At 45.2% G+C, this 144,179-nt stretch overlaps 3 protein-coding genes across 8 annotated transcripts; 2 read left to right on the top strand and 1 right to left on the bottom strand.

The window, feature by feature from the left end:
* Positions 1 to 24,046: 24,046 nt before the first annotated feature.
* Positions 24,047 to 26,585, bottom strand: LOC135982147 (uncharacterized). Its single transcript, XM_065587470.1, has 2 exons — positions 25,608 to 26,585; positions 24,047 to 24,613 (listed from the first exon to the last, which is right to left on the bottom strand). The coding sequence occupies exons 1-2, from the start codon at positions 26,182 to 26,184 to the stop codon at positions 24,138 to 24,140; spliced, it is 1,053 nt and encodes a 350-aa protein (XP_065443542.1). The 5' UTR covers positions 26,185 to 26,585; the 3' UTR covers positions 24,047 to 24,137.
* Positions 26,586 to 34,077: 7,492 nt separating this feature from the next.
* Positions 34,078 to 67,510, top strand: MTMR9 (myotubularin related protein 9). Its single transcript, XM_005290662.4, has 10 exons — positions 34,078 to 34,997; positions 38,054 to 38,162; positions 43,411 to 43,536; positions 48,688 to 48,861; positions 50,877 to 51,094; positions 53,191 to 53,352; positions 58,005 to 58,146; positions 59,264 to 59,484; positions 61,565 to 61,716; positions 62,454 to 67,510. The coding sequence occupies exons 1-10, from the start codon at positions 34,813 to 34,815 to the stop codon at positions 62,615 to 62,617; spliced, it is 1,653 nt and encodes a 550-aa protein (XP_005290719.1). The 5' UTR covers positions 34,078 to 34,812; the 3' UTR covers positions 62,618 to 67,510.
* A 35,370-nt stretch (positions 67,511 to 102,880) lies between these two features.
* Positions 102,881 to 131,111, top strand: LOC101940185 (L-threonine 3-dehydrogenase, mitochondrial). Of its 6 annotated transcripts, none has more exons than XM_065587481.1 (10): positions 102,881 to 108,072; positions 108,302 to 111,171; positions 118,676 to 118,875; positions 119,351 to 119,393; positions 122,686 to 122,756; positions 126,157 to 126,306; positions 126,413 to 126,585; positions 127,606 to 127,696; positions 129,342 to 129,611; positions 129,876 to 131,111. In XM_065587481.1, exons 2-10 carry the CDS (start codon positions 110,963 to 110,965, stop codon positions 130,013 to 130,015), a joined length of 1,347 nt encoding a protein of 448 aa, XP_065443553.1. In that variant the 5' UTR covers positions 102,881 to 108,072; positions 108,302 to 110,962; the 3' UTR covers positions 130,016 to 131,111. The 6 variants fall into 6 exon arrangements, with proteins under 6 accessions (XP_065443553.1, XP_005290723.1, XP_065443558.1 ...); XM_005290666.3 differs by lacking the exon at positions 102,881 to 108,072 and adding an exon at positions 115,799 to 115,913 and having other exon boundaries at positions 110,856 to 111,171; XM_065587483.1 differs by lacking the exons at positions 102,881 to 108,072; positions 108,302 to 111,171 and adding exons at positions 111,241 to 111,427; positions 115,799 to 115,913.
* Positions 131,112 to 144,179: the final 13,068 nt, after the last annotated feature.

The following is a 144,179-nucleotide window of genomic DNA, read 5'->3' on the forward strand; positions in this document are numbered from 1 at the left end:
AACCAGCCAATGGGAGCTGGGGGGAAGTGCCTGTGGGCAAGAGCTGCGTGGAGCTGCTTGCGCGCCTCCGCCTAGGAGCGGGACCTGCTGCCGGCCGCTTCTGGGGGTCAGCGCGGTCTGCGGTGCCAGGACAGGTGAGAAGCCTGCCTCTGCATCCCAGCTGCGCTGCTGACTGGGAGCCGCCGGAGGGAAGCCCACACCCCAACCCTGTGCCCCAATCCCCTGCCCCAGCCCTGAGCCCCCCCAAACCTGAGCCCCTTCCTGCACCCCAACCCCCTCATTGCTGGCCCCACCCCAGAGCCTGCACCCCAGCCCACAGCCCTGACTCTCTACCGCACCCCAATCCCCTGCCCCAGCCCTGAGCCCCCCCAAACCCAGAGCCCCTTCCTGCACCCAAATCCCTCATCCCCAGCCTCATCCCAGAGCCTGCATCCCCAGCCCAGAGCCCTGACCCCCTCCCACACCCCAACCTCCTACCCCAGCCCAGAGCCCCCTCCCACTCCGTGAACCCCTCATTCCAGCCCCATGCTGCAGCTCTCACCCCCGCACTCCAACCCTCTGCCCCAGCCCTGAGCCCCTCCCACACCCAAACCCCTCATCCCCAGCTCCGTTAAGTCGCAGGCATCAACAATTTTCTTCAACTGGGTCGCCAGAAAAAAAGTTTGAAAACCACTGACTTAGGGGGTCAACATTTCAAAGGTAGCATCCAAAAAACTTTGCTGACACCAGTTTATGTGTGGTTAACAGACATTTGTCCATGTGCAAACGTGGTAACTAAATGCAGAAACCAAAGTTATATACACAATTGCTCTTTTGTATGTGCAGACCCAGAGTTTATGTGCACAAAAACGTACAGGTGCTCAACACTGGTGGGGGTATTCATTTTGGAGGGCCCATTTGAAAATGTGCTCATTGATGTGCAAATTACACAGAGATGTATGTAACTCTATCCCCTAGAAATCTTCAGTCAAATTCCTTTAGTCTCTAGAATGCTGTGTCCACAATTGCCCCTTCAGGAAAGATATCATGGCCCCAGAGATGCAGAATAGATAACAAGCAAACAGGTCTACATCAGGCTGAATCACATTTGTACTGCTGACCCTTCTTCCAACCCCTATGTCCCATTCTGACACCCAGATCACCCCTCTGCCAAGTGGGAGCAGGTGACCAGAGCCTTGCAGTTTGGTTTCTCCGTGGAGGAGATATCAGTGATGAGGAGTCTGGATATATTCAGAGTGTAATTTGTTTTGCTTGCACATATACACTAGCCTGCAACAAGATGGTCAAACAGCACCCAGGGCAATCCCGTCTTCCAGGCATCTCACCCAACTCCACCTGCTTCCCAGGGAGCATCTCTGCTTCAGTCCCTGCAGGTGCCACAAGGATGTTATGGGATTGCAAATGGGAGGGCAGGTGTCCACAAGACAAATTTCTTCCTTAAGATGTGGCCCATTCTATGAAAAGCTGGAGAAGCCTGGGCTTATTGAATCAATCACTAACCAATCCTGATGTCCTTCCCATGTGTTTGTCATTCATAGGCGTTTGCCAAATGGTTTGGATGAATATATTTCAGGATGTGAATTATTCATTGTAGAGAGGCGGACAGGCCTCCCTCCTCCGGGGTGAGTGAGGGAGTGTTACACACCCCTTGGAGGGCGGAGCCTAGGCCGCCCCGCCCCCCTCACCGGAGGGATGGGGCGTGGCCAGCAGTATAAAAGACCAGATCCGCAGCTGATTCAGGGGGAAGGATGTCCTGCAGGTTCTGGAGCAGCACGGAGCGGATTCCCCACCTGGCTCGGCCCACGCCCCAGACGCGGATGACAACTGGCCCGGAGTGCCCGCCGCCATTTACCCGGAGGAACCGGATGACGACTGGACGTCAGAGGTACCCATCCCAGGGGAGGCAGGAAGTGGCCCAGGGGCAGCTGCCATAGTGTTGCTGTCCTCGGGTTGCACACAGATAACTGGTTGCTTACATATTCCAATTGCACCTGGCTTTTGAGGTCGATTAGAGTTTAAACATGGGAGAAGTTTGGTTCTTTTGGGCCTAGTGCAGGAAGGCTTCATTGACACTAGTGGCTGTGACGTTGTGCGGTCTATATGGTTTTATAAAAACATAAGAAGTGAATATAATGTAACTGGAATATGCTTCATGCAAAAGGTCTCTTGTAAGGTATCATTACAAAGCTTATAATCTACTGAGTGTGATCATCCCATTTGTAGAAATGTACCACTCTTGTATCTAAAACTAGAAATATGAAATATAACTCTGAGGGCCTATTGTAATTATGTAAAGTGTGGGCCATTAATGATGGTTTAGAATCTTGATGACTCCCATTAACAAGGACCATTGTCTGCAGATGACTGTGTTTACCTGTTAGTCTTCCTGTATATGTGTGTGCAAAAAGAACAAGAGTACTTGTGGCACCTTAGAGACTAACAAATTTATTAGAGCATAAGCTTTCGTGGACTAAAGCCCATGTGTGTGCTGGCAAGTGGGCAATGAAGTCTTGCAGTGACATGTGATCATGTCACCTGAACTGGAATCCATTTGTAACCTGGTGCTTTTCCAGTGAGTGGGGGGTGGGGGGTGGAAACCCAGAGGGACAAAGGGTTCCCACCTTATGCAAAAGATATATAAAGGGGTGGAAGAGAACAGAGGGGGAGAGGAGCCATCATGAAGAATCCCCTAGCTATCACCTGAGCTGCAACAAGAGCTGTACCAGGGGAAAGAATTGTGCCCAGGCCTGAAAGGTGTCTAGTCTGAGAAAAACTTACTGAAGCATCTCTGAGGGTGAGATTATCTGTATTTAGTTTGATTAGACATAGATTTGCACATTTTATTTTATTTTACTTGGTGACTTACTTTGTTCTGTCTGTTACTACTTGGAACCACTTAAAGCCTATTTTCTGTATTTAATAAAATCACTTTTTATTTAGTAATTTACTCAGAGTATGTATTAATAACTGGGGGAGCAAACAACTGTGTATATCTCTCTATCAGTGTTATAGAGGGCGAACAATTTATGAGTTTGCCCTGCATAAACTTTATCACATGATGCTGTTTCCACTTCCTGACTGGCGAACTGAAGTGTTTTATCTAGAAGAGTAATGCACTTTCCAATATGAATTTCCAGATGAATAATCATCCTGATAAACTTCATGAAATGTTTGTAATTCACAGATTTCCACCTATACCCAGTAGTTTTCCAAATACTCAGGGTCCCCATGTACTTAAGTACATTTGTACTTGCAATGCACATTCTTACAATTCACTTTACATACTTGTGTTTCAATACTTTACATATTCTGTACTTAGTGCATGTATTTAGGTACATTTTCAAGCATAAGTAACTATTTTAACTGTTTTTTTTTCATAATTGTTATTTGAAACAATCACATCCCGTCTTCAGGAAGAAATGTTGTAGATTATGCCGTTATTGAAGGAAAATGCCCATTTCATGGAATGATATGTTGTCTATACATTACACACACATTGGAAAGGAAATTTATAAATGTATTTACATTTACGAGATTTTTTTTCATTGCTATTCTATGTTTATTTGTGTATATGAATAAAATCGTATTGTTGCTCTTTTTCTTTCTCTTCCGCTAGGTACTGATATTATTTAGATTGTTGTCCATATATTGACCAGACAATTGCAGGGAATATAGGAGCTGAAAGTACTTCTGCTTATACTCGTATGTGCACTAATAAATACTTAAGTACTATTTCCACAGTATATTTGTACTTAAAAGTTCTGCTGTCATGGTGCAGTTGGCACTTACACTTAAGTCCTTTTTTCAGTACTTATGGCAACACTGCAAATACTCACCAAAAATGCATAATTTCCATCTCTAGTATTTATATGGCCCAAATCAACATAGTAGCTGACTGCCTCACATCTCATTATTTTTAATGTATTTATCCTCACAACACCTCTGGCAGGTAGGGAACTGAGGCAGAGAGAGACTAGATTCATAGATTCTAGGACTGGAAGGGACCTCGAGAGGTCATTGAGTCAAGTCCCCTGCCCGCATGGCAGGACCAAATACCGTCTAGACCATCCCTGATAGACATTTGTCTAACCTACTCTTAAATATCTCCAGAGATGGAGATTCCACAACCTCCAAGTCACACAGGAATTTGAAGGCAGAGCAGGGAACAGAGCTCGAGTCTCCTGAGTCCCTGGCGACCGCTCTAACCACTGTACCATCCTTCTTCTCTGGCCCCATAATGTGATCCCATGAATCACAGCAAGACCGTGCTCTTAATAATGTTAGAAAGGTCGTAAGTCTCTCTGATTCAGCAATTCTGCTGATTTAAACTTGAAAAGTTATTCCAGTATAACTATGTCGGTATGGGATGTGATTTTTTTTTTAAACTGATCTAGTAATACCAGTACAACCCTGAATATGGATGCAATCATACAAAGGTACCTTATACTAGTAATGCTTATTTTCATTCCTGAACCAGGATTGGTTATAGTGGCATAAGCACCTTTTATACCCATATAACTACATCTAAAAACTTTTATACAGGGTCGAAGAGTGACTCACCAGCTGGTGTACCCCCTGGTGGCTGGACATGGTGTCCCGTGCTCTCGTCCTCTAATGTCCCCTGCTGACAGCCATTCCAGCCCTGCGATGTTCTGCTTCTTCCCATGGCTCAGTTCTCCAGCCAGGTCATGTGCAGTCCCATAAAATAACAATCCAATAAGCTTACATCAGGTCTTTGGCCTGACTCTGGGCTCTGTGTCACAACCTTCCTCAGTGGCTGGTAGGGGGACCCAGGCCCTCTCTCTATGCTTGGTTCTAGTCCAGGACCCTGTGGGCAAGCAGCTAATGTCTGCTGCCTCCCTGGACTACTTCATACCCAGTCTCTAGGTCCTTTTCTCCAGCGGCCCCCTTCTGGGCTCACTCCTCCAGAGGCTCTTTGCCCCTTCCCAGTCTTTGCAGAGTTCTTGCCTGCTCTTCCACAAATCAACATCTCCCAGGGCCTTCTCCTTGGAGCCCCAGCTCCTTGTCTGCTTCTTCCCAGGCTCTCTGTGTGTGCAACCATCTCCCTCAAAGCCCCAACCCCAGAGCTGCTTCCCGGGCATCTGGCCTGTTTGTCAAGAGTCACCACAGTAGCTTACTCCCCTCTTGTCCTTTCCCAACACCTCTCCTGGTCATTTTCCAAAGCTCCCTTCTTGGGAGAGGATCCCAAGGCCAGGCCTCGCCTCCTGCCTCCTTTCTCCTGCTCTGGAATCAGTCCTTCCTTCATTAGTCACCCAGCTCCTCTCCAGCTGGGCCTAATCCTAAATTGGGTTTCACCCACCCTCCAGGTGTTACTGGGTCACTAATTGCTCTCTAGCTCCAGTTAACTCTTTCTCTGCCGGTGTGGGTGGGTGAGGTAAACACCCCTAGTGTTGCCAACTCTTGTGATTTTTTTTTCCTAATTAAGAGGCTCTCAGCACAGGCTGAGGCCAGGCTGATGATGATGCCAGATGCTCCAGCCCTCACAGGAATTTAAGCCCAGCCTGTGGGGAAAACCCCTCTCTCATTGGCTGCCCGCCCCACTGCCCTGCCTCCTGGAGCAGAACAACCAATCAGAGCTGCTGTAAGAAGAGCTCTTTCTCCCCTCTTCTCAGTAATGTGACGCTGATCTCACAGGGTGAGAAAGGGGGAGGAGGGAGCTATCGAGCAGGGGGGCAAAACTGATGGGGGCTGGGGCCTTAGAGGGTGCTAAACTGATGTGGGGGCTGAGGAGACAGGATTGATTTGGATGTCTGGGGGCAGAATTAATTGCTGGGCAGCGGACAGGTAGATGTGAGGTGAGAGCTTCTGCAGCAGGGGCCAGAATTGCCTAACCCAGTAAATTTGGGAGAATGGGCAGTTCTGCCACACACCTACACTAAGGATGGGCCCGGGAGTTCAAAAATCAAAAGGCAGAGGCAGCCCAAAACACCTTTCTAAACACATCTGGTTATTTGGGGTGAGTCAATCTCTTGATTTTTGAGGCTCTGACTCATGGTTTTTGGTCTCTTGAGGTTAGCCATACTGCATCCCCTTGCATGCAGGTATCGTTAAACTGGCAAAACTCTCGACACACCTATTGTTATTTTACACGTTGTTCATTATACATACAACTGACAGCGTTTTGTTGAATTGGGAACTAACTTGCTACTTGTCACATCCCCTCTGAGCCGGATCTGAAGGAGGGAGAATTTCACCCCATCTTGTCCAGCTGCTGGGGCGGAGTGGATTGTGCATATTTCATGGGAGAAACATAATGGCAATGTGGAAGGGCCAAAAAAGAGAGAGAGAGAGAGAGAGAGAGAGAGAGAGAGAGAGAGAGAGAGAGAGAGAGAGAGATAAATGCTGAATAATCAGGAAGTACATATTATTGAGAGTGGATCCAGTGGGTCAGAGTGACCTGAAAGGGGGCTGAGAAGCCAACCACCTGTATTTGGGGAGTGACTAATGTATGCTCCTCCCCTTGTGCTCTGCTCTCTGGTAGGGGACTTCCTATAAATACACGGACTTCTCACATATGCCATTTGAACAATTGCACACTCAATCTATCTCGGTGCCTCTGACGGGCCAGCCACACCTTTGGCCATGGAGATCCTTTACATTCTGTTTGCTGTTCTCTTCTTGGTCTCCCTGGCGACCGCAGGTAAGACTGAAACACGTAGGGGACTGTGTTATGCTTATTAGAAGCACACGGGATCTTTTTCAGGGGAAAAGGCAATACGCCGCATTTACTGAAGATACAACAATTAGCATATGCATTCACAAACACACACACACTCTGTCTTGCCAGTCGATGTTATAGTTACCAGTCCAGAGTCCGGATCAATCTACTGGCCAGCTAGGTTGATCACGGGTAGGGAGAAGCCAGGTTCCGTTGGGCATGACACAATGCTCCGAGGAAGTCTTGGCAGGACAAACCCAAAGTTTCATGGCAAGGCACCCTGTTTATATAGTCATTTTCCTTCACTGAGTTTTGCACCGTCATGCTGTAATTAATTGTTGTTTGATGAGTGCTTGTTTTTTTAAATTGTTTTTTTTTTATTTTGTTCTTTTATTAAGTCTCTCAGGGAGTTACCCCATGCTGGTTTTGATCACAGCTATCTTGTCCCCCATGACAGGTGCCTGTCTCATTTTTAGAGTCATCAATCTTCCCACCTCTGACATTTCAACAGGGGCATGTTGCAGCCTCCTGGCACCCTTGCGTCTGTTTCTGGTTTCTCCCTGGACCAGGAGTTCTCAAACTGGGGGTTAGGACCCCTCAGGGGGTCGCGAGGTTATTACATGAGGGGTCGCAAGCTGTCAGCCTCCACCCCAAACCCCGCTTCGCCTGCAGCATTTATAATGGTGTTAAATATATTTAAAAGTGTGTTTAGGGGGGTCGCACTCACAGGCTTGCTGTGTGAAAGGAGTCACCAGTAAAGAAGTTTGAGACCCACTGCCCTAGACCATCTGGTTCAGTGATGGCCTTCACACTTATCTCTTAACACACATTCCTCATTCACACACAAAACAGAATTGATTGATACAGAACATTTTGAACAGGAACATCAAATTGCAATGCAAAAGAAAAACAATCACGGCATTCTTCTACTTATTTTAAAATGCTAAACCTACAACAAACCGGTGACCCGCAAAGGTCTGTTACTGCCTTGAAATCAGTCCAGACACACAGAAATTCTGGCTGATGCATCTCTACCAATGGCACATTAGGCCGTTCCTTTCTGCTACTCAACAAGGGTGTCTGGCGGGATATGGTCAAATCATACATCAATACATTTAATACATGCTACATTATTACGTTATTATTTTTCATTTTTTATTTTAAATTATACAAAATACAATCATAAAATCCTACTACTACATGTCCCCCTTTTAACCCCTCAAGAACAATTCTTGAGTGGGTCATATTTTATACAATTGTTTAACAGCAATATACTGAGAGACAATTTGAGCTTGTGGTTGTAATTGAACAAACATTCTTTTTGTTCAATGGCACATACAACACATTCCTAGCAAGCAAACACAGGGCAATATTAACACAACTGGTAATGGGTGAAACATAATAGACAATATGGCTTTAGGGGTCAGGGATCAGCCTGTAAAAACGTCATACCAAGGATAGGCTGTCAGGTTTTTTTTAGATTTAGCCATTTTTAGCATGTTTTTATTTGCATGTAATATTTGAACAATAGGCTTCCCTATATTCCTTTGTGTTTGTTGTAAAAACGGAGTCACCTTTGTTTCTGACAACAAGTGATCAGTAAGATTGTGCCAATCCAGGCCAAGGGTAACAGAGAAATTAACCAGGGTGGCGGTTCTAGTGCTTTGTGCTTTTTTTATTTCTGGTAAATAGTACGTGTGATTGCTAGTACATAATACATGGGCACTACAGCTATATTCATTCACTGGGGGTTGGCTGATACTTGCATTTTTTTAAAATACTGTTTCCCAGGATATAATACATACACATTGTTTGTTGTACAAAACACATCTCACATTTTTTAGTTCATCCCATACATGTTCCCAATGATGTGTCCTTGCTGCCTGGTTCTGTGATGATAGCTAGGGACAATCACACCCATTTCTGAGGGCTCCACTTCGTACACCCTCGGGTGTTCAATAATTTCTCCTTTTCCCAGGGGCGGCTCCAGGCACCAGCACATCAAGTGCGTGCCTGGGGCGGCAAGCCGGAGGGGGCGGCCTGCTGGTCGGCATGAGTGCAGCAGTCAGGCTGCCTTCGGTGGCATTTCTGCGGGAGGTCCACCGGTCCTGTGGTTTCGGCACCAATTCGGCAGCGGGTACGCCGAAGGCATGAGACCGGCGGACCTCCTGCAGGCATGCCACCGAATCCGCGTTACCAGCGGACCTCCTGCAGGCGTGCTGCCGAAAGCCGCCTGACTGTCGTGCTTGGGGCAGCAAAATACATAGAGCCACTCCTGCCTTTTCCCCAGCCCACTGACCCATAACCCGGGGTAGCCAAAAGTATCCCATGCTCAGTTTTGGGAGCGGGCTCACTTTTCCTATTTCTGTCTCCACAGACTGTTGGTGAGCAATTTTAACAATAATTTTACCTGATAACAAATCAGGCTTGACCATGCTGGAAACATATTGCATTTATTTTTATTTCTAGGTATGGAACAAGGACCTCTTCTGTTGTTTTAAAAGATGCATTAATACCCGAACATTCCCAGATATTACCCCAAACATTTCATGATCAAGTGCTGCTAAACTAAGAATTTGCATTTTAGTACATTCTATGGCTAAGGCAGTTTTATTCCCTAATTCTATTTGTTGTTTATATAGCAGCCAGGAGGTGGTGTTTAGCCACCTCCACATATTCCATGTTGCTTTTAGGTTTCCCAGATCTATTTGCACCAAGTTCACAGTTGTATTTGCCTGCTTGTGAATGAGACTATCTTGCAGTTGTGACAAGGAACTTAACTTATTTTTAAATACCTTCAGGTCTATAGTATTTATAATTCCTGCTTCAAAACCAATCCCTGAGGATGTTTCCCTGTTAACAGACTGGCATTCCTTGACCTCTGCCCTTTTGCAATATTGTTTTTTGTAAATACAGTTTAAATTCTTCTTCTTATTATTATTATTATTTTGCTTAATGCAGTATTTTTTTTGTAACACAGTACACAACAATGCTAGCAACAAAACAAACAACACAAGACAAAACATAAAACACAAAACACAATTTTTGTTGAGACAGTAGATTCATGGTGTTTTGAGTTGCTTTTCAGCTAGTACCGGCTTTTCCTGATTTTTTGAAAGACAAAAAGAACATGTTTCTACCTCTTTTGGGGTGGCAGATTATTGCTTAAAATATCCCTTTCTTTTACAAATACCCTCGCTGATTGCAAGCAAAACAGAGGAATTACCCCCATACTTTCCTGTGTTTTTGTTTTATAGGCAGGCCAGGTTTCAATGGCTTCTACTTTTTAAGGGTTTAGGGTGAATTATTCCACTGTTCAGTTATTAAATTTATGAGGTGGTGTACCTCCGGTTTTTTTATACAGCAGACCAAGTTTGTAATGTTTTCCCTGCTGTGCTAAGCTTTAAGTTTATTCACAGGTAATAGCTGAGAAGCATCATATAACCTTAAAGGTTCTTCTCAAAAATTATACACACTATACATTTTATTATACCATGTTTTTTTATGTAGTCAATTTGTTTTTGAGGCCAGTGTGTTCAATGTTCTTGAAATTTTTGCATAGGCTTTTTAATGTAATTATATTTTGAGTGTTTTGGTGAATTAAAAGGTAGGGGTATCATGCATACAAGGAGACCCCTTTTGTACCTGTCTTCAGATTTTAGCACTGCCTATACACACAGAAAAGTACCAGTCTATATTTTTTTCTACTTAGGGTTAACCTGTCCTTCTTTTATTTTTAGGTTTGACTTCTTTATGCTGCCATTTATGGGCAGTTTTCTCCTTCCGCTCTCAGTTAGGTCATTTGCATTAACACAGAGACTTTCTGGCTTGCTTTTGGATCCAAAGCCATCAGCAGCTCAGAGACTCTGTCTTAAAAGGGACACAATTAACTTTCACCAGAGTTTTGATTTCTTTTTACTTTTAATTTTTGCTTTCAAAATACATAGGATTCTGAAAAAGAAAACACAACTTATTGTGGCTCCCTTTGGAGTATGGTATGTTTTCGCATTTCTTTTTCCCCTCCTGCAATATACACTGCACATGTTCTGGGGAAAATGCACATTTTTTTCATAGTTTAACTTCTGTAACATTAGCCATATTAATTTTTACATAAGGTGTAACTGTTTTTTGTGTGTGTGCTTACACAGTTTTTAGTACCCTTATTAAAGTGACAGTTTGATTACTTAGAGCAGGAGTCGGCAACGTTTGGCACATGACTCGCCAGGGTAAGCACCCTGGCGGGCCGGGCCAGTTTATTTACCTGCTGACGCGGCAGGTTTGGCCGATCGCGGCCCCCACTGACCGCGGTTCGCCATCCCGGGCCAACGGGGGAAGCGAGAAGCGGCGCGGGCGAGGGATGTGCTGGCCGCAGCTTCCCACCGCCCCCATTGGCCCGGGACAGTGAACTGCGGCCAGTGGGGGCCGTGATCGGCCGAACCTGCCGCGTCAGCAGGTAAATAAACTGGCCCGGCCCACCAGGGTGCTTACCATGGCGAGCCGCATGCCAAACGTTGCCGACCCCTGACTTAGAGCCACCTTAAGGCTCAGTGTGCCTAATGTTGCTTTTTTTTGGTTTTGTGCACCTCACCCCTGCAGTTGCTCCAGAGGGACACTGTTTTTTTTTTAATTTTTTTATTTTTTTACTACAGCTTTTATTTGCTATTTTGTTACCAAAAACCAAATCCAGAATCTCTTTCCTTTCTCCTGGGTTTCACTGCCCTGCTGCAGCCACGACTTTGGCTTTTAAAAGGATATTGATCTTTATAAAGCATTGAGGTGCCTTAAGGGTTAAATGCTAAATTCCCAAAGCCAAACAACACTAGTTCCCTGTGTTGTGGAAAACTGACCACACGGTTGATGTTGGATCAGGCAGCCTGAGGCTCCTTTATTGATCAATCAAACATGCACGCATGGGGGAGTCAGCCAAGGCAGCCGAACCCCCCTGACAGATAAAATACGGGAGCTTATATAGGATAAAACCACAATTAGTAATACATACTTTCTTATCAACATTATTGCCATATTTGGAATACAATAGCCATAAAAGGGAATATAGCACAGCAAGCTTTCCTGTTATTCTTAGTTTGCCCTTTGCGGTTTCTTGCTCTGTCACCTGACCTCTATTAATCATAGTCTGTTACAAAGGTTAATTCTACTTTTATAATTTCTACAGTTAGTTCTGCTTTTATGATTTCTGTCTACCCTTCTCCTTTTACTCTCCCCCCTTTTCTCCTTCCTCCAGGCCACACATACAGTTCACTTGACCAAAGTTTAGACCTTAGTCCATTTTCCCTCCACACCTGTGCCTGGCAAAAAGTCTGTCAGTTTTGCAACTTTGAATGAAAGAGTCAAATGGATTTTAGTGGTATTATTTAAAAACCAAACCAAACCAATTTATTTTAAACCTACAAAACAAGAGTTTTACAAATGAGGAGTATTGGTTTAGGTCCTAAACACTCCACATATTTACACAATATATTTATACACACAGATACATACATACTTTTTTGCTTAACAGCCCTTACGTTGCTTTAATTTTTACACAGCTGTACATAGATTACATTAGTATACATTTGGGGGGCAGTTAAGTTCCAATAGACACCCTTTATGTTCTTTTAGCAAATTTGACTAAATTGTCCATAGTCAAATTATTTAAATTGGATTGGTTTTTTTTTTTTGGCCTGGATTATTTACAGACATTCCTTTGGGAAAAGGGCCCATTTTTCCTTCAGAATGGCTGCAAAGAAACCAAGAATTCTCTTTTTATAACACTTTTCCTTTTGAACATTTTTACAGCATTCAACTGTTTAATTCCCTCCAGCCTCTGCAGAGTTAACTTCTCATTTTCTTTCCTTAAATCACTTGCTTATTTTCCAAAATGACACCTTCATTAGTTCAGATATCACCATTCCAAGTACACCTCTACCCCGATAGAATGCGACCCGATATAACACAAATTCGGATATAACGTGGTAAAGCAGCGCTCCGGGGGGGGGGGGGGGGGGCTGCGCACTCCGGCAGATCAAAACAAGTTCAATATAACACGGTTTCACCTATAACGCGGTAAGATTTTTTGGCTCCGAGGACAGCGTTATATCGGGGTAGAGGTGTATTGTTCCAGGGATCTGAATTCCTAATGCCTGCACTTACTGCTTCCCTTACTCCTACCACTATGCCCTCAGGGCTCCCAACCTGTTTTCCAATCTCTTCATTTGTTGCCTGCCTGTTTGTCTGGGCCTGATCCTGCTTTCCTCGCCGAACCGCCCCTTCCCATGGGCACAGGCTTTGTTTCACTAACAATTTATCAAGGAGGGTGAACTCCTTAACTAGCCCCCACCCCTCCTGGTCCCTTTCCTTAAACATTTTTTTTAACTGTGAAATCACCACAATATCGCTTACAAAAAATACTACACTGCCCAAACTCCTATATCCTTCAGAGTTTGGTTTAACAGAGCAAGATTTGTTGAAAAGGAGTAATTTCCTGTCTGAATGGCAATTTTTTCTGCTCTTTTTGAGCTTTTTTCTTAGGGGACTCTTTTATTTTTATAACTTTTCCGTGCCCGCGCTTGTGCTGGGACTTACTCACCACAAAAAGTCTAAACTGCCTGTCAGAGCAGGAGGGGGGAACGCTAAGCCCCCTACCTTTTGGGCTCGATCCTACTACGACCGAGGGTATATTCACCTATGCAATTTTTCCCCGATAGACGGATAGGAGCGAGGACTCTAACCCTCTCGCTTATGGCCCGGCACTTCTACGACTGGGGGTGTATATACCTAGACAGTTTGTTTATATCTGTATAGTTTTCCCCGACAGATGGGTTGGAGCGAGGACTCTAACCCTCCCCGTTATGGCCCGGCATTTCAACGACTGGGGGTGTGCACACCTGAATGATTGATCACTTTATATGTATGGGATACCTTTTAGCAATATTTAGCCGTATGTTTAACCATCACAGTGCATGTCTTCCCCCTTTCGCAATTCTCCACCAAAAATGTTATGCTTATAAGAAGCACACGGGATCTTTTTCAGGGGAAAAGGCAATACGCCGCGTTTATTGAAGATACAACAAATGCATATGCATCCAATCGCACACACACACATTGTCCCGGTAGTCGATCTTATAGTTACCAGTCCAGAGTCCGTATCAATCTAGTGGTCAGCTAGGTTGATCACAGGTAGGTAGGAGCCGGGTTCTGTCGGTCGCGACACGATGCTCCGGGGAAGTCTTGGCAGGACGAACCCAAAGTTTCATGTACATTATTATTTTATTATTCTTTATTTTAAATTATACAAAATACAAACAACTGTAAACCACAACACTAGTGAGTATTAGGAAACTACACTGATGAGAGGTACAGTTCCTGTTCCAGTATTGGAATGAGGTAGGAAATTCGCAGCATCAGGTTCCAGACATCGGGATTTGAAAGAGTATGTGATTTTGGGGCCACGGTTAGTGTACTCAAGGTCTGTTACTGATGGCAGGGGAGCAGCGGCTGACACGGTGAGTCAGTCTGCCTTCCTGCTCAGTGCAAGGAGAATGGGTAATTGGTAATGGGAGAGGGTGTGTGATTCCCTTCTGCAGTACCTGGCGCATGAGTAAGAATAGAAAACCCATCCTGCTGTTACGCTTCTGCTATACGTAGGTATCAAACACCTCTAAACCAAATCCCAGCACGCCTGGATTTTTGTGTTTAAATCTATCTTTGTTACTCATTTTATATGTCTTAGCTGGCTCCCACCATTACAGGGCCTCACAAACTTTAATTCATTGAGTGTTAGGCCCCCCAGGAGATAGGGAAGTGCTATTGTTCCCATTGTACAGCTAGGCTTCTAAAGCACAGAGAGGCTAAGTGACTTGCCCAAGACCATCCAGGAAACAAGTGGCAGTGCAGGGATTTGAACTTGGGTCTCGTAAGGCTCAGGATAGCACCCTAAGTGCTGTACCATCCTTTGGAAATTAGATACTCTTTCCCTTTTGTAGGACACCGGAGGTTTCCAGACACCCAGTCTTGCATCAGACGAGATGGTTACTGTAAAGCAAAATGTACGAAGATCGATAGCCGGGATGAAGTGGAGCTGGGGACCTGCAGGAATGGAAGGCAGAAATGCTGCCGACCTAAGCGTCTGGTAAGACAGTTGCACTTGTTTCTCTCAGATATGGACCTCGTCTGGTGTCCATCAAGCAGAATTGGAGGCTGTGGGACAGATCCTCAGCTGGTAGAAATTGGACTTCAGTGAATCCATGCCAACATACATCAGTCCAGGATCTGACTCTGTGTAACCTTTAGGAGGACAATAATGCCACCAACCCAAAAATAATTGCCAATGTACATGCAGGAATGTGAGCATCGGGGAGTTCTATCGCCTGTAATTTCTTGCACGATCAGGTTCTGTTCAAATCCTCCCCGAGAAAAATCACTGTACCCACGGGGAGAGAAACAGATTGATACTATAGGATAATGGCTTCCACTCATTTCAGGCCCCCTCTTCCTTCCCATCCGGATCCCACTTCCTCAGCTGATGTAAATCAGCACAACTCCATTGACGTCAATGGAACTACACCCCCTCGCTTGGTAAGCTGGGCCCCTTCAAACAAAATGTATTTTAATACAGCCACATGCAAGGTTACGTATCTAGCAACAAACAACACAGGCCACGGCTACAGAACAGGGGACTGTATCCTGGAAAGCAGTGATCCTAAAGGATTTAGGGCATAGCAGACAAACAGCTCAACATCAGCTCCCACGGCAATGCTGTGGCAAAAAGGGGAATGCTGTCCTTGGATGTATACGCAGGGAAGTAATGTGTAGGAGCAGGTAGGTGATGTTACCTCCACATTGATGAGACTGCGTGCAGCTCTAATGTCCAGAATTAAACGTAAGCAGGGGCTGAATGAGCTCTCCCCTGACATCTAGTGATGAAGAGGGGGAAGGACTTCAGGAGCAGACCGTATTCGCATTGACACACTCTGCCTAGGTTTTCAGCTGTTTTGCCAAACTGTCTTGGCTGGTTTGGGGTTATAATTCACTTTGGTATTGAATGCCGGGGTAATGAAATGTTGTTATCCTTCTATGAGTAAAGGGCAGCAGAACTGTACTTAGCATGCCCTGATTGGGGGGGGGGGGGGGTCACCCTAAACTGAACCTCACTTGCTAATCAATAGGTACAGATGCCCAATCCCTCTGCGTGTCACAAGGGGGCAAGTGTTTCTATTTAGTGGAGTGGTTGGTGTGTAAAGAGTCCTAGGTGCTATTTAACTTTTTACCTTACTTTTTAGAATTGATTAGGTTCTATTGAGAGTCCTTCTTTCTGTTCAGTGATTATTAAAGCTGAAATTGCTGCTGTAGAGGTCTAGAGGCTAAACCTTAGATCTGCGGTGGGGGTGGTATTGTAGTGAAAGCCACGCAGAGGCTGGGGTCGTAGTGAGGGTCCCCATGACCCAGTGAAATCATTAAGAACTGGGCTAAGAGGAGGAACCTCAGAACCCAGCATTGCAGTGATAGTGGGGACCGGCCAGCCGCAGCAGTGGGGTGGAGGGAGAGGGGAGTGGTGTGTTACAGGGACATTTATTCTGTGGACTTTCACACCACAAGGTGGGAAACTGAGGCAAAGGACACAGCCCAGTGTACTCTGGGGGGGTGGTGTTTACTTATTGTTTAAATGCTTTTGAATCATTGCAGTGTGTTTCCAAATGAATGTTGAGTTCCATCTCCCTTTTAATAACCGTTTTCTTTTGTTATACCCAGACTCAGTGCTTGTGAGAGGGGAAGTATTGCCTCTTAGAGGTGCCCTGGGGACATGTTTAGTTTTCCGGATTACTGGGTGGGGAGCCAACCTGGTTCTGTGTTGTATTGTTAAGAGGCACCCCTAGATATTCAACCCAGCTCTTGTTGCTGTCAACAGCACCTGGCAGAAGGGTTACAGGTTACAGAAAAACTGAAGACGGTGTAGAGAAGAGCCACAGAAACAATTCAAGGGCTTTAGGAAATGCTTTTCTGTGAGAGATGTAAAGAGCTCAATCTGTTTAGCTTATCAGAAAGAGTCTGGATGACAGTGACTGGATGACAGTGAATAACTACCTTCACAGGGAGAAAATACCAGATACTAAAGGGCTCTCCAATCTAGCAGAGAAAGGCAGAACAAGATTAACAGTTGGACATTTACAGCCAAATTCAAACTGGAAATAAGATACAAGCGGGTGATTAACAACTGGAACAAACTACCAAGGGAAGTGGTGGATTCTCCATGTCTGGGACTCTTCAGATCAGGACTGGAGGCCTTTCTGGATGTTATGCTTTAGCCCAACACAAGTTACTGGGCTCAATACAGGGGTAACTGGGTAGAATGCAATGGCCTGTGTTATGCAGGAGATCAGACCAGATGAGTTAATGGCCCTTGCTGGCCTTAAAATCTATGAATCTATGATGCTGCGAGGCACTTTTACAAGCTGAGGAGCCCCAGATGTGAAAATGTCAGGTTCATGGGGCCTTAAATATCCAACTCATAGCCTGCCATCTCTGCCAGCACTGTGTAGGTGCCTTCCCTGTAGCCATCCCCCTTTTTAGGTTTAAGTTTCACTATGGCCTCCTGGATCGTATGTCCTGCCATGCAGACTCAAATGACTCCACCTGCCCCGCACCGATGTATTGAGGCCACAGTCTGTTCTAAGCAGACATGGATTTTGGGTGCTTCAGTGGGTGGGTGCCCTTCAGGTGTGCCAGGCTGGACACTCAAGAACTCAGCCTTCTCCCCCACTACCCTAGATCAATCACTTAGGAAAGTTGTGGACTCGCAGCCTGTATTTAGTACCCACCTTTCCTACTGACTACCACGGGAGTGGAGTTTCTCAGCAATTCTGAGGCCCATAATCCATAACTATTTCAGTGAACCCCATTTCTTCCAGCACGTTGAAAACCCTGGCCATGACTGACAATATAACACTTGACAATGAGCCCATCAGCTTTACTTTTCTGGCATTACACAACTAAAGAATAAGATTAAAAAAAATGCACCTCTGCTTACCTTCATAGATTTTAAGGTCAGAAGGGACCCTTATGATCATCTAATCTGGCCTCCTGCATAACGCAGGCCAGAGAACATCACCCAGTAATTTGTGACTCAAACCTGTAACCTCTGATTGAGCTGCGACGTAAGTTTCTGAAAGGCATTCAGTCTTGACTTTAGGAACAGGGTATTTATTCAAATGTCTCCCTCTCCCCCAACCCTTCATATGCTGTTTGCCTTCTTGGAGTGTGAGGTCTTCAAGGCAGAGATGTAGTTCTTGTTGGTACAGCACCTAAAGATGCCCAATCTTGACTGCGCACTCCGGGCATAAATAACATAAATATTAAGTAGGAACATCCACCTATTTTTGAGCGATCCAACCACAGCAAAGTATCTATGCTAATAAAAAGAACTGGAGACAATGGGCATATTTAATTTTGGATACGCTTTGCCCTGTTGAGCCTCTCTGGGGAGAAGCCCAGAGGACGACCCAAGTTTTGCATTAATGTTTAGATCTTCCCTTTGTCTCTTGGACATAATTCATTGGGAGTCTCTCGGATTGATAGCGGCCAAAGCAGTAGCGCACACTTATAACATCTCCCTTACAGAGGAGGACAGAAGGAGAAGAGATGTCTCTACTTAGATCTGTTAATCGTCACTTGTTGATACTTAGACCCTGCAACTACCTCAGGTCTTGCTAACCCAGGACCTGCTCCAAATATGTACTTTGCCCTCTTGTTAATTCATTAGACCTACAGCTGACATCTTCCTATTTGCAAGTTGTCAAATTCTTTCTAAGCTGGATAGGAAGAAGGGAGAATTCCTCGCACACGCCTGCATTCTGGAGCTGGGTGAACTGTGCAAATGCCACATGAGAGGGCTAATAATACAGTGGGAGGGCCAGTGACACAAAGTGATGAAGTACATGAGAGCTGAGTATTGTCGTGAGCAGATGCACTGGGGCCGAGTGACAACAAAGGCTGTGTGAGCAGCAAACAGTGTGCATGGCTCAATTAATGTATGTTCCTCCCCATATCCTGCTCTCTCTCAGGAAACTCTGTATAAATGCAAAAACAACTAGGAGTCCTCAAGAGAGTGCTAACGAGGCCAATGTAGTTAGCACTACAAAAGTAATTTTCCCTCTCTTGATATTCACCCCTTCTTGTCAACTATTGAGAATAGACCACTTCCATCTTAACTGAATTGGCGTCATTAGCACTGACCCCCCACTTGGTAAGGCAACTCCCATCTTTTCATGTGCTGTAATATCTATACTGCTTACTGTATTTTTCACTCCATCCATCTGATGAAGTGGGTTCTAGCCCACAAAAGCTCATGCCCAAATAAATTTGTTAGTCTCTAAGGTGCCACAAAGACTCCTCGTTGTTTTTGCTGATACAGACTAACACGGCTACCGATCTGAAACCTGTATAAATGCAGAATCTTATTATCTTCATCACATAATAATCTCACTCTGACTCTGTTTCTTAGCTCTCCAGCTACACTGGGATCCTAGCCGACCTTCAGCCATGAGGCTCCTCTACACTTTGCTGTTGTCTTCTTAGACTCCGTGGCTACTCCAGGTAAGAGGTGGGACTGTAAATAGGGATACTGGCGGTGTCAGGAACAGAATTAGCAGTCTCATTAGGGACTGAATTTGTATCCCCAGACTGGATTTAGGGGGCTTTTCAGCGCTGTTCATTAAATGTCATTCAGGTTATGGGATTCTGGCATAAGGAAGATTCCCACTTCTACATTCTGAGACCTGTGGAGTGAGTTGTGAACATCAGAGCGATCATTAAGGGGTGTAGAGCAAGGAGGTATGAGTCTGTGTAAACAGGAAATCAAGACAGTCTTGCATTCAGTCCCAAGCACGGTGTGCTGGGTCTCTGTTTTCTCTGCAAGACCCACCAACTCCCCAAACACCATCACTCAGAGAGCTAACTACTAAAGCAGGACACCCTGCACTGCATACGTTGGCTCTGCATGGGCTCTGGTTTTGAGACAAAAGTCTGTTGTCTCCTAGTCAATCTTTCCCTCATTATACAACTGCCTGAATTCAACACCAAAATAAGAACGATATCATGGGTCGTAGAGTTTAGGATGTCTTACTCTGTTCCCAAACAATGACAGAGGTGAGTGTGCTCCACTTTATCCCAGGGGACGGTGGGGCTGGAGTGCATAACACTCTTGCTGGACTGATGGAACAGCTCCTATGGTACCAGACCATCTGTCATATCTTAGTGTAAGCGGGGGAATAGGCCCGCTGTTGCGGGGAACTCTCCTGGCTTATACACTACCCCAGTGAAGTGGGCTAGCGAAAGGATCTGAGTCCTCGCTCCCACTTCCTTTACCCAGATCCCTGCCTGACCTCGAGGGCTCCCCTTGCACTCACCTGTGTGGCAGAGTTCTGGTAACCCTGACAAGGCTGGGCCCAGGATTCCTGGGGGGCTCGACTCCCAAACTTGTCATGGTCACTTAGGACAGGGCTAGGGTGTCCCCACTCCAGGGTGCTTTCTCCGCACTGGATGCTTCCCTGGCCCACTGATAATTCCATATAGTTCAAAGAAAATACAATTTATTAAACAGCAATCAATTTTTAAAAATATAGAAAAAATGGGAACGGTTAAAGGTTTAAAAAAACACACACACACACACACGTAACCCCGCTCTGTGGCACAGGGCCATCACAAACAGCTGTTTTTGGAATGTCAGGGAAGTTCACAGTCTGTTCCTCCCGAGTCCCAGGCCTCCTTCTCAGGCCCTGGCTGTGCTGCAGGGAGGCTGCGGGTCGTACACTTGCTCTGGCGAGGGCCATACACTCTCAGGCTCCAGGTGGCAGGAACCTTCTTCCCAGCATCAGCTTCCCATGTCGGGGTTACAATCCCCCTCCAAGTCTGGCCTACAGTGTGTCTTGTCTGGGGGCATCTCCCTGCGCTGGGCCTGCTGCCCAGGGTTCCCCTCGCTCTCCCCAGCTGCTCACCCCACCCAGCTCCAGATTGCTCCAGCCCCAGCTCCAGCTCCACTCGGCCTCAAGCTCCCTGGGCTGTGTCTCTGGCCCTTCTGGCTCTGGTTGCTGCAGCTCTGCTCCCAGCACAGGTCTGCTCCCTGGGCTGCTTCTCCGGTTCTCTCTGGCTGGCCTGGCTCTGCTCCCCAGCTCAGCTCGGGCCCCTGCTCTCTCCTTAGCTCGGCCCCACTCTGTCTGACCCAGGTAATTCCAACTCACACGGAGGACGGGACCCCCTTGGCCTCCAGACTCCCCCATTAGCCTGCCCGCCCTGTTAATCAGGCTGACCTGGAGCTTTGGCCTCTCCCCATTCCCCCAGGGACTGTCAGTCTCAGGGTCCGGATTTCCCATCGACCCCTCCCCTTCCTTTTGGTACTGGGAGCTAGAAACCAAAAACCCCCAACTGAGTTTTAGTAAGGGGCCAACAGCCCCCTTACATTAGGGCCAGATCCTCTGCTGGTGTCAATCAGCATAGCTCTAGTGAAGTCAATGGAGATGCACTGATTTACGCCAGCTCAAGATTTGGCCGTTAGAGACTTAGGCTAAGTTACCTAGGCGACAGTTTCGTCCTACAAGGGAAAAAAGGAGTCTTACCGCCCCCTGTCCTCAACAGTGTCGACATGGAGCAGCCGAGCCTTTGGCCCTAGGAGTAGCTCTTGGCCAAGTTTTTTCAGTGAATAATTTATTCACTGAAAAATGTAGTTTCCGTCAACCCAAGACTATTTGCCAATTCATGTAGCGTCCACTGAATAGTGCCGACCAACCTGAAAAATCAAAATGTTTCAGAGGTGTTGAAACGGAACAGCTTGTTTCGACATTTCCAAAACATTTCAGTTGTTGGGACTGGAATCACAAAATGGCTGGAGGAGGAGGTGTCCTCCTTTTAACCTCTTGATTAGGGCATGGTCCTGGAATTTGTGAGACCCCTCCCCTGCCTAATGTGAAGAAAGGACTTTAACTTGGGCTTCCTACATTGTAGGTGAATGCCGCCCCTCCATTGGACTATGGGATATGCCGGTGTTGATGACTCTCAGGCCTTGTCTACACTACGAGAGTAGTTCGATTTTACTTGCATCGAATTTTTGTAATCGATATTGCAAAGTCGAACGTGTGTGTCCACACTAAGGACAGTAATTCGACTTTGTGCGTCCACACTAACGGTGATAGCGTCGACATTCGAAGCGGTGCACTGTGGTCAGCTATCCCACAGTTCCCGCAGTCCCCTCTGCCCATTGGAATTCTGGGTGTAGCCGGCAATGCCTTCTGGGTAACAAAATGAGTCGAGGGTGCTTTTGGGAAACTGTCGTCATCCGTCCATCACTCCCGCCCTCCCTCCCTGAAAGCGCCGGCGGGAAAACAGTTCGCGCGCTTTTCCAGTCATTGACAGCGCGGACGCCACTGTACTCCGAGCATGGAGCCCGCTGCGACCATCGCTGCAGTTGTGGCCGCTCTCAACGTCTCGCAGCTTATCATAAAGGTTTCCCTGAGGCAGATGCAGAAAAGTCAGGCAAGGAGGCTACGGCACCGCGGTGATGTCCTGAAGTCTGAGAGTAGCACAGACCTGTCAGAAAGCAGGCGACCCAGCGCCGAGGACATCACAGTGGCAATGGGTCATGTTGATGCCGTGGAACGGCGATTCTGGGCACGGGAGACAAGCACTGAGTGGTGGGACCGCATAGTGCTGCAGGTCTGGGATGAATCCCAGTGGCTGCGAAACTTTCGCATGCGGAAGGGAACTTTCCTGGAACTTTGTGAGTTGCTGTCCCCTGCCCTGAAGCGCAGTGACACCCGGTTGCGAGCTGCACTGAGTGTACAGAAGCGAGTGGCCATAGCCCTGTGGAAGCTTGCAACGCCAGACAGCTACCGGTCAGTCGCGAACCAGTTTGGGGTGGGCAAATCTACCGTGGGGGTTGTTGTGATGCAAGTAGCGAAGGCAATCGTTGATGTACTGCTGCCAAAGGTAGTGACCCTGGGAAACGTGGAGGCGATCATAGATGGCTTCGCAGCGATGGGATTCCCAAACTGCGGTGGGGCCATAGATGGAACTCACATCCCTATCCTGGCACCGGACCACCAGGCCACCCAGTACATTAACCGAAAGGGATACTTTTCCATGGTGCTGCAAGCACTGGTGGACCACAGGGGACGTTTTACCAACATCTACGTGGGATGGCCGGGCAAGGTTCATGACGCTCGTGTTTTCAGGAACTCTGGTCTGTTTAGACGGCTGCAACAAGGTATTTACTTCCCGGACCACAAAATAACTGTTGGGGATGTGGAGATGCCTATAGTCATCCTCGGGGACCCAGCCTACCCGCTAATGCCCTGGCTCATGAAGCCCTATACTGGCGCCCTGGACACTGAAAAAGAACTCTTCAACTACCGGCTGAGCAAGTGCAGAATGGTGGTGGAGTGTGCTTTTGGCCGTCTCAAGGGGAGATGGAGAAGCTTACTGACTCGCTGTGATCTCAGCGAAACCAATATCCCCATTGTTATAGCAGCTTGCTGTGTGCTCCACAATCTCTGTGAGAGCAAGGGGGAGACCTTTCTGGCGGGGTGGGAGGTTGAGGAAAATAGCCTGGCTGGTGATTACTCACAGCCAGACAGCCGGGCGATTAGAAGAGACCAGCGGGAAGCGCTGTGCATCCGGGAGGCTTTGAAAGCAAAGTTCCTGAGTGAGCAGGGTAACCTGTGATTTTACAGTTTGTGTACTGAGAAGCTAAACCTGCCCCCGTTTCTTTACCCAGGTAATGTTGACTATCCTATCCAGTTACATACCCCCTTCACCCCCCCTCCAACACACGTGTCGAAATAAAAATAGTTCTACTTTGTTAAAGCACACCGTTTTCTTTAATACTGTTTTAGCGGGAATTTTTTAAAACTGGGACGCAGACTGTGGTGCGGGGCGGGTCTAGTGTTGTGATGCGAATGCAGCTTCTAAACTCAAGGATTGACAGGCTCCGCTGCGGTGGGATGCTTGTTTCAACGGAGCCTGTCACCCCTCCTGATCGGGACTGTGTGTATGGGAGGTCTATTTGACTTTGTGGCAGGGGGAGGACGGTTACAGATCCCATGCTGTGTGGCTCTGTGATCCTGTCTAAGGACCGGCGCTTAAGATCTGTAACTGCCCTCCCCCGCCACAAAGTCACAGAGCAACCCACCCCCCCCCCAACATTACATCAAAACAACCTCCCAGACTAACCGGGGCAACTAGTCACTGCATCACTGCACTGTGTATGTGCCCTGCTGCTGTGCCTGCCCCCGACTATGTACCCTGCCAAAGGAGACTGTCCTGTCCAATTTCCAACCCCCTTTCCCCTCCTCCTCCAAAAGAACATGATTGAAACAGTAGTTAACAGAAACGAATTTTTTATTATCAACTACACATGGCATTGGGAGGTGAAACTTGGACGTGGGCTTGTGTCAGGCGGGAAGGAAAGAACTTTTCAAATTTTGGGAAATGAGAGCCTTCTGCTACTAGAGCTCTCTGCAGGGGTGGAGTGAGAGTTAGCAGGGACTCTGCCGCCTCTCCTTCTTTGCACTTTGGGTGAGGTGGGTATGGGACTTGGTGGCGGGGGAGGGCGGTTAGAGATGGACTGCAGCGGGGCTCTGTCCTCCTGCCTCCGTTCCTGCAGAACATCCACAAGGCGCCGGAGCGTGTCCGTTTGCTCCCTCAGTAGTCCAAGCAGCGTTTGAGTCGCCTGCTGGTCTTCCTGCCGCCACCTCTCCTCCCGATCCATGTTGGCTTGGTGCATTCGGGTCAAGTTCTCCCGCCACTGGGTCTGCTGTGCTGCCTGGGCTTGGGAAGAGGCCATAAGCTCAGAGAACATGTCCTCCCGTGTCCTCTTCTTCCTACGCCTAATCCGCGCTAGCCTCTGGGAGTGTGATTCCAGGCTAGGTTGTGAGACAGTCGCAGACGGGGCTGTGGAAATGGGAAAAAGGGAGTGAATTCCTCTGAAAGATAAATGTAGTTGTGAACAAAGAACATAGTCTTTCTCTGTGAACAAGACCATGCACAGCACCTTTCACATGCGCACTCAGCACAAGGTCGAATTCTCGGCCTTCGCATTCTGTGCCTGGGGTCTTGAACAGCACATTTGAGAAGCGAGGCAGCACAACGGAATTTCTGTTGCAGGCAGACATGGTAAGCCGTACACTTGAGGCAGTTTAAAACTTTTATATTACCACTGGCCTCATTTCACATTTAAATCAATGTCAGTCCCTGCTGCCAGCAATCCGGCAAGCGGGAACTCTGCCCCTGTCCCACCCCCTCGCGGCTGTCCCCGGGAATGATCCCTTTCGGCTGCCCCTCTCCCGCCTCCACCGCGTGGCTGCAAACCAGCGGTGACAGTTCTGTAAAGGAACGGGAAAGCAGTCCCAACACTAACATTCCCCTACCTAATTAAAAGCAGGTCACCATGGCCGACATCACCCTGATGAGGATCTCCGAGAGCGACAAAGAGAGAATGCTCCGGGAAAGCCTCCAAAGACCAGGGCCGTATGCCGCCCTGCTGTGCAGAGCAATGATCCCCGAGTACCTGATAATCTCGTGGCGCGGCAACGTGTCGTACTTCGGAGGACCCAATAAGGCCGCTCTCCCCAAGAACCTCATGCAACGGCTTTCAAGTTACCTCCAGGAGAGCTTCATCGAGATGTCCCAGGAGGATTACTGCTCTATCCCCGCACATATAGACCGCATTTTACTGTAGCTGCAGTAGCAGGGAATACACAGTAGAGCGGCTTGTGCAGGACAATCACTGAAAACCGGACATTGCTAGATTTCTTTTCAAAACTTGCACTGCCCCTTACTAAACCGTTAAGCGCCTAGGGCACACTAATCATGAACAACCCATTCTTTTAATTGTTAATATTCCTGTTTTGTTAAAAATAAATGTTTAGATGTTTACAACACTTACTGGCTGATCCTTCACCAGATTCTGTGTCCGGGGTAATGGCTGGGGACGCTTCGTAGGGGATCTCTGTAAGGGTGATGAAGAGATCCTGGCTGTCGGGGAAATCAGCGTTGTGAGAGCTGCCAACTGCCTCGCCCTCCTCATCTCCTTCCTCATCTTCCCCGTCCCCTAACATGTCTGAGGAACCGGCCGTGGACAGTATCCCATCCTCAGAGTCCACGGTCACTGGTGGGGTAGTGGTGGCGGCAGCACCGAGGATGGAATGCAGTGCCTCGTAGAAACGGGATGTCTGGGGATGGGATCCGGAGCGTCCGTTTGCCTCTTTGGTCTTCTGGTAGCCTTGTCTCAGCTCCTTGATTTTCACGCGGCACTGCGTTGCATCCCGGCTGTATCCTCTCTCTGCCATGTCTTTAGAGATCTTCTCGTAGATCTTTGCATTCCTTCTTTTGGATCGCAGCTCGGAAAGCACGGACTCATCGCCCCACACAGCGATGAGATCCAAGACTTCACGATCAGTCCATGCTGGGGCTCTCTTTCTATTCCCAGACTGCACGGCCATCACTGCTGGAGAGCTCTGCATCGTTGCCAGTGCTGCTGTGCTCGCCACGATGTCCAGACAGGAAATGAGATTCAAACTGGCCAGACAGGAAAAGGAATTCAAATTCAAATTTTCCCGGGGCTTTTCCTGTGTGGCTGGTCAGAGCATCCGAGCTCGCACTGCTGTCCAGAGCGTCAACAGAGTGGTGCACTGTGGGATAGCTCCCGGAGCTATTAGCGTCGATTTCCATCCACACCTAGCCTAATTCGACATGGCCATGTCGAATTTAGCGCTACTCCCCTCGTCGGGGAGGAGTACAGAAGTCGAATTAAAGAGACCTCTATGTCGAACTAAATAGCATCGCAGTGTGGACGGGTGCAGGGTTAATTCGATTTAACGGCGCTAACTTCGACATAAACGCCTAGTGTAGACCAGGCCTCAGTCTCTCCTGTTGAAGTTGTTCTACTTTGTATAAATAATTAACTAGTCAGTGGAGTAGGGATTTGAACTTGTGTCTCCCAGGTGAGCATCCACATTACCAGGCTATAGAGTCATGCTGCACACTCCTTTCCTGACCCAATAACCGTCCATTGCCATTATGAATGACTATGAATTGCCACTATGACTCAAAAGCAAGTAACAAATATTATTTCAGTATATGAGACGCTAGATGCCTTCAGGGTAACTGGTGAGTCTGCTGAATAACCAGAGAATAAAGAGAGACATAGAGGAGGAGAAGGTCTTCACCATGCAGGATGTTGGGGAGATATCTACCACAAAGCTACATTTCACAGGTGATAAAGCTGGGACACTGTCAGGGACCGAGGTTCCAAAAAAGCAAACACTGGAAAAATTCATAACTACAGTAGCAAGAAGTCACTAGGCCCAGCTGGTTGGTTTACACCCAAATGTTCTGAGGACGTATGAGAATGACATGGCTGAGTTGCTGACACAGACATGCAATCTCTCATTCAGATCCGCTGCTGTACTGGAAGGTAGCAATGTTGGGCCTCTCTTTAAAATGGGGACTAGGTGTGATCCTGGGGATTGCACAGCAGAGAGTTTGACTTCATTAACAGGGAAACTGGCTGAAACAATTAAAAACAGAACAGTAAATCACCTAGAGGAACATGTTATGTTGGGGAGAAACTAGCACAACTTCTGCAAGGGAAAAGTGTGCTTCACTAATCTATTAGGATCCTTTACAAACATCTACAAAATAGTGGACAAAAAAGAATGGGATAACATAGTTTATTTAGACAAACTAAGTACTCATAGTGTGAGAAGAAATGTATCAGTAACTGGCTAAGAGACAGGAAACAAAGAGCATAGGAATAAATGGTCCACTTTCAATAAAGAAAAAGGCTAACAGTGCAGGGCCCAGAGGTTCTGTTAGAGGACTGCTGTTTTAATGGTCCATGAATAAATTTAGAAGGTTAGACCCATTAGAGTCTTGCTCTTTCACTTGAAACCTTCAGTAAAGTTTTGACATTCCAGCACCCCTTGGATACTCAGTGGGAGGGTTCCGGGTGGATGGAGCCTGCCAAGACCTCTTGGGATAGATCCTCACCTGCTGTAAATTGTCACAGCTCCATCGACCTTAATGGAGCTATGATAACTTACACGAGCTGAGGATCTCTTATGTAACCCTTGAAAGCCATAAAAGACCTCCCCTCTTGTAGAGCTACCAGCCTTCACACAGGAAAGTAGGTCAGTGTCATAGTGGGCAAGGTTCTTTTCTCCCCTATTGAGATGGGATTCATATTTGGGTTGGAAAATGAGCTGACCTCAATGTCCTTATTTTCTAGTGATACTTACAGATGTCGAAAGCAAATCTGGGCTATTGTAGATGTCCTGGGGCAAATTTGCACCCAGCTTTAACCGAGCCTCCGTTTGTGCACCTGTAGTTTTGTTGCTGCTCTCGAACAGCTAGGCCAGTGCACCTGCAAATCTGATACTCAGTTGTCCAAATGACCTCCCCTGCCAGTACTGACAATTGTGAGCATGCAGCTACACCCAGGGTAACTTGCCCTTACGATAAGCACGTAACCAGAGACCAATGTCTGAAAACCTTGTTCCCTGCGTACCAACAATGAATGAGCAACCTCTCTTGTGTGCATGTTTCTGGGTTGATCTGTTACGAAAATTCCTGTTTTCCTGCGGTTTTGTACCTACACCAATAACCTCAAACTGCTTCTCTTGTGCAGGAGATAAGCACCCTTGAATACCCACGTCACTGCAGCCATCCTGGTGGTGACCGTAAATGGGCCCATACTCGGAGTGAATTCATTGTTAAGACTTCTGAGAGGAAGAGTTGCTGTTTGGATTCGCTGTCTGGCCCTAATCAGAGCTGAAGAAAGGCAAAGAAGATGGCTGCGATCAACAAAATAGCCGTTTCTCTCTTTTTTTCAATCGAGTGGCCAGTCCTCTTTTTAAAGACCCTCTTTGGTCCCTACATGTCCTAGGTGTTTTGATCTTTTCCAAAGAAAAGCATACGATTGGGAGTAAGGATTTCTGGGTTTCTGTTAGGTTAATAAGAACTGCTATTCTGGATCAGACCACTGCTCCATCTACTCGGTATCCTGTTACTGACAGCGGCTTCGTTGCGAGCTACACCCTAGTGGATGCCAGTGGTATAACTCGCCCTAAGGGGAAGGTTCCTCTTTACCTCTCAGTTCAAAGTTTGCTTCTGTGCCGGAGCACGAGGGTTTATATCCCCTTTAATCTTTAAAAAACACTTACCTAATGTAAATGTTGGATATCTTCATTATCCATATCAATATGAAGATCCACCGAGGATATAAATTGTTACAGTCCCCAGCTACAGAGCATTAGCAGCTTATGCTTTTTGCTCTGTAGCTCCTTGTTCAGTCCCCAGTGTGTCGACCAACATCGTGGCTGTCACGTAAATGGGGACTTGTCTGGGATTCGAATCACTGTGGGCCTCAGACACTCAGGACAAGCTTCCTTTGAGCACAGAAAGCATGTAACCCCCTGGGAAGTGTGTGTTACAGGTCATTACCTTGCATTGTAGGCATCAAACTTCATCTGCTCTTGCGTTGCCCATTCATCCAACTTGGTTAGGTCCCTCTGAAGTTCTTCACTGCCTCTCTGGTCTCGACTAACCTAAATCTGTCATTTCAAAATGTTGTCACCAAGCCCCCACCTACATATCAGTAATAAACATGTTAAACACCTACCCTGGTATGGAACCTTGAAGCACCCTGCTGTTAATCTTTTGCCAAGATGAAAATTCATCCGACTCTTTCATTTATGTGCATATCAGCCATGACAATACTTTGCTTCTTGGACCCTCACTCCTTAGTTCCTTTAGTAGCTTCTTGTGAAGGACTTTGTCAAAGGCCTTTTGAAAGGCTAAAATAGCCAGCTCATTCACCTTTATACCCGACTTTATTAACACTGTACAAAGAATTCTAAAATTACTGAGCATGATTTTCCTTTGCAGAAGCAGTCCCGGTTAGACCCTTGTATATCACGGTCTTCTAGGTCAGCGCTTCTCAAACGGTGGGTCGGGACCCCACATGAATCACAACCAGGGCCGGCTCCAGGCACCAGCGCAGGAAGCAGGTGCTTGGGGCGGCCAAGGGGAAGGGGCAGCACATCCGGGTCTTCGGCGGCAATTCAGCGGTGGGTCCCTCAGTCCCTCTCGGCGGGAAGGACCGGCCGCCAAATTGCCGCCGAAGAATGAAGCGGTGCGGTAGAGCCCCTGCCGAAGTGCCGCCAATCGCAGCTTTATCTTTTTTTTTCTTTGCCTCTTGGGATGGCAAAAAAGCTGAAGCCGGCCCTCGTCACAACCACATTTTAATGGGGTCACCAGGGCTGGCGTTACACTTGCTGGGGTCTGGGACTGAGGCCCGAGTTCCACTGCCTGGGGCTGAAGCCCCAGGGCTTTGGTCCCTTGCCCGAGGCAGAGGGGCTCAGGCAAGCTCAGGCTTCAACCCCCTCCTTTCTGGGGTCATGTAGTAATTTTTGTTGTCAGAAGGAGGTCACGGTGCAATGAAGTTTGAGAACCCTGGAACTAGATGTTTCATAATCCTATTTTTAATTATCTTTGCAAGCAATTTAGGAGGTACAGAAGTAAAGTTTACTGGTCTACAATTTCCCTACAACATACCCTCTAGTTCTCCAGAATGGTGGGTAAATTGAATGAGATTGCACATTTGTGGTGGCAGCTCAGCCATTTCATTCTTAACCTCCTTCAGGAATCTTGGACATATCCACCTGGGCCTGGAGACCTGTTGCTGCTTATTGGATTTGTTTCAAAACCTCCCTTTTAGCCAGCTCAACCTCTGACAGTATCTTATTATGAGAAGAGAGAGTAGGGTTAGGGTAGTTACCTCCCCAACATCTTCTGCGGTGAACAAAACTGAGCCAAAGTAATAATGTAATGTCACTTTAATGTCTTTATCCTCCCTGAAATGTCCCTTTCCACCCTGGCAGCCCAGTGGTGCTAACCATTCTCTTGCAGGCATCAGCTTCTGAGCTGCATATTTAGCTATTTGCTCTTCAGATTTCCTCCTAGTGCTTTGAATTTCCATCTTCCTTTTTACTGGTTAAAGTTCATACTCCTGTCTATATGGCTTCCCCTGGGCTGGATTTCTGTTTTTCTAAAGGACATCCATTGGCTCCAATAGCCTTTTGAACCATACTATTCAACCCCCTTGCCTCCCTACTTAAATTAATGGAGTTATACCTATCCCCTAGAACTGGAAGGGACCTTGAAAGGTCATTGAGTCCAGCCCCCTGCTTTCACTAGCAGGACCAAGTACTGATTTTGCCCTAGATCCTTAAGTGGCCCCCTCAAGGATTGAACTCACAATCCCGGGTTTAGTAGGCCAAAGCTCAAACCACTGAGCTATCCCTCCCCACTCTGGGAGGGGTAACTCCTGGGCTCTGTAAGCGCTGAGCTGCCCGAGCGCTACCTCTCCTGTGCATGCCTTCTGGGATGCCATTTAGGTATGGTTGCTCCATGAGGAGTCTACAAATTTTAATTCCTTTCTGTGTGACTTCAGAGATATTTTGTGTAGTACAAATAGAACTATTGCTACTCTGTAGACTTTATGACAGTTTCCAGGGGAGGGATGAAAGTTAAGAAAATGTTGCCAAGTAATTATGTGTATTTTACCTGTTGGGAAAGGAAAATAGAGATGTATGCTGGTGTAACTAAGCAGAATTTTGTTCACTGTAGACAGGGCTCGCTTTAGGGGCAGGCGACTGCCTGGGGTGCCAGGCTTGGGGGGGGGGCATGTCAGGCTCGGGGTGCTGTTTTTGTTGTTAGCAACAAAAGGGAAAATAGAATGTTTGAAGTAAAATGTTTTAGGTATTCCATATGTGGATTCATTTTTCACTAACCTCCTAGAATGTTCTGGACCTTTGTAGAATCTCATGGAACCTTCCAGACTTTCTGAGAATTACATTTTCCTCAAACCTCCTAGAATTTTGTCAGCTGTGCTCTCACCAGTATATCTGCAGTCACCTATTGTAACATTATTTTAATACTGGTGGTGCACAGTTCAATTTCTTCATGTTATTACATTTCAGTTATTCTAGGGTTACCATATTTAAAAAATAAAAAAAGAGGACACTCCATGGGGCCCTGGCCCTGCCCCTTTCCCACCCCCGGCCCCGCCCCAACTCCGCCCCTTCCCCAAAGTCCCCGCCCTAACTCCGCCCCCTCCCCTTAGCGCCCTGCATTCCTCCTCCTCCCTCCCAGCCACGCGAAAAGGGCTGCCCGAGCGCTACCGGCTTCACGGTTTGCCGGGCAGCCCCCAGACCCTGCGCCCCCGGCTGGCGCTTCCCCAGCGCAGCTGGAGCCCGGGAGGGGAAGCGCCCAGCCGGGGGTGCAGGGTCTGGAGGCTGCCTGGCAAACCGTGAAGCTGGTAGCGCTCGGGCTTTGGGCAACCCCCATGTCTCTGGACCCTGCACCCCCGGCCAGGCACTTCCCCTCCCGGGCTCCGGCGGCTGCTGTGCTCCCTGAACTCCTGGGCTCTGTAAGCGCCGAGCTGCCCGAGCGCTACCGGCTTCAGGCAGCCCCCGTGCCTCTGGACCCTGCGCCCCCGGAGCCCGGGAGGGGAAGTGCCCGACTGGGGGCGCAGGGTCCAGAGGCATGGGGGCTGCCCAAAGCCGGTAGCGCTCGGCTCTTACAGAGTCCAGGAGTCAGGGAGCACAGCAGCCCCCGGCGCCCGCTCTAAGGTAAGCCAGGGAGTATTTTTCCCGGACATGTTCGGCTTTTTGGAAATTCCCCCCGGACAGGGGTTTGATTACCAAAAAACCGGACATGTCCAGGAAAAACCGGACATATGGTAACCTTAGTTATTCTTAAAATTCAAAAGTTTCTATAAGCTAAGAGGAAATGCATTTTTATTTGCTTATATATGGCACGAATAAATACAGATTTACAGATCCTAGTGTAACCCATACACCTTCTGTGTGTCGTGTTTGTGTCCCATCTAGTGGCACCGAGACCACTTAGAGAAAGAGATAAAATGAGTCTGCTCTACAGCCTTAACTAACAGCCAGTTGGCTTTTAGCTCATACGGTAAAGGCTCATGCACTAAGCTCCAGAGGTTGCCCTCTGCCGACTGGGCTCTGTCAGCGTTAGACTAGCATTCAAATGTATCATCTTATACAATAGGGATAAATCATGCATGCAAACTGTGCATCAAAGTCGTGAAATGGGCTACAAACGAAATAAAAATAAGGTATTCAAACATTTACCAAAGGAAGGAGGGGCGCACCGAAGATGCTCCGTGCGTGGGGTGTCATTTGGTCTAGGGCCAGCCCTGACTGTAGATGAGCAAATGGCTGATCGATATCACATGTATGCTTCTATGCACTGACTATAATCAACATTTCTGTCTTCCTTCATTTTGCTCACAAATAAACAACAGTGGGAACTCCCAAGAAGTGATGACAGTGCTGAAAGGGAAGTTGGCTCTTGCAAGAATAGGCTGGCGAGATGCTGTCAGCCTCTCTCACCCGAGCGAGGATGGAAGGAACGACATGAGAAGGCTGGGGACCAACAGGAACCTGTGCTGTTGTGTTAGTTTGCTTAATGGGAAGTTCTGCCTCATAAGACGTGAGGCCTTTATCCATTCTGTTTCTTCCAGTCTTCTTTAGGAGACTGGTGTCCTAGAGCAGAGATTTAAGTCTGCGTCAAGACATCTTTTAACCCTCTAAAGAGATAATAATAACCCCTATTTCCCCATTTACCAATGGGGAAACTGGGGCACAAGGAAGTGAAGGGGCTTGCCCCACCTCAAACAGAGTTAGTGCCAGACTCACCCCAGTTCATCCTCTTGGAGGGATAGCTCAGTGGTTTGAGCACTGGCCTGCTAAACGGAGGATTGTGAGTTCAATCCTTAAGGGGGCCATTTAGGGATCTGGGGCAAAAATGTGTTTGGGGATTGGACCTGCTTTGAGCAGGGGGTTGGACTAGATGACCTTGTCAGGTCCCTTCCAACCCTGATATCCTATGATAACTTTCAGCCCCACCCGCTTCCCTTGACCCCGCCCCCATGAGCTCCGCCCCCTCCCCATCAGCCAATCCCACTGCTGAGCTCGACCCCTTCAGCCCTCTGTCGCTCCTCAGCCCCCGTCCCCAAGTGCCTGCTATTTCCCAGCCCCCCTCTCCCTCTATTGTCCTGCACGGACCCCCGGCCCCCGCCCTCCTCCCGTGGGTTTACAGCAGCCCCCGCGCCCCGTGGTACTGAAATAGGGCAGGGCCGGTTCGGATGCGGAACGGATATGCTGGGGGGTGTGGGGCGCGCCGCATCTTTTCCTGTAGGGAACTACTTCCGGTAGGGGCAGAGGCTCGGCCAAGCGGGTGTCTGAATCTCTTCCGCCCTCACGAGTGGGAGGTGGCCGGGGATTGGTCCTGCGAGGTCACGTGGGGTCCAGTTGCCCCGCCCTGTCTGTGTCCCACCATCCGGGGAATGGGCCAAGCGGACTGGGCTGCCTTCCTGCTGTTGTTACTGCTGCGGAGCCGGCCGGTCGGGACGGGGCTGAGGGGCCGCAGCCGGGCCAGGCTCCCCGTTCCCAGGGCGGGGCTGGAGCGTCCCGCAGGGGGCCTCGCCTACTGGGAGCTGAGAGAGCAACTCCCCCCCCCCCCCCCCGCGCGGGCAGGGCCCCCCCATCCCCGAGGAGCTGGGATTGTGACTCCCTCCCCCTAGCGTGTTAGGAACTGGGGTCACCCCCCCCCCGGGAGCAGGGGTCGTGCTTGCCCCTCCCCCCCCACCCCCGAGCTGCCCTGGGAGCTGGGACCGTAGCACATTGTGACACCCTCATCCCCCCCCACACACACCCCTGGGCTCCTGTTCCCCCTCCCTCCACAGAGAGGTGGGATTGTGACACCCCCCACCTCCTCCCTGGAGACCCCTCAGGAGTGAGGCCCGTGACTCCCTCACTCCTAAGGTGGGAGCTGGGAATCACCCTTACAGTTATGACCCTTTCCAACCCTTTGGCTCCCTAGTAGCTGCTAGCACCAGCTAGTGTGGAAGATCCCTGGGATTGTGTGGATCCTCCATTTTGGCCCCAACAGGAGGTACTGGTGCTGCTGAAAGTTGGGCTTGCTTCCCCCCCTCCCCACACCCTCCCAAAGCTGGTTAGTTGACAGGGTCATTCCCAGGCCTGTACCAACCCCAGAGAAACATGGAGTTTGCAGAGCTAATCAAGACACCGCGAGCAGATAATGTGGTCCTGCACCGTCCTTTTTATCCAGCAGTGGAAGGGACACTATGCTTGACTGGCCACCATCTCATCCTCTCATCTCGGCGCCAGGACAATTCTGAGGAGCTGTGGCTGCTGCACTCAAACATAGACTCAATTGAAAAAAGGTATTTTTCCCCTTCTTTGCCCTATCTAACTCCTCCTCTTCGTAAGGGGTGGGAAGGAGCACTGTGAAGAATTGGGTGTCAGGAATCCAAGGGTTTAGTTCTAGGTCTGGAGGAGAGTGCAGTCCAATGATTAAAATAGAGGAGTGAGCATCAGGATAGTTGGATTCTAGTCCTGTTTGGGACATTGGTTGAATTACTTCACTTCTGTCTTTACAGGTTTCCCTCCTCTGTAAAATGAGGGTGATAATTGCCTACCTTCCTGGGATGACTGACATTTGCATGAATGGAAGGGGCTATAGTTTAATAATAATATTTAGCTTTTGTACAATGCTTTCCCTCTGTGGCTCTCAAAGCACTTTAGAAAGGCTGTAAGTATCAGGTGAAATTATTTGCCCAAGATGCACAGCAAAGCCAATGGCAGAGCCAGGAATATAACCCATATCTTTGGAGACCCTGTGCAGCACTCGCTGCGTGAGGCCACACTGCCATACATGGACCAGTGCAATGGTACTATACCTACAGCTTCCTCATCATGTGGCTTGATAAAGTTGAGGAATGTTGGCTACTGTACTTCAGTATAGACTCCATCACTGAACTGTTCCATCCCATTCCACCTGATTCATTTAGAGATTACCTCTTAAATATCCTTGTTTCCTGCTGGAGAGGGAAGAAAAACAGGATTATAACATATGCCCTTCTGTAGGGCTTGGTAAATAGCCCCAGGCATGCATTGTTTTAGTTCACATGTAGTGATGACTGTAAGACAAACCAATGTGGCATTAGAGCAGGCTTACAAAATTCCATCCTCCCACCGTGCTGATGTGACTTTCTTTGATGAGCAAGTAAAATACGGTATTTTGTATTATTGTGATAAGGATTGGGCTGGTAGTTTTTCATCATCATTTTGTGGCATGAGCTCCAAAGCTGCTGTTTTTTTTTTTTTTTTTTGTGGTGGCTTTTTGCCATTCTTGAGCAACTCTCTTTAAGCATACGGCCTATTGGGCTCATTGTGGAGAAGAGCCATCTTTAATGACACTGGTGATGTCCGTATGCTTCAGGAAATTCAGAGAGAGGAAAAACAGCCCCACTAGTGTATTAACTGTTACTACAGGAAGTTATGAAATAGCAGTGCAGGAGGGCATACAGATATACACGTATTGGATCATCACTGAAACCGGACAGCTGTTCCATCCATTTATCCCAATGCTTACAGTTCTTCAGTGCTGGAGAAACAGTCATGACTACTGAGTGAAGAAAATATTTATTTTTTTTAGCTGAAATAGTGGCTTAGCAGAAATAATTCTGAAACCAAATTACAGGCCCACTGAATTGTGTCTTGTTTGGTTACAATTCAGGTTTTATATAGAGATATGGTGTTGGCCAAAAAACTATTCCTCATCCCACACAGACAGCTGTGCTGTATCCAGGCAATTACAGTTATACTGCCTGTGCTGTTTACAAGGGCCTGTGTTTCATCAAGGACCGCTTTGTGCTGTCAACAAATTGTACCCGCCGTGAACTGTGAGGATGAAACATAAAGGAATGCCAAAACAAAACTGACCTGGTTTGAATATCGGTCTGACTGTATTATAGTTCATATTTGTGTACCACCTTTCTTCTAAAAATCAATCATCTTTGTAAACATAGCTTGGGACGCATTCCCTAAGCAATCTCTGAGGAAGATACTCACTATATGCCCATTTTACAGGTGGGGAAACCGAGGAATAGAAGTGAAGTGAGGTGGGCAAAGCCACACCCAGCTGGGTAGAACTAGTAGTAGAACCCCCAGAGTTGTGATTCCCAGTCTCTCACTAAGCCATGCTACCAAATCTACCCAGACCACTTATGTTGAGTGCCACATGTATAACACTCTCTACTCTGATCTGGTACAACCCCAGTTCAGTCTAAACATGGCCCCAACTGAGCTCCTTGTCTGTCTTGCTAAACTCTTTCAGCTTCTGCTAACACCCTCCTGCTCTGTGAGATATTTGAATATTTATTTCCCTGCCCTTATTTTCCTACTCACTTCTTTCCATCCTTTGTATTTTTAACAGCAACGGGCTTTTTTTTTTTTTGCTAGTTGACATGAAGGAAACAAACCCTTTATTTATTCAAAATGTACACTTCTTTCTGCTGCATAAGGAACACCTGAGGCTTTTTTAATAGGTACCTTTTATCTGCGTGTTTTTATATTAAATATTAAGGGCTTGTGTACATCTTATTCCTGGAAGACTGGAGACCCTAGCACAGTTATAACTTTGTAGATATCAAGACAGTGAAACCTGTTTAATTGAGGGGGGAAGTAGTTTTTAGTCAGATTGAAACATTTTTGTCTTTTTAATTAACCTTTATTAACTCAAACGTATAAAAAAAAATCTGTTCGATTCAACACTTGTGTGCATTCAGTTAGTGGATCGGAGAGCTCCCAGTCTGCATCCTCTAGCAACATCAGGAAATATCATACTTGAAATACATGAGATGTGGGGGTGGTTTGTTTTTCTAAACATTAGAAAACAGGAAGAAACCCTTTAACCCTCTGTCTCCCTCAACACATACATACCCCCGCACCACCACCAGAAGCAAAAAAAGGCACACCCATTTTTTTTCCCTAGGCCACCATTAAATACTTACTTTCTCTTTTATAGAGGCCGACTGAGAAGAGATTCCTACCCTAAAACATTAGCAAGTAACACAGTTACATAAGAACATATCTGGCTGAAAGATTTGACTAGCACATATTTTCTAAAAGAATGCATAGCAGATAAAGCTCCAACAAGTAATAATTTATTTTGCACGTCTGCGCTGCTGGAAGACCTGTGTATATTAGGGTGACCAGATGTCCCGATTTTATAGGGACCTGTCCCGATATTTGGGGCTTTTTCTTATATAGGCTCCTATTACCCCCCCCCCCCCCATCCACCCTCCCCCACACACACACCCGTCCTGATTTTTCACACTTGCTGTCTGGTCACCGTAATGTATATTTATCTAGGAATTTGGACTTCCATAGAGGCTATTTCTCTTCATAGTTCAACATACTGTATCTTTCACTGCAGGTTTGTTGGCTCGTTAGGCACCATCATTATAAAATGCAAAGATCTGCGGATTATTCAACTGGATATACCTGGAATGGAGGAGTGTTTGAACATCGCTAGCTCTATTGAGGTAAGAGCTTTCAATATTTACTCATAGTAATAAATGACACTTCCATAGCACTTATGTTTTCAAAGCACTGTTCAGATCTTAACTATGAACAGCTATTCAAAGTAATTGAAGAAGGGACTAGCAGAATGTAGGTTTATAGTAGGGTAAAAACTAAGCTTTAATTTTAAGTTACTGAGAAAGATCCTGATAGTCATGTTTGTCAGATGATTGAAGCAGCCCAGGGGAGGGAGTTCTTATTAGGGAACTTGTATGGCCCCCAAATCAATCACATAACTGAACCCAGTGGATGTTATAGTAATACAGTAAATTCTTATTGCCATTTAGAGTGCTTCAGACTGTTTTAGGAGGCGAACAAAGAGCGTAAAACCACTCATTTGGGTTGGAAGAGTAATGGATTATTGTATGAAGTATGTTTGGGTTTTTTCACACTACTAGCCAAAATATTGTTCCCCTTTTTAATTAAACCTCTGACCACAGTGTTTGGTTTTTCCCAAACATAACAGAACTGTGCTCGTACATGAAAATAAGAAAGTGAGGCTGACTATTCTAGTTTTATTTGGCTAAGCTAAGAGGCAAAGAATAAGTAGCATAACTAAATGCTTTTACTAACACAGGTGAATGTTATTTAAAATGAGTTCCCTTGACTGTGTTCCTGTTTAATGAGTCTCTTGTTTCCACACTTCTGTTGTACCGTTTTGCAAATGTAACCCTTAGGAGCAACATTGCATGGGAAATACCCACAGAAAGCAAGTAAGCATCACAAGCATTCTAGCTACATCTGTCTTGGAGTGCTTTTGTGTGTCCCACTAACTTTGTGTTAGGTAAATTGTATTGCAGTTAAATTACACTGTATCAGGGGGTAGCCGTGTTAGTCTGTATCTACAAAAACAACAAGGAGTCTGGTGGCACCTTGAAGACTAACAGATTGATTTGGGTATAAGCTTTCGTGAGTAAAAACCTCACTTCTTCGGATGCATAGAGTGAAAGTTACAGATGCAGGCATTATATACTGACACATGGAGAGCAGGGAGTTACTTCGCAAGTGGAGAACCAGTGTTGACAGGGCCAATTCAATCAGGGTGGATGTAGTCCACTCCCAATAATAGATGAGGAGGTGTCAATTCCAGGAGAGGAAAAGCTGCTTCTGTAATGAGCCAGCCACTCCCAGTCCCTATTCAAGCCCAGATTAATGGTGTTGAATTTGCAAATGAATTTTAGTTCTGCTGTTTCTCTTTGAAGTCTTTCTGAAGTTTTTTTGTTCAATGATAGTGACTTTTAAATCTGTAATAGAATGACCAGGGAGATTGAAGTGTTCACTTACTGGCTTATGTATGTTACCATTCCTGATGTCCGATTTGTGTCCATTTATTCTTTTGCGTAGAGACTGTCCAGTTTGGCCAATGTACATGGCAGAGGGGCATTGCTGGCACATGATGGCATATATAACATTAGTGGATGTGCAGGTGAATGAGCCCTTGATGGTGTGGCTGATGTGGTTGGGTCCTCTGATGCTGTTGCCAGAGTAGATATGGGGACAGAGTAGGCAACGAGGTTTGCTACAGGGATAGGTTCCTGGGTTGGTGTTTCTGTGGTGTGGTGTGTAGTTGCTGGTGAGTATTTGCTTCAGGTTGGGGGGTTGTCTGTAAGCGAGGACTGGCCTGCCTCCCAAGGCCTGTGAGAGTGAGGGATCATTTTCCAGGATAGGTTGTAGATTAAATTACACTGTGCTTAAATTATAGCAATTAACTTGACATACAGTATATTTTCAGGGCTAATTATATAAATTTAGTTTATATTCTCAAGCTGTGCCTTGTCTTCTAGTTCCAGTAACTGGCTCTGCAGGGCAGTATCAAATGAACCAGAGAATCATAAAAATGTAGGACTGGAAGGGACACCTGTAGGTCATCAATGTAGGTCCCCTGCATTGAGGGAAGACTAAGTATTATCTAGACCAGGGGTCGGCAATCTTTGGCACGTGGCCCATCGGGGTAATCCACTGGCGGGATGTGAGACATTTTATTTACTTTGACCGTCCGCAGGCACGGCCCCCTGCAGATCCCAGTGGCCACAGTTTGCCATTCCCGGCCGATGGGAGCTGTGGGAAGCGGTGGCTAGGACGTCCCTCTAACCTGTTTTTAAAAACATCCACTGATGGAGATTCCCCAACCTCCCTCGGTAATTTGTTTGCGTGCTTAACTACCCTTACAGTTAGACATTAGGAAAAACTTCCTAATCTAAATCTCCCTTGCTGCAATTGAAGCCCATTCCTTCTTATCCTGTCCTCAGTGGTTAAGGAGAACAGTTTATCACCCTGTTCTTTATAACATCCTTTTACTTATCTGAAGACTATGATGTCGTCCTCCTCAATCTTCTTTTCTCCAGACTAAACAAACCCAGTTCTTTAAATCTTTCCTCGTAAGATCGTGTTTTCTAGACCTTTAATCATTTGTGTTGCTCTTCTCTGGACTTTCTCCAGTTTGTCTACATCTTTCCCAGAGTGTGGTGCTCAGAACTGGACACAATACACCAGTTAAGGCCTGTCAATGCTGAGTAGATCAGTGACCAGATGTCCCGATTTTATAGGGACAGTCCCGATTTTTGTTTTTTTTCTTATATAGGCTCCTATTACCCCCCCACCCCCGTCCTGATTTTTCACACTTGCTGTCTGGTCACCCTATGAGTAGAGCAGAAGAATTACTACTTGTGACTTGCTTATAACGCTCATGCTAATACATCCCAGAATGATGTTTGCTTTTTTTGCAACGGTGTTACATTTTTGACTCATACTAGTTTGTGATCCACTATAACCCCCAGATCTTTTTCTGCTGTACTCCTTCCTACGCAATCATTACCCATTTTGTATTTGTGCAATTGATTATTCCTTCCTAAGTGTACTACTTGGCATTTATCCTTATTGAATTTCATCCTGTTTATTTCAGACTGTTTCTCCAGTTTGCCAATATCATTCTGAATTCTAATCCTATTCCCCAAAGCACTTGCAACCCCTCCAGCTTGGTATTGTCTTCAGACTATAAGTGTCCTCTCTGAGCCATTATCCAAATAATTTATGAACATGGTGAATAGAACTGGAACCAGGACGGGTCACCCTCCCCCGTGCGGGACCCCACTCGATATGCCCTTCCAGCTTAATTGTGAACCATTGATAACTACTCTCTGAATATACTTTTCCAACCAGTTGTGCACCCAGTTTATGGTTTGTCTAGGTTATATTTCTCTAGTTTGTTTCAGAGGGTCTTATGAGACTGTATCAGAAGCCTTATTAAAGTTGAGATATATCACATGTCCTGCTTTCCCCATCCACAAAGCTTATTACCCTGTCAAAGAAGGATATGAGGTTGCTTTGACATGATTTGTTCTTGACAACTACATGTTGACTCTTACTTATCACCTTATTTTCTTCTTGGTACTTACAAATTGCTTGTTTTTTCCATTATCTTTTGGAGTACTGAAGTTAAGCTGACTGGTCTGTAATTCCCTGCGTTGTCTTTATTCCCCTCTTTATAGATTGGTACAATATTTGCCCTTTTCCAGTCACCTGGCAACTCTGCAGTGACTAGTTCTCAAAGATAATCACTAATAGCTCAGAGATCTCTTCAGCCAGTTCATATGTTGTCAGGCCCTGCCAATTTCAAGACCTCTAACTTGTATAAGTAATTCTTAACTTGTTCGTTCCCTATTTTAGCCTCTGATCCTACCCCATTTACACAGATGTTTACTATGTTGTCCAATCACCGCTAATGTGTTTTTGGTGAGAACTGAAACAAAAAAGGCATTTAACACTTCGGCAATTGCTGCTTTTGTCTTTCCCTCTTCATTGAGTAATGGACCTACCCTATCTTTGGTCTTTGTCTTTCTTCTCATGTAATCGTAAAATGTTTTCTTGTTACTCATCATGTCCCTAGCTAGTTTAATCTTATTTTTTGCGTTGGCCTTTCTTATTTTGTCCCTACATTCTTGTGGTAGGTTTTTTTTTTTGTTCATCCATTGTAATTTGATCTAGTTTCCACTTTTTGTATGACCCTTTTTTTGAGGTTCAGGTCATTGAAGATCTCCTGGTTAAGCTAGGGTGGTCTGTATCATACTTCCTGTCATTCCTATGCATCGGGATAGATTTGTCTTGCACCCTTAATAGTGTCCCTTTAAAACACTGCCAACTCGCCTGAATTCTTTTTTCCCCTTAGACTTGCTGCTACCAATTCTGAGTTAGCTTGAAGTCCATTGTCTTTAGTGTGCGCTTTCCCTCCTACCATTCCTTATAATCGTGAATTCATTATTTTGTGATCACTTTCACCCAAGCTGCCATCTATCTTCAAATTCTCAACCCAGCTCTTCCCTTTTAGTCGGAATCAAATCTCGAATAGCCTCTCCCCTAATCACTTTCTCCACTTTCTGTAATAAAAAGCGGTCTCTAGAGCATTCCAAGAACTTGTTGGATAATCTGTGCCCTGCTGTATTCTATTCCCAACAGATGTCCAGGTAGTTGCCCACCAAGTCCTGTGCTTTGGATGATTTTGTTAGTTGCTTTAAAAAATCCTCATCAAAAGTTTTTGCACTTTTTGTGTTAAAAGCATAAAAGATCTCAGCAAACCCTACTTTATTTTTGCTCATTTTATTGTAAAATAAAGATGGGAACCATGGCAATTTAGTAGGTGGTTCCGAATTGGTAATAGGATATGGAACTTTTCACCACTAGGACACTAGTTAGTCCGGCCTGGTATTGGACAATTATTGTTACCATCTGGCTGTTTAGTGCCCTGTGAAATCAGCTGATGATCTCAGGCCATTCCATACAGAGGTCTATATCCATCCCACAATTTACTTCCTTGTCCATTCAATCTTTTGCTTCCCTGATAAGACAATTGTCGTCTTAGCCTCAGAAATAATATGCTATGATGAGGCTGGAGGTACATTGGTGGTGGCCCATGTTAGAGAAGCTTGCACTGCTATGCCTGTTCTGCAGAAACCCTTACCCAAAAAATACTACAATAATAGCTCCGAATGCTGCAGGATCAGTATTGGAAGTTGTAGAGTTTTGGACCAGCTACTGTAAAATGCCATGACCCTTGTGTAAGGGTAAATAAAAGGTGTGTGTCTAGATCCAGCTGTTCTGCACAAACTTTGCGTCAAATTGTATTGCCAAAACTAACAGACGGGAACATCGTACAGACATTTTTGCCATGAAAGGTCACCTGAGCGAACAAACTGATGCTTCATTTTTTTTCCACAGGCCTTGTCCACCCTGGATTCTGTCACTCTAATGTATCCCTTCTTTTACCGGCCCATGTTTGAAGTTGTCGAAGATGGCTGGCACTCCTTCCTGCCTGAGCGAGAGTTCGAACTTCTCAGTTCAGTAGTAAGTTGAATATCAGGAATTTTTGTAGCCATACAGAGAAGGTCAATCAATCGCTTGCGGCTTGATCCTGCCGAATGTATTTGTGCAGGTAGTCTGAGCTGTTTCATGCAACAATGTGGAGGACGGATCCCTTAGTGAAACTAGCTATACCCTGTGTGGGTGGAAAATGAAAACTGTTCATGGGCCAAAAATAACCTATGTGGTATTGGACTGGCTGTTCGGCCCCATTCTTTACCATGTGCAAGTGGGTTTTTAAGTATCTGCTTAAAGGTGACCTGCAAAATTACACGGGGAGTGGGAGGAGGTGTTTCCCTTTTTTCTTGTGTATATAAAGGAAGCCTGGATTACTTTTAAAAAATTGCTTGTTTGACCTTGGGAATAAATTGAATCAAGTTCTCCTGGGTTTGGAGAACTGAAATGTAGGCGTTTGTTCAGCCCTTAATTGAAGGGACTGGAATGTTAGTCTCTAAAGATCTTTCTTCTAGCCGCAGTTCAGGAATTTGAGTTAAATGGGTGGAAATAAATACAAAGTTCTAAACAAGGGGTGGCCAAGCTTACTGACCCTTTGAGTTGCATACGACAATCTTCAGAAGTTCAAGAGCCGGGGCACGCCTGCCGGGGCTCGGGGCTTCAGCCACACTCCTGCTGAAGCCCTGGCAAGCATGACCCGTGGGACTGAAGCCCCAAGATTTCCCTCCCCGCCCCCCAGCCCTGCTAGACAGAAGCCCCTAACCTACCACCCTGCTGCAAGGCAGAGGTCCCAAGCTCCCTCCCCTAAGTCTGGCAGTGGAGAATGCAGGGGGTGGGCTCCCCGAGCCGCACTTTAACTGTAAAAGAGCCGCATGTGCTCGCGAGCCACAGTTCGACCATCCCTGTTCTAAACAGTCTCAAGCCTTATTTGCAATGGGGAAATCTACCCCCCCCCCAAAAAAAAAATCCCACCAGTTCATTTGAGTTACTGCTAACATTGATGGCATCTGTAGTGTAGACAAGGCTCCCATGGATGGATCTATTTTTTCCATTGTGTCAATTAACGGACACAGGGGTTTTAAAAAAAGTCTGGCCAGAGGAGCCATGGGGTTCCCACCAGTGCCAATGCTAGGTCAGCTGAACCTCCACCAGGCCAGAATATCCCAGACTTTAAAGTTGCAGTAACCATGCACAGTCTCCACAGTGCTTCGTGTGCCATATACCACATCCATTAGTACATCGGAGCAAAAAAGCAAACATTGATTTTTTTATTTTTTTTTTTTTATTTTTATTTTAAGCTGCAGCCCAGTCTAATGTCTGTAACTCTTGCTGTTTCCTGTATATGGCTGATAATAGAGCGCATCGTTTTGTTTGCTGTGGTCGTTGGACAACTAAAGCAGTCCAGTGTCACCGTGGCAGGGAGAGGTTCTGGCAGTGGGGAGGCAGCAGGATGCTAGTATAGATGTGAGCGGCACAGCTTAGGCGTGTAGAGAGCTGCGTAGGGTATATCGCCTGGGAGTTCAGGCATGTAGGGCATCCTGCTCTACCCACCTAAACCATGCCTCACTGTCTACACTGCTGTTTTTACCCATGCTAGTTAGACATGCAGTGTCTGTTCTCTGCACGCTGCCGTTGGGTGTAGATAACTTCTCATTAGTGGCTCCCTTGGCTTTCTGTGCACTTTCCAATTTGCTGCTGTACGGTGCTAGGTTTCATTTAGAACCATTGATTACTGAATGAAAACATGAGCTCTGAACAAACAAAGATCAATTGACATCTCTTATTCCAAACCTTTACACTCAACTTGCTGTTGTAGAAGTGGTGGCATGATACTTGTTCCAAACAACCTAGATTTACTTATGGTGTCCCTAGCCTCTGTCTGTCAGAGGGTGGAGATGGATGGCAGGAGAGAGATCACTTGATCATTACCTGTTAGGTTCATTCCCTCTGGGGCACTTGGCATTGGTCACTGTCGGTAGACCAGATACTGGGCTAGATGGACCTTTGGTCTGACCCAGTATGGCCGTTCTTATGTTCTTCTGTACTTTTCAAGAACAGCAGTTGAAATGACTGTTGGCTAAATATTTCTTATTCATTCAACTTTTTCAGTTAGCAGGAGGGAGCAAGCTAATAGCTGCTTTAACGTTTTAGTCCCAGGGCTGAATGAGTTTCAGATCAAAGGAGGCATCTTCCTATTTCTAGTTACATTATCAAGCTAGAACTGTTCTGCCTTTATCCCTAGTTAAGTATTATAACTAGGGCCCTACAAAATTCTCGGCTGTAAAAAATGTGTCACGGACCGTGAAAACTAGTCTTAAGTGTACGTTTACCCTATACTATATAGATTTCATGGGGGACACCAGCGTTTCTCAAATTGGGGGTCCCAACCCAAAATGAGGATGCGGGGCAGGGTCACAAGCTTTTTTTTTTGGGGGGGGGTGGGGTGTCTCGGTATTGCCACCCTTACTTCTGTGCTTCCTTCAGGGCTGGGTGGCCGGAGAGCAGCAGCTGCTGGTCGAGGGCCCGGCTCTGAAGGCAGCAGTGCAGAAGTAAGGGTGGCAATACCATGACCCCTGTGCCCCCACCCTCCACAATAACCTAGTGACCTCCACACAGTCCTCTTTTGGGTCAGGACCCCTACAGTTACAACATCGTAACATTTCAGATTTAAATATCTGAAATCATGAAATTTACGATTTTTAAAATCCTAAAACCATGAAATTGACCAAAATGGACAGTGAATTTGGTAGGTCCCTAATTATCACTGTTCTTCAGGAACTCTCGAATTCAAACAGAGTATATCTCTGAGCATTGTACTAATTTTACATTTTACTCAATTGTGTATGAGAACCGTAGAGTTTTACAATACTGGGGTGAAACTAAACAAAAGTTGGTCTGCTTCAACTTTTTCAGTTGTCACATAGATTCTGTAGAGCCCCTGGAAGGTGTACCCCATGTGTAACTGTATTCATGTAAAACTGATTGACAGAATGTCATCCTGCATTTGTAATAAAATGTCACAGTACACTTCAAGTACAGCACTCCAGAAATGTAGCTTAAATGTTGCTTAGTCATGCTACATTGCAACATATTCTTGTTTTGAGTCCTCTTGGATGCTGTGGCAAGAACATTTAATGCAAATGTGCTTCAAAGAAGATGTAGCAATTCACAAGTTGCTGCATTTGCTAATACCATAGACCAGGGATCGGCAACCTTTGGCACGCGGCCTGTCAGGGAAATCCGCTGGCGGGCCGGGACAGTTTGTTTACCTGCAGCGACCGCAGGTTCGGCCGATCGCAGCTCCCACTGGCCGGGGTTTGCCGTTCCAGGCCAATGGGGGTTGCAGGAAGCAGTGGCCAGCACATCCCTCGGCCCACGCTGCTTCCCGCAGCCCCCATTAGCCGTCCCGGCCTGCCAGCGGATTTCTCTAACAGGCAACGTGCCAAAGGTTGCCGATCCCTGCCCTAGACTGTGTGTGCACTAAAGATCCTGTCTCGGGCGGGTGATGTACAGGGGAGCAGCATTCTTGTCAAGTGTCTGCCATGCATGACGGTTCTAATAAATCCATCACAACAGCAAATTCTACAGCTAAATTATGGAACTAAGGGTATGTCTTGCTACTGTGGCATAGCTACAGTGCTGCTACATCTACAGTGTAGATGCCTCCTGCATCGGCATAAGGGGTTTTTCCATCGTGTAGTTAATCCACCTGTTTGAGAGGTGGTAGCTAGGTCAATGGAAGAATTTTGTCCACAGGAAGGTTGGCGGTGGGGTTAGGGCAACCTAACTACGGTGCACAGGGAGTGATGTAGCTAGGTCGGTCTAATGTTTAGGTGTAAATGAGGTTTAAGTCAATGAAATATATAGCTGATGTCTTTGTGTGAACATGGGGAAACAAACAACACTTTCCACTGGCTGAAGACCCAAATATTTTGTATTGAGAAAAATTGAAACATGCAGAGACCAACATTTTTACAGAGAGAGGAACATGCAAACAATTTACTTAATTTATTGTAATGAGGTTATCTCATGTCTAGTTGGCAGTGGGTATCAAGCGGAGCACCTCAGGCGTCGCTCCTGGGGCCGGTTTTGTTCAACATCTTTATTAATGATCTGGATGATGGGATGGAATGCACCTTCAGCAAGTTCGCAGATGACACTAAGTTGGTGGGAGAGGTAGATAGGCTGGAAGGTAGGGGTAGGGTCCAGAGTGACCTAGACAAATTGGAGGATTGGGCCAAAAGAAATCTGATGAGGTTCAACAAGGACAAGTGCAGAGTCTGCACTTAGGACGGAAGAATCCCATGCACCGCTACAGGCTGGGGACTGACTGGCTAAGCGGCAGTTCTGCAGAAAAGGACCTGGGGATTATAGTGGATGAAAAGCTGGATACGAGTCAGCAGTGTGCCCTTGTTGCCAAGAAGGCTAATGGCATAATGGACTGCATTAGTAGGAGCATTGCCAGCAGATCAAGGGTAGTGATTATTTCCTTCTATTTAGCGCTGGTGAAGCCACATCTGGAGTACTGCTTCCAGTTTTGGGCTCCCCACTACAGAAAGGATGTGGACAAATTGGAGAGAGTCGAGCGGAGGGCAACGAAAATGATTAGGCTGGGGCTCGTGCCTTACGAGGAGATGCTGAGGGAACTGGGCTTGTTTAGTCTGCAGAAGAGAAGAGTGAGGAGGGATTTGATAGCAGCCTTCAACTACTTGAAAGGGGGGTTCCAAAGAGGATGGAGCTCAGCTGTTCTCAGTGGCGGCAGATGACAGAACAAGGAGCAATGGTCTCAAGTTGCAGTGGGGGAGGTCTAGGTTGTATATTAGGAAACACTATAGTTCACTAGGAGGGTGGTGAAGCACTGGAATGGGTTACTAGGGAGGTGGTGGAATCTCCATCCTTAGAGGTTTTTAAGGCAGGAGACACCTCTTCTTGTCAGGATCCTTCCACAGGCATATCTGGGGAGGGAGGGGGGAATTGTCTCCTGGTTTTGGGTGAAGCACAGGTGACAAACCAAAAATCTAAGTGACATTATGTGTAGATTTTCAGATGGTATCTTATAACTTTTTTTTGTTTGGTAGTTTTAACTTTTAACTTAGAATGTCTTGGCTTTCCCACGTTTCCTTCTAACATTGCAGCGTTCATTTGCTAGTACAACAAAACGTTCTCTTGTATCTTTTCCAGACGAATGAATGGCGGCTGAGCTATGTCAATAAGGAGTTCTCCGTCTGCCCCTCCTACCCACCAGCTGTCACTGTCCCAAAATCAATTGATGATGAGGCCCTTCGGAGAGTTGCAACCTTTCGCCATGGTGGCCGCTTCCCCGTTCTAAGCTATTACCATAAGAAGAATGGGATGGTAAGTCTTGTTTGAGTGCTTTAGGCACTTAAGAGGAGTGGGTTTTCTTGGGTTGGACAAAAATATTAAGGTCTCTTTTGCCCTGTTTATTGAAAAATAACATCTCCTGAAGGCTTTCAATGCAGCTCATAAGATGTCAACTCACAATCATTACCCAGCTTATTCTGAGACTGTCTTTTCATAGCCATTTATATTTAAACCAGGGAGCCTGGGCAACTCTAGGTGTAGGAATATAGGACAACCTTTCAGTCACTACCAGTCTAGACTGGTAATCTAACATCTGTTCAGTAGTGGCTAGGAAATGAGTCATCTCTCAGCAGAGAGAGGTCCACCTCCTACTCGCAACCTCCACAACTGGCACTTCTTGGGCTGCCTGTGCTAACTGGCTGTGGACTGAACGATCCACAGAGACTGCATGATCCTTTCACCCTGAGATGTGGTCCATCTGAGTCATGATTGAGGCACAGCGTGAGTGAAGCTCGCACTGCCTCTGCTTACACTGCACCTGTTCTGTGAACGAGCAGAGGACTCAGTTCTCCAGGCCTGTCCATGTGGCACCTTTAATGAGCAGCGAATTCTTTCACTCACTCCCCGACCCCTTCCGCTTTTAAGTTGTCAGAATCTGAGACTCTGGCACCTCTCTGACCCAGCCACTAACTGCTTGTGATTACAAAGAAATGTACCCAGAAGGTGGGTTGTTATGTGATTCCTTACATCTAGTACTACGCGCCGTTGGAGGCAAGGCATTGGATTAGATGAACACTGGCCTGATCCAACATAGGTACTTCCTGTATTTCTCCTTTTGCCCAGGCTTATAGTTAAATCATCAACTAGTTACACGTGGACAAATCAATCCCAAACCAGTGAGGAGTTAGGTAGCTCATGCTGTTCCCTGTCACTGTGGAGCTTCCATTGTCTTCCTTCCTTGCTTGGGTGGGGGGAGAGAGAGATTTCTTGAGATTTTTGCTCTTAATACATGTATGTTTCAAGCATTCAAGTTGCAATTCTTGAACTTCTGATAGTAAGGCCTTCTGTCATGCATTGCTACACCCTGCTCTAGTCTGTGGGCGTCAGTAGATATGTTTGACTCATCATCCTCATGCTTTTGGTTGTCTCTTGTACTAGAGTTATGGCATAGCTTTATCATCTGTGAAATCTTTCTTCCATGAAGCCTTATCTTAAACAAGCGTGGAGCTCTGGTTTATGGGTTTTTCCAGAACCACCGAATAAAACTACTTCTAAGGAACATGTTTGCATTACATAGGTGACTAAAATGTTTTAAAACAGTATTGGTTACAGGTTAAAAATAAAACCCTCCTTCAAATGTTTGCCCCTTAAAGAAGTTTCAGCAGGAATCTGGAGTCCGAGGTTGTGAAGGTGGTGGGCAGGGAATCATAAACTGAAAGCTGAGGAGGCTGTGTGAGGGTCTTTCTCCTGAAAAGTGGCCTGCAGAATAATATTTTTTTTTAAGAAACGAGAAATCATTTAATCTAGTGTTCAGACATAAGGGCAATGAAAGATGGGTAGGAACTGAAAAGTGCATTTCCATGCAAGAGGAAAACAAGGGTTTGCAGCTGAAATGGGAAGAAAGGTAGAGAGCTATGGGCAGGCTTTTTCAAATAGCAGACTCTACCGAAGACCGTTCTTTGGCCACTTCAACAGCCAGACTATCCAGGTAAATGCTAAGAGGATAAGAGAGTGGGAAGGACAGTGAGGAGAGACGTCTGAGCTTGGCTGGTGCAAGTCCATGGAGGAACTAAAGGGGCAATTTTGACTTGGATCCTGAAGTTGCTGGGAGAGGCGTTTGAAGGCTGAGGTAAGCAGTTAACTTCACTGCAGGATGGGATTGTTAACCAACAGGGCTTCCGCTTTCCTTTAACAATGTGTAGAACTAAACTGGCTGAAGCACTAGCAGATGGATTGCTCCCTACAATATGCCACTGGCAGGGGCCCAGACTAGACAATCGAATGGATCTCCCCGTCTCTAACAGCTGATGCTTTGTTCCTTCTCCTAGGTAATGATGCGGAGCAGCCAGCCTCTCACAGGTACTAATGGGAGACGGTGTAAGGAAGATTCGGCGCTTATTAATGCCACCTTGAGGGCAGGAAAGCGTGGCTACATCATTGATACCCGTTCCCTGAATGTTGCTCAGCAGGCCAGAGCCAAAGGAGGCGGCTTTGAGCAGGAAGTGCAGTATCCTCAGTGGAGGCGAATTCACAAATCTGTTGAGAGGTAAGTGAAATAAGATGTCCGTCAGGGAATCCCATAGCCGCTTTCAGGCTGCCTTGAAGAACTAGGTTTTCTTGAACCAGCGTAGCTGCCTCACTGCTAACCTCCAGTGTAGACGTGCTGTGCTGGTGTTAAGTGTTGGCTTCCCCTGATTGGAAGGGCCCGATTCTCACCTGTGCCTGAGCTCTGCTTCCTGCAGCAGACTGGGGGTAGGCGGGCAGTCATCAAAGAGCTAATTATGGTTCCCTTATTTTCAGGGTCACTTGAGCCTTAAGACCACTCAGCTGCTCTGAGTCACACCACAGGTATAGGGTTCTTAATGTATCCTGCACCAATGGAGGATAGGCATAACAGAGCTGCACTCCTTCCCCCAACTTATGTCGGGCGTATAGAGGTAGCTGGTGTGGGAACTGGCTGCAGTAGCTTTACACTAGCAGTGTAGTTGCCCTATGGCAGGGAGATTCCTTGCTGGCCAGTTTTGGCCACAGTCCAGTCCTTTTGTGCCACCTGCACAGTGCAAAAGGCTGATCTCTTAAGAATCTTGGCTTAGAATCTTGACGCTGCATTAATGCATCTCCATTATTGTAGCTACACTAGAGCAAAAAACCAAAACCCCAGGGTAGGCATGACCTTAGGCCAGGTCTACACTAACCCCCTAATTCGAACTAAGGTACGCAACTTCAGCTACGTGAATAACGTAGCTGAAGTTCAAAGTACCTTAGTTCGAACTTACCTTGGTCCACACTCGGCAGGCAGGCTCCCCCGTCGACTCCGCGGTACTCCTCTTGCCGAGCTGGAGTACCGCAGTCGACGGCGAGCACTTCCGGGTTCGACTTATCGCGTCCAGACAAGACGCGATAAGTCGAACCCAGAAGTTTGATCGCTCGCCGCCGAACTACCGGGTAAGTGTAGCCAAGGCCTTAGAGAACTAAGGGAGTGAATAGAAGCTTTATGAATTGCTGCCATGTTTTTACAGCTCTTGTGAGCAGTTGAACTTGATGATGATTTTACAGACAGGCTTGAGTGTCGGTGCATTTTACTTTATATGCCCCTTTCTAAACACAAATTAAAAAGTTCAAGTTCATCTTGCTATCTCTGGTTATTAATTTCTTGGAACCAAATCTTTTATATCAAATCGTAATATGCTCTCTTCTTCTGCACGCCCCTCCATCCTCTTACTTCCCCACCACCACATTCATTCTCTCTCTCTCTCTCTCTCTCTCAATAGGTGTTAGACCATGTGACATTTAAATGTCTGATGGTCAGTAGATCTGTACCTTTAAATGTGCCTTAAGATCTCATAGCAGGAAGAGGATCAAAGAGAAACATTTAGTTCAACCTAAAGCACGCTGAGCACTGCAGCTTGCTAAGTCTTGCAAATGAAAGTCATAAGATCCTGTAAATATAAAGTATAACTTTTTTTCAGTTTCTTTGTGTGTACATAGTCTGTCTGTCTTAGTGTGGTTGTAGTCTGAAAGTGACTCTAAAAATGGCACTGTGGGATTCTATATTTGTCTCAATGACCTCAGATCACATCTTCTCAATTTACAAGTAAAGACTTGTTTTCTTACTACTCTTTGTCTTCTGCAGCACCCACAATAAAGATTTTGCAGTTGGAACTTGGTTAGCAAGTGTGTTGCAGTATGTGCCAGACTGGAATCCAGCTTTTTTTCTTCCCAGTATTGATTCAGCCATGTTATCTGGAATCAAAAGTAGCAAAAACTTATTTAGTCAGTGGATATAACAGAAAACACACAGGGTGCAGATAAATTCAGGAAGACGGTGCTAGTTGTTGTTTTTTTTTTTTCCCCTCATCGGGACATTTCAGAGCAGAACATGCCTTTTTAAGGAGTGGAATTGCTAGAGTTTAAGCACTGGTATTTTCCCATGATACTAAATTGTGACTCATTCACACTAAGAACAGATTTGTTGAACAAGAAAATATCACTTTAATAAAGTCATGCTTCTTACCATAACTTCTCTTGAAGCGTTGGTGTTTAAATCTGTATTTTGATTGGTTATCTTATGGATGTGTGAGCATGGTCTAATAGCTTCAGTAATATTGCTTGTGGACTAAATAATCTTTGCTTTCCTCAAAGGTATAATATTCTGCAGGAAAGTCTCATCAAACTTGTGGAAGCATGCAATGATCAATCACACAACATGGATCGCTGGCTTAGTAAACTGGAAGCCTCCAACTGGCTGACTCACATTAAAGAGATACTAACTGCGGCTTGTCTGGCTGCTCAGTGCATTGACAGGTAAATCCTCTCTCAGTTCGTGGTTACTATCTGTGATGCTGCTTGTTAAATATTCCTTTCGGCGGCAGCTACGGTATTTTACTACAGTATACTTTTTTTGCTTATTTCCATGTAAGACACCATTTTATCACCACCATGAAGGAGCAGTTTAGGCCAGGTCTAGGTTTTATTAGTACAAGCATGAGTGAGGAATCATAACAATTAGGGATGGACAATAGGTCATCTAGTCAAGATTGCTTCCTGTGTCATCTAATGTTTTGCCCAATCTAACCTATATCGCCAATAAAACTAGAGTTTACACAACTGAACTGCTGTTGTGACAACATATTAAGGACAGCTAAACTTGATCCTGTTTTGACCATGCATGTGCACATTCTTTACTCTATGAACATCCTTTCCATTGAGCTAGTCCAGTACTCAGTCGAATTTTAAATGACTAAAACAATGGGGCTTCCATCATTTCCTTTGCTGTCTTTCCCACAGTTTAACATATCTACGCTTTTTTGATATTCAAGCCAAATTTACTTCATACTTCTTTCTATCAGTCTAAGCAAATTTTCTCCTTTCTTTTAAAGGATCATGACTCCTCCAACCAGTCACTTAACCAAGCTATATATATATATTTGTAGAGTCATTCCTCAAACATTTTTCACCCCCTTAATCAGTTTTTTCCTTTTATCAAAATTTCCTCTGGTGTATTTGTTATCTAGGTGAGCAGAAGTGGATGTAGCAGTCTAGCTGTGGCCTGTTCACAGTTGTACGGGAAGGGGCCTATTTCCTCCCATCTCAGAGGATCTACGTCTTCTCTTTGCAAACAGGAAAAACATGCTCTTTGCAAATCTGTGGTCTGAAATGTAATTCAGTTTAGTTAAGAAAATGGCAGCCAACCACCGAGACGTGGCATTGAGACCTGATGCTGCTATGTTTAGTAAATATACCGGCAAGGAATTCAAACTGGAACAGGTTCAGAGAAGGGCTATTGGAATGATCAGAGTAATGGAGAGCCTGCCTTACAAGAGGAGACTTACGGAGCTTGGCTTGTTTAGCCTAGCAAAAGAGAGACTGAGGGGAGACATGATTGCTTTCTCTAAATATATCAGAGGGATAAACACCGGGGAGAGGGCACTTTTTTTTTTTTTTTTAGTTACGGGCCAATGTTGGTACAAGAACAAATGGATATAAACTGGTCATCAACAAGTTTAGGCTTTAAATTAGATGAAGGCTTCTAATCATCAGAGGAGTGAAGCTCTGGACCAGGCTTCCAAGGGGATTAGTGGGGGCAAAAAAACCTAACTTGTTTCAAGACTGAGCTCGATGAGTTTATGGAGGGGATGGTATGATGAGGTTGCCTACAATGGCAGATGGCCCATCCACGATTGCTATTAGCAAATATCTCCAATCGCCGGAGAAGGGGTACTGGATGGGGAGGGCTCTGAATTACTACAGAGAATTCTTTCCCAGGTGCCAAGATGCAACAGCCTGACCACATGATCTAACTGATGGCCATATTTGGGGTTGGGAAGGAATTTTTCCCCAGGTCAGATTGGCAGAGACTCTTGGGGATTTTCATCACTTTCTGCAGCATGGGGCACAGTTCACTTGCTTGTTTGAACTAGAGTAAATGGGGGATTCTCTGTAACTTGAAGTCTTTTTAAAAACACGATCTGAGAACTTCAGTAATTCAGCCGGAGGTTACGGGTCTATTACAGGAGTGGGTGGGTGAGGTTCTGTGGCCTGTGATGTGCAGGAGGTCGGACTAGATGATCATGATAGTCCCTTCTGGCCTTAAAGTCTGAGTCTATGAGCCTTGGGCAATGAGACAAAAGGATTGCACTAAAAACATCAAACCATGGCAATTACTTGCTTCCAACTTTATTATGGTGAAGGCCAATAACTCTCCTTTACATTGAGTGCAATGGAGCATTTATAACTCCTAGCAGATGAAAGAAGCAGATTGAGTTTATATGGAGTTGGCATTGGACAACCTGGAATTTCTGTGCTCTCAACCCCGTTTGGAAGCTAGTTGCTACTTTTGAGTAGACAATGCACTGAAGTTGTGTAATCCCCTTAGACGGAATGGTGGGAGATAGATTTACATCCTGGGACTGGGACTTTTCAGCTTGGAAAAGAGGAGACTAAGGGGGGATATGATAGAGGTATATAAAATCATGAATGGTGTGGAGAAAGTGAATAAGGAAAAGTTCTTTACTTGTTCCCATAATATAAGAACTAGGGGTCACCAAATGAAATTAATGGGCAGCAGGTTTAAAATAAATAAAAGGAAGTTCTTCACACAGCGCACAGTCAACTTGTGGAACTCCTTGCCTGAGGAGGTTGTGAAGGCTAGGACTATAACACGGTTTAAAAGAGAACTGGATAAATTCACGGAGGTTAAGTCCATTAATGGCTATTATCCAGGATGGGTAAGGAATGGTGTCCGTAGCCTCTGTTTGTCAGATGGTGGTGATGGACGGTAGAAGAGAGATCACTTGATCGTTACCTGTTAGGTGCCCCAGAGGCGTGAACCTGGCATTGGCCACTGTCAACAGACAGGATAGTGGGCTGGATGGATCTTTGGTCTGACCCAGTATGGCCAGTCTTATGTTCTCTTGCATCCCTGTGACAAGAAAGATAAAAGATCAGAACAATATTATCCTAGTTTGTCATTCTACAGGAAGCACATGGACATGTTTGTTCGCTTTTGCGTTTACTGGGAGAGGAGGGAAGAGAATGGTAGTGAAGTTGCTCTCCGTCTGGAACTACTGTAAAGCAAACTGAAAAAAAAATACATAAGGATTAATTTATTCATAGCTGTATCGCCCAAGTTCCTTTTGGATACACTATGCTAATTCTAGATGAAAGCATTACCATGGACTACATCTTTATGCCTCTGCTTTCTACTTCAAAACAAGTAGTAATAGCAGCAGAGCAATTAATTGGTGTCAGCACTGGCGCTTGCTTGATGGATTGCTCTTATTTACAAGCAGTTTATAGCTCAATTTAGGCCTCTGCACATGAACAAATACAACCTACCATTTAGTTTATTTTTTTTTTTAAAAAGCTAAAAGGGTATTTGCCCAAGTGAGCCAATCTTGTTATAGAATCATAGAGTATCAGGGTTGCAAGGGACCTCAGGAGGTCATCTAGTCCAACCCCCTGCTCAAAGCAGGACCAATCCCCAGACAGATTTTTCCCCAAATCCCTAAATGGCCCCCTCAAGGATTGAACTCTCAACCCTGGGTTTAGCAGGCCAATGCTCAAACCACTGAGCTATCCCTCATGTTTCAGGAGGGGGAGATGCAATAAGACAATTTTAAATAATGGCACAGGAAATTTGAAGGAGGAGCTTGGTGTGATATTTAGGGCACTTGGCCAGGTGTTGTATCGGAATGAATGCAGGGGGATGGGCTGTTCTGAAAAGTCAGTGGGAGCTGGGGGGAAGAACATATTGAATCTTAGCTGTATGTAAAGCAGTGGTGCCCAAACTTTTCCTGTTGTCGCCCCTCCCCCCCCTTACCAGTAATGGAATCTGTCCGTGTCCCCCTCCATTATTGTTCGGTTGGCTCAGCAGAAGAGCTTGGGCTGAAGGCAGAGCTGGGGGCTGAACTGGAGATGCAGGAGGAGCTGGGGCTAGAGACAGAGCTGGCCAGTAGACAGAGAGGGAAGAGCTGGGCTGGAGGCAGAGCTGGGGGCAGAGTGGAGCTGGAGTGGAGGTGGGGTCTGAGCCGGAACTGGGTTGGGGCAGGAGACGAAGTGGAGCTGCGGCTGGGGGCAAAGCGGGGTGGGGTGACGCTCCTTCCCGGTTCCACGTGTGGACTGGTCTGGGCCTCGCTGTGCGGGGGGACCCCCCCCCCGAAAGTTTTTCTGCGGCACCCCTAGGGGGCTGAGCCCCACACTTTGGGGACCACTGATGTAAACTATTACTCCACTTTCACTATAATTTCCTTAGACTTTTCACTTGCTTTATGGTCTTCTGATTCATCTGTACAGAGAGGTGTGTGATAATCATTACGCTTGGCTCTGAGGCAGAGCTAAGTGATCAACCAGAATATTTATTGTGCCTTTGTAGGGCAAGCCCTCTATTACATATTATCCCTGTCCATTTGTAGTTCTACTTTGTATTGCTGTAGCTTCTAAATACTCTAATAAGGAGCATCAGGAGTGTTAGATGCTCTACAAACACCCAAGAAGACATGGGCCCCGTAAAGATTCTGAAGAGGTTTCCAAGTGGCCTGTTCTTCCCAGGAGCGTCCTAGATGCCTAACTGAGCTTCTCGGCCTCCTGATCCCTTTTCTAATGGAGTTGGGATCAGTCTTTGGATACTGTCTATTTAATAGGGTGGATCCTAAGTTGATGGATCCAGGAAGACCTCTTCTGTGTGTGGATTCCCAAAGCACAGAGCCAGAAATTCTACTGAATCCTTAAATGATGTGAAGCATAGATGACACTATGGTCTGGGGCTGGAAAGAGTATCAATATTTTTTCCCTCACCCTTATAGGGGTGAGTTTGAGTGGGAAAGAAGGAATGGTTGATAAGCCACCTAATGTTGTCTAAGCCCACGGCAGGTGGGCTGATGTGTACTGAGAGCCTGGGCTTACCTACATCTTGCATATTTGGGTTCCTATTCTTGCCCTCTTGAATTTTCTCTCAGGGAAGGAGCATCAGTGTTAGTTCACGGGACTGAAGGAACTGATTCTACACTCCAGATAACTTCATTGGCTCAGATCATCTTGGATCCAAGGTGCAGGACCATACGTGGCTTTGAGGCTCTTATTGAGAGAGAGTGGCTGCAGGTGAGAGATGCTGTTTAGTTAGTGCTAAGAAAAATGTATGTGTGGACGTCACTTGATTGAGGCGCTCACAAGTTGTTGTTCAATGTGTGTATTGTGATAGAGCCTCAGGCCTCAAACATGTTGAACCGCATTGTGCTGGACGCTGTTATTGCATGTCTTGATACCTGGGGCACCAGTGTAGCTATCTCCCATTGGCTTTCTGTCAATGGAGTCTTGTGCACTAGCTGTCCTTCCCCGTTGGCGCTGAGAGGGATCTCTCAATAATGTGAGGATTTCCGAGCCCCTCTCCCATGTCAAGGATACTGTTGCAGTTGTAAATTTAACAAATAATTCTGCTCTTCGTAGTTCATTGCAGCTGGTGTTCTCAGCCAGGCGTTTTTCCTTGCATGATCAGCAATTTCATAATCTGCTAAATCAATGGTCCCCAACCTTTTTGTGGCCAGTAGCCACGTGCATGTTTTCAGAAGAGTGTGGCGGGCGCCAACAATTTTTCAAGGCTTATTTTGTATTTGTACATTAAATAATACGAAAAACATCATATTTAATATTACATAATATATGAATCTAGAGAGAAGCCGCGAGGACAGAGAACACCGGCGCCCGCAGCCCTGGAGTACTCTGTCCCCAGCAGGCGTGGGGCCCCGGCTTCTCTCCTCTGCTGGGCACTAGGTGGGCCCCGCGCCTGCCGGGAACAGAGAACCCCAGTGCCTGCAGCCTGAGTTCTCTGTCCCCGTCAGGCCAGTGGCCGTGGCTTCTCTCCCCTGCTGGGCATTAAGCAGGCGCACATAAATACCCTGGCGGGCGCCATGGCACCCGCGGGCACCGCGTTGGAGACCACTGTGCTAAATAGTCTTCAGTGCATATTCTTGTAGTCTGATGAAATGTGATATTACTTGCATACCTCTAGTATCACTGAAAAGTGCAGCGGATTGACACTGCAATTCACTATTGTTAGCTTGAAGCCGAATTGCACCTGTTACGTGATATTAACATGATGCAGTGGGACACAGTATCACAGATAGAAATAGTTATGCAGAAATCTTGTGCTTTTCCTCCTATAACATACCCCTCCTATTGCTTTGTATATAACCTATTGTTCTTCATTTCTTGCTTATAGGCTGGTCACCCATTTCAGCAGCGCTGTGCTCAGTCCGCCTACTCCAACAGCAAGCAGAAATGGGAGTCCCCCGTGTTTTTCCTTTTCTTGGACTGCGTGTGGCAGACCCTCCGTCAGTTCCCTTGCTCTTTTGAATTCAATGGACACTTCCTCATCATGCTCTTCGAAAACGCCTACGCCTCGCAGTTTGGCACGTTTCTGGGCAACAACGAAAGTGAAAGGTTGGTGAAGAGAAGTGTTTGGTGCTCCTGGAAATCAGGCCGCGCCCCGTTACAGATGTTCTGTTGGTTTGAAAGAGAGAGTGGCCGGTAGCTGTCTCCTAGGTTTGAAAGACCTGTCTGTTTTAAAAAATCCAGGATCTTTCAGTCGTCTTCCCTTAAAATAAATGGAAGTTCTGTCTGTGATACTTATCTGGCCCCTATTACTGTGGTATGTGAGCACCACACAATCTTTAATAGATTTTCCTCACCGCACCCTGTGAGGTAGGCCAGGGCTGTTATCCCCACTTACAGATGGAGAGGCTGAGGCCTGCATGCACAAAAGGAATTGGGCACCTGTGTCTGTTTTAGACTCTGCTGCAAAGTACAAAACTCCCCCTGAATCTGTTAGGCCCCTAAACTTACTCAGCACCTAAGTTTTTGCACTAAAAGTTCCCTTGCTGTCTTTGTATCAGCCTCTGGGCATGTACACTACTGCTTCGTTCTAGAAGTACAAATGCCTGTTTCCTGTCTAAGCCCCAGAGCAATTCCCAAGCCAGGGGAAGACAGGCATTCAGCCTAAGTCACATGCGGGGCCTCATCCGGTCGATGTGCTCAGAGGGTGCCTACTGGATTGGCCCCTCAAGTGTGGGGGTGGGAGGAACAGGAGTTCCCTCATAACTTTTAGCCCAGTGGGTTGGATACTCATCTGGGCAGTGGCAGCAAACGCCTAGTTCAAGTCCTCCCTCTCTTTGATGGAGAGAAGGGATTTGAATAAGGATGTGCTACCTCCCAAGTCAGTGCTCTAAGCATTGGGCTATAGGAAATTCTGATGTGGGGCCCACTCAAGTCTCACCTTTTTGAAGCTGTTGCGCTGTGGATAAATAGTCATTCGAGCAGGGAGACTGGATCCTGGGTCTCCCACAGGAGTGCTGTAAGCCCCAGGGTGTAGAGTCACTCTCGTGTTTGTGCGTGCTGTCTTGCCCCCTCCCCTCCTTCTCCTCCCACTTCCCCTCCCCCTCCCCCCCCGGACTCTTTGGGAGAGTAGAACAAGCATGAGAACAGCTCTGTAGCCTGGTGGTTACGGCACTCATCCAGGATCCAGTCGCCCTGCTCCAGTGAGAAATCACCCAGAGTGCTGGCTTTTGTGGATTGCAGTCTAAGGTGCCTCTCTAGCCCCACTCAGTGTCTAGGAGCCAGGCACCTAACTTGGGCTCTTTGAATCCCAGTGATTTTACAGGTGCCTGAAAGTTAGGTGCTGTGACACTGAGAATCACAGCGCCTGACAACTCCTGTGCATCCAGGCCTAAGTGACTTGACAGACAGCCTGTAATAGAGCTGGTAGCCGAACCCAGCTCTCCCAAGTCCTGGGCTAGTGCCCGAACCACTGGACCATCTCTTCAGTCTGCGAAGTGGAGAATGTAGTCAATAGCTTTAATTTATATAGCTTCTGGCATGCAAACTGTCCCAACCCCCTTTACTACGCTAAGTCCTGGTACAAAGATGCATATGACCACCCAGGATAGGGTCATGCCCTGTGTAGGTTTTGATTCACTGTGTCTGTCTGACAGTAAATTGTGAAAGCTCTTGCTTGTTGAATGGCCTCTGTCAGATAGCACGTGCCGTGGTGCGTCCTGCCACAAGAGGGACCCTATACACAGTTCTAGTAGTAACCTCACTTTCACTTACACCGAGAATTGCACTATGAGGCAGAATCTGCAGACCCACCCTCCCCTCCGTTTTGGTAGCAAACAGAGCAAATATGGTTGTCAAACTATTTCATGGGGTCAGGTTGTTCATAAGAGAAGATGGCTGATTTCTGCCCCCACCGATAAATGAGCTCTCTTCTCTGCCCTCTTGTTTTGAATTACATGAAATTGTCCCTACAGAATGCAATAACTTGGCGTACTAGTGTGACCTGTCAGTATCATTTCACTGTCTTGGCTCTCTCTTCATTAACAATCTGAGTTATCACAGTCCCTCAGCATTCACAGCATGTGGAAGACTTGCAGATAGTTTAGTTCCCAGGGATGTACCTGATTAACGCAAATGAGAGTGCACAGTTGTGAAGACAAGACAATTCAGTAATATTGGTCTGTCCCAGGTGTAAACTGAAGCTACCACAGAAGACTATGTCCTTGTGGTCTTGGGTGAATCAGCCTTACGAACTGAGCAAATTCAAGAATCCTCTGTTTGAGGCCAACAGTCTCGTCATCTGGCCGTCTGTCGCGCCACAGAGCCTGCAGCTTTGGGAAGGTAAATCAGGCTTCTTTTGTATTGTGTTTTTGTGATAACAGAAATTCTCCTAATTGTCCACTCCATCGTACCTTTATACCTACAACTTGACATCTAAGGGCATGATCCAACTCCCATTGAAATCAATTATTACAAACAACTTCTAACACCCAGCACCCCAGGAGACATGGTGCCGCCTCCTACCACTTCTTAGGCACTACAGGTGCTATGAAACTTCTTACCCAAGGGCAACAGACTGAGCCTTTTTGGACAGTTAGTGCAACCTAAGTTGTTCCTTACTTACATATTTCTAAGGTGAATGCTCCCTCTTCTTTCCTTTTATCCTTCCCACCCACCCAAGCATTCCCAAGGTTAGAGTCATGATTCAGTCCTCTAGCCATACAAACTCCTGAATGTGAATCTATGATCCCATCCAAGATTTACGTTAGCACTAAACTAAAGTGAGGAGTGGAATCAGTCCAAGGTGGAGACTGAATATTGACCTGTCAGACAAGGCTACTTGGAAAGCCAAAGTCTAGATCTCTCTAACCACTGACTTTTTAAAAAAAGAGAAATAGTGAACCCGTTGCGGTTATTGTCTATGGTTCAAAGCATTGTTTAGGTAAGTCCTTAAGAATTCTGATGTTGGTCCGTAGCACTCTGCATTTGTAAAGCACTGTATGAATCTTCCCTAACTAGCAGTTTCCTCCTGGTGACACTAGTCGATTCTGACTTTCCCCCTCTCTTTGGGGCTTTAGGTGTCTTTCTCCGTTGGAATAGGTCCTCCAAGTTTCTGGACGAAGCCTGCGAAGAAATGAACAACATCATAGAGTACAACAAGGAACTTCAGGCAAAAGTCAATGCACTGAGGAGGCAGTTAGCAGAACTGGAAACAGATGATGGGATGCAGGAAAGCTCCTGAGATCTTGCAAGGCTTTGGACACCAGGTCTTTCCTTTCAACTCACCTTTACACTAAAGACTAAACAGAGAATGTGCATGTGTTGCAGAACCCTCTGGTGCAATTGCTCCTCAACCCTTCACTGCTGAAACCCTCACTTTACACTATCTACATCTCTTCCGTTTGGGATGGGTCTCTTGTTTTTTGTTTACAGGGAAAGTGCACTATTCAGCATAGTGTTCTCTTGACCGTCGCTGTCTTTAATAAATTGTGTACAGTTTCAGCATAAGCTTTGTCTCTTACCTCTGTCAAAGTTTGTACAGACCAGGATGGGTCAGGAGATGGATGTGTTATGTTTAAGTTGGGGACCATTTTTTGACCTCTAAACATTTATTTGTAAGAGTATTAAATATTTTTCTGAGTGGTCGGTGAAGGCATTTTTGTCTAAGTTGCCTTTTTTGAGATTAGTTAAGGCAGCGTTGTGTTCAGTGATGCTTATTTTTGGTTGGTTCTGATGTTGCGTTTCATACATTCTATGTTCCTTTTATCCAGAAAGGCAGTGAGGACGCAAACGCGGTTTAAAATGCCTCCGGTTTCTGGCAGTTACATGAAACCTCCTGTACACTTGACAAATAAGCATGTGGTGTTTGAATTAAGGAACCGGAATTGGCTTGGTGGGGCTAACTGAAACAGAAGCCAGGTGAGAAGTTTGTATGCAGTGTAGAACTTGTCAGGATTGTTCTGCCAGGCTCTCTGCCTTGACTTTCAGTTGCATTGTCTCTGTGTGTCATGAACAAATATCTCCGAAGGGATAACAAACTATTCATATCCCACCTGGAAAACAAACAGGGCAAATTGCTAGCAGAGGCATTCATTTGTTAGTGAATAAACTAGTAACCAGAGCACACTGCCCTTTTGGGGAGTTCTGATTGCACTGGCCTTTTTTAAAGGTTTGAACTGATCCATTGTGATGCTAAGGTGCAAAAATCCCTATGGGTACTTTTAAAAACACCCCCTTTGCTCCAGATGTATTTTTGTCTTGCATACTTCTGCGAGGCCTTTTATCTGCTTTGGCAAACGTGATCCAGCAACGTCTTAGAAATGTGTTTTCGATTAAAATTTGTAGCTGCTAAAAACGGCTTGCAGTGTCCAATTCTCCATGTTAAAAATGTTTGATTTCTGGGGCTGCTTTCTGCATTTCGGTGGTTTAGTCTGTGCTTTCATCAACATTTTAAAGGGATGGTCAAGGCTAGGCCTTGAGAATTATTTAACTTACGTAGACTGTTCCACTTGATTCCAAGTGGCTTGGTGTCTGTAGAACAATTATTTTCCCCTAAGGGAAGTGGAGGGCTGTCTCTTCAACCCACAAGGATCCTTTCCTCCTCCTCCCTGGTTTAGCACCTCTAGAAGGGAGTAGAGCCTGATAACCTGGTATGTGGGCCCAACTGACTGAATACGTTCTTGTTGGGATGAGGAGACTAGCTGAGGAAGCACCTAGAATTCCCTCAAGTCATTCCCAAGAGACATTGTTGTATATGGCAATCCGATGGGATGGATCTCAGGTCCAGTCGCTGGCAAAGGAGCAGCTGCAGGCTGCTTTATGCGCCATGCGGTAGCCTTTACTACAGGAAGTAATATGTATTGCTCACTGCAGAGCCCAGGAGCATCTGAGCATCAGCCGCAAGGAAGGCTATTTTTTGTCAGGTTGGCTATGGGGATGGCAGTGGCATGCGTTTGCCAGTTTGCTTATAGCACAACTTGACATAAATCTGGCTTTAAGGTGGCTTCCTTAACAGAGCTGTAGCAAGAATAGTTCAATTATTCCCTGCTTTTTTTGCTGCATTCATCCCCAAAATTCCCAGGCTGGACTGTTTAAAGCAAGTGCCATCAAGTGGGGCAACTAGACACGTTCCTTAATAATTAAGGCTTAAAAACATTTTGAGTGGACAGCAACCAGTCACGTTAGTCTTAGCTGGAAAACAAGCCCCGAAAGTGAATGTATAACTTCCAATTTTTGTTTTGTGACTTTAAGCCACGATTACCCCGTCACTACTGTTGAGATGTACCGATGGAAAATTTTTCCCAGTAAGGTAGAATGTGTTCCCTTTGGAGCTGGTACTGGAGGCTGTTCGAAATGGAGGCTTAAAATGATTGTTTAAAAAATAAAAGCTTATAAACTTCAAAACTACCAAGTCCATAAATGGTCATTACAAGAAATAAACCAAACACAACTACTGGCCAAGGCAAAGGTGTAGGAGGTTTGAATTTAATAGGACAATGAGGCTGGGTGCTTTTTTTTTTTTTTAAGTTCCACGTTGGCCTAATTTTGTTCCTAGTGAAGACAACAGCCGTAGAATTAGACTAATGTGGCACGTTCTAGGGTGCCCGCTTTGTGTTTAACTCAATATTTTACAGTATTTTTATTCTTAAAGTGGATTGGCTTGTATTTAAAAAAAAAACACTTGCTTAATAGACATATTTGAATGATGAAGACTAAACTACTTTAAGAATGTAATCTGCCGAAAATCCTGGTTTCTAAATATGTTCTTAATCAAGGGTTTAAAATATTTTCTATATTACTTGACAGTGAGTGACCTTTAAATATCACTGTGCTGCCTTGTATTATAAAAATCCTTTTTCTAAAACATTCTGCCCTGGGCTGATCTAAATTTAGTCCCAAAATGATCTCGTTTTATTGCAAACACTAGTTTGGCAGCTTTTTATCTAACCGGGTAATGAAAGATAAGAATACATACAATTTGTTTAAAGGTGCTTGTTTAATTAAAATGGTTTACCAGGGAGATGGATGTTCAGATTCTCATGTTAAACATTTTTGGGATGTTTTTGAGGGGGTGGGGTGGGAGGGCACCTTGGATCCTAAAACTTAAGACATGCGGGGCTCAGGTTTTTCCTGTGGTGACTAGTGATCTCCGGTGCCTGTTGGTGACATGTAAAAGGGTTTTCAGAACTTCTGACTACAGCCCTCAAAAGTCCAGACCCTTTCACGTGTATCAAATATAGACCCTCCCTCCCCCCAAATCACTAGCTACTCTTTAAAACCCTGGCTGAGTTCGCTGTACCTGCTCAGTTACATTACTTTTAACAAATATTTTCAGAATTTTGTTACTATGGATACCATGAGTCCGAAATATGTAATTACCAGCCATATTGGAATGGCTCAGAAGAGATTATTTGGCTCCATATTAGACTATCCATAAAACACATTTTTAAAGGTTTTGTAACTTCCAAATGTAGCAATGATATATAAGACAGCAGCAAAGAGACTTTTTGGCCTCAATGCATGGTGGTTCCAGTCTCTCTTGCAAACAGCATGCATCTTTTGAGTAGCCAGCCGTGACAGCTAACAAAAGGCAGAGAAATCTCACGTGAGGCTGGCGTTTCATCCTAACCTTGTGCTACTGAACTGCATTCACCCCAAATGACATGAGTGTTTCCCTCGATTTAGCATTAGTTTGGATCACAACCATAATACTGTTGATGGCACTGATTGCTTTTATTATTCCCATTGTTTCAGCCTTTATATTTCAATTTTGTTCACAGCAGGAAAAAAAAAAATCAAGGGAGGTGGATAATTAGTTTTCTTCCAAATGGACACCTTCCCCGTTCCCTTTAAATTGTGGAATTGGGCGGGATCGTGCGCGGCACTTTGCAGGATTGCTGGATCAGGGTCCAGAGTTCTCCATACCTTGCAAGATCAAAACCCAACAGCGTATATGTGTTCTTAGAAGTGGTGTAATATCCCCTATGTAAAATTCCCCTCTAGTAGTCTTCACCTCTCTATCACCTTCCAGGTTTTAGGGTGGGGTGACCACAGATAATCCAGGCTGGGGTCCTCAGATTCTTCTCCCACTTGTATCTTTATTCTGGGGCCACGAGGTTTACTCCCATAATAAATGTTTACAATCAGCAATGGAGCACTCTTCTTTTGGAAGGGTGGCACGAGCTGGGCCCAGTTACATTTACCTGTGTTGCCCCATGAGAGACCTGAAGTGTTGTTTGGTGCAGGTAGTCACTTGCCTTCAGGTTGGACCTGAGCTGTAAGCATTGTGTGGTAAGAACCAAGCCTGGGTCTTCAGCCTGGCAGTGCCTTGTGCTGTTGCCAAGACACCTGCTTCAATTCTCTTTTGTACATACCTATATGTGTATATAGAGTTATAAATGTAATTAACACGCTGGACCTAGTACTCCTAAACCTCAAGGAAGTATAGAAACTTAATGGGGACACGTTGCCGTTTACCAAAAATAGAATGAACTTGCACAGCGTAGTGAACAACACAAAGGGAATATGTACTTTCGATAGACAGGTATTTTGATTGTATTATTGATCTAACGTTTGAATGTGGCAATCTGTTAAAGTGCACTATTGTCCACGTTGCATACAATATAATTTGCACTGCATAGCATATCAACATCTGTAATGTATGCTTCTGTTAAAGCCTTGGAAAGTGCTATCATGTACAGGTTCCTGTACAGTGGAAAATGTCTATATATTAGAAATTTTTTTGTAACTGTGATATTGAATAGCACTGTTTGTTACGTACTATACATGATGTATCCATTAACTAGTATGAGCTAAGTAGTAAGTGCGTTCTGTCCGAAAACCTGGAATCTCTAATCAGAGTTGGCTGCTGCATCAAACTTAATTTAAAATGAACCGTGTAACAGGAATTGTGTGCTATTATGTTAGATGTCTGTTGTTTGTGAACAGAATCCCAGCCACCACTACGCAGAATATATCACAAAAGGCTAATGAATCTGAGGAAAATACATTGGCTGAAATTCTGTTCAGCTCTTTGGAAAAACGAAGATACAAAATGGCTGTAAATTTTTGCTTAGACTTGTTGAGAATGTAGTGTAAATTGTCTGAATTAAAACCTTCGAGACTTGAAAAGAAATCCTTGAATTACAAAGTTTGGGTCTTTTCTTGTCAGCGTTGTCTTCATAAAGTGTGTGTGTGTGTGTGACAACATGGTCTCTAACAACATTCGCTCAGACTGGAATGTTAAACGGTTTGGTGCAGTGTGGGGTGGGGGTTCAGATAAGGTAGCTCCATATTGCAGGGCTGCACAAACAATAGAGTTAAGTTGTTTGAGGCATGTAACTGGTTGCTGGCCTTTGGGCATGTCCTTGCATTCCAGTGCCCTCTTCCAAGGCTTGACCTTCTAGTAAAGGATGCTGGGAGTTGTAGTCTCCACAGATGGATAAAGGGTCAGCTGATTATCACATCTGCGGCTGGAGACTACATAAAGGAAAGCTCTTAGCTCAATCAGGGAAAGGTGAGGGTTGAGGTAAGAGACCTTGAGGGAAATTCCTCCCAGAGATGTGGCAGGAGTCCTGTGGAATAACCAGGAAAGGTGTCCCTCTCCCTTCCTAGCTGGTGGAAAGTGAGAGGACAGACCTTTTGTTACCCTGAATTTTGGGGTGAGGTCGGAGTTGTGTGTCAACAATAAAACCAGCCCTCAAGGAAAGGGACGTGAATTGAATGGTGGTTGGGAGATTTATTCTACCTCCCCTGGCTGATGAGTTTGCTTGCTGGCTTATTGGGCAGTTAGTGTCTCTCTCTCCATGTGGCAACATTGATTAAACCTGTTGGTGTTTTGGGGGCAAGAGGAATTTAATGTGGTGTTGCAAAGATTTGTAAAATGGATTCTGTCGGTGATCCAAAAATATATATTGATAGGGACGTTAGGTTTGATCCTCTGTCCTTTCACCTTGTGCTGTCATTTATACCAGAAAAAAATGGGTGTAAAATGCTGCTTGTAGAGGGGTTCGGTTGGGGGTCACCCCTCTCTGGGGCGGCTGGGCGCCAGGCCGCCTCACTACTTAGGTCCGGTGAGTCGGGGAATTATGAGTCAACAGTGTGCTCTTGTTGCCAAGAAGGCTAACGGCATTTTGGGCTGTATAAGTAGGGGCATTGCCAGCAGATCGAGGAACGTGATCGTTCCCCTTTATTCGACATTGGTGAGGCCTCATCTGGAATACTGTGTCCAGTTTTGGGCGCCACACTACAAGAAGGATGTGGAAAAATTGGAAAGAGTCCAGCGGAGGGCAACAAAAATGATTAGGGGTCTGGAGCACATGACTTATGAGGAGAGGCTGAGAGAACTGGGATTGTTTAGTCTCCAGAAGAGAAGAATGAGGGGGGATTTGATAGTAGCCTTCAACTACCTGAAGGGGGGTTCCAAAGAGGATGGAGCTCGGCTGTTCTCAGTGGTGGCAGATGACAGAACAAGGAGCAATGGTCTCAAGTTGCGGTTGGGGAGGTCCAGGTTGGATATCAGGAAAAACTATTTCACTAGGAGGGTGGTGAAACACTGGAATGCGTTACCTAGGGAGGTGGTGGAGTCTCCTTCCTTGGAGGTTTTTAAGGCCCGGCTTGACAAAGCCCTGGCTGGGATGATTTAGCTGGGAATTGGTCCTGCTTTGAGCAGGGGGTTGGACTAGATGACCTCTTGAGGTCCCTTCCAACTCTGATATTCTATGATTCTATGATTCTATGAATTAGCCTGGTGGGGGCAGGAAACAGTCAAGGGCTCAGGCCCTCAGGCAGGGGCTGAGCAAATAGTTCAGGACAAGCCCCGTCCCTGGGTCAGGGCGGGACCGCAAACAAACAGGAGCTCAGGCCCTCAGGCAGGGGCTGAGCAAATAGTTCAGGAACAAAAACCCAGGCTCCTGGTTCTGAGCGTCTGGGGCGAGGGGGAGACTGCCACCCATGAGTGGGGTGGTAAGAGGGATGCAGGCCCTCCCACTCCACTGCGTCCCAGCCCGGGGCCCTAACAGCGGCAGGCGGCCTGCTGCTGTGTCCGTGGGGATCCTGGCTGCAACACACTGACATCGGCTCTGGGTGTGCCGCAGCCAGACTAGGGTCGGCTGCCCCCGGGCTACTTCATACCTCCCCCTCTAGCAGTACCTGCGTCTGGTCAGTGTCCTCCACGGAATCAAGCACCAGGGGCTCCTCAGGGTACTCGGCAAGTGGTAGGCTTGGCAGCTCCTCTGGGTCGCTTCTCCCAGGTAGACTTAACAGCTTCTCCGGGGTCTGGTCGGCTCCAGGCCTTGACTGGTATGGGCAGTCCTCGGGTCGGTCACAGGCTGCAGGAGTCTCCCCAGCAGGAGCAAGGCCCCCAGCATCTGGCTTCTCCAGCGGCCAGGCAGCTTCTGAGCCCTGGGGTGGTGCTTTTGTACTTCCTGTCCTGCGCTTTGACCTTTGGGGGGCGGGCGCAGGCTCCAGTGGCTCCGCCCACTTTGGCATCCGGAGGGGTTCGTCCCTCTCTGGGGCGGCTGGGAGCCAGGCCGCCTCACTACACTGCTATTCAGATGTGGTAGCATTTTATACCCACTTTCCACTGGTGTAAATGACTGATCTAGGTCAATGGAGAATCTGGTCTATTGTCTAATTAACATAGTCATATAAATCCCCCTGAATGGCCTGATTGGTTCATGCTTGTCCTTCTGAGCAAATCTGCAAAATGCAATGATTTCGCTTTTCTAATTAAATGATCCAAGTGTTCTACTTCGATGAACATTCCTAGAAGAAAATTGGGACCGATTTAACTTTTAAATCATTGAGCTAGAGGTGGGAGGGGATCCTGTTTCTCAGTTTGCCCAGCAATGTACCGTTTAAAAGCAAAGTCTGGTTTAGATACTTCTGGTTTCTCCAGTGGACGTACAGTTGGTTTTCATTACCTGTTGTGAGGTTGCACCCAGAAGTCCTATCAGGATTGGGATTCTATTCAGCTTTATACAAACAAATCTGAAAACACAATCCTTGCTCAAAGAGCATGCAGTCTTCATTTTAAGCTGCCAGTTCACTTGTTGAAGCCACAGATAGAAGGAAGAAAGATGAGTAACCACAGTAAAAGCACATGGTAACTCCAGGTTAGCTTCATGCACAACTTGATGGTTCTCAATCACTTTAGTTTTTTTGCTTTCTAAATATCAGCTACCCCTGATGGTCCCTCAACCCAAAAGGCATTAGTTGGCTCCCTTTTCAAGGTATCAAGCACAAGTGGGTTTTGAGGGAAACTGATGCAGAGAGGGTAGTGGCTACCTTATGCGTTGTTCAGTTAAAATGTATATAGTTCAATTTAGTGCCATTGTAGAGCTCTCTGCCGTGTCTTGTCAAGTTTCCCCACAGTCTCATCAGTTTCCCAAAGGAATGAAGCAAAACAGTGAGAAAGAACAAAATGCTGAACATCACCAGGAAAGAATCCGACTGAATAAGTCATAACAAAGGGCTGCATTTGGTTGCCATACATTCCCCGCTGCTACCTAAACGTCAAGGCAGATCGGAGATATTTGTTTTCAGAGCCAGAGATGTTGATTCTTTGTTCTGTTAAAACGATGTTGTACGTTGCTTATAACTGTATCTGATGATGATGGCTTCATGGAACAGTAGCCTTGGTAATGAACAGCACCTAAAGAGTCTAGATGGTGTTCGGTTACTTCTGAGGAAGTCATCCCAGCCATGCTTCATGGTTTTTTTTTTCAAAATTTGAAGGAGTTCTGGGGTTGTCAGGAAATACCGGGAAGAGCATTTGGATGCTGTGTGATGCCCACCAACTCCCACAGCCTGGCATTGCCCTGTTTTCATGTTCCAGGGCTTCGTCTGAACCAAGTGCACAGAAGGGACCACATTTTTCCTTTTCAAAATTCCTCCCACATATCCGGGTCAGACTTCTCTACACCTCTTATTTCAGCGAGGTACCAGGAAATCCTCGCAGATTAGTTGCTTAAACCAAAAAAAAGTCACAAAGTTTAGTGCTGCGAGGTGCAAATTCCAATGAGCAGTCCTGACGGATCGAATAAAGTGCAGCAAAGACTCAACCATCTTCATGTATCACCTCACCATCCCAATGTTGGCTTTCTCGTCAATTCAGTCTCATCGATTTGCTTGCTCCATTCTGTGATATTCCCTCTCTATCATGCGCATAGGTCGTTGAGAGCAGAATGTACACTAGATGTGTGGAACTGGCCTTGCAAGTCTTGTACTTTTTTTGAGAAATGACTTCAAACATCAGTCATAAGGTTTGCAGGAGTAAACTCAGTATTTGCTTCTGTTGCTTTCACCTTTTGGTGCAACACTGATATACATTCTTGGTGTAGCACGCGATATGTTACACAATGTCATATGTGTGGGTGTCTTTTGGATCAATGCACTCTCTTAGCAAAAACACTGCACGGAAAGTAAAGTTAAGAGTGACTGCTTCATAGTTTCTCACCTGTCTCACATGTTGAAACTGCTTTTTGAATGGCTTCTGGCTTCCAGCAGAAGAAACAAGTGTTCTTGAAACGTATGCCATGGGAGCGAGCATAAGGTGATTCTTACTCACAGTTGGCACTTGTCCCGACATCTTCAACTTTTCCTGATGCTTGATGTACTTCCTCGCAAACCTGGCCAAATTCACTTCTCATAGCATGTAAGATGCCTCTGAGCATTGTGTTTAACTAGGTCCTATGCGGTGGCATTCTCTAGGGATTCAACAACTAGTTGGCACTCTGTCTCTCCATTGATGCCTCCAAATGATCAAGCCGAAAGCAAAAAACCATGGATTTTGCAATACATTACTTTGGGATTATAATTAAAGATGTTATATAATGTATGTTATGCAACTACATGCATACCGTTTGCAGATGGCTTCCAGTCATTTCTGGCTACATGCTGACCTCTTAACTCATGCCTCATTACTTTTGGCATAATAAAGCTGATAATCAGTACCTCTGAATCCCCCCACCCCCCTTTTTTTTTCTGTTGATAGAAAATCCGCTTGAAGACTCCTTCCATTTATAGGAATCTGTAGTACACCTCTACCCCAATATAATGCGACCCGCTATAACATGAATTCGGATATAACGCGGTAAAGCAGCGCTCGGGGGGATGGGGGGCTGTGCACTCCGGCGGATCAAAGCAAGTTCAATATAACACGGTTTCGCCTATAATGCGGTAAGATTTTTTTTGGCTCCCGAGGACAGCGTTATATAGGGGTAGAGGTGTATTAAAAAAAATGAATCCGGTATCATGTTCTGAGCATTAACTGATAACACAGTACTGTCAGTTGAGAGCCACAACTGAACTTTGTGAGGGCTGCAGGTTTGACACGCTCGTGGCAAAGTATAATTTCTAGGCTTCTCATGTTTGGTACATTTTGTGTTTGTGGGAGAAAGGGCTTTTAATGATACCCCACTCAACCCATTTCCATTGATGTATGACCAAATTTCCACCAATTGGAGGACCTGGAACGAAGAGCCCGAGGGGCAGTGTGTGTCCCATGCCCCCACCACACAGCAGGACATAATTGAAATTGAGACTGTAGATTTTTACTAATCAAATGACACCTCCCTTCCCTTTTTAACATTAACTTTCCCACAGAATCATACGTGCTCCCAAAATTATAAGGAATTAATACATGTTGCAAGAAACCATTCAAAAGGAAGTGGGCAAGTACCACCTCTGTAGTTATAGGACAAAGGAGAGGTGGTGGGTTACAGATTGTTGTGCATTTAAGCTCCCAGGCCTTTTAGTCTTATAGCAGTGTATTGGTGCCAGCTTATACAATAACCTTTCTGAACTCGAGGTAGTACAATTTGTATTTTCTCATCTCACTTTGCATCTCTCTCCAAACATCTGCCATTTTTTCTCCCTTGCCCTATCTAGTTTGGAATAATTCATTGTATTTACTAAGCGTTGATTCTCTGCTCACACCATTGTAAATCAGAAGTCATTCCATTGCAATCAGTAGAGTTACCTCAGTGTAAAAGTTAAGAGGGGAGACATTCGCAATGCCTAGTTTCATGGCTCCCTAGCAGATGCTATTTTCCCCGAAACTGTTAAAGACGCAGGAGCCCTTGGCCGAACAACATGCTTTATTAAGTTCGTGTTTCTCAAAGCTGAGATATGATCCCTGCTTCAAAAAGCTGGTGTCGTAAGTCAGGCAAATGATCCTGGGACAGATCCTCACATACACACGGTCAAGAAATCAAAAGCTTCTCCAAAGTAATAGGCTCGAAGGAGGGTTTTAAAAGACAGGGATGGTGTGTTTTCATCACTTACTGATTGTATTATAGAATTGGGGCCCATTGTGCTAGGCACTCTACATACACATAGTAAGACACCCCCCCTTGAAAGGAATAGCTCCAAAATGGAACGGTGTAATGGCTAATCCTATTATAGGGGGAAATATTCTGCTGTAACATTTATTTATTTGCAAGTGGTTAATTCAGATGTGCAGTAACTACTGAGTGCGCAGATGTGCTGGAACAAGGGTTCCACTCGGGGGCAGAAAAAGAATTTCTGATGTGCTGGTAGGGTGGGGAACACTTCACAGGTCCTCCCCCAGGCACATTTTCTAACTTTTTAACTAACTTACCTTGAAGAGCTTAAACTCTAAGGGTCTGATTCTACAATCCCTTATTCATCCAAGTGGTCCCACTGAATTTAACAAAGACTTGCTTGAGTGAGTCAGTGTTTGCAGGATTGGATCCCAAGCTGGAAATGAGGTTATCATTTTCAACAACTGCATTTTTAAGGGGTGTTGGTAAGTCTAAACTCATGTGTATTTGTGAATGTTCTGTGATTGGAGGCCCTGAACTTGCAGTGAGCTCTCAGATGGGGAGGATGGCCTTGTCATTCAGGTATGGGGCTAGGACTAGGAGATCTGTATTCAATTCCTGGTTCTGCCACCAACTTCCTGCATGACCTTAGGCATCGATTTCCCCATCATTAGAATGGTCAATTCTTCATCAAGCTGTGGGCCACAGATCAGTGACAGTTGGTACTTCAACCTGATGGCAGAACCAGACCTGGCAGGCAGTCTCCAGAGTGGACCAGCTCTGTGGACTGCATTATTCTAAGAAAAGAAATTCTCAGGTAAGCACAGATCCTTTCCTATTCTCCTGCCCTTTGTGTGTCTCTTGCCTAGTTAGAATGTGAACTCTTTGAGTCAGGGACTCTCTTGCACTTTTTGTTTGTACAGTGCCTAGTGCAATGGGACTCTCCATATGGGTGCCACCTCTAGTCACTCCTGTAATATAAATAATAATAGAGCTGTCAGCTTACTTGGAGCTGCCTAATAGATAAAGTGTGCTAAACAAATGGATCCCTGCCCTGAAGATCTTGCAATCTAAAGGCACAAGTGGGTGCAATGTGATACAAAGAAAGGTCTGGGGTTTATTGCAGCTGGAGTTGTTCCTAGCACAGAGGTGTGTCCCAAGGAGGCCTTTTGAAAGGCAAGGAAGATCCTGTGGTATTCAGCAATCTAAAGAAGGCATTAATTAGGGAGCGGGCAGAGGAGACCTAGGGAGAGAACATGAAAAGCGTGGGTGAAAAGCAGGGAGTGGCAAGGGAGGCAGAAGGAGATTGAGTCAAAGGTGTAAGGAGGGGCTGAGTTATGCAAAGCTTTGAAGATGAGGGGAAGCTTTACTTGTTAGAGGGTAGAGGAGGGAAAGCGGCAACCATGTTGAAATGCAACAGCAAGGTGCTACTTCAGGTTCTAACCGCACTTCACGTCAGGTATTCTGCTAGAGGGCCGCAAAACCATCTGAAACCCATATCAAACGCTACTCGCCTCTCCCTTATACAGGCAGAAAACATACTTTCATTCGAACCACCACACGCACAAACAAGCGGCTTGGAGCCAACAGAAGCTGTACATCACTGTTTGTTCCCATGGCGATATACACACCCTAAAACAGGCGTTGATGGAGTCTGTTATACATAAGGCTACAATTTAGTCATGAGTATTTTTAGTAAAAGTCAGGGACAGGTCATGGGCAATAAAGAAAAATTCGCAGCCCGTAACCTGTCCATGACTTAAACTAAAAATACTTGTGATTAAATCGTGGGGAGGGAGGGGCGTTGGGGGCTGTGCAGGGGCCAGCAGCACCAGCTGCCGGGGGCCAAGTACCATTGCTTGCCGGTGGATTCTGGCTGGCCAGCCAGGGACTGCTGCCCACGGCCACGGACTGCGACTGCTTTGGCCAGGGGCCGCTGCCTGGGGCCAGTGCACTGCAGCTGCTCCTGCTGGCCATCCGGGGACCACTGCCCAGTGCCAGTGGACCACGGCTGCTCCAGCAGGCCACCCAGAGATCGCTGCCAGAGTAGCCGCTGGTGTGGCTGTACCCAAGGCAACTCCAGCAACAGCAGGTGTGGCTGTCCTGAGGGCCACCTGAGCAGCTGGCCCCGGGATCCGCCACACTGGCCCCTGTAGAAGTCACGGAGGTCGCGGAAAGTCACAGAATCTGTGACCTCCGTGACCGACACAGAGCCCTAGTTCTACACCATCCTGGAAAGCTCGGGTCCACGCTTCCCTTCATAAATACACAGACTCCAAGGCCAGAAGATGCACGAGAACATAAGAACGGCCATACTGGGTCAGACCAATGGTGCATCGAGCCCAGTATCCTGTCTTCCAGTAGTGGCCAATGCCAGGTGCTGCAGAGGGAATGAACAGAACAGAGTAATTCTCAAGGGATCCATCCCCTGTTGTCCTGTCCCAGTTTCCAGCAGTCAGAGGCGTAAGGCCATGTCTACACTCCCGGCTACGTTGGTGCTGCTGCGACTGATGCAGCGGTGTCAATTTAGCGGGTTTGGTGAAGACACGCTAAGGCGAAGGAAGAGCTCTCTCCCCTCGATATCATTATCCACCTCCCCGAGAGGCGGAAGATCAGTTGGCAAGAGAGAGTCTCCCACCAGTGCAGTGCGGTGTAGGCACCGCTGTAAGTCGACTTCACTTACGTAACTGAACTAGCGTAACTTAGATCAACTTACAGAGTTAGTGTAGAGACACCCAGCCCTTAGAGACACCCAGTGTGTGGGACTGCATCCCTGACTTGGCTAATAATTAGGGCTAGTGTTTTCCAGCAATGAAATCAGAGTCATTTTGGATTTTCAAAGCTGTGTACAGTATTTTGGGATATGCATGATATTAATACAAAAATATTGTATTCTATTGCTACATTGAGGACTGGACCCAGCTGTGTGCAGGGGGAGTGAGGGGGGCAGAGGTGCTGTGGACACTGCTGAGAGCAGGCATGAGCGCTACCCACTCCGCAGCATGGCAAGGGAGCCTGGCGCCCCACTGCCAAGTGCCCTGTCCACCCCGGGGAAGCTCTGTGGTGGCTTTGCCAAGCCCATTCCTGTAGGAGGAGGGGATAAACTGGCAGCATGTCTCAACTCCCAGCGTCTGCCCTGCGTCCTGGGGATGAGTCAGGTGTCTCTGGGAAGAAATCTGGGTGGCAAGACCTAGCGCAGGGGTAGGCAACCTATGGCACGCGTGCCAAAGGTGGCACGCGAGCGATTTTCAGTGGCACTCACACTGCCCGGGTCCTGGCCACCGGTCCGGGGGGATCTGCATTTTAATTTAATTTTAAATGAAACTTCTTAAACATTTTAAAAACCTTATTTACTTTACATACAACAATAGTTTAGTTATATATTATAGACTTATAGAAAGAGACCTTCTAAAAACGTTAAAATGTATTACTGGCACGCAAAACCTTAAATTAGAGTGAATAAATGAAGACTCGGCACACCACTTCTGAAAGGTTGCCAACCCCTGACCTAGCGTGCCCTGCCTGCCCTCTGATCAGCAATTCTGAAAACAGAGTGTCATTTTGGGAAAAAAGTGGTAATAGCAGCAATTTCCAGAAAAATCCAGCCCTACTAATAGCCACCGATGGACCTATCCTCCATGAACTTATATAATTCTTTTTTTGAACCCAATTATACTTTTGGCATCCCCTAGCAACAAGTTCCACAGGTTAACTGTGTGCTGTATGAAGAAGTACTTCCTTCTGTCTGTTTTAAACCAGCTCCCTATTAATTTCATTGGGTGGTTCCTAATTCTGTGTTTTGTGAAGGGGAAATAACATTTTCCTATTCATTTTCTCCACACCATAATTTGTATAGACTTCTACCATATCCCCCCATTTTGTTGTCTCTTTTCTAAACTGAACAGTCCCTGTCTTTTCAACTCCCCTCATCTGGAAGCTGTTCCATACCCCTGTTCATTTTTATTACCCTTCGCTATACTTTTTCCAATTCTGAAAGTCCAGGTACACCAATGATCCCCAACCTTTTTCATCTGGCGGGCGCCAGATGACGAGCCACCCCGGACCGTGGCCGGCGGACGAGCATCCGTCAAAATGCCGCCGACAAGCAGCGTCATCCAGAGTTGTCGCTGCCGAAATGCCGCCGAAAATCGACGCCTCTGGATGACGCTGCTTGTTGGCGGCATTTCGGCGGATGCTCGTCCGCCGGCCAGTACATGGGCGCACATAGATGCCCTGGCGGGTGCCATGGCACCCACCGGCACCGCGTTGGGGACCACTGAGGTACACTATATCAACTGGATCATCCTTGTCCACATGCTTATAGACTCCTTCAAAGAATTCTAATAGATTGGTGAGGCATGATTTCCCTTTACTTAAGCCCCTTTGACTCTTCCCCATAGATCCTGTTTATCTGTATGTCTGATATCTCTATTCTTTACTGTAGTTTCAAGCAATTTGCTTGATACTGAATTTATGCTTAACAGCCTGTAATGGCCAGGACCATTGTGGCAACCTCCTGCATGACCGTTGGTAAACTGTTCCAATTGTTAATTACTCTTACCGTTAAAAATGTTACGCCTTATTTCCAGTCTGAATTTGTCTAGCCTCCAATTCCAGCATGTTATACTTTTCTCTGCTAGACTGAAGAACCTATTATTAAATATTTTTCCTCATGTAGGTACCTCTGGATTGTAATTAAGTCAGCCTTTTATCTTCTCTTTGTTAAGCTAAATAGATGGAGCTTTTTGAGTCTAGCACTAGAAGGTAGGATTTCTAATCCTTCCAACATTTTTGTGGCTTTTCTCTGAACCCTCTCCAGTTTCTCAACATCCTTCTTGAATTGTGGGCACGAGAACTGGACGCAGTATTCCAGCAGCACTCCTACCAAGTGCAGCAGCGGTCGCATAAGAGTGGCAGTCCAGAGCGGCAATGAAACGGTCACAATCTGGGCCGAGGATTCTAGACCCGGCCTTCTTTCTCTGGTTTTCCTTCATTTTCTTTCAGCTGGCTGCAGAATCTCACACCTCATCCTCCGTGGGGGGAAGAGTTATTTTCTCCCTCTCAAAAAGAGTGAAGAAGAAACTGCACTACGTGTGGCAACTTGAAGACGTGTGGTAATATTGCCGTTGGAGCCCCAGCTTTTCATTTCCTGACTCCTTGTAATTCACCCGCTGCAGCCTCGCTGTTACAGCTGCTCTTATTTCCCTACGATAGGTTTTTTTTGTTTTTTAATGAAAATCCAGAGCAGATTTTGCCTGCAGAGCTTATAAATTCTTTGACTCAATTATGCACTTGGGGTCAGATTTCTAAAACTGTAACTCCCACTGTGACACCTGAAGGCCAGATTTTCTGAAAGATCACCACCTACTGTGCTGAGGTCTTGAAAGTCTGGCCACTTATTTAGGTGTCTAAACAGGAGCTTGAGCTCTTTTGAAAATATTGGCCTTAAAATCCAATAGATCTGCATCTGCTCCCATTAACTGAAGGCATTTTGCTCAAATTTCCTGGGAATCAGAATCTTTAGGACTAGTCGGCCAGTGAAGCCAAAAGGGGTTCTCTGGAGTTTACTGGCTATGTAGGATCCCCAGAACTGTGTGTGTCTCTAGTCCCAGCCCTGGCAGCTTTCTGGGATTACAATATTTATAGGTTTTGCAAACTTGGATAGAGCCATCAGACAGGGGAACAGTCAGAGCCAGGGAGAGTCCAGAACTGGCCAGTACTCAAATTTCACATAAAATGTTGAAAGACACCTTAATGGAATTTATTTTCTAAAGCCTATTTGACAAATGTGTTCAGTATGTGTAACAGAAAATATGATAACACTACCCCGGTATCATCTCCCTTATGTGCTTTGTACAGTATCTATAGTAGACTGTATGCCTGAGCAAGCCCTAAATGAACAGGGACTATCCTACCCTAGAGACTATCTTTTACCCCAAACTTGAGTTAAAATCAAACAATGAGTGACCCATCTTAATACTTGAATTTGCATCTGGTATTTCAAGGGTGGTATTTGGTATTGGACAGATGCAAATTTGTTGATCTCTAGGCTAGATGGAGGTGATCTACTAGTGGTATCCACGAACACCAAATTTGATAGGTTTCACAGCTGTTTCTTCCACTCGCAGTGACTTCCATCAGATGCATTTACCATCCCCATAGGTGCTGGAACTAGCGGTGCTGGGGGGCTGCTGTGCCCCCTGTCTTGAAGTAGTTTCCATTATATACAGGATTTACAGGTTGATTCAATAGCGCTCAGCACCCCCACTATACAAATTCTTCCAGCACCCCAGCCAGCCCACTGAGCTCATAGTTTTCTCTGTTTCCTTCAGATTACAGAATGTAGAATTTTCTTCCTGCAAATTTGTTTTGGAACCAGTTTTTTTGCCTATAGTTACTAATAATATTAATGCTGCTATAATGTGGGTGGGCTCATTGCCTTTTAGATTCACCCATTTTTATCCAAACTTTCCATGTACCTTTCCTCTCTGAGTGCTGTGGAAGCATCATTTGGGGAATCCAGGGAAATCATCCCAATTGGGTCGACGGTTACTGGCACTGTATCATTTGCTCCATCTAATCGGAGCTTCTGCACGCCAGTCTTGAGACCTGAGTGACTGAGCCAAAGGTTGCTGACTGGTGCTTTTGCGGTTCAGAAGCATCACTTACAGGTAAACTCTCATTTATAATGAAATCGCTCACGCTCGGAAGGCTGTTAAACTAGGACACCTGCATGACGAAAGTAATCCTGGAAACCGGATCTGCTGCTGCCCTTGTGCTCGGATTGTCATTTACACTTGTGCAAAGTGAAGCTATACTAGCCTTGAACACATTTCTAAACTGCAATTTTATTTTTCTGTTTAAGCTTTGTCAAGGTTCCTTCCCCACTCTGAACTTTAGGGTACAGATGTGGGGGCCTGCATGAAAACTTCTAAGCTTAACTACCATCTTAGATCTGGTTTTGCTGCCACCACTCCCAAGTGCTAACTCTCTTCCTTGGGTAGCCTTGAGAGACTCCTCTACCAATTCCCTGGTGAACACCGATCCAAAACCCCTTGGATCTTAAAACAAGGAAAAATCAATCAGGTTCTTAAAAAGAAGGCTTTTAATTAAAGAAAGAAAGGTAAAAATCATCTCTGTAAAATCAGGATGGAAAATAACTTTACAGGGTAATCAAATTCAAAGAGCCCAGAGGAACCCCCTCTAGCCTTAGGTTCAAAGTTACAGCAAACAGAGGTAAACACTCTAGCAAAAGGTACATTTACAAGTTGAGAAAACAAAGATAAACCTAACACGCCTTGCCTGGCTGTTACTTACAAGTTTGAAATATGAGAGACTTGTTCAGAAGATTTGGAGAGCATGGATGGATGTCTGGTCCCTCTTAGTCCCAAGAGCGAACAACAACCAAAACAACGAGCACAAACAAAAGCCTTCCCCCCACCAAGATTTGAAAGTATCTTGTCCCCTTATTGGTCCTTTGGGTCAGGTGTCACCCAGGTTACCTGAGCTTCTTAACCCTTTACAGGTAAAAGGATTTTAGAGTCTCTGGCCAGGAGGGATTTTATAGTATTGTACGCAGGAGGGCTGTTACCCTTCCCTTTCTAGTTATGACAAGATTTGAAGACGTTTTTCACAGGTGAGTGGCCTGGTCTCTGAGAATTGCTGTATCCTATCAACATTTTGTTTTACTGCATTTTTACTCCCTTATTTTCCTTCTGAGTCTCAGCTATCTGAGACATCCGAAGAAGTGGGCTGTAGCCCACAAAAGCTTATGCTCTAATAAATTTGTTAGTCTCTAAGGTGCCACAAGTACTCCTGTTCTTTTTGCGGATACAGACTAACATGGCTGCTACTCTGAAACCAGTAACTTGATGGTTACACTTAATTTTTTCTTTTTCTGACAGGCAGTAGTTGTTTTTTAAACTACTAGAGGTTTTCCCCTCTTGTTTTCTTACAATCTGTTACTTGAGCGTATCAAAACCCCTTGCAATGCTCTTTCTTATTTTTCTACCCACATTACATCCCCACTAGTACATTCGGAAGCAGTCAAGCCATCCAGAAATCCCCATTTCCTTTTTAGTGATTTTAAATAAATCCTCCAGAGTTAAATCATATTATGTCTCTGCCTGCAGTAGTCATTTGCAATTGATTATTTACAGATCATTTATTTTGGAAAAGGGTCATTTTTCTTCAGAATAACTGCAAAGACTCCTGGGGACAAAAATAGTGGTGGCAGTAGTTACCACCTGACAACCTTGTATAATTGGTAGGGCTGTCAATTAATTGCAGTTAATGCATGCAACTAATGCAAAATAAATTAACTAGATTAAAAAATAGTCGTGATTAATTGCAGTTTTAATCACACTGTTAAATTAAAATTGGTATTCTATTGTTATAAATATTTTTGGATGTTTTTCTACTTTTTCAAATATATTGATTTCAGTTACAATACAGAATACAAAGTGTACAGTGCACACTTTATATGATGATTTTTTATTACAAATATTTTCACTGTAAAAAAGATAAAAGAAAATAGTATTTTTCAGTTTTTCAATTTATCTCATACAAGTCCACTCAGTCCTACTTCTTGTTCAGCCAATCGCTAAGACAAACAAGTTTGTTTACAATTACGGGAGATAATGCAGCCTGCTTCTTATTTACATGTCCCCTGAAAGTGAGAACAGACATTCACATGGCACTCTTGTAACTGGCATTGCAAGGTATTTACGTGGCAGATATGCTAAACATTCATATGCCCCTTCATGCTTCGACCTGTAGGCTCTAAAGTTGTACGTTGTTTTATTTTTGAATGCAGTTCTATATAGATCTGGTCCACGAAAGCTTATGCTCTAATAAATTTGTTAGTCTCTAAGGTGCCACAAGTACTCCTGTTCCTTATCTAGATATAGATACAAATTCTACATTTGTAAGTTGCACTTTCACAATAAAGAGATTGCACTAACGTACTTTTTTGAGCTGAACTGAAAAATACATTTTTTGTTTCTTTTTTACAGTGCAAATCTTTGTAATAAAAAATAATAATATAAAGTGTTATATTGTACACTGTGTGTTCTGTGTTGTAATTGAAAACAATATATTGACAAAGTAGAAAAACATCCAAAATTATTTATAATACATTTAAATTGGTATTCTGTTGTTGTTTAACAGTGCAATTAAAACTGCGATTAATCACAACTATTTTTTTTTAATCTCACAATTGTGACTTTTATTTAATTGTTTGACAGCCCTAATAATTTGTTTGACTATCAGGGTTCCACCGGGGTGTGACTGTACCGAGTTGTACTGCCAGAACTGCGTTTCATAGTAAACCAAGCTTTTAACACTTTGCCATCCTCATAAACACTTCTGCTTCCACTTTTTAACACTTCCACAACCCCCGACTGTTTAGTTCCCTCTGAGCGCTGCAGTGTTAATTTGTTAGAGAGCTTTTTTATCTGCACATGCCCTCTCCTTAAATCACTTATCTCCCAAGGTGACATGTTTCTCAGCCAATTTTTCTTGGCAGCTCTGAGCTTATCTTTGTTTTTCAGCACTCCTTCTTTAGCTGCGATTACAGTTCTCTCCAAGGTTGTCCCTGGGTCTTGTTCTTTAGAGCTCCTGGGGCATTCAACAGACCTTTGCTGTGCTCTGCCAGTAATTCTTTGACACAGGTATCCAAAGTACCTCCCTCTGTTTCTCTTATGCTACTGAATTTTTCTTTGGGAGAGAACAATACGTTTCTCCCCGCCCCCCCCCTTTTTTTATTTTGTTTTCCCTCACTTTTATTATATTTTTAATCTAATACCACTTACTGCAGTTCTTTTCCACCTGGTCCCAGTCTCCCCCTACCACTTTTCTGAGGTGTCCATAGAGTCCATCCTTGGATTTAACCCAACTCTCCAGCATGGTACCGGCTTCCTCATACTTAACCCCTTTCAGTGCCATTTCCCTTACTGCTAGGTAGTGACCCTCACGCTAATGGGTGTTACCTGCTCCAGAGGAGTGGATCCCAGGTTTAGGCTGGGCTCGTCACTGAGATTACTTGACCAATACCGGCTCCAGAGGAGTGGATCCTCAGGTTTTGGCACCAAAATGTTGGGATTCCCTCCGAGACCTTTTCCACTTGGCTTATCCAGAACACCTCCTCCAGTTCTCTGGGAGAACACCTCCTCCAGTTCTCTGGGGTCCAGAAACTCAGTTCGACTCAGGTTTCTTTATTGGCATTTCATAAAGCTCCAGTCCAGGCTCAGATGGGGGGGGGGAGAAGGAGGGAGGAGGAGAGGGGGAGTTAGGATGCGCCACAACTCCAAATTACATACACCTCTACCTTGATATAACGCTGTCCTCAAGAGCCAAAATATCTTACCGCGTTGTAGGTGAAACCGCATTATATTGAACTTGCTTTGATCCACTGGCGTGCGCAGCCCCCCACCCCCCCGGAGCGCTGCTTTACCGCGTTATATCCGAACTCGTGTTATATCGGGTCGCGTTATATCGAGGTACAGGTGTAATTATAAATCTTTTTCTACACATAGTCAAAGCCCAACTAAACACACATACATTGCATTCTACATTGTATCACGTGCTTTATGACTGGCTTACTAATTTTGTGACCCAATCCCTGTATAGATCACGAGCATCCATGCACTACGAAGTGCAAGCAAGCAAAACTGCGGCTGCACGCTTATGACCTGTTACTCTTACACCTAACAAAATTAATTATACAGCAGACAGAAACAATTAGAGAACCAGATAGATTAACAATAGAAAAGTGGGGGCCATAAAGATAAAACCATTGATCAGTGATTTCTTGCCAGACAGGATGTTATCAAACTAAGTTTTCTTTAACCATCTTAAGAGCTGTTTCTTTATCTGGTGGTGATGGGCACTATAAGGACGGGATCATCTTACTAACAGCCCAATACCGCCTGATTTCAATGTGACTGGCTTGGGGTGTGAGGATGTGACCGTACACTTCCCAGTTTATGGCTGCTCCTGCTACTAAGCCAAAGGCCTTAGCATAAGAACAAGGCCTCAGACTATCCTAGTGAGAGAAGGCCCATACACAGGTGGACTTGTGATTTTGATTCTTTGTTTTTATACCCCTGTAACTAGCTAAGTGATAAAAATACACCTCAGTTCTTAAAGTATAGGCCTTTGCAGGCAGGCCTCAATATCTATATTCTAACAGTAAATGCAGCGCTAATAGGGGGAGCAACCTCTAAATATACCTAGGCTGTGTTTTTCTTTAATTAAAATGAAGGATTTGTAGGTCAATATCTCCTGAGGAGAGGTTGTTTCAGAAGAGATCCCTGTCTCTGTTAGTGCATTACATTCTAGTGTGAATGCAAAGCCTATCATCTTTTAAGCGGAAATTAAACTGACTTATTTCTGCCTGCCTGCTAATGCAGTGTGATCCCTCATCCTGTATGAGCACAGCGTTTGTTAGTTTTGTCAGATACCATGAACATTAGAGCTAAAGCTTTTCGGTGCTATTGGAGGAAAGTTGTTTTTTTCCCCTCACCTTCTGGTTTACCAAATTGTCATTTTACCGCTTAATTTCTCTCTCTCAATAATGACTCTCCCTGGCTACAATACCTTGGTTGGAAGCCATGGAAACCAAAAGTATCTAGAACTGGTTATTAATAGAATTACTAATTAGTCAGCTACTGTAATCTGTTGGATATCACAGACCTTTTCTTTCTCTAAATTCTCTTATTATTCTCTTATGTTAATCTGCAGTGCAACTCTTGAGTTATCACCCAGTGCAGAATTTGTTCTCTACAACATATTTCTTAGTGTTTAGTTTTAATTGTCCTAAACAATGAGGCTTCCACCATCATGTCGTTAGGGAGACTGTGCTACTTTCCTGGAGAGACAGCTCCACAGTCTTATAGCCCTTACTGTAGGGAAAGTTTTCCTGCCACTTCGTCTATGTTTTCATTTTAGTAACAGTTCATTCATATCAGCAAAGTCTTCTAAATTCCATCCTTGGATTGATACACAAATTTTTTGTTACCTATTATGGGAGTTGTATGTACATATCTGGAAGGCTGAATTTGGGCCTCCATCATTGTTTATTCAAAAACATGTTAAAATTCATTTTAATGACGATCCAGAGCCTAGCGTTTACTAGAACCCCTGTTTACTTTCCAGCATTTTCTGAAGTCTACTGCTGTAGTTGAGCTCTGTCCCCAACAGAGCTTCAAAATCAGGACCCAACTTCAAACTTCCTTTTCTACATTCAGGGATATTGGAGTGTGGGCTTTTGGTTGGGGTTCAAGTCAAATTACAAAGGGATTAAATTTAAAAAAAAAAGTAGGATGAATATCAAGGAAAACTCCCTGTTCCAGTGATATATCTTACTGTGGAATAGTCTCTTAAAGATAGAGGATAGTGGACAGACATCAATTCTCATCCTTCTGGATGTCTATGCAGCTATTTGACACAGTCAACCAGGACTGCTGTCCAGGGCCGGTGCAACCATTTAGGTGACCTAGGTGGTCGCCTAGGTCGCTAGGATTTGGGGGGCGCCTTTTCTTCGGCAGCGACTGCGGCGGCCGGATCTTCGGCTGCCCCGGTCGCCGCCGGCATTTAGGCAGAGGGAGCTGGGGCAATGGAGTGCGGGGAAGGCCGCCTGCAGCAAGGGGTGGGCCGCACGCAGGGCGTGCTCGGGGAGGAGGCGGAGCAGAGGTGAGCTGCTTCACTTCTCCCGTCTCCCAGGCTTGCGGCACCAATCAGCTTAGGCTAGGTCTACACTACCCGCCTGAATCGGCGGGTAGAAATCGACCTCTTGGGGATCGATTTATTGCGTCCCGTCGGGACGCGACAATCAATCCCTGAATCGGCGCTCTTACTCCACCAGCGGAGGTGGTAGAAAGCGCCGCCGACAGAAAGCCGCAGAAGTCGATTTTGCCGCCGTCCTCACAACGGGGTAAGTCGGCTGCGATACGTCGAATTCAGCTACGCTATTCACGTAGCTGAATTTGCATATCTTAAATCGACTCCCCCCTGTAGTGTAGATGTACCCTTAGGTGCTGCAAGCCTGGGAGGTGGGAGAAGTGAAGCAGCCACGGCGTGCTTGGGGAGGAGGCGGGGCAGGGGTGAGCCGGGGGGTGTGTGCCTCAGGGTGGGGGGTGGGCGACTGCCACGGGGGGGCGCCTCAGGGCAGAGTGGGGGAGCTGCCACGGGGGAGGGCCTCAGGGCGGGGACTTGGGGATGGGGGGGGTGCAAGGTGGAAGTTTCGCCTAGGGCGCGAAACATCCTTCCCACTGGCCCTGCTGCTGTCTCACCCCAGTGAAGTACCATGGGCCCACGAGAAAGGACTCAAACCGTTTTAGTGCATTCTACAGGGATGCACCAAAAGATTATTCAGGAAAAACTGCATCTCTGCCATTAGATCCCTCACTTGTGTGGATATCCCAAGGATCGATTCTCTCTCCAGTCCTTTTCAGCATTTACATGCAAGCCCTAGGTGACCTGGTGAGATGACATGGACTCAAGGGCAAGCAATTTGCAGATGAGAGACAGATCTACTTATCCTTCATCACATACGACCACACAACTACCACCAAGATGGCCCAGGGCTTGGATGAGATCAGGTCATGAATGAAGAAGAGCTGGCTGAAGCCAAACCCGAGCAAGGCAGAGGTGATGCTCGTGGGCAGAGGAAAGTATTTTGAGGACTATGCAGTCATGGTGCAGTCTCCTTTGCTTGAAGATGAACACCCAACATCGGTCAATTCAGTCCACGTTCTAAGATGGTGCTTCCCAAAGTGGGGTCCCCCACCCTGTGTTATACTAGGATCCATCCCTTAAGCCACAGCCAACACACGCCAGAATTGTATTCCAGGAATTTTGCTGCCTGGAGGATGCCATTTTGTTCTCAAAATGAGATCCTCTGCACAGCGTGACCTCGCAAGCACCGAGCATGAGAAGTCCAGCTGGCGGGGACGCTCCCACACTGGGGAGGGTGTTCTGGTAGAACTGGTGCTTGCCCATTTAGGACGACATGCTCCCTGTGAGGCTTTAGAAGTACCTTTTCTGCCACAGAGGTCAAGACTCACAACACTTCTACAAGACAGGAAAGTAATACCCCTATTTAGGAGGGGAAAGAAATACAGGCAAAGTGAAGTGTATAGGGTTTCAGAACTCTACGGTGGGGTTGGGAACCGAGTCCAGGAAATCCTGAGACCACGAGACGGTGTGTGTGTGTATTTTTGGAGGCATCATAACAGCTCCATAGCTAAGATTACTCAAAATCATTTTAAAGTGAAAATAAGGGTGATGTGACAAAACTGGATCAGTGGTTAAAAAGTTAAAGCCTTAACAAGATAAATATATCAACTATTGAAAAAGAATGTGAAATTTGGGCCAACAACGATCAAAGTAACAACAAAAAAGTGTAGTTAATGATTGGGAATCCTTGATCAATAATTGTCACTGAGGTGAAAGATAAAAATACAGAAGGTGACAAACTTAATGAAAGCACAAATAAGACGAGGAAGCATGACGAAATTTACATTCAATTTGGACCTGTGCCATATAAGAAGATATACAGTCAGGGCAGGCTCTAGGATTTTTGCCACCCAAAGCAAAAACAATTTTGGCCACTCCCCCCCCCTTATTTAATTACCCCACCCCCGGCCCCGCCTCAACTCCGCCCCTTCCCCAAATCCCCAGCCCTGCCTCCTCCCCCCAGGCTCTCAAGCCTAGGAGGGAGGGGGAGAAGCGGCGCCCGCGCCGCGGCCACTCAGAGTCTCCCCCCATCCTAGGTTTGAGAGCCTGGGAGGGAGGGGGAGACTCCGAGTGGCCGTGGCACGGGCGCCGCTGCTCCCCCTCCCTCCCAGGCGCCCAGGCCTGGGAGGGAGGGGGAGCAGCGGCGCGCGAAATGGCCGCTCGGGATCTCCCCCTCCCTCCCAGGTTTGAGAGCCTGGGAGGGAGGGGAAGACCCCGAGCCGCCGCGGGGCATGAAACAGCTGATTCGCGCGCCGCTGCTCCCCGTCCCTCCGAGGTTTGAGAGCCTGGGAGGGAGGTCGAGTAGCAGCGCCCGAATCAGCTGTTTCGCGCGCCGTGGCAGCAGCAGCGGAGGTGAGCTAGGGCGGCCGGGGCACGTTTTTAGGGGCGGCATTCTGGCGCCGGCCATGCCACCCCTAAAAATGTGCCGCCCCAAGCACCAGCTTGTTTTGCTGGTGCCTAGAGCCGGCCCTGTATACAGTTGCCACAGTGTGTGCTATGTTACTAATAGCATTTCTAATGAGTGTTTAACATCAGGCAATCTCAGACATCATTTAGTCACAAAGCAGATCCTGTACAAAAACAAGCCTGTACAAATTTTCAAATGAAAAGTAAGTGAATTGAAGACTGGAAAACAGTGTGTTATTAACACAACCCATGTCAATAGTAAAGCTCTCGAAGCTTCATCTAAAGTTAGCTACAGAATTGCTAAGGCTGGAAAACTACATGCAATTGCTAAAGAACTAATACTTATAGCAGTAAAGGACATGGGAAACATAATGCCAGGAGAAAAGCAAGGAAAGCAATTAGAAATTATTTCCATGTCAAACAATATGGTATCTAGTAGAATAGTGACATGAACAATAATGGGGGAAAAAACAACTGGTATCTCGCTTGCAGCGGAGTCTGTATATTGCCTTGCACATTGACAGATGTTGCTGGTGTGGCTAATCTTCTTGCATATTTAACACTCTTTGCAGTGACATGGGAAGTGAACATTCAACGTTACTTCTACACACACAAGTCCATCGGTGATCCCGGGTGACGGTGTTTGAAGAAAAAGGCCCATTTCAGCCAGAGATGTTGCTGTTTTCCATTGAAACTGTTTTCTTTTGAACTGTCTTAAAGATGATATTTGGCTATCACAGATGACCTACTTGTCAGAGTGTATCTTCTTGGTTAAATTAACTAAACTTAGGTCTCCAGAGAATATCAGCAACCATGTCTGATGTGCAAGAGAAAAAAACTAATAATAAATATATCTTATCTCCTAGAGCTGGAAGGGACCTTGAAAGATCATTGAGTCCAGCCCCCTCCCTTCACTAGCAGGACCAAGTACTGATTTTTCCCCAGATTCCTAAGTGGCCCCCTCAAGGATTGAACTCACAACCCTGGATTCAGCAGGCCAATGCTCAAACCACTGAGCTATCCCTTCCTTCCATGTGAGAAGTTGTGATTAAAAAAAGCTGCAATTGTGGTGCCATCGTGTGACAAATGACAATTTCAATTATTTGCCTTTAGTAGATTAATTTTTTTTGTGAAAATGATTTGACTCTCGGTGGAAGTATAAAAGTTAACATTCTTCAGCATTTGGTAAACCTGAAGGACAGTTTTTGAGAATACTTTCCTGTAAAGACTGATGCCAACAGTTGGATTTGATAGCCTTTTGTCAAAGAAGTGAAACTATCAAAGGATTTGAGTTTTGAAAAACAGGAGGAACTTATTGAACTGTTGTGTAATGGAGATTCGAAGATGGACTTTAAAAAGCATTAATTGATCCAGTTTTGGCTGCAACAGAGTCAGAGTATCCAAGCTGTGCCATTTTAAATCTTGTTCGCCACTCCCTCTTTCTGTGAAAGTGATTTCTTGGCACTCATCTCACTAAAATAAAAATATAGACACAAGATGGATGTAGAGCAAGATCTTAGGCTGAAATTTTCAACTATGGTGCCGAATGTGTCAAAACTGCGTTCACAAAAGCAAGTCCACCCATCACATTGAGTAACACGGGACTTTTTAAAAGTCTGTTGTCAATTTAAATTAGTTTTAACCATAGTATTATTTTTTCATATTTTTATACCAATACCTCTGATTTCTTGGTTGTAATGTTTGATTTATGACTGCATGATAATACCTACCTAGACTTTGATACACAGTTTAATGGTTGCAATAAATAAATAACTTGGATTTGTTGCAGACTGTTTACTTTTGTTTCCTTTGTGAATCTTATTTTAATTACATTTTTTTAAAATAATAAGCTAACCTAATTAACAGAATAATAATAACAGGAAACTTATGTATAAAAAATGAAAGGGGTGCAGGAAATGTAGTCAGATGCCAAAGGGCTCTTTGGCAGAAAAAAAATTGAGAATCACTGGTCTAGGAGTACTCTTGGATTCCTCACTGATTCTGAGCTCTATCATAGCAGCATCCACAAGTAATGCTTTCTACTATTTCTGGCTAAGAGACTCCATCCCATCCTGCAGAATAATAACCTGGCCTCAGTTATTCACACCTTTTCAACTGCATGACAGCAATGCAGTATTCCTGGTTATGAAGACTTTGGCACTTAGGAAACTCCAGCTAGTACAGAATGTTGTAGTGCATCTCCTCAACACAGGCTATTGCGAGCACTTCAAACCTGGCTTCCCATATTATTCTGAACTAAATTCAAGGTCTCGGTCCCTATTGTCAAAGAGCTACGTGGCCGGAACCAGGATATCTAAAAGAGCTGAAAGCTCTGGGATGAAGACCGTGGTCAATAGCTCTGCTTCTCTGGCACAGTGGAACTCTCGACAATAAAGATAAAGCTCAAATGTGCGGGAGACAGAACTTTCTTGGGGGCTGGTCTGAAACTGTGGCATGAATTCCCTCAGGAACTAAGGACCATCACAAACCTCACCACCTTCCATTTCATGTGCAAGGCACATTTCTTTGACCTCCTCTTCTCTAACATAAATACAGAGCAACATATATATTTACCAAATATACCCCCCAAACACCCTCTCAAACCAAGACACTACCCAAGCACACATGACATATAGTCACACAGATGCTTAATGCGCTACTGGAAGGTACTCAGATACTACAGTCATGAGCACAGTATAACCTGAATATAATAGGGAAGGGATGAAAGCCCCAACACTTCAGACACTTTAAAACTTGGCTGTACAAAGAACTGGAGACTGCTCTGTAGGGAATAATCCTCCTATGGCTCCTAGTAAATGGGACTAAATCAGTGCTTCTCAAACTTTTGTATTAGTGACCCCTTTCACACAGCAAGTGTCTGAGTGCGACCCCCCTTTATAAATTAAAAACACTTTTAAAAAATATTTAGCACTATTATAAATGCTGGAGGCGAAACGGGGTTTGGGGTGGAAGTTGACAGCTCGCGACCCCCCATGTAATAACCTTGTGACCCCCCTGAGAGGTCACGACCCCCAGTTTGAGAACCCCTGGACTAGATGATTTAATAGGTATTTTCCAGCTCTAATTTCTGGTGAGTCAAGTTATTTTGAGGTGCCTTGACAAAGAGGGTTTTTTAATGGTTGGATTTTCCTTTATTAAAAAAACAACAACAACAAAACAACCAAAAATCTTAATGTCCAGATCCTCCGCTGGTGCAAATCAGTGTAGCTCCAACAACTCAATGGAGTTATCCCAGATTGCACCAGCTGAGGCTCTGGTCCAATGCGTTTTATACTGTAAGTAAATAAGGTATCACAGCCTGGATACACATACCATTATAATTAGATGTCAGCTGTTATGTACCACCTCAGCCCCACATCTGCCACATCTCCACCTACCAAACCATCCTGGATGATAGTATATAACCTAGTCATATACCTACTTACACCATACTCATTCAGAGCCATTCTCACAGGTTCTAGCTTTTGGGCTGTCTTTCTAGCGTCATGTTGATAAAACCAGGCTCTTTCTGCATGAACAGTTTGTAAAAGAAAATGATTCCCTCTGTCTGATTCAGCTCTCTCTCTGCTCTTCCAGCATTCCTTCTGTCTGCTCGGATCATGTAGTTCGGTGGAAGTGTTTAACTTTTTAAGAGCTGCACCACTGCAATGTGTAAATTGTGGTTCTAGTCCAAAAAGGGACAATGTAAACATGACACCTCCTTATTCATCCATCCTACTTCCCAATATATTCAGAGCCATATCTGCTAATTTCCCTGATTAAAGCATTAGTCCTGAAATATGATCCATGTAGATGAATCCACATGCCTGTGTTGAATCTGATTTCAGTGGGACTCTATACAGGCATAAAGGTCTTCCTGCATGGACCAGATTATACAAACGGGGCCCACTGAATACTTTCTATTCCTGTTAGCCAGGCAGGGGCAATACAACTCTGAGTGTCAGAGAGTGAACTGGCTTCTCTTCTGGGTAACTGTCAACAGAACTGTTACTTACGTTCAAGATGCAGAACTTTTATTGCCTGGTGATGAGTATGCCTGAAAGTACCCAGCTTGACTTTGATTCCAGAGTGAATCTGTAGGGCTGGCAATTCAGAAAAAAAAAAAAAGTCTTTTACCTGTAAACTAAGCAAATCTGATACAGACATCAATGAGCAGTGATGGATATGAGGGAGCGCCACTTTTACAGAGTCAGTTTTCAGAATGGAATTTTTTTTTAGGTTGTTTTTAAATATGGATGGTAAATTGTTACAAAAAACAAGAGTTCAAGACAAACGCTCAATGGATTAGCTAATCTGCGATGTTTGAAATGAAGGCTCTGACCTACAGAAATTGGCCATGTATGCTTTCCTTGAGCTGTGTAACTTGTTGAAGAGAACAGGGGGCAGGCATTTTCTCTGCAGAAATTCTCTGAGATGAATGGAGTTGGACAGGATTCCTGAAGGTTCACAAGCTCCGTGTGTTTGGAAATCAGAGACTTGCCTCGTGCAGACAAATCCCTACTTTTCCATTTCTTTCTCCCCAAGCCTCGAAGTGGAACGGATGCCACTATACAAAACTGCAGCTCTCAAAGCTCTTTGGTAAACAGAGTTTATTTTGAGTGGCTGCTACTGACCCAGCTGGTGTCTGTCAATGGCACAGGGAAACCCCTCAGTCCCACGCTGTCAATGTCTCTTGGAATTTCACTTGGCCTCTTTCACTGTTTGCCTTCTTGCAGAGGTAGCTGGCTCCTAAGCCAGGAGCATGATCGCTGCGCCTGATTCTAGGACGCTCTTCTAGTCAGTCCCATAAAGATGGCAGGACATTTGACTAGATGATGGAAGGTGATTGAAATATAGACCTATCATATTACATACGTTACGGCAAAACGTTGCTTTCCTTTTCAGATCTGGCTCACCCATATTACTGCAAGGTAGCAATGCTATTACTTAGCCTTTTCAAAGGATGAAGCTCGTAGATGCTTGGGGTAGATCTTTTTCAGTAGTGACCATGAATCTCTAAAATGCAGAAACACAAGTCTGAACCAGGCTCCTATTTCAAAGAGCCTGTTTGTCCAGGCTCTCCTAGCTGATTATGTCCTGGTTACAAAGACAACTGGTAAAAACTGCAAGCAGCAGGGTCAGCAGATAGAGATGAGAGATCCCAGAGCCTGCAGTTCGTGTTGTTATGATGCTCAGAACATTCAGACGTGTAGCTCTACGTCACCACTTGTAAAATGAGAAGCTGGATCTTTAAGCTTTTTAGCAGCTCTTGGCCCTTCTTTCTATGCCCTGTGAGCCACAAGGAAGTTCCAAAGTCAAGGGTGCCGTGCCAGTTCCAGGCTGGCAGGGCTTGGGAGTAGTTACATCACAAATTGCGGCTGTTGGGAACGAAGAGCTTGTGAATGGTTTCCCGCTGCTAGCAGAGAGGAAGGGGAGCTGGTGGTGGCTGTTCCACCAGAGCAGGGAGATTAAGCTTTCCTGTGACTTTCCAAGTCTTGAGTGGAGGCCAGTTTTCAATATGAGTGAAGGGTGGGTCATTGTTCTCACTGGAATCAGGAAGAAATTATACCTCCTCCTTCCCTCATGCACAGCATTGTCACTAAGTGGCCAGGAAGCACCAGGGATTGGCCACAGCTGGAAATGAGACACTGGAAGAGGTGGGTGTGACATGCTGTTCAGGACATCCAGAACTGGGAGCTCTGTGCTTCCCCTCTCAGCCTCAGGAAGTGGGAACTTTGCTGCAGCTAAGCAGTGTGACAGCTCCCTGACATACCAGTTTGTCTGCCTCGCCAGCAAACTCCTCAGGGCTGTGCCGGCCCAAAACTTGCCTAGCAGGTAACAATCAGTGAACTCCAGGCCGAGTTCCTCCGAGATGTCTCTCTGTGATGCACAGCCCCTGTCACTGTACATTCCCAGAAGTTAAGTTTGCTGCTCCTTTAAAGAGACAGAAACAGCAGCTTGCTATCGTGACTAGCATTACCAATCATTTCAATTCAATCAAAGCACAGGGCTGGCTTCGATAAAAAGTAAAACGTTTATTTAATCAAAAAGGGAGAGGTTTTAAGTGAGTTCAGGTATAAGGGATAGGCGCTGGTTTTCCTTGTCGGCTCAGGTGAAGGATCCCTTAGGGCAGAGGTTCTCAACCAGGGGTCCAGGGCCCACCGGGGCTCCCTCAGCAGGTTTCAGGGGGTCTGCCAAACAGGACCGGCATTAGACTTGCTAGGGCCCAAGGCGGAGAGCCGAAGCCCCACCGCATGGTGCTGAAGCCTGGGGTTCCAAGCCCCGCTACCCGGGGCTGAAGCCGAAGCCTAAGCAACTTAGCTTCACAGGGCCCCCTATGGCGTGGGGCCCGGGCAATTGCCCTTCTTGCTACCCCATAACGCTGGCCCTGGCTTTTATATGCAGAAAAACAGTTGTTGTGGCACAGGTGGGCCACAGAGATTTTATACCACATTGCGGAGGCTTCAGAAAGAAAAAGGTTGAGAACCTCTGCCTTAAGGGTTCTCTGCTCCTCTCTTTTTATAATCCAGGAAACCTTTGAAAAGTCTCTCTCTCAGAGTTCATTGACCCTGCTTCAAGAGGCAGGAAGAATTCCTAGGGGTGTGGTCACCATCCCCTGGTGAGATTAAGTGATCACTTTTCCCCACTTGCTGTCCTGATGGTTTTGTTCGCCTGGCATGCAAACATGCTTTTCTTTGGTCACACCTTGCTCAATTTACATCGGATACACATTCAAGCAGCAAAGAGTCCTGTGGCATCTTATAGACTAACAGACATATTGGAGCATAAGCTTTCATGGGTGAATACCCACTTTCACTTTCACCCACAAAAGCTTATGCTCCAATACATCTGTTAGTCTGTAAGGTGCCACAGGACTCCTGGTTGCTTTTTACAGATACAGACTAACATGGCTACCCCTCTGATACACTCAAGCAGCTGGAACCACATCCCTATGTCTGGAAAAAATTTTTTGAATCAATTCTCCTGGCATGCCCAGTTTAAACACATCTTAGTTATAATTCCAGCACACATGTATAATCCTTTGTGGACTGACCGTACATACATCATGCGAGAATATTAATGATCAGTGAGTTGTTTTCCAGTGACATAACAGGACACCTTTTAGATACAATTTAGCAGACTTTTTTTTCCCCCGGTGGATGCTCTATCCCCACTCGGCCCTGCTCCTCCTCTTCCCCTGAAGTCCTGCCCTCACTCCACCGCTTTCCACCCCTGCTCTGCCCCTCCTCTGAGGCCCTGCCCTCTCTCAACTTCTTCCTGCCTCTACTCTGCTTCCTCCCCTGAGGCCCTGCCCTCGCTCCACCTCTTCCTGCCCCTAGAGCCAACTGATCGGCAGCCAGTTCTGGGGCCCACTGAACAGCTGATCAGCGGCCAGCCCCAGGGCCCCGGAACCAGAGCACTGGTGCTGAGCACCCCCTATTTTTTTTTTCTGTGCTTGAGGCCCGGAGCACCCACCCATAGGTCGGTGCCTATGCAGTTTATAACAATAGTGAGTTGGGATGTACTGAGGTGACCAGGACAGCTGAGACTGTCTGCTAGACACCAGGGAGCTCCTTGCCTTCTCACCCAGGGAGTCACAGTAGGTCAGAGCTCTGAGGTGGTACAGCGAATCCGCTTTCTTAGATGTCTGACTGGTGTGTTTTGCTCACAGGCTCAGGGGCCCAGATTTAGGACTGGGAAGGAATTTTCCCCCAGGCTAGACTGGCAGGGACCTGGGGAATTTTTTTGCCTTCTGCTGCAGTAATGAGGTACACAAACCCTACATCGGGCAACGGGGTAAGGAGCTGCTCTGGGCTCAGCCAGCCCTGCCCCACCACACCTGCGAGAGATGCACAGGCTGCAGGGGGAGGTAAAAGGGAGCAGAACAGGTCGCTTGAGGGCAGGCCAGGGAAGAGAAAGGACCTTCACCTTGCAGCTCCTGAGCAAACGCCTGAGGGAAGGCAGGATCTCTCCCATCCACAACTGCCTCCCTCCCTGAGGGAAGGGAGAACCTGCTTTTGATAGACCCTGAGAGGGAGGCATTTCCCCTGCTCACATACTAACCAGCTTTATTTGTGTTTGTGTTTGGTTTATGGCCTGCCCTAAAAGGGGAGAGATTCAGAACTGACCTGGCTGGAGGGCCACGGGACAAGAGGAAGCAGCCGTCACAGAAGCTGCCATGCCACATCAGACTACGAATTGGTGCCATGCGGTGAGCTGCCCCCTTCATGCTTTCCTGTACAGACTGCGAACTGGGGACAACAGAAGCACAGGCGCCGACTTTATCATTTCCCAGGGGGTGCTTGACCCCTGCTCCACCCCCACTCCACCCCTTCCCGCAAGGCCCCACACGTCTAGGATTTCGACTAGCAGCGGTGCGAAAAGCTTTCACAGCAGCAAATACTTTCTCCCTTTACTTTGGCTGAGTGACAACAGTAGCGATCAGCATTAATTTTTTCTACTCTAAACTATTTCACATTCCAGAGGCACAAGTAGCATTTCCTCCCCAGGCAGTGTTGAAGAACAAAGGCTTGAGACATGCTCACACCTGGCACAGATACAGTCAAGTGGATTCCTCCTCCCTGTGAATTTCACAGAGGGTTCCAGCCTGCTGAGAATATAGCAATTTAGCCACAGATATTCAGAGTGCACAAAATCCCATTTAGAGTTGGTGCATCATCGCTCTGTTGTGATAAATAATACCTGTATTTCTATAAATAAAAAAATATGGAGATATGCCTCTCTTATAGAGCTGAAAGGGACCCTGGAAGGTCAGCAAGTCTAGCCCCTGCCTTCACTAGCAGGACCAAGTACAGATTTTGCCCCAGATCCCTAAGTGGCCCCCTCAAGGATTGAACTCACAACCCTGGGTTAGGCAGGCCAGTGCTCAAACCACTGAGCTATCCCTCCCCCTGTTAGCACAGGCTGACTGAGCAATGTGCAGTTTTTTTACAATAAATAACACCTAGCCATGCTATTGTGGTAGGTAAACCTTGTTAGCCCAGTTTTAGAAATGGGGAACTGAGGTTAAGTGATTTACAGTCACACATCAGGTCAGTGGGAGAGCTAGGAATAGGACCCAGGAGTCCTGATGTCCATTCCCTTGCGGTAACCACTTGTCCTTGACTTTGTTCCCTCCCCAGAGTTGGGAATAGAACCCAGGAGTCCTCCAGTTCCTGTCATCCAAGCTCTTGCTCTAATCATTAGGACCACTCCTTTCCCAAATCTTGGAATAGAGCCCAGGAGTTGAGGAAAGAGAGATGACTAGTAGCCTCATGATAGATGAGATGATTAGTGTGCCTCTTTTTGGATTATCTATTAACTACTGTCAGAACAGTTCCTTCTCCGGTAGCCTGTTCAGCTTCTGAGGCGAATCCACTACCCAGAGCTTCTTTCCTTGTAGTTTTTCATTATCCGTGTCCATATGGACATGAGTTACATCTGACCACACAGAGCATGGTAATATTCTAGCTGTCCTCAAGGAACAGCCAGTGTCCCCCTTGGCTTTGAATAAATGTCTTTTATTCTTCCCAGTGAGACTGACCCCTGGGATGGTTATGACCTAACATCTTTGTGGATGGCATAACTGTTACTCAAGCAGTTAGATTGAAATTAGCATTGTCTCCCACTTGCAGCGGGAGAGGAACCGTTACACATTCCTGTTGTAGTATTTCATCTTCCCCAGCTTCCTGGAATGTATCATAGAATCATAGAAATGTAGGGCTGGAAGGGACCTCAAGAGGTCATTAAGTCCTGCCCCCTTTGCAGAGACAGGACCAAGTAAACTTAGACCATTCCTGACAGGTGTTTGTCCAACCTGTTCTTAAAAACCTCTAATGATGGGAATTCCACAACCTCCCTTGAAAGCTTATTCCAGAGCTTAACCAACCTTATGGTTAGACAGTTTTTCCTAATATCTAACCTAAATATCCCATGCTTGTCAATTAAGCCCATTACTTCTTGTCCTACCTTCAGTGGATATGGAGATCAATTGATCACAGTCCTCTTTATAGCAGCCCTTAACATATTTGAAGACTATCATCAGGTTCCCCCCTCAGTCTTCTTTTCTCAAGACTAAACATGCCCAGTTTTTTTTAACCTTTCCTCATAGGTCAGGGTTTCTAAACCTTTTCTCATTTTTGTTGATCTCCTCTGGACTCTCCAATTTGTCTACATCTTTGCTGAAGTGTGGCACCCAGAATTGGACATAGTACTGATGCATCACCCACGCTGAGCAGAGTGGGACAATTTCCTCCTAGTCTTATATATAATACTTCTATTAATACACACCAGAGTATTTTTGCAACTTCATCACATTGTTGACTCATATTCAATTTGTGATCCACTATAACCTCCAAAAAGCAACAGAGGGTCCTGTGGCACCTTTAAGACTAACAGAAGTATTGGGAGCATAAGCTTTCGTGGGTAAGAACCCCACTTCCTTTGATCAGTTTGAGACTACGATGAGGTAATGCTCACCTAACTCTGAAGGGGGGGGGACAAAGCCAAGAGGGAAGAAAGAACATGATAAAAGGGAGAGACGTTTGCCATGCTCTCACTCTCTCTCTCTCTCCCCCACTTACGCCTAGACACCACACCAAGCGACTGAAGCGCAAATCAAAAGGGAGAGCCTGGCTGAAGAGCAACCAGCCAGCCTGTGGTGAGAAGCATCTAAATTTGTAAGGGCATTGAAAGTGTTAAGATCAGCTTAGAATGTGTTTTGCTTTTATTTCATCTGACTTGTTATTGTTTGATTTATAATCACTTCAAATTTATCTTTTAATCTTTTAAAATAAATCTGTTTGTTTATTCTACCAGAAGCATTGCGTTTGGTTTGAAGCATGTCAGAGACTCCCCTTGGGATAACAAGCCTGGTACATAACAATTTCTTTGTTAAATTGATGAACTCATATAAAGTTGCAGCGTCCAGCAGGCATAACTGCACTCTGCAAGATGGAGGTTCCTAGGGTTGTGTCTGGGACCAGAGATACTGGCTAATGTTACTCCATTGCACAATCCAAGGAGCGGCTTACATGCCGGAGGCTGTGCGTGAACAGCCCAGGAGCGGGGGTTCTCACAGCAGCGCAGGGTAAGGCTGGCTTCCAGAGTCAAGGATTGGAGTGACCTAGCAGATCACCGGTCCAGATAACACCAGGGGAACATCACACTTACCCAAAATACCACGCTGCCAGTCAATCCTCTAGTATCTAAAACTGAAGGTTTTATTATAAAAGAACAAGAAGAGAGTTGTTAAATGGTCAAAGCAATCAGATACCTACATAAGACTTCAGAGTCCATACATCAGGTTCTTAACACCACTGGTGAATTTGCTGGCTTGTAAAGTCCCTTGGGAACACTTGGATGGGTTTGTCAGTCCTTTGTTCAAAGCTGCGGTTTGTACAGAAGTTACTCCAGAGGTAAGAAGCAGGACTGAAGACAAAATGGAGAAGATGCAGCAGCCTTTTTATATCTTTTGCCATGTGGCTTGTACATCCTCTGTCCCAAACACAAGCTCACAGCACAATGAGCATGAGCATATGGGCATGGAAAAGCACTTGGAGTCCACCGGCATGTCCCTATGTGTCCTGCCAATGTCGAATCTCCAGATCTGGCCATCCCTGATGTTTCGGAGGAAGGAGATAAAAATAAATACATTGAGGGTTGGAGGGAAATCCCTGCCTGAACCCTGAAGGTGGCTGGCTGAAATCCTGAAGCATGAACTTTTAGGAACATGAGACATGAACCAGAAGTGAGACCCAGAGCTGCTGAGCCCTGCCTCCTACCAGCACAAGCAACCCCGTTGTGCAATCACACTCGTAAATTTGTCCAGCTCTCTTAATTAAGTTGTTTGTCCCCGCAACTCCTATTGGGAGGCTGTTTCAGAACTTCACCCCTCTGATAGTTGGAAACCTTCTTTTAATTTTTAGCCTGAATTTGTTCATGGTCAGTTCTTTTGACAACCTTGTCCTTTAGCTTAAATAGCTCTTCCGCGCTCCCTGGTATTTACCCCTGATGTATTAACAGAGAGCAATCATATCCCCTCTCAGCCTTCTTTTTATTAGACTAAACATTCCAAGCTCTTTCCATCTTATCTCATAAGACGAGCCCTCCGTTCCCTGATTATACTAGTAACTCTTCTCTGCACCTGTTCCAGTTTAAATTCATTTTGCTTTAATATGGGCAACCAGGAGTATTCCAAATGAGGTCTTATCAGTGTCTTCTACAATGGCATTAATACTTCTTTCTCTCTCTCTCTTTCTCTGCTGGAAATGCCTCGCTTGATGCATATGTGTATCACATTTGCCTTTTTCACAGCCCCATCAAATTGCTGGCTCATAGTCATCCTGTGATTGATCCACACACAAAGATCTCTCTCTTCCTCTGTCACTTCCAGCTAATGAGCCCCCAGCTTATAGAAGAAATTCTCGTTGTTAGACCCCAAGTGCATGACCTTGCATGTTAGTCTACTGAATTTCATCCCATTTCTGTCAATCGAGTCTTCAAATCATCCAGGTATTCCTGTGTAATACGCCAATTCTCCTCTGTGTTGACAATGCCTTCCATCTTTGCATCACCAGCAAATGTCATTAGCACACTCCTACTTGTTGTGCCAAGTTCCTTAATAAAAATATTGAATAAGATTGTCCCCAAGACCTATCCTTGAGTAATCTCCCTCCAGTCTGATAATTCGTCTGTCAGAACACCCTGTTGCCTTCTCCCCTTTAGCTAGTTCATTATCTACCTTATAATTCTTACTGATCCCCATTTTCCTTAATAATTTCCAATGTGGTATTGTGTCAAACGCTTTACTGAAGTCCAAGTGTATTAAACCTGCGTCACTTCCCTTGTCTTAAAAAAAAAAATCAGTTATTTTCCTCACAGAAGGAAATCAGATTAGTCTGGCATGATCTACCTTTGATAGATCCATGTTATATTACATCCCCTTTATTATTTACCACCCTGAATTTAACTATTCTTTCCTTCACAATTTGCATACTACTGAGGTCAGACTAACACACATTGGGAAAACTTCAGTCCATTTTGAGAATGGGTCTACTACCACCAACAGGTACTTGTTTCCCTTTTTAGTCTTGGGTAATGGTTCCACAAAATTAATCTGCAAATTATACCACTGTCCTGAATTTCTTTGTGGTCTAAGGGGAACATTGTTTTAATTACTTGTTGGATTATTTTCTGCATAGATTAAACAATTGCCACAGTATTCTTTTACTTCCTTTTTCATTTGTGGCCACCAGCCGAGTGTTTTGAATCTCTGCATTGTTTGGTCTGTTCCCTGTTTCCTCCTGAAAGTACCTCGTGGAGTGAATATATCAGATCCTTCCTGATTTGTTCTGATAAAATACCAGTTTGGGTAGTATTGCCTTTGTACATGAGCAAACAGCTTTCTGTTGCAATGCTGATTCATAAGGTGTTGAGGGTGAATCCTGTGACCATTTTTTTGTACGTGTTTAATCACAGGTCTCATAATGCTGCATTTTGCTTCTGTAGTCAGGGCCGCCCAGAGGATTCAGTGGCCTGGGGCAAAGCGGGAGAGCTTGTACTCACCGGGCGGCGCTCCGAGTCTGCAGCGGCAGCATTTTGGCGGCGGGGGGCCCTTCAGTTGCTCCACGTCTTCAGCAGCACTGAAGGACCCGCCGCCGAAATGCCGCCGAAGACCCGGAGCGACTGAAGGGCCCCCCGCCGCCGAAATGCCGCCGAAGACCCGGACTGTCGCCGGGTGAGGAAAGGGATTCTTGGCATGGGCTTGCGGGGCCCCTGCGGGGTCTGGGGCAAATTGCCCCACTTGCCCCCACTCCGGGCGGCCCTGTCTGTAGTACTGCAGGTCAGCCACTGTCTTTATGGTGCTGACTGCTGAAACAGACAGAGTTTCTGGAATATTAACTGGAGACATCAGGTGCTCATGATTATGTATGAAAAAGTCTAATTACTCGCCCCCTTGAGCACTTCAATTTTACAAGAGGATTAGCCACCGAATTTTGAAAGTGAAACAGAGTCATTTTACCATGGCTTTTATCATTGAGAACAAAGTGAGGGGAAGGAAGGGGAGCAATGCAAGAAAGGAGAAAGGCATAAGCCAAGGGAGATCCATCAGAGATTTTTTTAAGTTGTGAGAGTGCCAGAAGGAGAAACTCTGAGGGCATTCCAGACCCATGTGGAGTTAGGAAGGACAACTGTAGATTAGTAGAAGCAAAATGTTTCAGTGTACACAACACAGTAGTGAGATTAGCATACTGGGTTGCATGGCATGTACAAGAAAAAGAAATAGTGCTCTTGTGTAGTAACCTGCAAACAAAAAAGTTGTGGTAGGGCCAGACCTGCAGCAGAGATTACAGGTTTTTTCCCCAAGACAGTAACTGCCTTTGTGTGTTCCTCTGTTCAGCACTACTGCAATTCCTTCTTCAAAAAGTGGCACAGGGGATCAGAGATAGAAGCAAAGTTAGGTATAAAATGTCTATGGTAGCCAGTAAGGGATTATAAGGTAGAGGCACTGATCGGTAAAAGCAAATGCAAAATTAGGTTTACCTTTTATTGAGATGGTGTCTGTCTTAAGACAAAATAATTTCTTAAAGGAAAGAGATTGAGTTACCAGCTGTGCCATGGTTGGGTTACACTTTAGACCAGCCTGTTGTAGTAGCAATAGCGGCTCAGGTAACAGTTTGAAGTGCTCCTCCTGAGTATACATGGCAAGGCATAAACTATTAACATACAGGGGGAAAAACCTAGATGGTTTAGAAAATAACAGTGAACGTTTCACTTGTCTATGGAAGAGAGAATGGTAATTGTGAAACTCTTTGTGGTAGATGTATATAAAGTTGCAACAAGAACCAACATAAAAAAACAAATAATTATGTGATACACACACAGAACAAGACAAATGTGGTGTCGCATACAAGACAAAACATTACAATTTAAATTAATTAAAAGAATGCATGTTAGGAAACCAAAATTAAACAACAAAAATTAAACAAATTGATTTAGGCAGCTTACCTTTTATTTAAAACTTTCAGGAAATGTTCAAAAAAGTATTCATTCGTTTGAGACTTATGTAGTTATGTTAGGATTACCAAAAAACAATGTTAAGATTTGAAAATCATATTACATGTTTGACCTTTGGATTTAAAAACTGTTAATTGTTAGTTTTACTGGACTTATTTAAAAACTTATTTTTAGCATTTTTGGTACTTTGTTTTTGCTTTTACTTGCACCTGATTTATTACTTTTTATGACACTATTTTTAGAAATTAAGTATTCTGTTTTTTACAGTGCTGACTGCCAGACATTAGAGCTTACAATTTATGCTAAAGGATTTCTTCTTTCCCCTCTCCTTCAACTCTTTGCAAAACCAGATGTGTACGCTTTGCTTTAAAAACAGAGGGAGGGGGAAAAGGTGGGTAGAGACAAGAGAAACCTTTACCACAACACATTCTTATAAATTTAAAATATAAATATCCTCTAACTTAACACAGTTTCTCTAGTATTTAAGATAACAAGATAAACTAGTAACAAGTTTAATTATTTAGACACAGTGTCAGGATACAAAGAAAAAACACTTGAAGAACTCCTCCCTCCCCCATGTTCAGTTTAGCTACTATGAAATGAGCATGTAACACACAGGTAAGAGCTGAATATTGATGTAACAAAATTCATAGTTCTTATTAGTTCATAAATTTAAACAACAAAACAAAAATTAACCATTTAAAAATACACAAACATTAGTCGTAATTAAAAACCAAAATAGATTCAGCAGCTAATAACTGTTAAATCAGCCTTAACATACACAAATGCAAACATCGTTTTCTTACAATTACAGTGCTTTTAACGAAAAATGGATGACAAGGTGTTGGATTTAAATCCTAGAACATAGTTCAATTATGATTTTTCAGATAACATATTACATTGTAAGTCCGCTTTCAGGCAACAGAAATATATATAAGACGGGAATACATAAGCCAAGTGGGTACTTACTAAAGAAGTTTAGAAAGTTTGGTCATTACACAACCCAGAGAAGAAAAAAGCAAGCAAGATTAGCACAGAAGGAGCAGCTGTATCAACCACAGCTATAAATAAGTTTGAGAGAGGGAAAAGAATAACTTGAGGGGAGAAGAAGGATTTAGAGGCTGTTTGTCTAGGGTTACCATATTTCCAGAATCAAAAGAGAGGATGGGGGGGGAGGAGCCCCGCTCTAGCCCCGCCCCACCCCATCCACTCCACTCCACTCCCTCCCACTTCCCACCCCCTGACTGCCCCCCCTCAGAATCTCCAACCCCACCCTGCTCCTTGTCCCCTGACTGCCCCCTCCTGGGACCCCTGCCACTAACTGCCCCCTAGGACTCCATCCTCTATCTAAGCCTCCCTGCTTCTGGTCCCTTGACTGCCCCCTCCTGAGAACCCCCCACCCTAACTGCCCCCCTAGGACCCTACCTGTCCCCTGACTGCCCCAACCCTTATCCACACCCCCACCCCATATTCACATCCCCGCCCCCAGACAGACCCCCGGGACTCCCATGCCCTATCCAATTGCTCCCTGCCCCCTGACAGGACCCCCAGAACTCCTGACCCATTCAACTCCCCCCCCCCCCGTCCAGGGCTGGCTTTAACAAGAGCCCAGGAATCGGGCTGCGCTCCAGCCGGAGCTCCGGCCGGGTTCGCTGGGCTTGGGGCCGGGCCAGAGGTGCTCGGCCGGGGCCGGGCCGGAGCCGATGGGGCCGGGGCCGGCGCGCTCGGCCGGAACCAAGGCTGCCGCCCTGGGGCCTGAGCCGGACCGGAGCTGCTGGGGCCGGGGCCGGAGCTGCTGGGGCCGGGCCAGGGGTGCTTGGCCGGCGCGCTCGGCCGGTGCCCTGGGGCCCAAGCCGAGCCGGGCCGGAGCCACTGGGGCCAGCCAAGGCTGGAGGGAGCCACTCAGCCGGGGCCGGACTGGGCAACGCCGCGCCTCCCTGGAGCCCTCCTCCTTGCGTCCCCCTCCCTCGCCCCAACCAGCTTACCTGCTGTTGCCCGCCTGCCCCTGCTTCTTTTCAGGCTTCCCGCGAAGCAGGGGAGGGGGAGAAGCAGGGGGGCGGAGCGTTCAGGAGAGGGGAGAAGGGGGAAGACAGCTGCCGGGCCGGATGGTGTGCTAAGGCTGCAGGGGATGGGGGGAGCCGGGAAGGGGCTTTGGCTGCCAAGTGGCGCTTGGCCGCCGCTTTTCGATCTATAAATAGCCGACCGGGGGAAATCCCGGACATTTTTAGATTTTTAGAAATCCCCCCTGGATGGCTATTTATAGATCGAAAAGCCGGACATGTCCAGGGAAATCCGGACGTATGGTAGCCCTATGTTTGTCCTCTGATCATTCTGACCTGTTCCTCCAATATTTTTATTTATTTATTTTACTTTCCAGCCTTGCTGCTGCTGTAACTTCACATCATACTCCCTGTATTGTGTTTTTGAGATTCCTAGCCTGTTTTTTCCACCGCTGCTTCTCTTAAGCTTTCTGACTAATTTGTTCCTGAACTCCTCCAATTTTATTTCTTGCCTCTTGCAAATTACAAGACAAGGAGGCATTTACTTACACCTTCCAATTGTTGTTTTAGCTCTTTCCTTTGCTCTTTTTTTGTTTCTCTTTCCTCTCTATCCTTTGAGTGTTTTACTGTGATTTTCTGGCTGCCAGAAAGGAGTTGGTTTTGTGCAGCCTGTTCTCGGCAGCCTGACTTTTTATCTTTGTTCTCCGGTTCTATCGTATTCAGACAACAAGCTATAACGCCAGGAATTATTTTTACATTTTGCAGCCTGGACAAATAAAATATTCCCATTGGTAGGTACATATTTTTACTGTTTCTCGGTTTCCTTGTTAAACAACTTACAAACATATTTCCAAAGATTGCTTTTATTAATTGCTCTTTAGTGCAAATAAAGTAGCCCCTTGTTTAATAACATAATTTATTATAAAATTCTTTAGTGTTTTCCTTTGTTAGCAAATATTTCTTAATCTCAAAAGATTAATACAGTACTATATAGAAAGAACAGATACTTGACCACCCCTGCAGATGGTTAAGAGAAGATAGGTGGAATGCTGATAGCATTCATCCCCAAACTAACTTTTCAACCCTCTTTTCTTTTTACAGGGTGAGGCATACAAAACCTCCTTTTGGAGGGAAAATACTTTCCCATGATTAATTTACTGTGTGATTTGTTTTTCTAATTACTGATGGATTTTTTAAGATTCTCAGTTTACTTGACTGATGATTAAAAAGGAATCTCTAACCCAGTCATTATTACTGACAGCTGTGACAATCAACAGTTCTTAATGAATTAAAAACATTTTTTCAATGGGATTTCCTCCATTACAGAACCCATCTTCAATAACAAGTATCCCTTATTAATCACCCAATTTTGTTTATAACAATACTTTTGTAAACACTTTTATTCGTTTGAGGGGTCTTTCCTTTAGACATCTATATTCCCACAGACTTGGAGCAACCCACAATAATGCAGTACAGTCCAATACAGTACAGTCACACAGAGTTCCTGTATATAGGTCACTCACATGTTAAGAACCAACACTCTGGGCCTTTGTTAATGTTGTAAAAGATTCTGGGGGGAATAGTTAATATGCAAATGAATTTAATATACAAGGAAAAAAGGTTAATATTTACAAACAGGTAGTAGAATAATAGAATATCAAGAGGTCATCTAGTCCAACCCCCTGCTCAAAGCAGGACCAATCCCCAACTAAATCATCCCAGCCAGGGCTTTGTCAAGCCTGACCTTAAAACTCTAAGGAAGGAGATTCCAACACCTCCATAGGTAACCCATTCCAGTGCTTCACCACCCTCCTAGTGAAAAAGTTTTTCCTAATATCCAACCTAAACCTCCCCCACTGCAACTTGAGACCATTACTCCTTGTTCTGTCATCTGCTACCACTAAGATGAGTCTAGATCCATCCTCTTTGGAACCCCCTTTCAGGTAGTTGAAAGCAACTATCAAATCCTCGCATCATTCTTCTCTTCTGCAGCCTAAACAATCCCAGTTCCCTCAGCCTCTCCTCATAAGTCATGTGCTCCAGCCCCCTAATCATTTTTGTTCCCTTGCTGGACGCTTTCCAATTTTTCCACATCCTTCTTGTAATGTGGGGCCCAAAACTGGACACAATACTCCAGATGAGGCCCCACCAATGCCCCTACTTATACAGCCCAAAATGCCGTTCGCCTTCCTGGCAACAAGAGCACACTGTTGATTCATATCCAGCTTTTTGTCCACTGTAACCACTAGGTTTCAGAGTAGCAGCCGTGTTAGTCTGTATCCGCAAAAAGAAGAACAGGAGGACTTGTGGCACCTTAGAGACTAACAAATTTATTAGAGCATAAGCTTTCGTGGACTACAGCCCACTATATGCATCCGAAGAAGTGGGCTGTAGTCCACGAAAGCTTATGCTCTAATAAATTTGTTAGTCTCTAAGGTGCCACAAGTCCTCCTGTTCTTCTTTTTGTGTAACCACTAGGTACTTTTCTGCAGAACTGCTGCCTAGCCACTCGGTCCCTAGTCTGTAGCAGTGCATGGGATTTTTCCATCCTTAGTGCAGGACTCTGCACTTGTTCTCGTTGAACCTCATCAGATTTCTTTTGGCCCAATCCTCTAATTTGTCTAGGTCGCTCTGTATCCTATCCCTACCCTTCAGCATATCTACCACTCCTCCCAGTTTAGTGTCATCTGCAAACTTGCTGAGGGTGCAATCCACGCCATCCTCCAGATCATTAATGAAGATATTGAACAGAACCGGCCCCTGGACCGATCCTTGGGGCACTCTACTTGATACCAGCTGCCAACTAGACATGGAGCCATTGATCACTACTCGTTGAGCCCGACGATCTAGCCAGCTTTCTATCCACCTTATAGTCCATTCATCCAGCCCATACTTCTTTAACTTGCTGGCAAGAATACTGTGGGAGACCGTATCAAAAGCTTTGCTAAAGTCAAGGAATAACACGTCCACTGCTTTCCCCTCATCCACAGAGACAGTTATCTCATCATAGAAGGCAATTAGGTTAGTCAGGCACGACTTGCCCTTGGTGAATCCATGCTGACTGTTCCTGATCACTTTCCTCTCCTCTAAGTTCTTCAAAATTGATTCCTTGAGGACCTGCTCCATGATTTTTCCAGGGACTGAGATGAGGCTGACTGGCCTGTAGTTCCCCAGATCCTCCTCCTTCCCTTTTTTTAAAGATGAGCACTACATTAGCCTTTTTCCAGTCATCCGGGACCTCCCCCAATCGCCATGAGTTTTCAAAGATAACGGCCAATGGCGCTGCCATCCTTTAGCTCCTTCGGATGCAGTGCGTCCGGCCCCATGGACTTGTGCTCATCCAGCTTTTCTAAATAGTCCTGAACTACTTCTTTCTCCACAGAGGGCTGGTCACCTCCCTCCCATACTGTGCTGCTTAGTAGTAACAGCTTTGATTTGATCCTTCCATTTAATTTAAACTGAATCAACTTTTGATCACTCAACCCAAGGTTATTTCCTATGATCAGCTCTTCTATGATGTCCTTACTATTTACACAAAACAAATCTAAAATTGCATCACCTCTTGATTGTTTGGTGACTGATGAAGAAAACTGCCATCACCTCCAGGAACAAATGGGCCTTACTACTTATTAGTAGCATTTGTTTGCTAATCTATATCTGGAAAGTTAAAGTCTTCATTTAGCAGACCTCTAACACAGGGGTGGGCAAACTTTTTGGCCCGAGGGCCATATCAGGGAATAGAAATTGTATAGCGGCCCATGAATGCTCACAAAATTGGGGTTAGGGTGTGGGAGGCAGTGCAGGCTCTGGGGTGGGGCTGGGGATGAGGAGTGTGCTCTGGGCTGGGACCAAGGGGTTTGGAGGGTGGGAGGGGGATCAGGGCTGGTGCGGCAAGGGGTGCAGGTTCTGACTGGGAATGCAGGCTCTGGGGTGGGGCTGAGAGGTTAGGGGTGCAGGAGGGTGCTCCAGGCTGAGATCGAGGGGTTTGGAGAGCGCGAGGGGGATCAGGGCTGGGGCAGGGGGTTGGGGCATGGGGAGAGGCTCAGGGGGCTCCGAGTGGCGCTTACCTCAAACAGCTTCCAGAAGCAGTGGCATGTCCCTTCTCTGGCTCCTATGTGGAGATGTGGCCAGGTGGCTCTGCGCACTGCCCCGTCCGCAGGCACCACCCTTACAGCTCCCATTGGAGTGCATAAGAACCAGGTGTCCGGGAGCCATGTGGTGTGGCCCCGACTCAGTACCCTGGCTGGAGCGCCGGAGTGGGGACGAGCTGTGTGGTGTGGCCCCCGACACCGCACTTTGGCAGGAGCAAGGTGTGGAGGGTGGTGCGGCTTGCAGGACAGCTTAAAATGGCTCGTGGGCTGTAGTTTGCCCACCCCTGCTCTAACACTATCCCAACAGACAGATCCTCTTTTACCATACTCCCCGAAGGTGATTTTGACCCCAACCGATTCGGTTTTGACCATACTACCACTTATTTCTTTAGTTGATGTACAATGCTACCCTGCCACCTTTCTGTTTATTCCTTTCTCTCCTAAACAGCACACTTTCAAAAAGCTGTATTCTAGTCCCATCCGTGTGTCAGGGTTAGAACAGGTGAGTAATGCCACTGATGGGTACCAGGATCTTCGGTCTCCAATGATCAGAGGGGTAGCCGTGTTAGTCTGAATCTGTAAAAAGCAACAGAGGGTCCTGTGGCACCTTTGAGACTAACAGAAGTACTGGGAGCATAAACTTTCGTGGGTAAGAACCTCACTTCTACAGATGCAAAGATGACTATCCCTGCCGAAGTCAGGGACAGAACCCAGGAGTCCTGGCTCTTCCTCATCCCATGCTCTGGTGACTGCACCGCCTGTCTGCCCACAGGTGGGGACAGAAAAGAACCCAGGAGTCCTGACTCCCCCTGCTCTGCCCCTGACCACGTGCTTCCCATTTTTTGCCACAAAATGATGTCTCTTCTGGCACAACCTCGTGGCCCTGTGATGTCATGGCGGGACGTCACCTGCTGACATCACCACTCACCAGATGTTACTTTGGAGCGCTCTCGGGGGTGTGGTGCGAAGCTGAGGCGCAGGGAGAGATCGGCCCGACGCCTTTAAATCTTTCCCAGCATGGCCGGTCTCCACGCTTACTGCGGAGGTGATGGCAGCACTCTGGCCCCGCCTCTCCCAGCATCAAGCCTACCAGGAGGCTCAGGCTGCCAGGTGGGGGCGGGGCTTAGGGGCCGCGCGAGCCGGCTTGATAAAGGAGCAGCAGCGGCGGTGTGCGCGAGCCTCTGGCCCACGTACCATTGCGCTGCAGCGCGGGGGCCGAAGGCAGCGAGCGGAACCAATCGTATTCCTGCTGGAGGGGTCGGTACCGTTGCGGGAGCGGGGGGGGGAGACGATGGTCTGGCCCCGGGCAGCTGCCTCCGAATGAATGGGAGGGGGAGGGGCGACTCCTTACCGCGGGGCGGGCCTCGCTGCTGCGTCTCCTCAGCTCCAGCTCCCTGGGGTCCGCCCCTCCCCCACCCCAGCGGAGCCGACCCGGCTTTGGGCTGGTCGCCGCCTCCCCCCTCAGCGCCGGGACCCCGCTCTCCCCTCCTCCCCCTCGCCAGCTCTACCGGCGGTTAGTGGCCGCCGCAGTTACTCTTCCCTCCCCGCGAATAGCGCCCGGGGGGGGGGCGGATTGCGGCTGGGCGGGAGGGGGGCACGCGCTGGGATGGGGGGAGGGGCGAATTGGAAAGACACCCCCCCCTTTCCATCCCCCTGCAGCGCGGGGGTGAGAGCCAGGACTCCTGGGTTCCCTCAAGCTGTGCGTGGTCTGCCCCCCCCCCCCCTGCTGCTGCTCCCAGGGCGCTGTGAGAGGCGGGGGGAGGGGGGGGGTCTGTGGTCATGGCTCGCTCTGGGAGTCTCCCTGGGATGAAATGGGCTCTAGCAGGATCCTCCTGTATAAAGGGTTTTGCGATGGACTGATGAAAAGCCCTACCTGGGTGCTAGGGGTTCTGACCTTTTAAAGGTGCGAGGAGCGGTGAGTCGGGGCCACTTTTGCATGGCCCAGACCCTAAGGGTTAAGAGGACGTCGTCTTTGTGTTGGCAGGTTGGCCTGGGATTGAGGTTCTTGCACCAACCCGTTTGGGTCCTGCAGCTGCTGAAAGGGTGAAGCAAGACCTATAAATCAGTGGCGGGGCTGCTGCGGGCTGTGCATTGCAGCCTCCGCATAAGCGGAGGCTCTTGCCAAATGCACCTAGTCAAGGCTGGTGTTAACTCAGTGCTTGGCTCTTATGTGCCATGCCAAGGCATTAGAAAGATCAAATTGCTCTAAACATTAAAGTGAAACGCTTGCGGCATCATACTGATGTAGCAGGCACGGTCTTAACAAGGAAGGTAGCCAAAGAGCTGGAAAAAAGCAGTTAGATTAATTCTGACAGTTACTTGTGTTACTCTAAATGCCAACACTGGCAATTTAGAGACTTTGACTTTACAGCTAAGTATTATTAATAATCCTTAATATTTCTCTAGTGCTTGTCATCCAAGTATCTAACAGCATTTTACAAAATGGAACCTGCTGGTTAAGAATTTAATACTCCATGCAGTTACTGCATTTATAGTCTCTGATCATTAAGGTAGTTAGAAGCATCCATTTACTAGAACTTAACCTGGGGGAAAAAATCCTACCTAGTTTAGTGAATCATTGTCTGATGCTGTTTTCTTGTATGGATTAGACTGAAATAATTCTGAGTTTTTAAAAATACCTGTTTTCTGTAAATTGTCAGTTTAGACCTATCATCATGACTATAGAAATAAACTCATTTCTGTTGTCTTCTTTAAGTATGCTGTAATTTCTAAAGCAGACCTTAGTGACAGTGGGGCTTTTATGAAAAACATGGCAAATAGTTACAGCTTTTCTTTTTGCCTTACTGTAATATGTTGTTGTTTTTTAAATCATGCTTCAGTTGATTACTGAAGGAATCTAGTTTTCCTCCTTGCTTTCAGCAACCAACTTCAGGTCAAATGCTGCTTTCCCATGTTGGGGGTGGAGGGCATGAAAGGCGCTACTGTAGTTCCTTTCATGCTGAGGGCATGCTGTAGAGAGCCCAAGCAGATGAGCAAAAGACTGCAATGGAGTAGGTGAAACCATGGTAATCAGCTCTCTCAACTCACAGATCCTTCCAGAGCAGAAGTACAGTAGGAGTCTCCTATACTCAGTTTAATTATGTCGGTCAGAGGTGTGAATAATACACACCCCTGAGTGGTGTAGTGAAACCGACCTAAGTCCCTGTGTAGACTGCACTAGATCAACAGAAGAATTCTTTGATCAACCTAACTACCACCTCTCGAGGAGGTGGATTACTTGTGCTGAAAGAAGAATCCCTCCTGTCGGCGTAGGTGGTTTCAATGCTAAAGCGGTACAACGGTGCATCTGTGCCACTGTAGAGTTTTAACTGTAGACAAGCCCTGACAGTCGAATGGAGTGATAGTGTCATCCTTACCATATAGAATAGAATGAACCCGTCCAACTAATTTCCAGTCTGGCCAGAAGTAGATTTTAGATATGGGTCATTGAAACCCCTTCTATCCGAATGTCCCACCACCCACTCCAGAAACAAAAAACAAACACAAAAACCCCAATAACCTTCAAGCAACTTAACAAAGATACCAAAATAGATAGGTACTTCTCTAGTGAACAAAGCCTAATGCTGTAACTCAAGGCTTATAAATACTAGCTAGCAAGAAAAGAATAATCTCACCAAAAGTAAAGAGACTAAACCATCAATTTCTGAAGAATTTAAACGTTCTTTTAAAATAATTCAGTGTCTGGTCCCTGTAGTTATGAAGGTAATCTTAATGTGACCTAATGCTTCAAAGCTGTGTTCCAAAGTGTGTAGAAACCATTCTTGTGCCTCTGCAGTTGACAAAGAAAGCTGTAAACTGCAGCATATTTAGAACTGTGATTCCTGTCTCTTTCACTGCTACTATTCCAAACCCTATGTATAATACTGAAAATAAAAATCATGTCCATTTCACATTCTTGCTGCAGCAGAAGAGGCAAGCACCAGGGAGCTAGATATGGGGGGGGGGGGGGGGGGGGTTAAAAAACCATGCTGGGGTGAGGGTAGCAAAATCCCCCTTTTTAGTCTTTCTACTGCCTGACCAGGAGGTTGAAGGAGTAGTGGAGAGCTGCCCCTCTCCTCCCTAGAGATAGACTAGTGGAGTTCACCCACATACTCCCTGCTTTCACACCAGCTCACTTAGTCCTTTTCTCTCAGTATATTTGTATTTTCTAATAGTGAAAGCACAGATTGTGGTGAGTTTCTTCCACCCACGCCTCCAATGACACTGTATATTCTTGGTAAAATGAACATCCTCTAAAATAAGTGTATGCATGAGCGTAGCTGGGTCGCACAACAGCTGTACAGCCTACTGAAGCTACAGCTGAGATTTTATGTTCTGGGATTTGACCTTTCTTTTTATGCCTTGGGCTTGAGTTCCAGTTTAATTTATTGCTGAAGCTTAAAGTAAAACTTTACTTATTACAAATTAAACTCATAAGTTCCCTTATCTTATTTCTTAGAGATCTATAAAAATAATTAATATCCAAACTAGGGCTGTCAAACAATTAAAAAAATTAATTGTGATTAATACCGAGATTTAAAAAAAAGGTGATTGATCGCCGTTTTAATCACACTGTTAAACAATAAATGAATACCATTTATTTGAGTATTTTGGATTTTTTCTAGATTTTTTTAAATATATTGATTTTAATTACAACCCAGAATACAAAGTGTTCAGTGCTCACTTTATTATTTTTATTACAAATACTTTCACTGTAAAAAAGATAAAAGAAATAGTATTTTTCAGTTCACATCATACAAGTACTGTAATGCAATCTCCTTGTCGTGAAAGTGCAACTTACAAATGTAGAATTTTTACATCACTGCACTCAAATAAAACAATATAAAACTTCAGAGCCTACAAGTCCACATTTGTAAGTTGCAAGTTGCACTTACACGATAGAGATTGCACTACTGTATTTGAGGTGAATTGAAAAATACTATTTTTTTTATCTTTTTTACAGTGCAAATACTTGTAATAAATAATATAAAGTGAGCACTGTGCACTTTGTATTCTGGGTTGTAATTAAAATCAATATATTTGAAAATGTAGAAAAAATCCAAAATATTTATAGTAAATGTAAACTGGTATTCTGTTATTTAACAGTGCGATTAATAGTGATTAATTTTTTTAATTGAGTTCATTTGTTTTGAGTTAATCGCTTGAGTTAACTGTGCTTACTTGACAGCCCTAATCCAAACTGATACAGGGGAAAGCAGCCAGCTAACTTATAAACATGTTTTAGTCTTTTATGTCAGCAACAGGTGCTCATGTTACCCTATCAGCACATGTAAAGTTTGTCAGACTCCAGAAAAAGGATTGCAGACTGAAAGATTAACTTGTTAAATTCTTGTCAATTGTGAGGGCATTACATAATTTTTTCACAATCTTATTGCAAAACTTGGAAATTCCCTGCTATTCAGCACTGAATTGCTGCTTTGCTTTTTACCACAAGCCTGTTCGCTTTTTATTAATGCTTTGCTCTATCAGTTATTTAAAAGCTATTCTCTTTAAATGTTTTTTTAGTGATGATCGTATGTTGTATACTCCCTTTAGCTAAGAAATCTTGTTACATATTTTCAATATTCTCTACCTATCACCTGGTGAAACAAGGTGGGGGAGGTAATATCTTTTATTGGATCTACTTCTGTTGGTGAGAGAGACGAGCTTCGAACTTGAAAGCTTGTCTTTCTCACCAAAAGAGGTGGGTCCCTAGTAAAAGATATTACCTCACCCACATGAAGCCTTGTTGGCCACAGGATATTTGAGAAACAACACTGTGTGTCATGTGGTGAAGACCTCTTAAATCAAACAAATGTGATTCTTAGATGTTCCTGGTTGCTGTTGATCTCTCCCTCCCTCTTCCCCTTTCTCTTACGTACAGGCCAACTCCTACTCTTTTTAGGATTTTGATTGGCTTAGTAAAGAGGCAGGACTCTATAAATTCCACACACACACACCCCTTTCCCTTCTGCTAAATCACCAAGAGAAAGAAAGAGGTAAGCTCAGATACAATAAATCAGAATTGTTTTGCTTCTATCATCTTAAATGTTTTTCATTTCATTTTATTAAAAATAATGCTAAAATTCAGTACACACACTTCTTTGGAGAAGCTCTTTGGTTTTATTTAATTAGGATAGTGAACAAATTGTTGATTCTTTTATTAATTTCCCTCACAAGCTAATATAGTGGATGAGAAGCTTGTCAGAGAATCTAGATGGTAACAGGTGTTTGACGTTTGAAATGAGACAAGAATATTTTCTCTTTGGGTTGGTCAGGAAAGAGAAGGCTACCTGGAAAAAGGAGTTTGTTACATTCGTAATAATACTTAGGACCTTCCATCTTCAAAACTACTTTACTTTAAGTGGTAAAGTGATGCAGGTGACTTTAAAATAACATAATAACCGATATCAAAGTTGCCTTTTCAAATTAAGACCTGGATATTGAGAGAACTGAGTTTGTGCCTCATTAATTTATTTATTTTATTTTATGCCTCTTTTCTGTTAAGTGATGCTACTAATTTATATTGGAGTCATGATGCAGTTTTTGCTGGGAACTGGTTGTGTTGGAAATGTTTGTAAGACAGGTTTCATCATGATAGCCGTGTTAGTCTGTATTGGACAGTGATTGCTGTCTGAATTTCCAGCAGGAGCCTTTTGTTCCTTACTATGCCAACACTAAGAGTTCATAGAGAAGGGGAGAGGAGAAATCCTCTTTAATAGCCTCTATAAAACCATCTGTGAGGTTACTCTGAGTCAACCTGTCTGGCAGAGAATTGGGATGTGTGGGAGGGAGATGGGAAGGGCTGCAGTGATTGAACTCAACATTTTTCATTAAAACAAAGTATAATTTCAGAATGGATATGTAATGGATACTTGCTGTAGCATGTGTAGGATTTCAGGTAATACTTAAAAGGGTGGCTTCTGCTGCAGTGAGAGTAGTGACCTAGCCTAAGGACCTATATTGGGAGTAAGCATGAGTGGAAAGGCTCAAGTGTAGCTTGACATAAGTAAATGATGGAAGTGACCTTGCGATGTTGCAAGACTGAAGACTGGTGATAAACAAATGAAGTAAATCAGTTGACTAGGATGAAATAAGAAACTGCAAACAAGTTATTGATATTTTAGGGTACTTTTAAGGAGCATATGTAACTGACAGTCATAAATATTAACCACAGTAAAGCCATAGCAACTAGTGACACAAATGCTAATGATTGTGAAATAGGTGGATAATTAACCTTTGAAAAGTGAGGACCCTAAATAGTGGAGTGTGGAAGTTCAAATAAGGAGAAAAGGGGTGAATTAATTAGGAATAAGCATAGGATAAAATGGGTGTTAGTGTAACATGATACACGAGAGGGTGCACTCAGAACATAGTTGGAAAGAACAGGATGACTAGACAGTAGAAACTGGGATGTACCTATTCTTCTGATTGGGGTTTCACCACAAGGGTAATAAAGATTTGTTATTTCTTGGGGGTCTGCCATCTAATAACTCGCATGTTGTGGCTTGTCTAGAGGTGAACGCTAATCAAGTAAACTATTCAAGTAAATAAAGAAGGCTACAATGCTCAGTCTCCCTCCCTGTTTCCTCCCTAGATATAGACTGACTCTCTCTCTCTCTCTGACTGGCCTCTAATTGAGCATGAACTACATGCACTGTGTGCCATTTTTGTTATGAAACAGTATTTGATTGTAAAGCAATTAGGTTAATTGTGTAGATTAGACTCTATAAATAGGGCTTCTGATTTTTGGCTTTAGCCAATAAAGACACAAAATCCTAATAACAGATTTTTGTTAAACACCAGAAAAATACTGGAAATGGTATCTTGTGCCTAAGGACTTGTCTACAGGGAGCAATAATGCAGTCTGTGGGGGGTGATATCTAGTTCACTAATGTGTTGCATGTTAATTGGTCCATGTAGATCCTATTAGTGTGCACTAAAGGCTCCCTAGTGTGCTTTAACATAGTGTTTGAAACACCCTAGTACACTTTAACATATTATGTTACTTATTACCATAAATTCAAAGAGGGAGCTCCCTCAGAGCCCCCAATTTTGCACATCTGCATAAAACTAAAAAATGCTAAAAAAAAAAAAAAAAAAAAACCTGAAAAAAGGGATTTAATAAACCCTGGAAACAGAAACCTTATGTATAATAAATCATTCTGCTTTTTGCTTGCTTCTCTGGTTCCATTCATTCTGTAAATAGTGTGTGTTTGGGGACAGTGATGTTCCGCAGTTGATCTACTGCAATTTCCACTGATGTAATTGCTTCTTCTTGATGCAATGTTAAGAAAAGCTAGGCCATGAGAATTTTAATGTTGACTTGACTTTAGGTAAGCTCTAGAATGTATCCATTTAACCCATGCAGTGACAGTTTCCAGTCATAGTAGTAGGTACTGTTGCTTTTTGAGCTTGTGCCTCCATTTGCTGTAGGAATCCTGATTTCTGATGCTCACCACAAAAGGGACTGAGGCAGAAAGTTGAAATGACACCACCCTGGGTTCTCACTGTCTGCTACACTGGACTCTTTATACTTGTGAATATTTTCTGCCCATGCTCATGCTACCCTTATTCATTCTATTTCATACGCTGCATAGAGCAGGTCATGGCACTGGTTCAGGTTTCAGTACTTCAGACAGAACTGGGGTTGCATAAAACTTTTCTTAAATGCAGACTGTTCTACACCATTCTAAATGTTGAGAAACTCTGTTTGTTTTTAAAGAATAATTTGTGACTAATACTTTCCCTCTTCTCACAGCATATTTAAGACAAAAATGGCAATTGTAAAGAACTTGAGCAGAACCCTTAGTCAGTTGCTACAGAGCCCCGGTTGTGGATGTCAGACTTCCATTGTGCCAGTTAGATGTATTGGTGTCTCACCACGTCAGGTGACCTCAGATGCCAGCTTTCATTCAGTATCTTTTTCAGAGACTGATCATCCTCGAGTGTTAATTACAGGTTAGTCATCATTTAATGACTTCATTCTTATTTTTGTTTCTCAGTTGGCAGTCATTTTTTTTTCTACTGGGGCCTGATCCTGAGAGTTGCTGAGCATCTCCAAATTCCATGTAAACAACCAGGAGTTTTGAGTGTTCATAATCTCTCTAGATCATTACTATTATTATGTATTATTTTGTATTGCAGAGGTACCTGATGCCCCCAGTTAGGATTAGCACTATATTGCGGTATTTTTGGCCAGTTTATTTTAGAGATCTAGTAAAAGCATCCCTTTCTCTTAAAACAGCATATTAAGTGTCTTAGTTCTGTGTAAACAAAACTCTTCTATTTTGGTTCCCATAACAATGTAGTTGAAGTATTAAGTTTTGAACTTCTATTGGTCTATAAGGACACATAAGTAACAGTCAATATTTTGATATCATTATCTTTTCTTTGACTTGGCTTTTGTTTTTACAATCTCTCTTTTCCTCTTTAGGGGGCCTGGGCCAACTTGGGGTGGGACTCGCTAAACTCTTGAGGTATGTTACGATTTTGTAATTTTATACATAGTAAGAAGTTAAAAACCCCACGATCAAGATTTTCAGAAGTGACTAGTTATGTTGAATGTCTCAAGTTGAGCACCCAAAATCTTATGAAAACTGTAGCTAAGAATCTTAGAATGCTGAATGGGACACTTAAAAGTCCATATTTTAAAATATCCTTAGAACTGCTGCTATTACTTCAGAAATCCAAGATGTAATTAAGATTCAAAACATAACTTTACACCTTCTGTGTTGTTTGTTCTTATACCTTTCACTTTATTTAGAGCTGAAAAATGACCAGTCATCCTTCCTTTTGTTGGTATTTTTGGCCTTAGTCCTGCAAATGTATGTAATTTTGTACATGTCACTTGTCATTGGGATCAATGAAACTACTTGGGTGTATAAAGTTAAGCATATATTTTGAGAATCTAAGGCCTTAGCTTGTGGTAAGTTTCCCTTTTTGTTTTTCATGCACTATCACAATGCTGCTGGGTTTGAGTTCCCAATACCTCAGGCAAATGTTTAATTTGTATCTCTTTTCATGATCTCTTTGATATTAAATTTTTTAGAGAACCACTTTGGGTTTTCTAAAACCCACCAACTTACTAAACACCTAAACTTTTGGACCTTGCCATAACTGATGGTATTTCTTGAAGAGAATTTCAGTGATAGAAAACTTTATCTAAGTTACTATCTCTTATAGTGCAGTAGCTGCATCATAGTTAAGGATAACAGGAATGTTAAGATTTTATTTTGCAATTGAATGGGCAAGAAACTATAAGATATAAACTTTGCTATTTTAATTTTTCATGGTAGCTTGATGTAAAGTGAATTGATGCAGAGAGAATAATAAGAGCATAAAATGATCCATTCTGGCACCTTTTCACTGGATTATCTCACTTTTTTTCTTTGTATTGCTTTCACAAGAAATCTAAAACATTCTAGGAACTGTCCTTCATCCGCATTCTTGATCTCATGTGCTGCTTCCTAGATATCAGCTATACATAGAAGTAGTATTTGTCTATAGAGCATTTTAGCCATAATGGGAGCACCAAAACACATCCTCCAAATTTGATGAGGACAGTGTGGTGGTCTGAATGCTGTTGGGGGCTGCGGGGAAGGGGAAGTGGCTTTCACTTCCATCTTCAACAGATACCAGAAAACAATATGTATCCCAGCTTTATCAAACTTGCACTCTAACACAAAACCTTAGCAATGACCTCAGCAATGTTAAGGCAGAGTAACTTCCAAAATGTCAGATATGCTGATATATTGATATAAAAGCATATGAGGTCACTATTAAGGTTTTGTGTTAGAGTGTCAGTTTGGTAAAGCAGGATTACATATTGCTTCCTGGTATCTGTTGGAGATGGAAATACAAACCATAAGGAGTGTTGGAGTATGATATCAAGCGTATCATAGGCAATAACAATGTGCAAAAGAATGTACATGTTCCTTAACATCTTACTGGCATTTTTTAACATGGGTGGATAGTGTGTGCTGCTGCAACCTTTAACTGCTACTAAACCTAGTTTTTGTTTGCAAATTTTCTGAGGAGAGAGAAACTTTGGTACCAAGTCTGAAGCCCGATATACACTTAAAAATTAGATCAACCTAGCTGTGTTGCTCAGGGCTGTGAAAAATTTTGGACCTTGTGCAACACAGGTAAGCCAACCTAACCTCGTGTGTAGATGTGGCGAGGTCTTCTGTCAATCTAGCTATAATATCGCCTTTTGGAGAGGCAGATTAATTACATCGATGGGGGGGAAAAAACCCTCCCACTGATATAGGAACCAACTCTACTACAGCAACACAACTGCAGCCCAGTAGCTTTCTCCTGGGGGAATTCTGCACTACTGCGTGCACATAATTAACGAGCAATGCAAATTTTTTATTTTTTGCGCAGAAAAAAGCTTTTGCCAAAATGTTGCTGCAGTTCTGCCTTTTGCCCAACAGAGGGCGCTGTGGTGATAGAACACAGCAGCAGCTCCCAACCAGCTAGAGAAGAGAGAGCGCCTGTCAGCCAGGTCAGGAGACAGGCTATGGGAAGCAGAGAGCGTGGTGCTGCTGGGTGTCAGACGGGGGCTCAGAAGGGTTAGTGGGAGAGGACAGACTGGGGCAGGGGCTGAATGGGAGTGGAGACACAGGGCCACAGAGGATAGGGAGCTGCAGGGCCACATGGTGACAGCGGAGGGGGTGCAGGGACACAAGGACAGAGGGTGGCTGAGTGGGGGCACAGACACATGGGGATGGGGAGGGAGGCGCAGGGCCACATGGTGATGGGGGGGGGGGGGCTGCAGGGCCACATAGGGACAGGGGAATGGCTGAGTGGGGGCACAGAGACACATGGGGATGGGAAGGGGGATGGGGACATATAGGGATGGGGGGTGGCTGAGTGGGGGCACAGACACATGGGTGCAGGGCCACATGGGGATGGGGGGAGTGGGTGTCTGAGTGGGGGTGGAGGACACAGACGGGGGTGCAAGGACACGGGGGGGGGGGGGGGGGGGATGCAGGAACATATGGGGACAAGGGCAGCTGTGCCTGATTGAATGGGAGAGGCTAGGGGTCAGCCAGGGTTTGCATGGGGGAAGATCCCTAAAAATCCCTCCCTGCCTCCCAAAAAAACCTGTTCTATACTTTTTCCACCCATACCCAACAACCCTCCAAGTTCACGCCCAGGCTCCTTCCAGCAATTTACTTCCCTCTTCCGCAGCTCCTCTGTTACCCCTCACTCCTGCAAGCCTTTGCACTGCTTCTGAGGTGTGCGGGAAATACGGTTCTGTATTGTAGTTTAAATGCATTATTACTCAGAGTTCTGAATTAATATGCCTAGTAAGGAATCTATTTGACAAAAAACATTTCCTGAATCTTTTTTGTTGTTGTTGTTGTCTGTATTGTTACAGACATGCTTGCTGACAGATATTTTGAAATAACTGACCAAAAATAATTGAATCTGGTGGGATTATATGGTTTTCTTTTGACACAAAATATGCAGAATTTTAAAATATTGTGCACAGAAATTTTAGTTTTTCGTTGCAGAATTTTTTGGCACACACTTCCCCCCAGGAGTAGTAGCTGTACCACTGCAGAGGCTGTAATGTAGATGTACCTTGAGAATTAATAAGATAGATTGACATCAGTGCTTGCACTAGACAAAGTCATAAAATGTTCTCTGCCCAAATGACTTCTCCAGATTAGTTCCTGTTAAAACTAATGTAGCAGAACAGTGACTGACACATTGTCTTGAAGAGTACAAACTAATTGTACCATGTGCCTTCCTTTTCAGGAAGCGTTTTGGGAAAAACAATGTGATCCTGTCTGACATTAGAAAACCACCAGATGATGTCTTTTATAATGGTAAGTGACTGGATTAGCATATAGAGAAGCCTTCATATTGCCTCTGATGTTGCTCATCTGCCGCAAACACAGCCAGGCATTTGAACTATGTATAGAATCATAGAATATCTGGGTTGGAAGGGACCTCAGGAGGTCATTTAGTCCAACCTCCAGCTCAAGGCAGGACCAATCCCCAACTAAATCATCCCAGCCAAGGCCTTAAAAACTTCTAAGGATGGAGATTCCACCACCTCTCTAGGTAACCCATTCCAGTGCTTCACCACCCTCCTAGTGAAAATTTTTTCCTAATATCCAACCTAAACCTCCCCCACTGCAACTTGAGACCATTACTCCTTGTTCTGTCATCTGCTACCACTGAGAACAGTCTAGATCCATCCTCTTTGGGAACCCCTTTTCAGGTAGTTGAAAGCAGCTATCAAATCCCCCCTCATTCTTCTCTTCTGCAGACTAAACAAGCCCAGTTCCCTCAGCCTCTCCTCATAAGTCATGTGTTCCAGCCCCCTAATAATTTTTGTTGCCCTCCGCTGGACTCTTTCCAATTTTTCCACGTCCTTCTTGTAGTGTGGGGCCCAGAACTGGACACAATACTCCAGATGAGGCCTCGCCAATGTCGAATAGAGGAGAATGATCACATTCCTCGATCTGCTGGCAATGCTCCCACTAACGCAGCCCAATATGCCGTTAGTCGTCTTAGCAACAAGGGGGCACTGTCAACTCATATCCAGCTTCTCGTCCGCTGTAACCCCTAGGTCCTTTTCTGCAGAACTGATCACTTTCCTCTCCTCTAAGTGCTTCAGAATTGATTCCTTGAGGGCCTGCTCCATGATTTTTCCAGGGACTGACGTGAGGCTGACTGGCCTGTAGTTCCCCCGATCCTCCTCCTCCTCCTCCCCTTTTGGGCACTGCATTAGCCTTTTTCCAGTCATCCAGGACCTCCCCCGATAGCCATGAGTTTTCAAAGATAATGGCCAATGCTCTGCAATCACATCCGCCAACTCCTTTAGCACCCTCGGATGCAGCACATCCGGCCCCATGGACTTGTGCTCGTCCAGCTTTCTAAATAGTCCTGAACCACTTTTTTCTCCACAGAGGGCTGGTCACCTCCTCCCCATACTGTGCTGCCCAGTGCAATAGTCTGGAAGCTGACCTTGTTCGTGGAGACAGGCAAAAAAATCATTGAGTACATTAGCTTTTTCCACATCCTCGGTCACTAAGTTGCCTCCCTCATTCAGTAAGGGGCCCACACTTTCCTTGACTTTCTTCTTGTTGCTAACATACCTGAAGAAACCCTTCTTGTTACTCTTAACATCTCTTGCTAGCTGCAACTCCAAGTGTGATTTGGCCTTCCTGATTTCACTCCTGCATGCCTGAGCAATATTTTTATACTCCTCCCTGGTCATTTGTCCAATCTTCCACTTCTTGTAAGCTTCTTTTTTGTGTTTAAGATCAGCAAGGATTTCACTGTTAAGCCAAGCTAGTCGCCTGCTATATTTACTATTCTTTCTACGCATTGGGATGGTTTGTTCCTGCAACCTCAATAAGGATTCTTTAAAATACAGCTAGCTCTCTTGGACTCCTTTCCCCCTCATGTTATTCTCCCAGGGGATTCTGCCTCTTAAATTAATCAGAGAAACCACTTTTCAAAGTATTTCTTTGATCTTGAAAGTTCTGGGTGCTACCTTCTGACTTCTGTGACATCTTTCCAGAAATTGAATTGTTTTTCCTTGGCAGCATTTTTCCTTGGGGCAAGATACACTAACACACATTTTGAATATCTCTTCCCACTCTTCTTCCCTCCTGATTTTTGCTGACCAAAATAAATCTTAAAGTTAAATTGGCTCTGGCTTTCATTCCAGTGGGTTTAACCCTCTTGCTCCTGCCGTAAGTGTTGATGCAATTTAAATTTTCCCAAAAGAATAACAACTGGGAAATGAAATCCACGTTTTGTCCATACTGAAATCGCTTTCTTATATGCGGTATATACTGAAATCCATACAAGATTGCCAGTATGGATTCACATAGTGGCAGTAGTGCCTTGGAACTTGGTTAGCCTCCTTTCCTTCCCTTTTGCCATAAACAATAAATTAAAAGGAACTAGTCTAGAGGCATTTGAATAATATTATGTAAGCTGGTCTCTGACCTCACACTACAGCAGTGGTCTACACCTTTTTACGCCCAAGATCACTTTTTGAATTAAGGGCAACCCAGGATCTGCCCTGCCCTTTCCCCGTGGCCCCACCCCACTCATTCCATCTCCCCACCCTCACTCACTTTCACTGGGCTGGGGTTTGGGAAGGGGTGCGGACTCTGGACTGGGGCCGAAGATTTCGTAGTGTGGGAGGGGGCTCTGGGATGAGCCTGGGGCAGGGGGTTGGGGTGAAGGAGGAGGTGAGGGGCGCAAGCTCTGGGAGGGAGTTTAGGTGCAGGAGGGGGCTCTGGGCTAGGGCAGTATGACGGGGGTTTGGGGTGCTGGCTCTGTGAGGGCACTGGGGGTTGGTGCGGCCGCCTGCTGGGCAGCACTTGCCTCCAGCGGCTCCCAGTTGGCAGTGCAGTGTGGTTGCTGCTAAGGCAGGCTCCCTGGCTACCCCAGTCTCATGCCGCTCCCAGAAGGGGCCAACGCGCCCTGGGTGGCGGAGGTGGGGGCCACCCGTGGCTCCGCGCACTGCCCCTCTCTGCAAGTATCGTCCCCGCAGCTCCCATTGGCCACAGTTCCCCATTCCCGGCCAATGGGAACTGTGGGTGGTGGTGCTTGCAGGCCGGAGCAGTGTGCGAAGGGAGCGCCCTTCCGGGAGTGGTGGGAGGCTGGGGTAGGCAGGGAGCCTGTCTTAGCGGCTGCCACGCTATGCTGCCGAGATCACGATCGACTGGGAGATCCTCTAGTATCGACTCATCGATCGCAATCGACTGGTTGGTGACCACTGCACTATAGGTATATGCCAATAGTTGGTAGAGTATATTTGATAGAACAGAGGGTCCCGAGCTGGCCTGTGGTCTGCAGATATGGCTAATTACACAGTGTTCGCTCTCCTAGTCTTCAGATGCTAAATGTAGACAAAATACATTAAATACTTGTCTGTGAAGTGCTGAAGCTGCTACGAGGATGTTATGTGATTGCACATGGAAGACCAGATGTCCACGAGAGTGTCCTTATTGAGATGTGACTCACGCTGCGGAAAAAATTTGCAGAGCCTTCGTGATAGTCTTTGGGAGAGGGAGTGCTCTAGTGGCTGCTGCCTATAGAAGGCAGAAATCTGACACACAAAGTGGACTGAAAGGTATTTCTGAATAAAGACATGGGCAAGAACCTGCAAACTCATTGGGCCTCTTGTGTTTTTTATTGAATTTTGTCCCAAAGTCTCCATCTTAGCATCCAATTTTTTTATTTGGTCCATTTCTTTAGGTCCTTTTATCTACTCTGATATCTTGGACTACAAGAATCTCCGTGAGATCGTGGTGAACAATCGAATTACTTGGCTGTTTCATTATAGTGCTTTGCTCAGTGCTGTTGGAGAAGCAAATGTTCCTTTGGCCAGAGCTGTAAACATTACTGGTAGGTGATTACAGCACTGTTTGACTAGCCTTTCAAGTTCATGACCCCTTTAGAGGTTGGAGGAGATTTTGTTTAGATTCTGATCATTTCTGTTTGTTCGTTCCAGGTTTGCACAACATTCTAGATATTGCAGCCGAGCATAGTTTGAGACTCTTTGTCCCTAGCACAATTGGAGCCTTTGGACCCACCTCTCCCCGAAACCCAACTCCAGATCTCTGCATTCAGAGACCCAGGACAATCTATGGAGTCTCCAAGGTTCATGCTGAGCTCATGGGAGAAGTAAGAACTTTGTTACGGATTATTAGTCTCGATGGAAGGTGGATCACTGCAGTGTTCTTTCCTCTTCCTATCTTCTCTTCCTACGGACATATTTTCTTAGTAGTATGAGGCATCTGTTGATGCTTTGCCTGAGGGGTTTGGGGTGGGGAAATCGTATAAATTTCATGTGAGGAATTAGAATGAAGTTGGAAGTTAAGAAACGCTTGAGTTTGAGTGGTAGCCATGTTAGCCTGTATCAGCAAAAAGAACGAGGAGTACTTGTGGCACCTTAGAGACTAACAAATTTATTTGGGCATAAGCTTTTGTGGGCTAAAACCCACTTCATCAGATGCATGCAGTGTGGCTACTGACTCTTTGTGACCCTAAGAAAATCATTAAACCTCCCTGTGCCTCAGTTACCAGCATGACAGAGCTGAGGAATTGGACATTAGTACCAGAAAGTCTTCCTACAATATATTTTCTAATGACTCCAGGGATCAGGATGGATACAGATCATCAGAGTGAATTAAATCAAATCAAAATAACTGACTGTTCTTATTTAATTCATATTTGTTATTTATATGTTGCATATCCTGACATGGTAGAGGGGGGGAAGGGTAGGAATGATGGCGGGGCACACAATGCCTCTGGTATGTGGGATTGGAGGTCACTTAACCTCCAACATATAGCGCCAATGGCATGAGGAAGCGGGACATGGGCGGGGGTGGGGGGGTGTCACACAGCCCCTGGCTTGTGGAAATGGATTGTAGTCCATGGCATGGGGGGGGAGGGGGGGGGAAGAAATTGGGTATAGCTGTGTGGGGAATGGGGATGTGGGTGCGCAAAGAGCTGCTGGCATAAGAGTGATGGAGGGGTTGTAGTGAATCTGTGAAATAAGGAAAGGAGCTTTCGTGGGGGAGGGGGGAATGGAGGGATGCAAGGAACCGTTGGTGTATGCAATGCATTTAGTCTATAGAAGCAACAAAGTATGCAACCCCCTAGTTTCATGTCTAAAGCCTTGCTTGTCTCCTTCTTCAACAGTACTACCACTACAGGTATGGGCTAGACTTCCGATGTCTGAGGTATCCTGGAATTATCTCTGCTGACTCTCAGCCTGGTGGGGGAACAACTGGTAGGAAACTCTTTTTCCATGTCTCAGTATTATAGGTGAGAACATTGCAGTGTGCGAGCTGAATGCTCCACATAACAAAGATGAGAGGGACATCAGTGTGTAATTGTCTGGTGACCTCATTTGCCGAGAAACAACTAACCAGTCACTTTGAAATGTAGTCACATAAATGAATAATGGCCATCATATATAGGTGACTAACCAGTCACTTTGAAATGTAGTCACATAAATGAATAATGGCCATCATATATAGGTGACTAACCAGTCACATTGAAATGTAGTCACATAAATGAATAATGGCCATCATATATAGTCACAGGCAAGAAATCTGTTGTATCATATTTTAATACCAAATATTGTGCACTTTCTCTGTGTTGTACAGCATGTCTATCAATGTCTAACTTAGAGTGCACCTGCATATATTGGCCAGTGAAAGTCATTTGAGGGTGTTTTTGCTGATTAAGCGTATTCTAAAAAGGATTGTCTCATGGGGAAAAAGTGAAACTTTCAGGGGACTGTAAGGTTGTGTAAAGTGAAACACCTAAACAACTCCTGAAATGCAGTTGAAAATACAAATCGTACTTCTGCTGAAATTAATCTGAGGGGTGCTGGATAGTCCCATGGGAACAGGAATTCCTTTCACTGTTCAAAGCCAATCCATGCAGCAGTGACCCAAAGTCATTACATCTGGTTGCTGCTTGGTGGCTTATGTGACATGAGTTTGGTAATCTGTCCTCCTGCCTCACCTCAGCAACTATGCACCAAGTTGTGCCTCAGTCATCTGCCACCTTCCACCCCAGAGATGGCTGCATTTCTATAATTCTGAAAAGAATTTTTAATATTTATTTATTTGCATTACCATAGTACAGGGGTGGGCAAACTTTTTGGCCCGAGGGCCACATCTGGATGGGGAAATTGTATGCAGGGCCATGAATGTAGGGCTGGGGCAGAGGGTGGGGGTGCAGGAGGGAGTGCAGGGTGGGGGGGGTGCGGTGTGCAGGAAGGGGCTAAGGGCAAGGGGTGCAGGGTGCAGGAGGGGGCTTAGGGCAGGGGGTTGGGGTGCAAGTGGTGTGGGCTCCGGCCCGGTGATGCTTACCTCAAGCAGCTCCAGGGTGGCAGCGGCACGCAGCATGGTTTTAAAGCAGGCTCCATGCCTGCCCTGGCCCCACCCCACTCCCAAAAGTGGCCAGCATGTCCAGCAGTGGATCCGCGGGGTGGGGTGGGGCAGGCAGCTCCGTCGCGCGCTGCCCTTGCCTGCAGGTACCACCCCCGAAGATCCCATTGGCTGTGGTTCCCCATTCCCAGCCAAAGGGAGCTGCGGGGGGGGGGGGGGGGGGGCAGTGCCTGCAGGTGAGGGCAGCACACAGAGCCCTCTGCCTGCTTTAGCCCCGCTGCACCACAGAGCTGGCAATCCCGCAGGCCGGATTGAAAGCCCTGACTGGCCGAATCCGGCCTGCAGGCTGTAGTTTGCCCTCCCCTGCCATACCATGTAGTACCCCTTGTCATAGACCAGGACTCCATTATGCTGGTGTACAAACACAGAACAAAAAGACAGTCCCTGCCCCAATGAGCTTACGATCCAAGTGTAAGACAAGAGACAACACATGAATACAGATGGGAGAGTACAAAAACTTTTTTTTCCCTTCAGACTATGCAGTCCAGATTTTCCATGATGCCATAAAGAATGGCAAATTCCAGTGCAACTTAAAATCAGACACACGCCTCCCAATGATGTATATTGATGACTGCCTGAAGGCTACACTAGCTGTAATGGAAGCACCTGCAGCTTCACTTAGCATGAGGACTTACAACATCAGTGCCATGAGCTTCTCTCCTGAGGAGCTGGTGCAAGAGGTCAAGAAGCATATTCCTGAGCTCCAGGTGACCTACAATGTGGATGCTGTCAGGCAAGCCATTGGTTAGTACCTGCCTTTTCATTCCATTTCAGTGATCCTGTATCAAACTTGTCTGGGTGAAGCCAGATGCTGGGATCAAACAATATTTCCCTTTTTTTCCCCCTCCGTCTCCTATATGTGTTCTCCTTAGTCACTTGTTTCAATCTTGATGACATCTGGAAGGGTTGCTGTACTGTTTGAAACTCTACTCTGTTACTTGCTTTTGAAATGTTGAAAGATCTTTGCTATAAATCTCATGCTTTGGGTTTTTTTCCCCTTCCTTGTAGCTGACAGTTGGCCGATGAACTTTGATGACAGCAATGCCCGGCGGGATTGGGGATGGAAACATGACTTCGATCTTTCTGAACTGGTGACCACAATGTTTAACATCCTTGGCTCTGACTCCCGGGTAGCCCAGATTAACTGAAACTCCTTTTAAAACATGGTTTCCAAACTCCAACAGAGGACCAGGGAGAAACTGCTGAATTAGTTCATTATGCTCTAAGTCTTATAGCAGGTAAATTATAAACTTTCCATGTATTGCAATAGAGTTGGGGTTGAAGTACTAGAGTTTGAATTCAGTGTGGTTATTTGAGACCGTACCAAATTATTTAGTAAAACTACAGCACCATGAAATGAGAAACATATAGGATTCTTGAATTTTAGCATTTTAAGAAGCTAGGAAAAAAAATCTCACTATAGGTCTGGTAATGCTATACAGTCATTCCACTGCCTTTGTATCCTTCTGAAAACAACACATAGCAACATTACGAAGCCTTGTGCTTAGACACATACTGAAGAATTGACAAATTATATATTAATTTTCATTTCCTTAGTGGAGGTAGCTAATTGTGGATTGTAGGAAGGTGGGATTGTCCCTTCTCTCTTCCACCAACAGTTAAGAGATCAGAAGAGCCATTTTATTTTTAAACTTGGCAATGGTCATTAAAGTTATTCATTTAAAAAGGAAACTTTTTAGTTAATAGTTCAACCTTAGATAAATATAGTGCTATGTAAACCTGCAATTTGTTTACAGATGAGATTCAGAATGTTTGTAGCATTAATCTTATGTCCATAAATGTAAAGGAAAATAAGACTTGAATTCATTACCCTTTTAAAAATACAGGGCTTTCCAAACAAGCTTTTGCGTGTTTTTAGAAATTCTGTTGACTTCAGTTTCATTGTGAAGGTGAATTTGGGACACTAAAATCTGTGGTGCATATCTGAATCTATAGCTATCCTATTTAAAGTAGGCAATGCCCAGGAATGAGTTCACCTTTAATTAGCACCACATTTGGCCTGTTTCCAGTCCCATTTACTACACCATTGTGATCATATGCTGCAGAGAGCAAGTTTTTAAAGGTAGGTTGAGACTTGAGTCAGTTGTAAAGCTGAGCCAGTCTTGAAAATACCTGTTCCGTTCACTTCACATTGTGCGCTATGTATATGTGTATTTGTAGATACTATTTATGTATAGGTATAATAAATTTGTTTGCTTCAGAGGAGTGGAATCCAGAAGCTGAGACTGTGCCAGCACTTCTTTATTTCACAAGTTGAAGAAATGGAACCAAACGCAGCATTCTAGTTTATCTGAATCTAATACTTGAAAGTACAAGTTTCTCTAGTTGCTTAGTTATGTGAAAGGTTGAATGTTTGTTTGTAATTGATGGGACTGAGTTGTGAGTGATGTCCCATAATCATCTATATAAAGAGTGGGGGAAGTATACGCCCTCACCTTGCCACCAAATTCTAGCTACAGTTGATAAGGGCTATCCTACTTCTTTAGTTTCATACATAAGAGATTTTGGGACTGATGCATGAGTTTTAATGGGGGCAGAAGGTTAAGGCCCACTTCTGAGGCTTGCTAGCTTGGTCTTTCCTGACACTAAAATCAGGTTCCTCGTGCAGGACACATGTTCCTTTGGGCTTTGTCTACCTCTTTTTTACTGGAGAAAACTTTGTGTTACTATAGGTGACTCTGTGCTCCTCTCCTTTCCTCTTGCTGTTTGTTACACATATGACCTAGTTTAACAGTAGTTAGAGCTAGACTTCTGGAGGCCACTTAAACCTGAATGCACAAAAGGAGTCAGGCATCAATGCAATGCACAGAACTCCCGCTGAATCCTGTAGGTGCCTGAACTCACTTGGCACCCAAGTTTTTGCAGTAAAAGTTCTCTAGATGTCTTTGTTTCTGCCTCCATCTCCTGCCTAAGCCCCAGAGCTATTCACAACCCAGGGGAAGATGGGCATTTGCTCACTTAAGTTGCATGTGTGGCCTGATCTGGTAAACTCAAACAACTCAGAGAGAGTGGGAGAGCATGCATGAGAAGGACTCTGTTGCCTGGTGATTAGAGCACTCAGATGAGTGGTAGGAGAACCAGGATACTGTACCTCGGCTCTCCAATTACTCTAGTTTATCTAGAGTGGAACAGCTTCAACAAGAGAGACTGAGGGAGCCCCTTGTCAGAATATCCCATAGTCCAGTGGTTAGGCAGATCCCAGTTCAAATCCCTTCTCCCCATCAGATGGAGGAGTTGGGGGATATGAAGAGTGCAGGGAGGAGTGTTTCCCACATCCCAGGTGAAAACTTTTAGCTCAGTGGTTAGAGTAATGAGGAAGCTCCTCATCTCCCCTGCTTCTTGCTAAAATGGCATGGGCCCCTAACACTAAGAGAGGGTTTGTAACGGAGAATCCCAAGCAGAGAGATGTGCCTCCATGCAGCCCAGACATACGGGCCTATCACCAAGACAGGGCAGGACTTAGCACACACCCATGTCATCCGCATTTCCCATTGTCTATCTTAGGGTACGTCTATACTTACCCGCTGGTTCGGCGGCAAGCAATCGATCTTCTGGGATCGATTTATCGCGTCTTGTCTAGACGCGATAAATCGATCCCAGAAGTGCTCGCCATCAACGCTGGTAATCCTGCTCCGTGAGAGGAGTAGGCGGAGTCGAAGGGGGAGCCTGCCTGCTGCGTGTGGACCCGCGGTAAGTACCTTTAAGTTCGAACTAAGATACTTCGACTTCAGCTAGGTTATTCACGTAGCTGAAGTTGCGTATCTTAGTTCAAACTGGGGGCTTAGTGTGGACCAGCCCTTAGGCAGCACTCCACCTAGCATGCTGGCTTTTATGAATTGCAGTCCAAGGTCCAACTTCCGGCTTTGTGAATCTCAGTGGTTTTCTAGGTGTTTAAAAGTTAGGCATTGTGACGTTCACAATGCATAACTGCTTTTGTGAATTCAGGCCTTTGCTACTGGACCTTACAGCCAGAACTCCACTATTTTATTACAGAATCAACCCAAACCTAATATAATTTTATTTTCTTTTAAAAGCTGTAGATTGTTTTTATTAAAATTAATTTGTATTTAACAAACACAACTTTTTAAAGATCCTGTTATAATAATTGGGGTGACAAATTTATCCTAATTGTAAGCTCAAGTGTTAAAAGTATGTGAAAATCCATAAAATGTTGATGGAAAGCAGGTCAAGTTGCTTTCAATAATGAATGTTAACATTATAAATATGTGCAAAAGAACCAGACAGCCACTAAATTAGTCCAAACAAAAAAGGCCACATTGATATAACTCAAGGACTATGTTAAAATCATACTTCGTAAAAACAGAAGATGTAGAACTGGAAATTAATGGCCCTAAACTGTTATATTAGACATTATGCCTAATTGGTGGACAAAATAAGGGGATGGGCTATTGCACCCACCATTCCCTTTGTGGGTCCTTAAAGAGACTTTGGGGTGGGGGGAAGAATATAGAAGAACAGACAGAGGCTACTGAAGCAAGCCTCACCATTATGGCTGCCATCCCTACCATCTCCTGGAACCTCAGGCCTTCTCCATCCTAATCCTGAGAGATGTCCTGAGCGGGATTGAGATGACATTGCCACCTCTACCAGCTCCAGCTGAATCCCAACCACCACCTGTGATGAAACGGGATTGCACTTTTGTAGCAGCAACAGCTCCTCTCAAGGAACTTCTTCTCTTTTCCCCCAAAGGACTGTTAGTATCACAGATGGTATCTAAGAGACTGTCAAACCAAGGGGGTTTTCTTCTTAAAAACTCTCCCCAGGTGAAGGGATGCTGTTGAAATGGAGGCCTCATTTACTACTTTACATTTCACATGCTTTAACGGTTTTTCTTTCCTTTACTGTGTCTTCAATAAAAGATTTAAAGGATTTTTCACGGTATATTTGTGTAACATTCCCAGGTACAATCTGGACTGTTGAACAGCTATGTTCCCTTAATTCTCTAGCCCAGCGTGCCTTTTACACTGCTGTTCTGTTGGAACATTCACACCTGGCCTGCTCACACAGCCTTCACCATGCAAAGTCACTCCCAGTTAAATACATGGGTGCTCTGATCAGTCACTCATGAATTACATACAGGGTAACACCTGCAAATTTTTAGTCCCAGCCTTTTTCCCTCAGAAATGTGCATCATGTACTGTCCAGCACACTACTGAACAATGCAAGCTCATAGAAAGTCTGTCAGTTCATCAAAGGAAAATTATATCTGCACCAGCCTTGCTTATCCCAGTTGGAGCTTCCCATATGCTTCAATCCAAACATACTAAAATAAGTTTAACTAGAGAGAGATTTTAAGTGATTAAAAATGCTAATGCAAAAAAGTCAACATTGATTACAAAAAAAATTAAAATGTGCAAGCTAATACCTACCTTAACAAGCTGAATGGCCTTAAAAGCAACGGTTTTGTCACCATATGCTGCTGTAAATTTCATAGGCTGGATCTCCTTCCACTACACCCTTAGTTCAGCTCTTTGAGAGTTGTTGTCATAAGCAGAGACACAGAGGAGGAGAAGCGAAGTCAAGTATTTTCCTCCCCCTTTTTATAACTCTGTTTCTTGTACTAGAAACAGCCTTGCTGAGTTATGGTGACAGAGTCCAAGTTGTGGATGTGAGGTTTGAAATGTTCCTGTGATGCAATATAAATTTCTTATTCACACCTTCCCGTTGCTGGAGAATGGCTGCCTAAGTAAGTGATAGCCCATTTGACTTTGTTGATACCTGTCTTGGGAGTCCAGTGTGTGTGTGTGTGTCTTTGTCTCGGAAAAACTGGTGCGGACCTGCCTTTCTGACTCTGGATCATGTTAGAGCAATGTTATACAGTAGAAACTTAAAACTTTACATACAATGTTGATACACATTTTATCAGGATAATAATACTCACCACACTGACTTTTCAAATGGTATCTCACAAGGCGTGCTTTGTACCAAAGTAATGATGATCTTGTGAAAGTGGTGACCATAGTAGTATAGAGTCTAATCCCTTCTCATTTTTTCCATCCATGTGCGGACTGAATTTTGGTATGTGCACCAATATCACAGTACAAATGAAAAACCTAGATATAATGTATATTTTTAAAAAGTTCATGGATATGGAAGTAGAATATTAAACAAGGGATAATTAATAAGGTACACTGCTTAAGATGTCTATTTAATATAAAATCAAATAGAAAATTAACACTGCCCTTGGAGTACATGTATTTTATCATCCTTTCTAACAACTCAAGCTCGTAAACACACCAAACTGTGGCATACTGAAAACAGTTATATAAATAAAACAAAGACATGGCCATTAAGTGAAAGCATAAAAAATATGTACCAGAGGCTCAATTTAATAACTTACTCCTACCATAGATCACTAAATCTTCCAAAAAAATTAACCATCTGCCAAAACGCTACCATGCTGCGGCCTTTTGCAGTCCAGGAAACGATCCCTCTTGCATGCATGTTATCTGCACGCATAGCTCAGCTTTAAGATGCTAAACAAATCTGAATCAATTAAAGATAGTCATGCTCTCATTGCAAACATTAATAAAATATTTTCTGATACTGAAAAGGAGAGTAAAAGGCATTCTTTTAGGCTTATACAATTTCTCTGGTATGTCAACTGTTAATTTAATACTTCACACCCAGAGAACAGTAAAAATAAGTAATAAAGTAGCACAGAGAGCAAACAAAACCACAAACAAGTGATGTAGAAACAGGTAAAGGTCTCCTGGCTTCATGCTGTCTTACCAGCTCAAAACCATAGAGTAGGCTCATTAAGTTTTTACCAAGTCCCTTAAGTAAAAGGAGCACATAAACACGTGGCTTTGGAGTTTGCAGACAGATCCCTGCTTCAAAGAGCTTGCAAATAAGGTCTTCATCCTACAAAGCATCTAACATCAAACCCCTAGTGCAGGGGTGGGCAAACTTGTTGGCCCAAGAGCCACATCGGGGTTGCAAAACTGTATGGCGGGCTGGGTAGGGAAGGCTGTGCCTCCCCAAACAGCCTGGCCGCTGCCCCTTATCCACCCTCTCCCAGTTTCCACCCCTTGACTATCCCCCTCAGAACCCCTGACCTATCCAACCCTGACCCCTATCCACACCCCTGATGGATCCCCCAGGACTCCCATGCCTATCCAACCCCCCCCCGCTCCCCGACTGCCCCAACCCCTATCCACACCCCTGCCCCCTGACAAGCCCCCCGGTACTTCCATGCCTATCCATCCTCCTGTCCCCTCACTGCCCCCCCCAGAACCTCCACCCCATCCAACTGCCCCTTGACCCCTTTCCACACCCCTGCCCCCCTGACAGGCCCCCTGGGACTCCCACACCTATCCAACCCCCCCGTCCCCTGACTGCCCCCCTCCCAGAACCTCCACCCCATCCAACCACCCCCTGCTCCCTGTCCCCTGACTTCCCTCCAGGACCTCCTGCCCCTTATCTAACCCTCCCCCACTGCCTGCCCCCTTACCATGTGGCTCAGAGCAGCAGGAGCTCACAGCCACACCGCCCGGCTGGAGCCAGCCACACCACTGTGCTGCCTGGCAGGAGCACGGGCCAGAGCCCTGGCAGCATGGCGAGCTGAGGCTGCGGAGGAGGGGGCTAGGCCCCCCGGCCAGGAGCTCAGGGGCTGGGCCGGATGTGGCCTGCGGGCTGTAGTTTGCCCACCTCTGCCCTAGTGCTTGCTACTTATGAGTCAATGGGAGTACTCTGAAGAGCCAGAACTATACCAGATAGCAAAAATCTGCCCTTAATGGTTTCCAATACTGCTCCCCAACCAAATTTTAAAACTTAATGGAAATCACTTCTTTGGAATCCAAGTGATTTCCATTGAGAGAGGCATCTCTCCTGGCCACTGCAACCCTGGGGTTGGGACCTGACAGGTTAGAACAGGGGTTCTGAAACTGGGGGTTGGGACCCCTCAGGGGGTCACGAGGTTTTTACATGGGGGGTCGTGAGCTGTCAGCCTCCACCCCAAATCCCGCTTTGCCTCCAGCATTTATAATGGTGTTCAATATGTTAAAAAGTGTTTTAAATTTATAAAGGGGGGTCACACTCAGAGGCTTGCTATGTGAAAGGGGTCACCAGTACAAAAGTTTGAGAACCACTGGGTTAGAAAATACAAGAGTGATACTGCAAATCAAACTTTAAAGCTGTAATACATGTTCCCAGACAAAGCTAAATCCAAACATTTTAAGCAGCTGGTGAAGGTAGCATTCATTTTAGGAACTAGATTAATTAACTTGTGTACCAGTTAAGCAATTCTGAAATGCCATCCAATGCAAAAGCTAGGCATAAATAATATTGTCACTTTTGTGATTATTAAATGTGATTTTTAATGACCGTTTTGGGGAGGAGAAGAGACGATTTATTTGGATTCTTTTTAAAAAACTAACTCCAGTAAGTAGTAACTGTGGTTTTTCTCCAGCAGAAGTCTCTGTCTCTCCCAGCCCTAGGGTCGGACTCTCCTCTTTCCCAGGCCACCACCCACCAGGCGATCAGTCAGTGGAATAATCTTTCATTCACTCTTTTGCATGCTCGCAAAGCTTTTCCTGATCTGCTTAAATGTTTCCCTCCCTTTCTTAAGTTCATCCAGTGACTCCTAATTACTCTCCCCAATGCTTTGCCATATTCAGCAGTTCCACTCAGTGGTGTAACCTGGACTGTCATGCTTTCCGTAGGCATCATTCAGCTAAGTGATATGTAGTTAGCTTTTCCAGTCATTCCCTCGTAACACAGCCCCTGTCACTCTCCTACAAGTGCCCTCTCATCTGTCAGTACCTTGATGCCCAGAACTGAATGCACTGGCTCATTACAGCTCCGGGGGAGACAGACACTGGAGCATTTGATTCTTTTCCCTCCTGCCCAGCATCCCCAAATACAAATGAAAGTACAATACTTAGACCCAGACCAGATCGGCCCCCCGGTCTCACTCTGTCTCTAGCCCCAGCTCCTCCCCCAATCCCCAGTGCTGCCTTCAGCTCCACCTTCGTCCCAAGCTCTGCTGCTGAGGGGGTACAGACAGATTCCATTAAGGGTAAGGGCGGGGGCAGGACTGAAAAAGTTTGCACACCACTGCCTTAAATACATTCTGCCTACATATGAAAGCTTTCTGCTTCGTAAACTCACTGTGGACAATGCTCTTTTAGATCTTTTTTCAGAGTAGCAGCCGTGTTAGTCTGTATCCGCAAAAAGAACAGGAGTACTTGTGGCACCTTAGAGACTAACAAATTTATTAGAGCATAAGCTTTCGTGGACTACAGCCCACTTCTTCGGATGCATATAGAATGGAACATGTATTGAGGAGATATATATACACACATACAGAGAGCATAAACAGGTGGGAGTTGTCTTACCAACTCTGAGAGACAACTCCCACCTGTTCATGCTCTCTGTATGTGTGTATATATATCTCCTCAATACATGTTCCATTCTATATGCATCCGAAGAAGTGGGCTGTAGTCCACGAAAGCTTATGCTCTAATAAATTTGTTAGTCTCTAAGGTGCCACAAGTACTCCTGTTCTTTTTTTAGATCCTTGTATCCCCTTGTGCATTATTACAACCCTGCATCACTTCTTCAAGATGTGGATAATTTATGTGAGCTGAGTGACACCTTATTTTTCTTTGAGAGACTGTCAACGCTGGGGGTAGGGTGACCAGATGTCCCGATGTTATAGGGAAAGTCCTGATTTTTGGGTCTTTTTCTGATATAGGCTCCTATTACCCCTCCACCCCCGTCCCGATTTTTCACATTTGCTGTCTGGTCACCCTAGGGAGGGGGGGAAAGAGATTTTCTCATTAATGTAATGCTCAGATCACTATTCGGTGTTGAACCTCAGTTACTTTAAACATCTGTTGATACCGTGCTTCAGTTTAAGTCATGAAGTGTCTTCTCTCCATTATAAATATAAACTCCAGTTAGTACTACTGGATGCTAATAAACATGAATCAAAGAGCAAATATATTCCTAGTTTGCACATCACTTTGGGATGTGAAGTTTTATCAAAGCTGCGAGTAGGGTGACCAGATGTCCCGATTTTATAGGGACAGTCCCGATTTTGGGGGCTTTTTCTTATATAGGCACCTATTACCCTCCACCCCCTGTCCTGATTTTTTACACTTGCTATCTGGTCACCCTAGCTGCGAGGGGCGGGTCATAGTATTAAAAATGGGATCTCAGCCTGTAGCATTCCTAAGACAGTATCTTTGATTTTTACAGAACAATATTCACTGATTACTTTAGCTGAGTTTGGCCACTGCAGGAATTTATCATTTTACTTTAGTCTAGTTTTAAAAATAAGCTGTACTGTCATATACAGCCATTCTGAGGTGACGGTGCAGCAATGGTCAAGGAATGCTGTTGTGTCAAACTTTCAAAAAGGTAGATAAATGAGTCTTTTTACTTTTCAAAACTAACTGGTCTGTGTTAGATGCACGATCAGTCTATTTTTATCCTTGCCATTTGTTTCTCCTCCGTTCTTCACACAGTTGGGTTCTAACAGTTTCCATATGAAGCGAGTTGTTTAACTGCTATATCTTTACTCATCCTATCAATTTGGACAAGTTTTCATGCCCCCTTTTTTGCTTTATGTCCTGCCCTCTGGTTTCATTTTTGGGTGTGCACTTTTGATGTGTGCGAGTCATCTTAGAAAACAATATTTTTTCTTTATGGGGTGAATTAGAACTTTGCGTATGTGTTTATATGCCCAGGCTAGAAGATTTTCACAGGGAAACAGGTTTTTACACAGTTTAAATAAAGTTTAGTAAATAGATTAAGCCCTTTAAAAATAATTTACCAAAGAAAGGAAAGAGACAAGAGTTTTAAAACTGCAGGAAAGGAAAAGGTTTAAAGCAGCAAAAAAAAAGTGGGGGAGGGGAGAAAGCACCTCACCCTATGGGCTGTCCCCAGGCAAATGCCAGCAATTCTGGGGGCAGGTAGCCTCAGGCAAGCCACACCTCTTGGCTGAGCCAATCAGAAGAGGTTTTACAAAGCCATTAGAACATAAGAACGGCCATACTGGGTCAGACCAAAGGTCCATCTAGCCCAGTATCCTGTCTACCGACAGTGGCCAATGCCAGGTGCCCCAGAGGGAGTGAACCTAACAGGTAATCATCAAGTGATCTCTCTCCTGCCATCCATCTCCACCCTCTGACAAACAGAGGCTAGGACACCATTCCTTACCCATCGTGGCTAATAGCCATTAATGGACTTAACCTCCATGAATTTATCCAGTTCTCTTTTAAACGCTGTTAGAGTCCCTAGCCTTCACAACCTCCTCAGGCAAGGAGTTCCACAAGTTGACTGTGCACTGTGTGAAGAAGAACATTGCTTTTTATGGCTCTGTGCCAGGACCCGGTCAGCAGTTTTCAAACAGCACAGCCTGCTCCCTGTTTAGAACTGAAGCTCTAGACCTCAGTAACATTTTCTTTAAACCTGCTGTTTAGTAGCAATAGTGCTGTAAGTATTGCCAGCATAGGCGCAGACTCCATGGGTGCTCCGGGGCTAGAACACCCCTAGGAAAAAAATAGCACCCACCGACAGCCCCGCAGATCAGCTCCTCCTCCTCCCACTCACTGCAGATCAGGGGAGGGGGCGGAGGGAGGGGAGGGGTTGGGGAAATTAGAAAGTCAGCGCCTCTGATTGCCAGGGTGCAAAAGCAACCCCAAACTGCTCTAACGAACATAAGAACGGCCGTACTGGGTCAGACCAAAGGTCCATCTAGCCCAGTATCCTGTCTACCGACAGTGACCAATGCCAGGTGCCCCAGAGGGAGTGAACCTAACAGGTAATGATCAAGTGATCTCTCTCCTGCCGTCCATCACCACCCTCTGACTAATTTACGTAAAAGAGCCGATAACCCTTTTTACCGGAAATAAGAGCCTGCCCTTAAAAAAAACCTTTTCACAAATACACTTTTGAAACAGAGCATTGAAGCAATTTTATAGCTTTCAAAGGTAAAATAACCAAACTCCACGTTTTAGGCTCAGTGAAATGAAAATGTTAAAGATGCACCCTGTCCTTTTAAAAATAAGTGTTTTGCTTGTTTTTAAAGTGCCAAACAAAGACTGCTCTACTTGGAAATTGTAAAGGAAGCTTTAAAATGTAGGGTACTGTATAAAATCCCCAACTGATCGATTTTACAATTTTAAAAAATGTTAAACTTCAAAAGCCAGAGCTTTGTGACTGCATGAAGGTCAGAGAAGCCCCTGACAGTTCTCTGCAGAAAGAGACCCAAGGCCCCATCCCACCCCAGCCTTCTCCTTTCCCAGCTTTGAAAAATGTAAAACTCTTATCTTCTTTTGCTCAACATACAGTTTGTAATCCTACTAAATAAATTTTTAGAAGTTGAACACGTAAAACAGGACATGGGGATAAGAGCACTGTCCTGGGTTTTAGGGGAATATTGATAAATCTTTTTTAATGAAACAGTTTTGTAAGTAGCCATTCTTTTCGTTGTTATGCTTTAGCGAAGGCAATGATTTGTTATACAGAAACTTTGAGGCATTGTTTCCCTACAGTCAAGGGAATAATAAATAAATAAGGCTTGGTCTACACTGCATATTTACTTTGGTGTAACCATGTCGCTCAGGGGTGTGAAATCCACACCCCTGAGCAACAAGGTAATACAGTTCTTAACCCCCCGTTCTTAACCCTTAACCTTCTCCCGCCAACATAGCTACCGACTCTCGCGGAGGTGGAATTATTAAGCCGATGGGAAAGCTCTCTCCCCCCTTGGCGTCTTCCCCATACGTGCTACAGCAGCGCAGCTGCACCGAAGTAAATTTGTAGTGTAGACCTGCTGTAAGATAAAGAAAAACTTTTTGGCGGGGTTATATGCTTGGAGATATTTTGTAGCAGTGCCTGCAAAGCAGCAATGACAATTTTTGGTTTTGTTTATTATTACATTCAAAGAGCCATCAAGAATTATTACCTTGTTTCAGACCTTAGTAATATTGTCTTTAAACAAGAGCTATCTTGTAGAAATATTGCTTTTTAAAGCTGTGTCCTGGATGCAAAGGGAATGCCAAACTGCTCTAAAAACTCATTGAGGTAAAAAGAGCTGATAACACTTTTTACCAGAGATAAGATCTCTGCCTTTTAAAAAAGTTTTAATAAATCAACTTTTAAAGCAGAGCATTGAAGCAGCTTGATAGTTTTTAAAGGTAAAATAACCAAAGTTCATGGTTTAGGGCAGGGGTAGGCAATCTATGGCATGCCATAGTTGATTTTCAGTGGCACTCACACTGCCCGGGTCCTGGCCACCAGTCTGGGGAGGGGCTCTGCATTTTAATTTAATTTTAAATGAAGCTTCTTAAATATTTTAAAAACCTTATTTACTTTACATACAACAATAGTTTAGTTATATATTATAGACTTATAGAAAGATACCTTCTAAAAACGTTAAAATCCATTACTGGGACGTGAAACCTTAAATTAGAGTGAATAAATGAAGACTCGGCACACCACTTCTGAAAGGTTGCTGACCCCTGGTTTAGGGCTAGTGAAATAAAAAAATGCATTTGTAAATTATGGAGAAGCGCAAAGCCTTTTGCTAAAGAACTGAACAATTTCAGTGAGGGAGAGACTCTTCCTATATGAAGAAACCCAATCCTCTTTTTTAAAAAACCCAATCAACTTTTGCAATAAAAGAATTTATGATCACAGGGTTAAAATTTGAAAAGCCTGCAAAATAGTGCTTATCCCCCCAACTTTTAAAATTTCTGCTAAGCCACGTAAAGTTTTAACAAAAACATTTCTTAAAGTTTTTAACATGAAAAAACAGCACTGATCATTTGTGACTGAGATGTAACATAACAAAAAGATCTGTCTCAGAGATGTTTAATGAATAATACTGTTTAAGACACACTACCCTATTCTTGTCAAATTGCATGAATTTATTTGTAAAGTACCAAACAAAAACTATTTTATTTGTAAACTGTAAAGAATGCCGGGGTGTAACAAACAGTCCTCAGTAGAAGGGATTGATAATAAAAAAGACAAAAGCCATGTGTCAGCATGAAGGATTGAGCAACTGCAGGAAGGAGAGAAATGATGTAACGAAGGAGCGTGTTTCCTCACGCCCTGTCCTGCTTTTTAAAAATCTGTTAACTTTCACAGTGAAATAATTTTTAATCACAGGGGTAAAATTAAATACAAGGATTAAAAGCTATACTACCCTAAAACCTAGAGCACAGTATGGGAATGCATGGCCAGTAAGCGTTACTGCCGTCATTTATAGACAATGTTTTCCTGTACTGATTTGCACCTGGGGGTGTGGTGCTTATTTAAAGGGTGCAGCAACAACGCCAATTCTGTGGGTTTAGTGGGGGCTGTGCTTTGATAGGGTTTGCATGAGCAGTCGAGTCGTTGTATGTTGATCTGTTTGTGTGACCCAGGGACCCCCCTGACAGGGAGCTCCATATAAACGTGCTTTATACAGTCATTTTCAGTTGGCATTTTATTTAGCACACATGCTTTTATTTTATTTTTATACAACATACCCCAGTTTGTTCCCAAACTGTGCCCTAACATTTAGGGGTTTTTTTTGTCACCAGGATTTTGTAATTTGCTGAACGAAGATGATGTTCAGTGTTCCGCATTAACCTTTTATCTGTCGGTTTGATTATTTCAGCCAGTGCTCTATCTGGGTCCTCTGCCTCTGTCATTTTGTCCACCAGCTCTGCTTCCTGAGTTAAATATTCTTGAACTAAAAAAAGGATCCCATCACAATGATATTTAAAACATTCCCCATGCACAAATTGCTACTAATATCTTTGATTTTACCATTCACATTGTGATGGGTTCCCCCCGGGGTGCCACTTGGAACTGGGTACCCCTGAGCTTGCCTGATCCACCAGCCTGGATTCCCTTTACACTGTACTGCTGAGGCAAGCCAGCCAAGCCCTCCCCCAGGCTTCAAACTGCACTTTACCAGCACACACACAGGTAGGGACACACCCAGCTGCAGCTATACACACAGATGCTGAGATCAGCTGTGCATGGGAACTGCCCAACACTCAAGTGCACACCCCCTCTGGAGTGTAAACCCAAAATTGTACCATGTTGCACTGCACAGAGAACTGCACACCATAAGCTCATGAAATTCACCTCCTCCCTCAATGAGGAGGAAGATATGCACAGCTTTTTGCCCCCCAGTTATGAATTACACCAACTGGTTTTAGAGAAAACAAAAACAACTTTATTAGTTACAAAAGATAGATTTTAAGTGATTATAAGTTAGCAAACAGATCCAAGCAGATACCTAGCAAATTAAAACAAACACGC

Source organism: Chrysemys picta, chromosome 3 (assembly GCF_011386835.1).
Source record: "Chrysemys picta bellii isolate R12L10 chromosome 3, ASM1138683v2, whole genome shotgun sequence".
NCBI classification, from domain to species: domain Eukaryota; kingdom Metazoa; phylum Chordata; order Testudines; family Emydidae; genus Chrysemys; species Chrysemys picta.

Excerpts from the sequence above, each read along its gene's own strand:
- LOC135982147 (XM_065587470.1), bottom strand. The coding sequence starts at position 26,184 with ATGCAGAGCTCTCCAGCAGTGATGGCCGTGCAGTCTGGGAATAGAAAG. Across the intron at positions 24,614-25,607 it reads ATCTGGTGAAGGATCAGCCA|CCCCGTCTGCGACTGTCTCA; the intron begins GTAAGTGTTGTA and ends CCATTTCCACAG.
- MTMR9 (XM_005290662.4), top strand. The coding sequence starts at position 34,813 with ATGGAGTTTGCAGAGCTAATCAAGACACCGCGAGCAGATAATGTGGTC. Across the intron at positions 43,537-48,687 it reads TCGAACTTCTCAGTTCAGTA|ACGAATGAATGGCGGCTGAG; the intron begins GTAAGTTGAATA and ends TATCTTTTCCAG. Across the intron at positions 61,717-62,453 it reads GAGCCTGCAGCTTTGGGAAG|GTGTCTTTCTCCGTTGGAAT; the intron begins GTAAATCAGGCT and ends TTGGGGCTTTAG.
- LOC101940185 (XM_065587481.1), top strand. The coding sequence starts at position 110,963 with ATGGCAGCACTCTGGCCCCGCCTCTCCCAGCATCAAGCCTACCAGGAG. Across the intron at positions 126,586-127,605 it reads ATGCTGAGCTCATGGGAGAA|TACTACCACTACAGGTATGG; the intron begins GTAAGAACTTTG and ends CTTCTTCAACAG. Across the intron at positions 129,612-129,875 it reads TGCTGTCAGGCAAGCCATTG|CTGACAGTTGGCCGATGAAC; the intron begins GTTAGTACCTGC and ends CCTTCCTTGTAG.